Genomic DNA, 144,179 nt, shown 5'->3' with positions numbered 1-144,179 from the left:
AACATTCCTTTAGAATTACTTAGCCCAGCTGTGTGGTGGGTGAAGCAAAGGGCACTGTTAGCTAATAGGAAAAATCCATCGTACATACACTAAGGTGTTAGCCCTCTCAACATTCCTAATTCAGGAAAATAAAGCGAATGAAAAGAACTTGTTCAAAGGAAGAAAAGTTGACTTACACTTCTGTGGCAGAGTCGCTTTCAAGAGGCCTCCATGGGAGTCATCAGGGTGCTAGAAATACCTCTGGATAAGGCATCAAGAGCTCTGGGTTCTAATCTTGCTTGTTCAGCGTTAGCAGGTCATTTGACCTTAAAGGACCCCAGATTCCCATCTATAAAATGAGGAGTGTAATATTTGTCTTTCCCACTTTACAAAGTTATTGTGAGGATAAAATAGAAAAACAGATGTGAAGTTTCCCCAGAGAAATATATAAAATAGTACAGATATTAATACTGATTCTCCTTGGCCCCTAGGTAAAAAATTCTTCAGACCACATCTTATTATCCTTAAGAAGAACAGGTTCTTTCTCCAAAGGTTAGAAACCCTGAAGTTAATGATTCATTCTTAGGTATTGTACATAAGATGCAACCCAAGGTCTGAGATAATAGGGAACAAAAACAACAAAAAACAGAAATACCAGTTGTATTTTCTTGAAATTTCAAAGAAAATGTACTTTCACTTTCTCTCTCATTTTCAAAATTAATCATTGTTTTGAATCTTTGAACAATTATAAACACTTGAATGTTTTATTGCACGTACTCCTACCCCCACACCCACCTGCATACAACTCCCTCCATCCCCGTATGCTCTTCTCTCAAATAACCTAGATTTGCCATTCTTTCCTCCACTTTAATTTTTCTTCCACAGTTTCTCTAGGCTCTATTATCCATCGTAATTCTTAACCAGAAATTCTTTGATAAATGGGGCTCATATATTTAAATAGTTGCTTCTGTTTTTTTCCTTCACATCTCAAGAAAGAAAGGGTCCATGAGTGAAATCTGCCTCCATGAGTTGCTGTATAAGTTATATAGATGGCCACAATTTTAATATTGAAAAAAGATACACTCTAGTGGTTGGAATGATTCTGATTATCTAAACATTGTCATTTCACTAAAAATATTCCTAGTGAAGTTATCTAATTTGTCTGAGACATCCTGACCTGATGTTTGCACAATGTGTCAGAAAAAATTAAACAACTAGCTGCTAAGACAGTGATCGGGAGCCTAGTTAGCATTTAAAGGTCATCGGGGAGACTCTTACGGGAAACTGTATGATCTCAGAAAAGGAGGAATGGTGTCATGTGCTCTTCTGTGGCTGGTCTCTATGCCACATGGCATTATATATATATAACATATAATATTTAATATATAATAATATGACATATATTATACATACACATATACACACACATATCACATTGCATATATTCATACCATTTCAGTCTTCTTCAGTTTTTCTTGCTAGAGTAGAAATGATGTCAAGACTTCAACATACCTTAATGTATATAAAAATATTTCTCTTTCTAAGTTTAGAAATTCCATAACGGTCTCAGAATTAAATATGATGTCACTGTCCTGAAAATATATTGTAAATTTCCAGTAACTTCCAAAGTAAACACTTCAGAAAAGTGGTCTTGAAAAATTATTTATATTTTTACACACACACACAGACACACACACACTCCTTTTAGGTGATTTCAATAAAAAAAATTCATAAAATATATCTGAATATTGACTACACAATTAGGATTCATACTGACATGGAAAAATGTTGTGTCTAAGTATGTACTTTCTCAATTTATTCTGTGTAATTCTTATGGTATATGGAAGCTTTTACTTTATATTTAAATGTTTTGATACATAATTATTTGCTCTTATAATACAGTAAAATTCTTATTGCTCTGATTACCATACCATCTATGAAATGGGATGTGCAAGTTGCATAAACTCTCTGTTCTTCCTTTTTTTTTTTTTTGTTACTTTGTCATAACTTGGGGCATGGATACAGTGAGAGTACCTACCTCATAGAGTAGCTGTGAGGATGTCATGCTATACTACATATTATATGCTTAAAAAAGTTTCAGGGGCGTCTGGGTGGCACAGCGGTTAAGCGTCTGCCTTTGGCTCAGGGCGTGATCCCGGCGTTATGAGATCGAGCCCCACATCAGGCTCTTCCTCTATGAGCCTGCTTCTTCCTCTCCCACTCCCCCTGCTTGTGTTCCCTCTCTCGCTGGCTGTCTCTATCTCTGTCGAATAAATAAATAAAATCTTAAAAAAAAAAAGTTTCAAGCACAAAATCAGTTCTCAATAAGTGTTGGCTGACATTACTGATTTTGCTCCCCATCTGACCTGGTAAAATGCACATAGCAAACTTTCCATAAATAGTTCCTGAATAACTCAGTAAGTTATCAAATCCATGCTATGACTGTTCTATAAATAAGCTACTTACTTGCAAATATGCATACATACGTACATACATACATCGGTGTGTGTGTGTGCGCACGCGTGTGTGTGTGTTTTCAGTGGTCATGGGAAAAGTTTTGGATTAGGTCACTAATGAACAAATTATAATGAACAAAGGCATCTGAATATAATGAAAAAGACATCTGAATCTCACAACTCGGCTAACATGCATGCAGGCTCTTCTAACATTGTATTTTTCTGGCATTTCTCACATTATTCAAATTATCCATATATATTCTTGAGCATCCTGTTTTTCTTTTTGGGGAGGGTATAAGTGAGTATGCTGGCCATTGGCTGTTGAGTCCCATTCTCACCTTTTTGTGCTCTTCTCAGTATCACAGGAGTTAAGAGGTTGCAAACTATAGTTCCAAAACTCCCTTGCAAAATGGGAGTTAGCTGGATTTGGCCATTGGAGATGCTTGTAATAAACGGGAAGTAGGAGGAAGGGAGACATTATTATGCTTCCAGCTCTGGCAGGTGCAACAGTTGGGAATGCAGGTGCCACAGGGGCGGCAAGGGCGGTGCCACAAAAGTGCTTCAGCAGCAGTGCCATTGGCTCAACGCCCAGGGCAGGTTGGTGGCCTCCGTCCATGGTTGGGAGTAACTTCCTAATCCCTGAGTGACACTCCTTTCACCCTTTGCTCCTCCAGACATTCTAACACCTTGCTAACCAATTCACTGCACAAAATATCTGTTTCAAATCTCTAAAATGGTATCAATTAATTTAATTAGACAGTGATTTCCCAATTATACAACCATTTTTAGGAGAAGAGTAGACCTTTGCTCTTAACTGTATTTATTTGGAAGAAAGAAAAAAAGGAATGAAACTCCTTTGAGTATGAATGGAATTTTTAACTATAGTGGAAAACTAATTAATTTTTAAAAGGAAATCACTTTCTTTTTAGATACATTTTACTTGATACTAAGATGAAAACATTAAATGCTATTTGCTATTTTTATCAATTGAATATGGTACAATATGCTCGACATTTAAGTGTTTCATTTAACAAACTTTTTTTTTTTTTTTTTTTTTTTTTTTTTTTACTTAATTTAATTGTTAAAGCCTTTTCTTTCCCGGGCCATCTCTAAAAGTAAGTACCCACTTCTCCCTCCTCCATAGGCCCATACCAACTTACTTTTCCTCTGTTTCTTATACATCATTGTCTTTTTCTGTTCTCTGATTTACACACTCTTTTAATCAACATATTCAATTCACTTCTAACCTGAAAATATACTTCACAAATCCACTTCCGGTAAAAATTCCAATGCTATTATCTTCTCCAGTTTCTGCCAAAATGCAAGAAAGAGAATTCTAATCTTGTAGTACCATATCCTACTCCCTAGTATGTCTCAATCCCTTCCACAATGTTTCTGAAACAACACGCTACAGACTTCCTGCATATGGATACAGACCACTGCATCAGGGTCTCTAAGAAGAGTCTCACAATCTGTGTTAACAAAGCCTCCAGGTGATTCTTGTGACAATGACTACATTTCACGAAACTTTAAATGTGGATTCTGATCCAACCCTATGACAGCTGTACCCTACTCATCAAATTCTCTGGCAGATTCTTAGATTTCAACCTTGTCTGATTTATAACATTTCACCCTGGCTCTCACTTCCCCCCACTAGATTTTTGACAGTACCATTTTATCTCTTTCTTCTTAAATGCCTTTGGTCATGAATTGCCTAAAATTCTGCCTTTTTCTATTTATATCTCCACACAGTCTCTTAATGAAATCCTACTACTTCCACTATAATCCCATATAGGTGATGTTATATTCTCTGTGTGTGTCCAGTTGTATATGTAGTTTTAAATTCAAATTTCACATTTCTAATCTCCTGCTGGATTTCCTTATTGAAAAGCACACAAGTTAGTCAGTCAGCCAACACTAGAGGAATATAAAACCAAGTATCAAGCACAGGGCTTACCTCTGGAAAATCAATCCAAGAAGCCCTCAGGCAAACGTATCTATTGCCTTTTTCCACCAGAGTCATGCTTCTTTTACTGCATTTACCTTTTTCGATTCAAATTTTTCCTCTCTCAGCTTAACCTTCCTCAATTCATAGAACTACCATCTTCCTAGCTACTTAGCTTCCACTTGAAAACTAAGAATTCAGTGGAGTGGGGGTACATGTTTAAGCAGTTTTCATTAAAAATGTCCTAATTCACAATGTTTGCCATTTCAGCGTTGTAATTCTTCACACTGTGGTTAAGTCAAGTAAAAATCTGATGTCACTGAACAGGAAAATGAGGACAGATGTGCAACATCTGCTGTTTGAGCCAATGCAAACGGTGCCCAGGATACCACTAGAATCGCTTCTTTATCTTCCATATCCTTCACTCATCCACCAAATTCCAAAAATTCTCCGTTTGGATTATGTCTAAAGCTCCAACACTCTACTGCTGACGTCATGGCTCTCACCTAGGCCTCAGGAGTCTTTACCATATCACATGGTGCCACCTGAAGCTCTCTACCCACTGCTGCCTGACTCTGCTCCTGTCTGCCCTCCACATGTCATGATGCTTGTGTTCTCCAAGAACAGATGTGATTACGTCATTCCACGTTTCAAATTGTTTAATAACTTTCATTAGTCAACAAAATCAATTCTGCCTAGGGCAGCTTTAAGAATGAAAATACTGGATATATTAATGATATCAAACAATAGATTGGATCCAGGAATGAAAACAAGGATGTTTTAGCATTTTTAAAAATTTTTTTGAGCTTTTAATATCTTGTGATACTTTTTTTTTTTTTTTGCTTTTAGAAGTGTTTTATAGTGGCAAGAAAGTATACCTGGTTCCTTGTATCCTTCCAGCTTCTCATCTCTCTCTCACACATTTTATTCCTACTGTTAACACAGGCTGGTCCAAAACCATCACAGTATCTCCTAACCTGCCTTTGCAACCTCTTCCCTCCACTTCATTCTCCACACCATGGCCAAAGATGCTATAGATAACAACCTTCAGTTCCTCCCAGTATTGAGTCCCTAGTCCCTTTGTCATTGAATGACCATACTACCGTGTAGGTCTCCTCCTTACCCATTCCATGAGAAGAGTGAGTTTTAGGAAGTAATTTGCACCAGGTCATAGAAGTAGTAAGTGGAAGACCATCTCAACTCTCTCCCCATCAAAACAGCTTCAGTAATAACCCACACTAGGTACACTATCTACAAGTCTCCAAACTACTTTTCAACCTGAACCCTCATTATTCCCTTTACATGCTTTCCATATGATGTAAATAACTCTGCATGCGGCTGCCAATACATCTCTATTCATGTAAGTCAGCAGCTCTAACGCCCTACCTATGTTCACCTAGAGGAATTTCTTCATATTTAAATAAATATAGATCTGCCTTCTTCATGAAGTGCCCCTGATTCCGTCAGAAAGAACTTCTCACTCTTTTTTCAAAACCCTCATCGATCTATTTTTGACATTTCCCATGAAGACTTCTATAGTTTAACTTTTATTGTAAGTTTATACATAGTGTATCTCTCAATACAATATCAAGGTTGTGAGATGGGAGAATAGATCTTCATGTAGGGTGCTTTAGTTTTCTTTGCTGTATAACAAATTACCACAAACAGAATGGCTTAAAACAATTCCCACTTAATATCATACAGCTTCAGTGGGTCAGGAATCACAGCATAGCTTAGTTGGTTCTCTTCTCAGGGATGCACAGGATGCCCTCAAGGTATCGGCTGGGCTTGGCATCTTATCTGAGATGATTGATAGTCTTTTACATTCACTTAGCAGGAGAATTTATCTCTTGTGATTATGACTAGAAGCCTTCAGCTCCTAGAGGTCTCCTGCCATTTCTAACCATATGGCCTTATCCTCAATGACTATTTGCTTCTTCAAGGATAACAGGAAGACTTCTTTTGTTCCTAATGTCTATGTCTTCCTTTACCAAACCCAACTGATTATATCTGTCCCACTCATAGTAGTCACCCCTTTGATCAACGTACAGTCAACTGATTAGGGACCTAAACTGCATTTACAAAATCTCGTCACCTTTGCCCTATAATGTAACATAATCACAATAGTTATATCCCAAAAACTTTGTCATAGTCTAATGATTAGAAATAAAATTACAAGTCTAACCGACATTCAATAAGAGGGGATTATACAAAGGTGTGAGCCATTAGATTTTATTTTAGGATTATATCTACCACAAAGGCCTATTTAGCCTAATGCTTCATTAATAAATGGCTTTGAATTATTGGATAATAATTGTGAAATTTACAAAGCGGCATTATGGTATTTTTTGTAATAAGTTAAAACATTTTATACATGACAAATAGAAGCTTTTAGTAGCTGAACATATTTTTAAAAAAACAAGTAAACAAAAATCTTTGTGAGCTTAAATGGATTCTATCACTCAAGTGCCACTTTTTTTAAATGAATGGAGAGTTATAGCAAAACCAAAAGGATTTTAAAGCAAGCTAATGCTTAATAAAGGCTCCATTCTAAGTATGATGTGGAATCACTCTATTTCATCTTCCAGCCTGCATTGCACAGGTGGGAGCAGTAAAACTGACCCCACCCTGCCCTTTTTTGTGTGTTAGGAAAGCTACCATCTCTAAGGAATACTATTGCTAGTCATTTAGTGTTATAATTTTTTCTCCATGTGAACGTCATTCCATGAAGACTTCTAATTTTATTTCACAAGGAAAAGCACTTGATTTCTGAAAAGATGACATGTTTTCAAATGTTAAGGCTATTAGTCACAAGCACACTGAGCCAAAGGAGCAGCCAAGAGAAGAATTAGGTGCCTGTACAGGTGAAATATTGAAATTAAAACATCATAAAATGTTTGAAAAGAATTCTACTTCTGCTCACATTCTTTCAGGGACACAAACCACTCCACCTAACCCTTTTGGTTGTCATTCCAATTGATCAAGTTCTACAAGTCTGTGTAAGTTAGGACTACAGAATATAGACCCCCTCTGACCTTCTATTCCTATGAATTCTGTCTTAGCATTCCATTCTTAACGAGAATTAAGGCTTAAAGTGGCTGAAAGTGACCAGTAGTGGCTTTATTGTGGTCTAATGGCATCGAGGTAGAAAAAACAGCAAATTTACAAAATAAAACCAACTCTTCTATTTGTGAGTAACAGAACCACTTTCTACAGAAACAAGATAGACCAAATTATATCGAAGTCATAGCATTTAAAAAGATGTCCAATCTACCTCCATTCTGAGGAATTAAAGACATTGCTGTCAGGTATAAAGCTGAAAGTCCCAGAACTGTACTGCCTACTAGTCTTGTAGGAGATCTTAAGGATACTTGGGCTCTGAGTCATATTGGATCTATTTATGAAAACTTCAGATCAGTCTTCTGAGTGTTGTTCAGTTGAATTGTATGGTTAAACTGATCGAATCTCCATCTTCAGAAACCTGAGGCATAGAGATGTTCAAGATATGAGTGATTTTGAAAATTGAGAGTACTGGCAGTTACTGGACCTCAAGAATTTAAAGAAAATATTGACTAACCATTTGCTATACACAGGTAAACTTGTATAAAATATCATTTCACCCTTCTTTCTGAATGAAATAAGAAGATAAATTAGAGGACATTTTACCGTTTTATTTAACCCCCAAAAACTCCAGGTAGTTTCTCTCATGAAGATTACATTTCAGATGAAATTACAGATATCTTGAGGGGAGTGAAAATTCTCTGTAACTCTTCCTGTAGACATTTCATTTCCTAAGCAGTGGTATTCATGTGTGCTGTGTCCCACATACACCCATTTCCCTTCTTGGCACAGGGCTTTACTGTGGCTGGATGAGGACATGTGACTATGTGACTATGTCTTGACAACGAACCTGGAGCACAAGTGATACAGGTCATTTCTAGGGTGGTAGGAGGCTAAGAGCTCTCTTTTATTCAGGCTTGGCTACCAGCAATTGACAATGGACAATATTTGAGTCACTAAAACACTGAGGTGAGTATGGTCACCCTCCCCCCAGCATGCAATGAACATTAGCTTACACAGGAAATAATCAGGTGTCTTAAGTCTCTCAAGATATTGAAAATACTTATCATTGCAGCATGAGGCAAACGAACCTGGCTGATGCAATTATTTATAGCAGAAACTTAAAGATTATTGTTAATAATTCTGATAATGGTGATGGCTTGGAGAAATAAAGACATGAAATATATTACATGTCCTACACAAGCATGAGTCATACAAAAAAGCACCTAAGTGTTCTCCCAAGATTAGAAATGTTGGACTGATAAAGTTCTGTCTTAACATAATCAATTGAAAATAAAAATCCATTAAATTCATCAGCAATTTAGGCTCTTTTTAAATTTTCTTTACTCTTTCTGACATTAAAAAAAGTGGATGAACATATTGATTTTTAGCACAGATTTAAATGGGACACAATATTTACTTAAACATATTAAAGTATATCACATAGTAACAGAAATTGAAGTTTCATTTATATTAACATTTTTAGAATAATATTAAATAAACCAATTCTCATGAAGCTATTCCATTCACTGGAGGGCTATTATAGATTCTAAGTCAATTGTATAGTGATAAAAGATAAAATGAAACTGTTGAATAGAGCAAGAAAGTTGTTTCAATAAGTCATATTACCTGAACCATTTTTGAAATAAGTAAACTTTCTGGTGTCTTCAATTTCAGATTTCCTTCTCTTGATTCATTTGAAATTAGGTCTTCTTGAAATTGTAAAACTAGAATACACATCATGACTGAAATTCTTACAGAATGATATTGAAAATGTTATTTATGTCAAAATTTTACTATTTTTATTCAAATGCATCAGAAAATTTTATGTATGCATTTTTTTCAAATGCTCCTGGCTTTATTGATAAAGTATTCTGAATGTCTATGAAAAGTATATAGATGTATATAAAAATAATAAATTTTCCTTTTAAACTGAAAGTCTTGGCCCCTTGCTTATTAGGAATTCAAGAGGAGTATATTTTCTCAGACCATGTGAAGTTTAATGCCTGGATTATTAAAAATCAAAATGACACCACTTACGTACTACAATTCAGTAAAACAGAGGACAATAATAATATAGTGCAAGTATTTTGAACACTTTTATGTTTATTTTTAGAATATTTTGATATTGTAAGAAATCAGTAGTCAACTAAAATTTATTTTGTGATTCCACGCTTTTTTATACTTTTTATACATGTCACAATTTACTTATATTTCATTATCTGAGTATTTAGAGGTCTCTCTGCTATGCCATGAGCTGCTTTATGTCAATGACAATATTATTTTAATTTTTTAATCCCTAAATCAAGTACTGTTGGATAACACTTTTTATTTATAAGCATTCAATGAAGTCTGTATAAAGAAAGATAAACCCTGAGGTTTCTTCCCTAGAATCTTATGACTAAAGTGTCTAGCCTTTCAGAAGGGCATACCATGTAGAAATGACCTTGCATTGTGGAAATAGGAGAAGCTATAATGGTCAGTAATGCATGGTTTCTGCTCAATTAGTACTTAAAATCTAGCAAGGAAGCAAATTTTTAATTTAAGTCTATGAGCTAATATGATAAGCCCTTTAATATAATGGTGTACTGAAAAGTTTGAAATTCAGAGAAAAGAGCAGTTAATTATTGCTTAAGTACTAAGAGAAGGCTTTATGGAACAAAGGGTTTTGCATTAAGCTTTATTTTTTTTAAAGATTGTATTTATTTGTCAGAGCAAGAAAGAGCACATGAACAAGCAGGGAGAACAGCAGGCAGAGGGAGAAACTGGCTCCCCAATGAGCAAGGAGCCTGATCCAGGACTCGATCCCAGGACTCTGGAATCATGACCTGAGCCGAAGACAGATGCTTAACCAACTGAGTCATGCAGGTGTCCCTGAATTGAGCTCTAAAGAATTCTGTGGGAAATGTTCAAAAGAGAATGTTTAGTTTAGACATAGGGAAAAACATACACAAAGGTATAGAGGTGTGAGCATGGCAAGTCCCACCGTACTCAGTATTAACCTCATAGCTCTGTAGCTTGGTTGTGTTTGCAGGGATTGAAAAGGAACAAAGAGCAGTGAACAGCAAGGCTTCAGCCCTGGTACTAAGTGGAAATGTGAAGGGCCTTACATTCACGTTGTGGAAACATAATTTTTAACTCTGCAGACAGTTCTACATTTTAGGAAGATTATCCCTGTGAGAGTAAAGAAGTCATTGAATGAGGTGAACTCAGATGCACAAAACACCAACTAGAAAACTGCTAAGTGTTTAGGTGAGAGAGGAGAACCAAAACTAAGGCAGAGAAAGCAGGAACTAATTGGATGTGTAGTTTCTTCCTCAAAGATTGGATCAAGGAAAAGAATCAAGAAGAATAGTCCAAATGATTCAAAGGGAAAGTTTGGGCAACTCACTATACCATGAGAAGAAGATATTTTTTACTAGGAATGCCTATAACTTTTCCAAATAAAGTTAGATTGTGGGAATTCTGTAGAGGGTCAGAATAATAAAAAGTGAAGAATACTGACCTGACAATTCTAACAAGTGCCATTGTCCCATGAGTGTTGAGATGAAATTTTTAAGAGTGAATGGTGTGAAGACATTTTCTAATTGACAATAGTAACCCTAAAGCTCATTCAGAGATCTAAGTGACCAAAGAGATGAAGAGCTAACCACCCTTCCCAAGGAGACATTCTCAAGTTTTCTGTGCACCTCATTATTTTGTCATTTTCAGTAAAATCTGAGATGCTTTGCCAAAGATACTGACTATTCCATTGCCACTTGTATCCACACTAAATGTATAATCTGTAATAATTAAGTCTTAGTAGAGTTTAATGGATATGTTGTGGCATTTAGTACAATGAGAAAACCTGATAATAAAAAGAAAAAAGAAAAGAAAAGAAGAAAAGAAAAGAAACGGAAAAAGAAAAGAAAGAAAAGAAAGGAAAGGAAAGGAAAGGAAAGGAAAGGAAAGGAAAGGAAAGGAAAGGAAAGGAAAGGAAAGGAAAGGAAAAAACTTGGAAGGGAAATTTTGGAACACCTTTTAAGTACTTAAACTGAAATTGAATGGAACTCTGATAAAATGCACAGCTGCATTGGTCATGAAGTTTGACCACCAGGTGCTAAGACCAAAAAAGTTCCCCTCAACTTGGATGACCTACATCATCTCCTCATGTAGACAATATTAGAATATTAACAAACATCATTTTCTTCTTTTTCTAAAATGAGAAAACTTTTTTTAATAAAATTATATTATATTAAAAGTCTTAGTACATAATAGTCACTCATGGAATGTTTTATAAATATGGGAATTAATTTTGTTGTATTTTTTTTTGTTTATAAGATTTGTTCTCACTAGATAGATTAAATTCCATGAACTCAGCTATGGATAAACATTAAGAATAGTACCTATTGTCTGAAACACTGCATGTAATCAAACACTTATGCTTTTTTTCTGTAAAAAATATTTGCAATTACTGACTTCAATATTAAACAAATTACATTAGCACAGTCTGAATTCAAACTCTAGAACATAATGTTATTCTCATTAATTCATATTTCACTATTATTAAAATATGCCTCTTTAACTTTGGATTAGCAAATTTACTTTAAAATATTTTCATAGGCAAGAGTTATTCCATGTTCTTATGTGAAAACTATCTCTTCATTCACACCAAAAGGATAAAATTTTAACCCAAAATTCAATAACTGTTAAAGAAAAAAAAGGAAAATGTAATATATAGTCTTAAAGGAATATTTTTAGAATTTCATCTAAGTTACCTTATTAGAGGAAGTTTGCTTTTGATTCACGTCCAAAACTACAGATCAAATATTATGTTGAAATAGAATTGATGTGGAATATAACCTTAAACTATTCTCATGCTTTTAAAAATTATACTTTGAGTTAGGCTTCATAGTCACTATTTTAAAAATTGCCAATAAATAACCAAATTAATCACTGTGGATGAGTATGCAACAATGCTCTTCTCCATAAAGTAATATACATTAGTCCTAACAGAATAGCCGCAAGTAATATGTTTATTTCATGTGTAATCCATAAAATTACAGATTGAATTGGGATATGATATTATGCCATTTATTAATTTAACAGAAATGCTTTCAAATGAAAGTAACATTTTTGAACATTCAAGTAAAAATTGTAGTCTTTGAATGAGGATGGATTTGTAAGACAAATTCATGTATACTGCAAATATCTGCAAAAACTTGCATATATTTCATGTTAGATAATGTAAAGTCATGAAATGATGAAACCACTCATGTAAATACTGATCTCACAGAATCTTGTTTAATTTCTGTGTCTCAAGTGCATTACATATTAAACAGTAAGTGCTTAATAAATATTTTCTACTTTTATTATTTTTGATTCATGGGTAGGATATGTTATATAATTATTCTTTTACTGATTTCTAATCATTCTTCAGAGCATTTATTTGGTTATTATTTTCACTTTTTTTCCCTCAGTAGATTTTGAAAAATACATTGCATGTCTTAGTAATATAATTTTATTTTATTTTATTATTATATTATGTTAGTCACCATACAGTACATCCGGATTCCGATGCAAAGTTCGATGCTTCATTAGTTGCGTATAACACCCAGTGCACCATGCAATACGTGCCCTCCTTACTACCCATCACCAGTCTATCCCCTTCCCCCACCCCCTCCCCTCTGAAGTCCTCAGTTTGCCTCTCACAGTCCATAGTCTCTCATGTTTCATTCCCCCCTCTGATTACCCCCCTTTTCTTTATCCCTTTCTTCCCCTACCGATCCTCCTAGTTCTTATGTTCCATAGATGAGAGAAATCATATGATAATTGTCTTTCTCTGCTTGACTTATTTCACTTAGCATTATCTCCTCCAGTGCCGTCCATGTTGCAGCAAATGTTGAGAATTCGTTCTTTCTGATAGCTGAGTAATATTCCATTGTATATATGGACCACAGCTTCTTAATCCAGTCATCTGTTGAAGGGCATCTCGGCTCCTTCCATGATTTGGCTATTGTGGACAATGCAGCTATGAACATTGGGGTGCATATGGCCCTTCTCTTTACTACGTCTGTATCTTTGGGGTAAACACCCAGTAGTGCAATGGCTGGGTCATAGGGTAGTTCAAATTTTTAACTTTTTAAGGGACCTCCACACTGTTTTCCAGAGTGGCTGTACCAACTTGCATTCCCACCAACAATGTAGCTAACCAGTATAGCAATAAAGTTGATACTAGGCTTGAAAAAATAAATAAGCTTGAATAAAACATTATTCCTACAAATTTACAAGACATGGGAGAAGAACTTTATGGAGGTGAATTCATGGTGGTAACATTATATTGTGATGTCAATTGCCATAGCAAATATCTATGAAAGCCACAAGAAAATTAGTGGTTTGGTAATAGTGAACGTCCATTTATCAATCAGAGTGTTATTAATCGTTCTACTTCTGTAAAAAAAAAAGTTATGGGATGATATAAAGCTATATAATTGTCTTAACTTGGCCTCTTTAGAAGCTGCAGAAAGAACATGACACAAGTAATTCACTTTATATTCTTAGAAGCAGAAGTAAAGGAATGGGAAGTGTAAACAAGGAAGGAAGAGAAGCTAATGAAGGGTGAATTATTGAGTTAGTTACCATTGTTGGCGAATGGGATTAATTGTGCTACTGACCCTTTGAGGAACTCTGTAGAACACACCTCAGAACTGTTCTCCTAAACAATGGGGAGGATGGGCTTTTATTTCCTGATTTTGGGTTTCACATTGGTTGAGTTTTGTTCTCAGAGGCTCTAACCTCCTGCATTTCCTGGCTGTGCCTATTCGAAAACTAAGCAGCCCTTTTGAGCTTCCGAAAGCATTGCATTACACTCACTGGAAGATCATTAGAAAATTGAATGAGAATAAACAGCATGGTTTCACTGAAACTGGTGGACCAAGGAAGTGTGGCCCTGGGTACCAGGCAAGGTCTGTTACTATAATCCCGTTTAATGATTTCATTTATTGTGGTCATTAAAAGTCATTTCAGGTATTACTTTATGAAATAAATAATATTCTTAAAAGCTACTATATTTGAAAGTTAAAACCAAGTTTTTAACATTATATGCCTCAAGTTTTATTTTCAACCCCTGTGACCCATATTATATAGTAAAGTAAAAACTCAATTGATAAAGGAGTAACATTCCAATGACAAATACATTTTTTCAAACATGACAAATCAAAACATATCTAGTCTAGTGTCCTAGAGGGCATCTTAGAGTATTAAATGAAGGGAAAAGAAAGAAACATAATGGTAAAAAATATATCATTAAATACACATTAAAATTTTTAAACACATTAAAATGTGTCCCCCAAAAGTTGACAGAACACTCTTAAAATATAAAGGGGGGGTTGCATTATCATTTGGGAAGATAGAGAGAGGGACAAGAGAAAGATTGGTTCTCCTTGTGTTGAGGTCAGGGTGAGGGGGTTTCAAGTATTAAACAAACTCAAAACAGAAATTTGAATTCAGCCACTATCAGTTTGCACCAATCTCCCCAGGAAAGCACTGACCTGCCTAGGGAGTGAGGAGGAAAGACCCCTGAAATGGAAGAACCATAACATCATATATGTAACCCTTAAAATAAAATAAAATGAAGTTTTCTTTGAAGTTAACTATATTAGCAATTCTTAATTTTAGTTGACTTTCTGTCTTCAAAATATCTATTTGCTTTGATACTTCTTTACAAATGTAAAAGATCTGTCATTTTATCATTAAATTTATTTCCTTGCAGGGTAAACACCACACACAAATGTGAATGAGCTACAAATACAGTATAATTGGTTACCTAGATCCACTATCTCCAGATGTGAAAAGGTGAAATGAGACTAAAGAATCCTAAGATTACATCAAAAAGGAATATTCAGAAAGAAGAGGTTGCAAACAAAAGATTAACATTTATTTCTTTAATATGTTAGACTAAAGTTGACTTTAGAATCATGGATGATCTGAACCAAGAACTTCATTTGAAAGATGATAAAAAGGAGTAACACTGGGAGAAAAGATTATCAGGATCTTACATGTGAGTGTAGCTCAAACCAACACCAGATCCCAAAACCCCTTTTTCTTAACAGTATTCTACCTTCATTTAACCAGGAGTGATAGACATCTTTCTGGGTGCATAATTTATCCACCCCTCCACTCTAGCATTTATTGCTAATGCTTTTCTCTATCAATTAAACAAGATGATAAGTTTTTTTTTGTCAAATTTTTATTATTTAAGTATAGTTGATATAAAATGTTTAAAAGTGTAGGTTTATTTCTAACATTAATACTTTGATTTATATATTACCTTTATTTCTCTGTTTTAAGTTTTTATTTAAATTCCAGGTAGTTAACATATAGTGTAATGTTAGTTTCAGGTACACTATGTTGTGATTCCACACTTCTATACAACACCTGGTGCTCATCACAACAGGTGGACGGACTACTTAATTCCCATCACCTATTTCCACAATCCTCCACCCACCTTCCCTCTGGGAACCACCAGTTTGTTCTCTATAGTTAAGCCTGTTTCTTGGTTCACCCCCCTCTCTCTCTTTTTCCCCCTTTGCTCATTTGTTTTGTTTTTTATATTTTACATATGAGTGAAATCATATGGTGTTTGTCTTTCTCTGGCTCATTTTGCTCAGCATTATAGTCTCTTGCTCTATTTGTGTCCTTGCAAATGGAAAGATTTCATTCTTTTTTATGGCTGAGTAATATTCCATAATATATATATATTCCTTTTCTCCTTATTTCTTCCTTATTTCCTTCTCCTTTTCTGCCTATATGTATGTATATATATTACATGTTATTTATCTATTCATCAGTCTGGACACTTGGGCTCTTTCCAAAATTGGGTATTGTAGATAATGCTGTTAAAAACCCTGGGCACATTCACTTTCATTTCTTATATAATTTCATATAAGATTGCTATCTCTGCAAATTATTATAAAGTAAGGATTCCTATTCTCATTTTTTGAATGGTGTACAATAAGTGAACAGCAGATAGGAGCTAGAACCACCACTGTGTAACTACTAAGACAGGCCCTTTATACTTTTTAATTGCACAATAATATAAGATCTTATGGTGTCTTTTACTTTCCCCTGTCCCATTGACCCCTAAACACATTATTTAAAAGAACTATTTTTCACGTCTTTCCTAATAAGAGGTTATTTATAATGTCAACACCTGCTTATTTATGCTAGAGGCTAAATCAGAACTTAGGGTTAATTTGGAGCACTTCCTGTCATCTTAGTGGTGGGGTGCCTTTCTCGAAGACAGAATAAGGCAACTTTTGATTCCAGCTCTGCATACTGGGTAGCAGCTAATGATTTATTTTTGTGTCCCAACTCCCAAAAGGAGGCTGGAGAACAGTCGAGCTGTTGTTCCTGACATCAGTGGTTTTGGCAATTATAGCATATGAGAGAGAAATGGTCACAAGTTGAAAACACAAGCCAGTTTGCCCTTTTAAATACAGTTGCAATAAAAGAATTCACCTATTAATAATAATAAAGTGAGCCTAAAGTTAAAATTGTTTTTATAGCTTGATCTTGATATTGGTATTTTCTAAAGGAATGTTTTCCACATCATTCGCCAAAGCATTCTTTTCAAACATACTAAAATTTCCCTGTTAATTAACTTACGTATTTCCCCAATGACATTGAAGGGCTCCTGCTCAAAACTGGAGATGGGTAACAAACAACTTTGTATTGGTGAAAATGAAGTTTCAGTGTTTAAAATATAATTTCAAAGACTATATGGGGAAATGATTAAAGCTTATATTAAAGGAATAGTTGAATAAAATTCTCTCAAGTGTGTTTTCTATTTTCTGGTTAACTTTAAAATAATATTTAAAAGTTAATGCAAAACTATGGTTTTTACTTTACTATATAGTCTTACTCTTGGCCTAGAAATTGGTAAATGCTGATGAAATATAAAAATCATGTCTTGTTCTGTTGAGTTAGCCTTGGCTTCACAGCAGTGGTTTGCATAAGTAGTTGGAAGTGTACACTTTTCTTTTCCCCTAAATCTGAGGGCACTATTCAACCCAACTAACTAAATTTAATGTACAAACCTGTATTTAACTGTTAACACCTAAATATACAGCTGAGTTTTCAGCCATCTAACAGTAAATATTAACTTCCCAAACAATTGGCCTTAACATCATGTTTTGAAACCAGAAAGAATAAAAACAGATTTTTTATTTAAGATCTTTTAATCAATATCCAGTGATAGCTTGTTTGAGAAAACCCATATTCTGACAGTTCTTTAATATTATGTTCCATATTTAACTGAAAAACTTCATATTAATTGACAGAAATGTGTAAGTCCAAATGGACCTAATGAGAAAATTATAATTTAATGCCTTAATTGACAATTTAAAATAATTTTACTTAACCGAAATACTAGGTTTAGAAAAGTCTATTCCAGAAACAAAGAAAAACAAAAGTTGTTTGGGTTTCTGATTTATTCTAGTCCTGCAATAAGTTGAATAATCTTCTATGCAACACTGGACCTATGGAGGGCCAACAGGGCTCCTCTAAGTGAGAATGACTTATTTCAAATAAACTAATCCTACATAGATACAATCTGTGCACACACAATTTGTGAACTTTTTTAAAAGAAGATTTTATCTATTTATTTATTTTTATTTATTTTTTAAAGATTTTTATTTTTTTTAAGATTTTTATTTTTATTTATTTATTTATTTAAAGATTTTATCTATTTATTTGAGAGAGAGAGAGAGTGAGAGAGAGCGTGAAAAGGGAGGAGAGGGAGAAGCAGGCTCCCAGTGAGCAGAAAGCCCAATGCGGTGCTCAATTCCAGGGCCCCAGGATCAGGACCTGAGCCTAAGGCACACACCTAACCATCTAAGATACCCAGGTGCCCAATTTGTGAACTTTGTGCTGATATTAGATACTAGAACAAATAGCACGTTATGAACTATCCATCCAGTGTGAATGCCTTCATGGAAAAATTTGTCTGGAGCAATGACTGAAACTGGGATTATCTCTATCATTTGAGATGCTGGGAAACTTCTGGGTGATTGCTGCTTTTGTGTTTTTTGGGGGGATGGGCTGTTGTGTCTCATGATGGATAGTGAGACTTACTGCTTGATCTGCAGATTACAGAACACATCAGAATACAAATTTTATGGTTATAAGATCCATTTTTTTAAGTGAGATATTTAACATTTGTTGAGCCAAATTAAACATTGATGAATCAACTATTGAAGGAAAAAAAGTGTATGAAAGGTTTATACCTCGAATCTTGGGATTCCACCCTGGATATATCTCTAGATTTGTCTGCCCAAACACTGTATTTGTTGCTGCTAATGTGTCTCCTTGTCTTTTCCCATCAATTATTATCTTAATATTAGCGAATCTTTGATTTTCAGAAAGTCTATCATTAACCTGGTCATCATTATTTCTATCCTCATTTTATTTATTTTTCTATCCTCATTTCAAAACCTGGGGTTTTCATTGATAGTCATTGAATAAACACTTGTTAAAAACTTACCATATTTCAAACCCACTTCAAAGGAGATTCACAATGGAAAAAATTGACTAATGAAGAAGGCATAGGGTCCTAAGGTAATAGGGAGGCCCCCAGACTCTACTGTGGTAAGGGACTACATCTCTTGAGAAACAATAGGCTTCCAGTAGGGGTTGGGATTTTCTTTTTGTATCCCCCCTTCTCCTTTTCTGCCTATACTTCAAAATTGAAATAATGACCAAAAATGGCAGAAATTGAAACTTAATTCTACAAAAAAATAGCATTTAAAAAGAAGCTTTTATAGAACCTTTATTGAAACTAAGTGGCTGAACACAACCCAAATAGTTCTACTTAGAAATTAAGAGACAGATATGCTTCTGTATCTTGGTAACAGATGTCTACAGTTAACAGTTGACGTGACATGAATTGTACTTTCAGTTACTTCAGTGATGGAGTCTCCATCTTTTAAAGATTATTCTACGTTGGCACCTTCACACTAACTTGGCCTTGCTCCTCTAAATGTCCTTGGCTCAGTAATGTTTTACAATAAACTTCTAAGCCAATGCAGGCAGAATCTTGGCTTCTATGGAACCTGCCTCTGCCCACTTCAGGATATGTGTTATAATAAGCAGATGTACTGTTTTTTCTTTATTAATAATTTAACATATTCTTTCATGTTAATGAAACCTCAGATTTTTAATTCAACTCATTTTGTAAACTCCAGTTTGTTTAAACACCTTTTATACCTGGGAAGTTGGCTTGTCTTTAAAAGCAGAAGAAAAAAAGAAAAAAGAGCAAGAACTAGGTACAAATGACTAAAATTACAACATTGAAATTAAGTACCCGAGCTTTTGGACAATATACTCTCTGTAATTTTTTTGAGGGAGGAATAGTCCCTCTTCCAATAACATGTATTATTAAATGATAGTTTTATGTAGTGTATTCCTTGAGATTTTTCCTTAGTCATGTTAGCAGTGAAAAAAATTAAATGTTAAATGGCCTACTACTTGTTTAACATTTCATTTTCACTGTTTTATTTCTTTATACCCACTTAATCTCATTTTACCTTTTCTATCAACAAGACAATCCCCTTACTTAATGGAACTCCCAAGTATTAAATTTCTCTTTATGTCAACTTATTTTATACACACGTCAGTAAAATGTAAACTCAGAAATACATACCACAGTTAGTTGTCATTTAAATCATGTTTGAATTATCAGACTATTCTTCTGTCTTACTGAATATGGATCAAATGATCCTGGACTTTGCAGTGAGGGTGTCTGGGCATCACAAATGTGCCAAGACCTGAGGGTTCAAAGGTCTGTGCAGTTGGAGAAAGCTGAAGCTGCCCCACACCAATTATTTACCCCTTCTTACCAAAGAATATAAAGGAGCATGATGAATGCAAGAGTGGTCTGCCGTCCTAGCTTGTGAACTAAAGTTACCTAGGAAACTTTTAACATTTCCTAATGCTGAGTCCTAACTCCAAAGATTCTGAAAAATTGCTCCTAAATTTATTAAGAAATATAATACTTGGAATACTCTCAGATGTATATTAAGTGTATTCACTTTGGGGAAGAATATTAAGGAAAGAATAAATCCTTTATTGTTATGCATTGAAATTAAAAGACAACTTCTATTTAGTGCTATTTTAGGCAATTTGATATTTTAAAAGGAGACGAAGATGGGGATAATCTGACTACATTTATAAACTTGGTATCCATGGTTAGTTTTATTTCTACAAAGAGTTAATCAGGCTTACCATTCCTGAAAGTAGAAAGTGACTATACTTCTGTGATTTGTAAGTACTAAGCATTTTTAATTCACTTCTATAGGATGAGAAAGTATAAATTAATAAAGATGAAATACAAGTCCCTGAGTCCACTTGGAGTATCTGTTATACTATTATAAAGATGTACAGAAATGTACTAAAAATTTAAGTACATATAATAAAAGAACTGTTTAACACTTGAAACTTGGACAAAGATTGGTTAACATGGCCTTTCCATGTCATATTAGAGCACTGTTTAACAGTATTATTTAAATTTTCTAGAGAACTATGCATTTGACTTTGCAATTAACTATTCGATCAGAGACGAGACACTGTGAAAGTACATATGAACTTGGAGACTTCTGCCCAGAAGAGTATATATTCCTAAAGACTATGTATTAATGTTCATTAGGACATTAGGCAATTTGCAAGTATCATGGTAGTCATATTCTAAGATTCTTTTCTCAAAATGCTTGTAAATACCCACTTCTTCAAAATACTCTTTAATCCATCTTTATCAACATACTGGTTCCCTTATTAATTAGTTAAATACATTTTTAACACATGCCCAGTAGATAGACATTATTTATAAACATGTTAAAGTGAAAATGATAGTTCTTAGAAATCAACATATAATATACATAGACATTTGAAAGAATATAATCTATTTAATTCAGTTCTCTATTAGTGCATTACTAAAAGCATGTTAGGTATATGTGCATGGGTATCTTATTTTTCATGCATTTCAAGCTCATTTTCAGCATGAATTTACCATTTTTATACAATACAATAGATTTTTCAGTCGCAAAGATGAGGGAGGAATCTTGCAGTCCTACTTGATAACTGATTTCTTTTATGCACATCTAAGAGAAACATTGCCAGGATCAGACAATAAACAATCAGTCAATTAACACATCCATGGTTCTGCTTCAGGAGAACTAGAACAGTAGCCCAGATCAAGCAGGGAGCCAGAAGCAGGTGATTCATGACCTGCCTCATTTGGGAGTGGAGGGGAAAGCATTTTTTGACTGGGATCTCTACTATATTGAAAGCAGTATATTGAAATAAGTTTAAAAATATGTCCAGTGTCCTACCTGTTAAATTCATTGGCCTTTTTAAATTTTTCTTGAAGTGTTTCATGAGATGCAAGTACTCTTCCTTTTACAACCTCTACTCCTTGACCTTTCTTACATTTGTCTATCTTTGTTCTCCACCTACCTCTTCGCATGGCGGTAATCCCTATTTTGTAGCCTCCATGCTCCCCTTCTGTTCTCTATATTGGTGGGGACCATCACGACGTCATGATCATCATCACCCTAGCTACCCCTAAAGAGCCCATGGTTGCGCTAGACCCTTTAAATATACTAAATTGATGTTTGACATGTCACTGCAAGATACACATATATGTTATACATATATATGTGAGTCTGAGTGTGTGCAAAACCCATCTTCTTAGATGAGATAACAAGCTTGGAGAGATTAAACCACGTGCTCCAGAGCACATTGAGAAGGGACTACTGCCCTATGACTCACAGAGGCTTCACAAAGGGGCCTGCTAAGGCCGTGCTTCTTAAATTTTAACATCCGTACTGGTAACTTTCAGATCTTGTTAAAACACAGATTCTGCTTCACTAAATTCAGGAGGCTGCCTGATATTCTGCAATCCCAGCGAGCTCCTTCATGAAATGACTACTGCTGGTCTGTAGACCACACTTTATTTTTATTTATTTATTTATTTATTTTATTTATTTTTAAAGATTTTATTTATTTATCTGACAGAGACAGACAGCCAGCGAGAGAGGAAACCCAGGCAGGAGGAGTGGGAGAGGAAGAAGCAGGCTCCCAGCAGAGGAGCCTGATGTGGGGCTCCATCCCAGAATGCTGGGATCACACCCTGAGCCGAAGGCAGACGCTTAACAACTGAGCCACCCAGGCGCCCCCGTAGACCACACTTTAAAGTAGCAAGGTGCAGGGTAAAGATAGATGAGAAAAATTGCCTACGATTCAAACTTGAAGTATTCAGGAGCACACTGTTGTTAATAGTTACTTGATCTTGGTTGGCACATTGTCAAAGATTTGAAAAGATCAAGAGTGTCTTGGAAGGTGTGCAATAAAGGGTTAATTCAGCATACCCAGGGAGTCCCAAACCCGGCGCATTCTGAAGGTCTTCAGGACTGTCCCTTGACCTATGAGCTCTAGGAACATCCTGCCTGATAAGAGTCTTTGTACACCTGAGACTTTAGACCACACCAGATAGTTTATGCTAACAATGTTTAGGCCAACAGTGTGATTTACTAGGAACATCTGTTTCTGTGTGCTGGGGCTTGGCTCCCTGATGTATCAATTCGACTTTTGTTGGGAGCTAGGGAGGCTGGAAATCGAGTAGCTATGGGCGCTCTCTGCATACATGCTGAAGCCCCAATAAAGCCTTAGACACCAAGGTGGAGGTCAGCCTCCTGGTTGTCAAAGGTTCACACATGTTGCCACACATCACTGCAAAGAGAATTAAGTGCCATCATAAGATTCCACTAAGAGGACAGCTGGAAGGTCACATCTGGTTTCTTCTATTTGCTTTGCAGATTTTAATCTGTATTCTTTCATGTAGTAAACTATAACTGAAAAAACAGCATTTCTGAGCCATGCGGGTTCTTCTAATGAATCATCAAAACTGAGGGCAGATTTAGAGATCCCCACACAGAATGCACATATTTGAAAAAGAAAAAAAAAATGGCTGTAGCAGACACTGTTGATAACTTGCACTCTATCCCCGGGGTCCACTGGGTATACCTGAAATTCACCTGTATCTAGCTCATTGACAGCTTTCCATCTCATGCCTGCATCTTTCTGATTCTGGGCTTATAAACTTCTACCAGTTTAATAGTGCTGCTCAGTCTCAGGCAGGAGCAAAGAGCGTGTTACGGAAAGGGGCTTAATGTCTCTTAGGGAACCTTTAACCAGTGGAAGATGAGAGTAGATAGGGAAATGTTCCAGTCTCCTTATCCATGAAACAATTTTGAAGTATGTTCTAGATGGACCCAGCAAGAGTAAGCACATAACAATGATCACTCACTCACATTGGCTTTTTGCCATTCTTTGTCTCACTTTCTCCACTTTCACTAATGCTTTCTGAGATTAATTTATGAAAAAATACCTGCCCCCAAGTCTTTGTCTCAGAGTCAGCTTTAGAAGGAACCCAAAATGTGGGCACCTGGGTGTCTCAGTCAGTTAAGCATCTGACACTTGATTTTTGGCTCAGGTCATGATTTCAGGGTTGTGAGATCGAGCCCCATGTTGGGCTCTGCACTAGGTGTGGAGCCTGCTTGAGAGTCTTTCTCTCTCTGCCCTGTTCCCCCCACACACACTTGCACTCATGTGGGCTCTCGCTCTCTCTCATTCTCTCTCTCAAAAAAAGAAGAAACCCAAAACTAATTCAATAGTAATGGGAGTTTTGCAACTGGGTCGAGGGGAATCTGATTCCGAAGAAAGGGTATGTACCTACCTTAATGACCCAATGGGAGAAGATTGCTTAATTAGGTAAATACCAAAAAGTAAGATTGCTGGATAGTGTATAGGAAGCATATGTTTCGTTTTGTAATAAACTGCCAAACCATCTTTTACTTGGGCTGCGCCAATTTGCATTCCCACTAGCAATGAGTGAGAGTTCCTGTTGCTCTATATCCTCGCCAGCATTTGGTGGCATCAGTGTTCTGGATTTGGGCCATTCTAATAGGTGTGTACCGGTATCTTGTTTTACTTTGCATTTCCTTCATGATATATTATGTGGAGCATCTTCTCATATGCTTATTTGCATATCTTCTTTGGTGAGGAACCTGTTAAGGTTTTTGGCCCATTTTTAAATCAGGGTTTTTTTCTTATTGTGAGTTTTAAAAGTTCTCTTATATTTCAGATAAGAGTCTTTTACTAAATGACTCTCACAAGTATTTTTTTTCTCAGACTGTGACTTGTCTTCTCATTCTCTTGACATTGTCTTTCACAGAATAGAAATTTTCAATTTTAATGAAGTGCAGCTCATCAGTTCTTTCATGGATTGTGACTTTGGTGTTGTATCTGTAATTTTTTAAACTGAAAACAACCGTCAAATAATTTTTATATTACTTCATATATAGTTTAAGAACATTACAACATTATATTTCTATTTTTCTTTCTACAGTTGTTAGTTCTTTGTTCTCTTGTCATGTACTTTTTCTTCTCTATATTATAAACCTTGTAATACATTATTAGTTTTGCTATAGAGGTCAATTGCCTTTTAAAACTATTTGAAAATAAGAAAAATCTCTTTTATATTTATTATTTCCAATATTCCTCATTCCTTTGTGAAACTCTATCCTTTTATCTCCTGTCATTTTGTTCTTATGTATCATTTCTTCTAGTGTATGTGTACTTGTGATAAAATCTGTCACCTTTGTTGAAAATATGGCTTTATTTGCCTTTATTTAAAATGTTTCATTTATTTTTAAATATTTTTATTTGAATAGATTTCAAGATTAACTTGTATGTTTGCTCATTTTGCTTTGAGTACCAAAATGTTGCTCTATCATTGAATGAGATGAATGTTTATGATGAGAAGTATTTATTATATTAGTTTCTTTGTCAATAACGTGTCTTTTTTTTCTCATTTTTAAATGTTTTCTCTTTGTAACTAGGCTTCTCTAATTTGGTCACTATATTGATGCTGCTTGGAGGCCAGAGTGTATTTGTTTCTTGTTTTCTGTTGGCTTACAGTTTTATCACGTGTGACAAAATCTCAACCTCTGCTATTACAAATACTGTTTGACCTCCCCCATTTTCTGAGATTACAGGTATTGTTAAACTGTTTGATAGTGTTTTGAGGGCATTGTTTTTTTGGTTTATTTTATATATATCTATTTTTTTTTCTTTGTGCTAGGTACTGGTGGTGACTACTGCTAGTTGTTCATAATCCCTACTATTCTCCCCTACAGTGTTTAATCAACTACAATATTATCCAGTGTGTTTTTCTTTCCAGATATTATGCATTTTCTCTCTAAGTGCTCCAGTTGAATCTTTTTTTATCTTTCAGTCCCCTCCTCATAATATTTATGCTTTCGTTTAACATTTGTGTATTTTATAGTATATATAATAGCTGACAGATCTAACTTCTATTTCTTTTTTCCTAATTCGGTCATCTCTGTCATTTCTTGGTCTGTTTCTATCAGTTGATTTTTCTTCTCATGGATCATTTTTTCCTGCTTCTTTTCATTTCTGGTAATTTTTTAGTGTATATTGGTCATTTTGAATTTTGTGCTGTTGAGTGAAGGATTTCATTCTACTTCCTTAAAGAGAGATGGATTTTATTCTGATATGCAATAAAGGCACTTGGGATAAGTTGAATGATTTTTGCGCCTTGCCTGTAAGCTTGGTGGGTTCAGAGCAGCCTTGACTCTGAAGCTAATTTGTTACACTAGTTAGGTGTAATTCTTCTGAGAACTCGACTTGATAATCAGTGTATCTGCCACATGTCTTTCATTCTGGCTGGAGCAAAGGTGAAATCTTCCCAGGCCAAATGAGCTCCAGGAATTCCTTTGGTTTATTGCTTTTGATGGCTCTTTTCCTCTCTCATGCAGGCACAGATTAGTACTCACCGGAAGACTCCAGGGGATCTCTCTGTAGATCTCCACAGTTCTCTCTCTAAAGGCTCTTCCCTGGTTAGTCTGTTTGCATATATCCAGTGCCTTGGCTTCCCTAGACTTTGATCTCTGGCTCTTACATTCAGCCAATCATGCTACTTCCTTTTGAATTTCACATCACTGTGCAGCAGGCTGCAAACAGCTTTCAGAAAGTAAACTGGCACAATCGAGGGTATAGCTTCTGATTTCCCACCTCTAATACATCACAGTCTTGCGCTGTCTGTTGTTGAATTGCATGAAAACAGTTGGCACATATACGTTTTCCTGAATTTCTATACCCTTACAAGACTTCAGTGATATTGGAAGTCTCAGTGACTTGCTTCGACTGCCTACATGTCAACTGTGTCATTTCTTTATTCCTCAAATCTAGTAATTAAATCAAGGTCAGTCTTGGTGTTGACCATTATCTATATTTTTTTCTCTTAAAAGTAGCATGCTAGTTTTATCTATAGATTCAGGTGTCCCTTCTTTTCTTAAAAATTTTCAATAGGTAATGTTTTCATTGTAAGTGCTTATTCCAGTTCTTCAAAACACCAATTCCTTCTTCAAAACACCAGATGTTAAGTCTCCATTTTCATGTTTTAATATCTACCAGCATCTTATTAACCATCACTATGCTTTTGTCATTTTTTTTTCTTTAGTTTTTTTGATGAAGATTAAATTTTATGGACGATTATGTTGTACATTGAGGATTGTGCACACTCTCTCCCTGCTCGAATCAATTGATTTTGAGAAAATGTGCTTTCACGCTGAGAATTCATCTTGTCTAATGAGTGATGTGTACATAGAGATTTGCTCTCATCTTGCTTCTCTTGGCCTTTTTTTTATTCTGTTGTTTGCTGTGCTACAACCCTGTGGATGGATGGGATGCCATGAAAAATGTAAAGTCTGTGTAAACCACGTAACAGCAGGACAGCCTATTATCACTGAACATTTTCTTTTTCTCTAGCTTTATTGAGATTTAATTGACAAACAAAATTTATATATGTTTAAAGTGTACAACATGATGTTTGAATATACATATGCATTGTGACATGATTACCACAATCAAGCTACTTAACATACCCAGCATCTCACAAAATTTCTTTTGTGTGTGTGTGGTGAAAATACATAACTACTCTCTTATGAAATTTCAAAGATAATAAAAAGTACAAAAGATAACAAATGTTGGTGAGGATGTGGAGATAAGGGAACCCTTGCGCACTTGGTGGTGGGAATGTAAATCCGTATGGACCATTATGGAAAACAGCATGAAGGTTCTTCCAAAAATTAAAAATGGAGCTACCACATGATCTGATTATCCCACTTCTGAGTAGATATCCAAAGGAAATGAAATCAGCCTACTCCAGAGATACCTGCACTCCCAAGTTCATTTCAGCATATTCACAATAACCAAGATATGGAAATAATCGAAGTGTCCAACAAAGGATGTGGTATTTACAAATCATGAAATGTAACGTGAAATTTACATTCAGTGGAATATTATTCAGCTTTAAAACACAGGAAAGTTTCCCATTTACAACAACATGACTGAAGCCGGAGGACGATATGCTAAGTGAAATAAGCCAAACACAAAAAGGCAATGACTATGTGATGCCACCTATATGTGGAATCTAAAAAAGTGAAACACATAAAAACAGAGTCGAGTGATAGTTCTCAGGAGCTGGAGAGAGGGGGTAAATGGGAAACATCATTCAAAGGGTATAAAGCTTCAGTTACACAAGATAAATAAATTCTGGATATCTAATGTGCAGTAGGGTGACTTTAATTAATATTACCATATCATATATTTGAAAGTTTGTCATTTTAATTCCATTTTTTGTGGTTTCTTCTATCTGTTCACGATGTTTTTGGTTATAGTTTCTGGTGTTATGGTTTCTATGAATTTCTTTCCTGTAATTCCTTAATATTTTTACTTAAATTTCTTTTTTTAAGTTTTTATTTAAACTCCAGTTATTAACATACGACATAATAATAGTTTCAGGTGTACCATATAGTGATTCCACACTTCAAACAACATCCAGTGCTCATCACAACAGGTGCATTCCTTAATCCTCATCACTTATTTTACCCATCCCTCCCACCAGCCTCCCCTCTGGCAACCATCAGTTTGTTCTCTCTAGCTAAGAGTCTGTTTCTTGGTTTGCCTCCCTCTCTCTTTTGTTTTGTTCATTTGTTTTGTTTCTTAAATTTCACATATCAGTGAAATCATATTGTATTTGTCTTTCTCTGACTGAGTTATTTCACTGACCATAATACTCTTTAGCTTCACCCATGTCCTTGCAAATGGCAAGATTTCATTTTTAATGGCTGAGTACTATTCCATTATATATATATATATATATATACATATATATATATATATTGCATTATATATATATATAATTATTTTTTTAATCCATTCATCAGTCAATGGACACAAGCTATTTCATAATTTGGCTATTGTAGATAAAGCTGCTATAAACATTGGGGTAATTCCATTATATATCTATATATCTGTATAGATAGATAGATGGATACAGATATAGATACATAATCCATTCATCAGTCAATGGACACTTGGGCTATTTCATAATTTGGCTATTATAGATAACACTGCTATAAACATTGAGGTGATTTATCCCTCTGAATTAGTATTTTTGTATTCTTTGGGTAAATACCTAGTAGTGCAATTGATGGATCATAGGGTAGTTCTATTTTTAACTTTTTGAGGGAACTCCTTACCATTTTCCAGAGTGGCTATACCAGTTTCATTCCCATCAACAGTGGACAAGGGTTCTCCTTCTTGTAAATACTCATCAACATCTGTTGTTTCTTGTGCCACTGATTTTAACCATTCCGACAGGTGTGTGGTGATATCTCATTGTAGTTTGGGTTTGTATTTCCCTGATGATGAATGATGCTTGAACATCTCTTCATGTGTCTGTTGGCCATCGGTAGGTCTTCTTTGGGAAAATGTCTGTTCATATCTTCTGCCCATTTTTGGATTATTCGTTTTGGGGTGTTGAATTTCATAAATTCTTTATTCACTTAGAATATTAACCCTTTATCAGATATGTCATTTGCAAATATCCTCTCCATAAGTGGCCTTTTAGTTTTGTTGATCATTTCCTTCACTGTGCAGCTTTTTATTTTGCTTTTTATTTTGATTAAGCCCCAACAGTTTATTTTTGCTTTTATTTCCTTTCCTCCAGAGTCACATCTAGAAAGAAGTTTCTAGGGCCAATGTCAAAGAGGTTACTACTTGTATTCTTCTCTAGGATTTTTATGGTTTCAAGTCTCACATGTAGATCTTTATGTCCATTTTGAATTTATTTTTGTGTTCAGTGCAAGAAAGTGGTCCAGTTTCTTTCTTTTGCATGTGACTGTCCAGTTTTCCCAACATTTGTTAAAGAGACTATCTTTTTCCCATTGGATATTCTTTCCTACTTGTAGAATATTAACTGACCAAATGGTCAATGTCAGTTAACTTCAGGGCTTTCTATTCTGTTCAATTAATCTACATCTATTTTTGTACCAGTACCATACAGTTTTGATCACTACAGCTTTGTAATATAGCTTGAAGTCTAGAATTGTGATGCCTCCAGCTTTACTTTTCTTTTTCAACATTAATTTTCCTATTCTGGGTCTTATCTGGTTCCTTACAAATTTTAGGATTGTTTGTTCTTGCTCTCTGAAAAATGCTGGTGGTATTTTGATACAGATTGAACTAAATGTGTAGATTATTTTGGGGAATATAGACATTTTAACAATATTTGTTCTTCCAATCTGTGAGAATGGAATGTTTTCCCATTTCTTTGTGTTGCCTTCAATTTCTTTCATCAGTGTTTTATAATTTGCACAGTAGAGGTCTTTCAACTCTTTGGTTAGGCTTATTCCTAGGTATATTATTTGTTGTTGTTGTTGTAGTTTCAAGTAACATGGACTGTTAATTGATCTATGGATAAGAACTATTCAGTGCAGGTCAGTAACCAGGTCAGCCCCTACTCTGTTAGAGCGATGTCCTGTAGAGTCTTCAGGACCTAAGTTAACAGGTTATTTGCATGATTTCGTGTCATCCACAGTACTAAGAAAACGAGGCGTTATATCAGTTTAGATGAAATGCACCGCTGGCAGTCAAATCCAGTCCCTTATATCCCATATTTTTTCTATAGCCCTTCTATTTTGTTGATGTAAGCTTTCGGCATCTTCCTTGGAAGTCCCTTTCAGCTGATTCCAGGCATCCCACTTGGCCTTGCCTCTGAGATCCAACAGCCCAGGCATCTCTGTCTTTAGGTCACCCACAGTTGCTTGTTTGTAGAGGCTGTAGATGAACAATATCTCATCATCTGCTGGTTTGGAAGGATTCCAGAGAGTCCACGGAGGCAGCAAGGAGCAGGAAGCAATAGCCGATGATGTGACTCAGGTATCTTATTGTTTTTGTTGCAATTGTAGATGGGATTGATTCCTTAATTTTCTTTCTGTTTCTTCATTATTGGTGTATAAAAATACAATAGGTTTCTGTACATTGATTTTGTATCCTGTAACTTTACTAAATTTGTATATCAGTTCTAGCATTTTTTTTTTTTTTGGTGGAGTCTTTTGGGTTTTCTATATAGAGTATCATATCATCATATCATCTACAAATAGTGAAAATTTTACTTCTTCATTACCAAATTGAATGCCTTTTTTTTTCTTTTTATTATCTGATTGCTGTGGCTAGGACTTCCAATACTATGTTAAATAACAGTGGTGAGAGTGGACATTGTTGTGTCTGTCCTAACTCTCAGGAAAATGGGGAAAAGTCTCCCAGTTTTTCCCCTTTGAGGATGATATTAGCTGTGGGTTTTTCATATATGTCTTTGATTATGTTGAGGTATGTTTGTTTCCTCTAATCCTACTTTGTTGAGGGTTTTTTTTTTTTTTTAATCATGAATGGTTGTGGTATTTTGTCAAATGTTTTTTTCTGCATCTATTGAAGTGATTCATGTCCTTTCTTTTATTAATGTTGTATCACGTTGATTGATTTGCGAATTCTGGACCACGCCTTGCAACACAGGAATAATTTCCACTTGATTGTGGTGAATGATTTACTTAATGAATTGTTGGATTTAGTTTGCTAATATTTTATTGAGAATTTTTGCATCCATTTTCATCAGAAATATTGACCTGTAGTTCTCTTTTATAGTAGAGTCTTTATCTGGTTTTTATATCAGGATAATGCTGGGCTCTTAGAATGAATTTGAAAGTTTTCCTCCCTTTTCTATTTTTTGGAATAGTTTGAGAAGAATAGGTATTAACTCTTCTTTAAATGTTCTGTAGAATTCACCTGTGAAGCCATCTGGCCCTGGACTTTAGTTTGTTGGAAATTTTTTTATTATTGATTCCATTTCTTTTCTAGTTATCAGTCTATTCAGGTTTTCTGTTTCTTCTTGTTTCAGTTTTGGTAGTTCATATGTTTATAGGAATTTATCCATTTCTTCTAGGTTGTCCAATTTGTTAGCGTATAGTTTTTGATAATATGCTCTTATAACTGCATTTCTGTGGTGTTAGTTGTTATTTCACCTCTCTCATTTGTGATTTTATTTACTTGGATCCTTTCACTTTTCTTTTTGATAAGTCTGGCTGGAGGTGTATCAATTTTATTGATCTTTTTAAAGAACCAGCTCCTGGTTTCATTGAACTGTTCTATTGCTTTTTTGGTTTCTATATCATTTATTTCTGTTCTAATCTTTATTATTTCCTTCCTTCTATTGGCTTTAGGCTTCACTTGTTTTTCTTTTTATAGCCCCATTAAGTGTAAGGTTAGATTGTTTATTTGAGGTTTTTCTTACCTCTTGAAAGAAACTTGTATTGCTCTCTACTTCCCTTTTAGGACTACTTTTGCTACATCCCAAAGGTTTTGGACCATGTGTTTTCATTTTCATTTGTTTCCATGTATTTTTAAATTTCTTCTTTGATTTCCTGGTTGATCCATTGTTTAGTAGCATGTTTTTAGCCTCCATGTATTTATGGTCTTTCCAGATTTTTCCTTGTGGTTGACTTCTAGTTTCATAGCATTGTGGTCAGAAAAGGTGCATGGTATGATTTCAATCTTTTTGTATTTGTTGGGGCCTGTTTTGTGACCTAAAATGTGATCTGTTCTGGAGAATGTTCCATGTGCATTAGAACAGAATGTGTATTCTGCTGTTTTAGGATGGAGTGTTCTAAATATATCTGCTAAGTCCACCTGTCCAGTGTGTCTTTCAAAACCATTGTTTCCTTGTTTATTTTCTGTTTAGATGACCTGTCCATTGATGTAAGTGGGGTGTGAAAGTCCCCTACTATTTTTGTGTTATTATTAATTAGTTCCTTTATGTTTCTATATATATATATATATATATATATATATATATATACACACACACACACACACTACCATGTTGGGTGAATAAATATTTACAATTGTTATATCTTCTTGTTGGATTGTGCCCTTTGTGATTATATAATACCCTTCTTTGTCTCTTTTTACAGTCTTTGTTTGAAAGTCTAGTTTGCCCAATATAAGTATTACTATTCCAGCTTTCTTTTGACATCCATTTGCATCATAAATGTTTCTCCACCCCCTCACTTTCAATCCGAAGTTGTCTATCAGTCTAAAATGAGACAGCGTATAAATGGGTCTTTTTTTTTAAATCCATTCTGGCATGCTATGTCTTTTAATTGGAGTGTTTAATCCATTTACAGTCAAAGTAATTACTGATAGATATGTATTCATTGTCATTTTATTACTTGTTTTGTTATTGTTTCTGGAGATTTTCTCTGATCCTTTCTTGTCCTTGTCACTTTTGGTGTCTCCTTTTAACTCAAAGAGTCCCCTTTAATATTTCTTGCAGTGTTGGTTTAGTGGTCATGAACTCCTTTAGTTTTTGTTTGTCTGGGAAACTCTTTATCTCTCCTTCTATTCTGAATGATACGCATACTGGGTAGAGTATTGTTGGCTGAAGGTTTTTCCCAGTCAATACTTTGAATATATCATGCCACTCCCTTCTGGCTTGCCAAGTTTCTGTTGAGAAATCTCCAGCTAGCTTTATGGGTTTTCCCTTGTAAGTCAAGGACTTCTTTTGTTAGAATAGATTTAGGTATTACCTAAGGAATACTTCAGGGAAGGGTGGTGCAGTTTATATCATCTTTTATCTAGGTTTCTGTTATGGAATACTATCTCACTAATTTTTCTACACAGGACAAATGCCTACTATTAGCATTCACTTTTCCAGAGATATTGTGACTCAGATTTATTTCCTGGGGCTATAGGATATTTGCACTATCAACTGTGAGTTAATGCTTTTCCTCTTCCTTTTACTTCTCTTTACCTCAGTGAGTTTCCTTCTTCTTAGAGCCCAGTGTATCTGAAATAAAAATGGTACATCAGCCTGGATTCTCCTTCAATTTCAATTTCCTTCCACCTTATGGTTACACAACACTGAGTTACTCTACAATGGCTTTCCTTCTTTCACCGTTACCAAACCATTCCATAAGATGTTATCATTCTAAGAAAAAGATTTTTGAGTTACACTTCCCAGAATAGAGATAATGACATTTGGCAAAGTGTTCATTCTGAAGATACATGGATTATGAATGTGAAAGCATGTGGTTCCTGGGTGGTTCAGTTGATTAAACATCTGCCTTCAGCTCAGGTCATGATCCCAAGGACCTGGGATCAAGCCCTACATCAGGCTCAGCAGGGAGTTGGCTTTTCCCTCTCCTTCTGCCCCTCCCTCTTCCCATGCTCTCTCTCTCTCTCTCAAATAAATAAATAAAATCTTTTAAAAAAATGAATGTGAAAGCACTCGGATCCTCCTTGTTTTAGTTAAGATATCACAATATTTGTCAAGGTTGCTCCACAGTTTGTGGTTTTGGGGTTATAATTCTTTCTCTGAAGATGTTATCTTTTCTTTTTCTAGTTTTGTTTTTGCTGTCAGTAAGTTTTAATAGAGAAGCAAGAGGTAAAATGCTTTATTCAATGCCTTATAGTGTCCATGTTTCTGAACACTCATTTTGAGATTAAATAATAATTGTAAATGCATATGACTCATTTACTACCCTTTTTTCTAGTCATTTGAATACATGACAACCAAGTATAAATTTTCTGAACAATAAATCAAATCATTTGATGATGTTCTGATTCCTATAATTCTATCTTCCAGCCTACCTCCACTTCCTATGACAACTACATGAATGTGAAACAAATGATTGACTAAAATTTTAAAAATAAAAATAAGCGGTTTTAAAAATTAAAAATAAATAAAAAATAAAAATAGGCAGTCTAAAAATTTTGTTGGGATAAATAGCTACAGATTTTAAAAACTGAGTTTTCAATGTGTTCAAAAAGAAAAGGGTTTGAGAAAGCATAAATTTTGCTATTTTTAAGATTAATTTATATCTCCATAGATTTCTTATTTATATGTATAACATTAAAGTAAAACTTATTTCAGGGCTATCATGTTGAAGCCGTTTACATTTGTTGTGTGTGTGGGGGGGAAAATGTTATTCTTTTTTCCTAGGAAAATAGTTAATGAAGAGGAAATAAAAAATGAAATAAGGAAATCTTCATAAATCATAGTATAAATTCATGTCATGAGTGATTCAAATCAAGCACTACACAGGAGAGAGAACTGATTCATCCAGCTCGGAAATATTTGAAGAAGGAATTTGAAAAGGTCCTTGCAAAGCACATTTTATGTGGATTGATGAAGACGTCTGAGCTTGCATGAAAGTTATAAACAAATGCACTAAAGAATCAAGTTGAACAAAGGAAGAAAAAATGACCAGAGGTTGACAGGTTACTGAACATGTATCTCATTCATATAATTTTCTTTGAATTACCTAAGCACATGAATAGTTTTTTTCATAGATTATAAACACCTCAAGCAACATGTCTCAAGTAGGGAAATTACCTATATCTAAAGTGTATTTAAGATGCAATTAGAGTATATTTAAACTGCAGATTCCCAGTTCACGTTCTATACCTATTGAATTAGAGTCTCTGGGCCTGGAATCAAGTTGAATATCTGCACTTTGCACAAAAAATCCAAGTGACTTGTGCCCACTAGGATTTTAAAACTACTCATATCTTTGTGTTTCTACATGAGATGAAGAATGTTCACTACACTGATTGTGGAAACTGTTTCACAACATGTGTGAGCCCAGTCATTGTGCTATACACCTGAAATCTGTACAGTGCTCTATGTCATTATGTCTCCATAAATCAGAAAGGGGAAAATTAAAAGCACTCATCCAAAGAATAGGGCACAATCTCTTTAGTAATCTGTATTCAATCTCCTGTGCGATCTTCTTAAGATTCTAAATAAATATTTAAAAGTGGTAATGTTAAGATCTAAGATGTTTCCCAAGTGAAGCTGGTTTTCTTAGAAATGAGAAGTATACTTGAATCTACATATCAGGAAAACGAAGCCCAAAACCCTCCTTAAATTTCCAAGAAAGGCAATTTTCTTAATCCATACTCCTTTTAATAGTGCATCGGCTTTGGGCTTCTTGTTAATTTTACAGCTGATAAATCTACCAATGAATCTACAAATCCTTGTTAAGAAATGACTATAATTTAGCAACATAGAGGTGATGCAGAAGGATAGGAGTTGTATAAGTCACAAAATGACCCAGGAGTTTACAAACAAGTTGAGAAAACAGAAGAAAATTTGGAAGAGTAGAGATATTTGCATGGTATTAATTTTAAATGTTGCTGCTCTTCAGAGGCTAAGGAGGAACACAATTTTTTTGTAGTAAAGCCAGGTTTCAGTAAGTCACTGGGCTAAGATCTGGATTTAAAAGCTGAATAATTTGATTTACCCATTACAGAAAACACCAAAATAGTCACTATCCCACAATTTAGGGGGGAAATCAAATATAAAATAGAATTTGTCTCATAATAACCTAGTACTTGTCATTTAGCTTCTTCTAGTGTAACTTGGGATTTCACAGAATATTATACTTCAATAGCATTTCATCAAAATTACATTTTCAGTAAATCCAATTTCCTCATGCTTATAAAAGTTGCCCACAGTGCTAAGAAAACAAAGAAACTGGCTTCTAGATGATGCTTGGTCTTGTTTACATTTATTTTTTAAATTTGACCTATCTTCAGAGGAAAAGTTTGTTGTCATATTATGACAATACAAGGGGTATCTTGAATTTGAATTTACTTAACATTCTTTTCTATTAGAATCTCACAATATTGATAATTTTTAACATCAATTTTAATCTGAGAGCCTGAATATGGGTTTCTACAGTTTTATATTTCACTTTTATATGTTCTGTTATTATTTGGGGGTAGGAAGAGTTAACTTACACTGCAATTTTAGCATAATCTAGAATGCAGTTAAAGTAAAAAAAAAAAAAAAGTTGATACATGTGCTTATTTCTCCTTTATTTTAGATTGCAGACTTATATAGATTTAAATCAAGGCTTAGGAGTCCCCTTGATTCAGATTTACCTTTTCCTATTTGGTAATTTTGATGTATTAAGAACAGAAAATTAGGTAAAACTAATGACTAATAATAAATATGAAGATAAAGAGACATATTGTTGACAAATGGAGCCAACTTCAAAACTCATGCTCTTGGGACTGTTTCCTCACCTAAAAACTATATTGTAGTTGATTGATCGATTTGGTTATAATTTTCCTTTTAATTATCTCCATTTAGCAATTGCATAGAATTGAAGAGCAAATGCATTACAATTGAAATTATTTCTAATACTACTTCTAATAAGGCAAACACATTGCACTAAGTCCATCATGTATGCACGCAGTTACTCTAAGGTGTATTCAGGTAAATACCTCATGCATGAGTCCAAGGAAGGCAGTAGAGAGTGGTGTTTCTCTATCTAATTCTCTTTTCTAGTAGATGCTAAAAGAAAACATTCTTATCACCGTGTATATGCCAGACCTAAGTGTTTGGGCATGTGTTTAATACAGGCATTTGCAGAAGTCCCTCTATCTAAGTCAAATAACAATAACTTCATTAGTAATTCAAAATTATGTGTTTCACAGCATAGACTATTACTGAGAAGTTCCAGTTTTGTATTTTAGACAGTAAGTAAATAGCCAAAATATTGGAGAATTCTAGGTTTGCATCTCAGGCATGGAAATATTTAGCAAATTTTTAAAAGATTTTATTTATTTATTTGACAGAGAGAGACAGCCAGTGAGAGAGGGAACACAAGCAGAGGGAGTGGGAGAGGAAGAAGCACGCTCCCAGCAGAGCATGGAGCCCAATGTGGGGCTCGATCCCAGGACCCTGGGATCAAGCCCTGAGCCAAAGGCAGACACTTAACGACTGAGCCACCCAGGGGCCCCATATTTAGCAAATTTTTGAGCTAGCCTAAGTATTTGTTCCCATACAATGAGCAATGATTAGGAAGCTTATCTTCTTAACACTGGAGAATCCCCAGGTGGTTCTCAGGACTCTAAAGCAGTCATATGACCGTGTACTCTCACCAACAATTTAGAGAATGCAGCTTTACAAAACAACAACATCAGTAAAGACGCTGAACATCTGAGGTGGGAAAAAATGTTAATTTTGGCATGGAGTGTCTTAGCACCTGGACAAGTCTTACCGTTTCCTAATCTGTAGTTTGTATACACTCGTGTGATAATTTTGAACATCACACCCAGGAAACTGGCAAAAGATATAGTCAGGAAATTACATGTGGAGGAATAATTCAATATGTACATTTTTAAATGACATTTTCCACAGCCTGTCTTCAAAAGTTTAACATTGAAGTAGAATGAGACTGATCTTTTATTATTAAACAAGCCTTACAAATAAAGGGAATTATGGCATTTTTGCTGTAATGATTAAGAGAAATGTGAATGCTGATTATTCACTGATTATCCATAGAATGAATCATGCTGTTGCGTAGAACTTTGGCATGACACAGCTTTCCCTAAATTGTCTAAGAAGGAAATTGTTAGAATTTACATAGATCAGCCCATAAAGGTACTGCATAATTTTATACCTTTATAATTTAAGTTAGGATGTAAAACAAAATTGAATTAAACCGTGATTGATAATAGTAGAAAATACACAGCAGTCTAAGTATACTTCGGAGTTTTACATGTTTAAAATTATCCTGGTTGTGTGGTAGATTTTTAAACTAGCTGGTCTTTCTTCATCCTTGAATAAAATTATCTTGTTGCCATAATGTACCAAGGAGCTTACCAAGATGAGCTCAGAGCGTTCCAGGGTTTGCTTTCATGAGTCTGATGGACGTTCTTGTAAAACTAGTGTTCTCTTAGTCACATGGCCAGCAGGTGTGTAGTGCTTTGTTTTAGTTCTATTTCAGCTACAGGTGTGTTGCTTATCTCTTTGAAGCTTTTCTTTGAGAACTTTGAAAGAAACTTTGTGACTCTCAAATTTCTTGTAAATCAGATAATCTCACATTCAGTGAGGATCCAAAGACAATTGTGTGTGTGTGTAGGTTGATTTTCCAGCTCTGAAGTCAGGCTGCCAGGGTTCAATCTTGATCCCATTTTCTTCTGATGATTAGTTTTGTTTCCTTACACTCTCCTTGCCTTTCTTTTATCATCTGCAAAATAAGTATGATAGTAATAGTAACTATAATTTGTCAAGTGAAGGGTAATTTAACTAATCAATTTAATTTACTTATAGCAGAGGTTGGTGCAAAGCAAGTACACAATAGGCATCATTAATATTACATTATTTTATTTTGCCTGATGGGTCAGGAAATAGCTATTAAATGCTTAATCTTAAATAAGGAACATTATTAGAAATAGAAATTAAGAAAATATACTTATTGGAGCAACCTATTAAGAATATAAAGTTTCAATCTAATTGTTTCTTAAGTGGATTTGAAGCACATGAATGTATACATATTTTAAAATACATTATTACAGGTGTGCCTGGGTGGGTCAGTCAGGAAAGCATCTGCCTTCAGCTCAGGTCATGTTCCCAGGGTCCTGGGATCAAGCCCCATGTCAGGCACCAGGCTCAGCAGGAACCTGCTTCTCCTCTCCATCTGCCCCCCACCCCCTGCTCATTGTTCTCTCTGTCAATAAATAAATAAATAATATTTTTTTTAAATTTAAAAAATAAAAAAGAATAAAATACATGATTACATAGTTGAGGAGAAAATACTACCTCTTACAGCAATACCTAGCACATTAGTAAAAACTAGTGATTGAATACATCCTAAAAATTAACACAGATTATAGTTTACTGACCATAAAGAAAAAAGACAAATATAAGAAACAAACAAACAAAATACATAGTGTCAAGAAAACGCCAAGGCTGCTCACCTACTCTTTTAACTATTCTTCAAACTTAGCATTTGTTTCAATTAAATGAGATAAACTGTGTTGAAATGCATAGAACAGTGTCTGGCATCTGGCACGTATTCCAGAATGCTCATCTCTGTGCTTTGCTCTCAATTGGCTGGGTTGTAGCATTATTAAGACCAGTGACATTTTGGCACCACTAGGCTAATTGGGTGATAGTTTTATTTTGCTCACTCTGGAATTTGTGCATCCTGAAATTAATGCTCACCTGCTGTGTGGATGGGTTACGTGGGATGTGGTAGAACGTAATGGTTAAAAGAGAGCCTTCAGGAGCCAAACCATTTAGATTCATCAGATTGGATCATTTATTGGCTCTGAGGGGTTAGGCCATTTATTTATCTTTCTGAGCTCTCACTTGTGAGAATCAGAAGGGTTAATATATAAAGTATCACTTATAGATTCTCAGCTCAATAATTATAATGTTTGCCATTATTTTATTACTATTATCATTATCATCACTATTAATTACTTTAAGCATCCTTACTGGACAAAGCCAAGTAGAAGGAATGATTCTACTACTCAAGGAAAAAAAATATATGAGAGCTAAAAGGCATTTAACTCTTGACACTTGAGTATTCAAAAGATTTCGCTCTATCTCTTTGCTCATATTTTCTTTATCATTTAGTCTATTTTATTTTTCCTTTACTCAGGGGTTCAGTGTTGGGTAGTGGCTCTGCTAGGCTGGTCAAGGTTCATACCGCAGGCCATGGATTTTATCCAGATAGTTCCTGGTTTCTTCCTTTTTTAAATAAATCAGATTCATGGCTGAGGTTGATAAGAGGGCTTCTGTCCATTGGCAAATGGCATTGTAGCCACAGGCTTCTTATTAAAGCTTGAGAGAAAATGGTGATTACTAGTGTTTGTGGCCAAATTTTGTGCATGCCTGCCCACTGGGTTTGTTTGGATACCAGCAAATTACAGACTGTATGATTTGAATTAGGATAAGATATTAAACCTTTGGAGCCATTCTGTAGCAAAAGACTGTGTTGTAAAAGAATATTGGAAAGCACCCCTTTGACCAAGTCAGTGAGATTAGCTTAGTCATGAGAATTCCAAGTAAGTTTTCTGACCTTGAGATGTAGATACAGTGCCAAAGAAATATCATCAGGAGACCAAGGATAGATGCTGATCTTTATTTTAATGAGAGGGTTTTAGTGCTAACGTAGTCGTCTAACTCAACCCCATCATTTCCAGGCCTTAAACATTCTAGCTGCCTGTCTCAAGAAATGGGAGAAGTTCCCTCAATATTATCATCAGAAATGTCACGTCATGCCTGTCCTTCCAGTTCAGATACTTAGCTCATTTTCTTTCTTTAAAAAAAAAATTGTTTTGTTGTTTTATTTAGTTTTCCAAAACATGTTCTTCAGTTAGTTATGGCTAGTAATAGCCCTTCATTGGGCTGGATGCCCGGGGTTCCATTTTTGTATGCTTTCCACGGCAATGTGCGAATGCTGACTGTATTGCATCAATATGTACCCCCCACTCCTGGTGGCTTTGTTCCTCCTTTGTTAAACCACTTCCTGCCTTTTCTGGTTGTTTTGTTATCACCTAGCAAAGTAACTAATGTCACCTGGGAAATTAATTGCACGGTCAAAGTGCTTTAATGGCTTTAATCCTTAAAAGACATAAAATGTCTTTTCACAACGTTTCATGTGTGAGAGAAAGGACCACACCATCGGTTAACTCCATGGGTAACGAATTGTCTGTAGTAATGGGCAGGGCATCAAGAGAGCTGTGTGTCCTGCCATAGAAGTAAGAGAGCAGATGCTGAGGCAGGGCCCAGTGGTCCTTTTTCAGCCTATGTGGATTTCACTTGCATGCTAGAACAGCTATCGCCCGCTTTCTTAGGTAAAGGGTAATGTTTTATTCAGCCACAAAGATAACTTTTACCAGGAGACTAAATACAGATCAGCTATTATCTTCTCTTATTAAGAGCGTACTACAAAGAACTTTTGATTAATTTTTTTGAGGCAGTGGGGTATTCATTCATTTATTTATGGTTTCATTAAGCTTGTGTTTTAAGATTTTAATAAGAACTTGATGAACTTCTTCCTTTCTATTTAAGCCTTAACTTTCTCTTTTTTTAAAAAAAATGATTTATTTCTTTATTTTAGAGAGAGAAAGAGAGCACATGTAAGATTAGGGGGAGGGACAGAGGGAGAGACAGAATCTCAAGCAGACTCCATGCTGAGCATGGAGCCTGATATGGGGCTCGATCCCAGGACCTTAAGGTCATGGCCTGAGCCAAAACCAAGAGCCAGACACTCAACCAACTGAGTCACCCCAGTGTCCCTAAACTTTCTCTTTTTGAGTCCTGCATGCAAGCCATAATCTCGAGTAATGTCTTGCTGGATGGCTGTACAGAGGATGGCTTTTTCTCGCATTTGTAACAGAATCCCATGGATTGTGGGATTAGTATCCCTTGCAAAACATCTTTTTTTGAGCCACTCACTGTGACTTGGGTAGTTCTCCTATGCCTGAGCAAGAATATGAGTGAGTGGATCCCTTCAGGACAGTTATTTCTATGTTTCTCTGTGTCCTTTCTTCATCACGAAGGCTACAAAGAAAGCATCAGAGTAGGTGGGGCAATGTGTGTGTGTTAGTTTGGTTCTTTTAATAATAAGGTCACATATCTAGTATATTAATTCCCTAGGACGGCCTTAACAAATCACTACAAACTGTGTGGCTTAAAACAACAGATATTGACTGTGTTACAATGTCAGAAGGCCAGAAGTCTGAAATCGGGGTGTTGGAAGACCGTGTTAAAGTCTTATTTCCAGATTAAAAGCCAAACAGATATAAAAGAAACCCAAAAATCTTTTTGAGATGAGTTGTCCAACCAAAGGTACAAAACGTCAGCACACTTTCTCCCATCTTAATTCTTCTTTCTTGATACAAAACGGGGCCTTCCTAACGCAAGCAGCTACCCACAGAATGGATACTGTCGATAATAACAATACTGAGAGCGAGCCCCCTCAGAACAGGGGTCAGAGGCTGTAGAATCCCAACTTCAACTACTTTCATGAAAATTCAAAGAGCAAATATGATCTCCATGCCTAATCTGAGCAAGCAGGACATTCTCTACAGCAGCCTTCCTCCATGATTGGGACTCAGACTTCTAATACATCTTATGCAACTCCTAAGATCAAAAGAAGAGCCTTGGTCCCTTAGCCCATCTCCGTAGGTTAGGGTGCTTCATATTTTCAATTCACTCTCTGTAACTCCATTTTTTTGCCTTGGGAAGCTGACTTTGTGGGCTGCCTCAAAAGGCAGCCTTCACGCTGGCTTCCGATGGGCTTTAAGCTGCCCATAAGAACCATTAGCAGCAGAATGGAGGATGGGAAGAGTGAGGGGGTATTTATTCCTCAAGTTCTCTCCCTTGTGGGTTTCAGTAGGCTGAGTGTGTTGCTTTACCAGAAGCCGCAGCTCCTGTCACGCAGCTCACTGGGCAGAGTTTCTTTCTCGAACAGTTCTGTTAAATGTTCCTTCCTGTAACTTTTCCAGGCCAAGGAGTAACTTTTCCTTGCCAAAGTTTACTGGGTTGTCCCTATTTGGTTTCACTAAACTCTGTCATAACTTTGTGATTAGTCCCTTTATTAAATAATCATCAATTACCTAATTTAAATATATCCTTTCTTTCCTTCCTGCACCCGGACTGATAAAGATTGCTAGACCAGAGAAAGGGCTTTCATTTTATTGATTCATTTCTGCTCAAATGGGAGCTTATTACACATCGAGTCAACCACTTCTTTCTTTTTCCCCTTTATGTTTATTTAGATATAATTTACATTCCTTCAAGTTCACATTTTGAAAGTGTAGAATTCAATATGTTTAGTATATTTGCAAGGTTGTGCGTGCAATCACCACCACTCTCTACCCACAGCACATTTTCACCATCCCCCAAAGAAACTCAGTACTCACATTCACTCCCCATCCACCCTTGCCATAGCTCCTGGAAACACTAATCTACTTTCTGTAGATTTGCCTCTTCTGGACAATTCATGTCACAGGGTAATGGAATATGCAGCATTTTGTGTCTGGCTGCTTTCACTTAGCATCATGTTTTCAAAGTCTGTTCGAGTTCTGTCGTGTATTAATGAGTACTTCATTCCTTTCTATTACCTAGTGATGTTCCATTATATGGATATACAACTTTTTACTTATACATTCATCAGATGATGGGCATTTGAGCTATTTTCACTTTTTAGCTATGATGAATAATACTAATATGAACATTAATGTGAAATCTTGGGTATATACCTAGGAGCAGAATTGCTGGCTCTTATGGTAATGCTACATTTAATTTTATTTAGAACTTCCAAGCTGCTTTTCAAAGCTCCTTCATCACTTTACATTCCCAGAAGCATTCTTTTTTTAGGAATATGAAATTTCCCAGAAGAATTCTCACTTCATCTAAATTACCATAAAAACACTCATAGCATTTTCTTATAATTTTTATTTCTATAATTTCGATAGTGATGTTCCTCCTTTCATTCCAGATTTTAGTAATTTGAATCTTGACTCTTCTTATAATGGCCATATTAGCTAAAGCATAGTCAATTTAGATCATCTTTTCAAAGTATCATCTTTTTGGCTCTGTTGATTTTGTATCTTATTTTGCTATTTTCTGTTTTATTTATTTCCACTCTAATCTTTACTGTTTCCTTCCTTCTGCATCCAATAATTCAACCAGTCTTTGCTAAGGGTCTTTGTATGCAATTGGGGCACACCTCCAACACCCAGCCAGGCAGTTGAAAACTCTGACTTCCTCTTCACTTCCTGCTTTCCCAGGGCCTCCTGGTCAGCCAGTGGTGAGAGCGTAGGCCTGCTCATATCTTCTTGAAAATAGGTGCTCTGCTTAGAATGTACGCCACCATCTCTCTGTATGTGGATTTTTAGATCCTCAGTAACACCCCATAACTTTTGAAAGCCCTTTAGAAGGTACCTGGGTGGCTCAGTCACTTAAGTGTCTGCCTTCTGCTCAGGTCACTATCTCAAGGTCCTGGGATCAAGATTCGTATCGCCTCCTTGCTCAGCACAGAGTCTGCTTCTTTCTCCCACTCTGCCCCTCCCCCTGCTCATGCTCTCTCTCTCTGTCTCTCAAATAAATAAATAAAATCTTTAAAAAAAAAAAAAGAAAACCCATGTTGACATCTCATTCTATAACTTTCTCTTTTAAGCATTATGGCTACTTATGATTTGTTCTAACCATTATTCCTTGCCTCGGGCTTCCATAAAGTTAAAAAATTGCCTCTAAATATTTTCAACAAGTATCCCAGAGAAAAGGCTTTTCACACTGGGTAAGCTCCAAGTTCGGTCACATGAAGATAGAATTATAAGTGGGGTTTCCCACTGAACCACCTACCAGGTCAAATAATGACAGTTCTTTGGGAATGACACTTGTGGTTGCCAGACTGCCAGTGGTCATGATTGAGGGCTCTTTGTTTTATGTCTACCAGAGTACTATAGAAAGGGACATGAGAACAGAGCAAATTAAAACACCACAAAGCTCACAATTCTTTCCAATATTAAGCCAACACACACACACACACACACACACACACACACACGTCTAGAGTCTTGAAAGCACTTGGTTAATTTCTAGAGTTTTTTAAAAAAAATGGTTCTGATTGTTTCTGCCAGTTATTTCATTGCCTGTACGAAGGAAATAATTTTCAGATGCTCTTTCTCCACCACTATCTCTTTCATATCACAGTAGAATTTAGTATCACTAGAAATGAAAATATTTTTATTAGCCCTTGCTGGTAAGGACTAATTATAAGATAAAAATAAGATTTCTTTCACATATATGATTTAAATCCAATTTATAGTTGAGAGTTAATCTCCAACTTAACATCTTAGGAAATGCTCTTCAATATTCATAAAGCCATGATATTTTCCTAAGTAACATAATTTAGCTGTAACTAGATACAGTTCTGATCCTTGACTGCTTTTCTTCAATACATGTCTTTCCCCTAAACTCCCTGATAATTTAAAATTATCTGACTCCTGTGATTATCTTCTGTTTGAAGTTTAACACTCAAGAGATGACTTCCAGCATATAAGTATTTAGATGTAAATCTCCTATAAATGACGATGGCGGCCACCTATTATTCTATGAAGTTGAAACAGCATTCCTTTCTTTCTCTCAAACCTACAGGTTCCTGGTGAGCATTTAAGTGATGGCGTTTGCTTTGGCTACCTCACGCCATACTAGTTTCAAGTCTTTTCTAGGGTATGATTTCTGAAATTGCATATTCTAAACCTAGAAGGCAATGCTCATATGCTCCAAAGTGGATTCTGTACATATTTTTTATTTGATAAGCCCATTTTAGTAATGTATGTTTTCCTTTCAGGCACTGGTCAAGAATTTAAAGCCAAGATTTTCATGAAAAACATATCCATGTTTAATTCCTGGTGTGTTTTTGACAAAAGGAAAGTAGTTTCTGCAGATGAACATCTATTTCATTATTTTTCTGTAAGCACCATCAAATGTCCTATTTCATCATTTTTTAAAGATTTCTTTAATTATTTGAGAGAAAGAGAGAGCACAGTGGGGAGGGGCTGAGGGAGATGGAGAGAGACAACCTTAAGCAGACTCAGCACTGAGCGTGGAGCCTATAGAGGGACTCAATCTCAAAACCCTGAGATCATCACCTGAGTTGAAATCGAGAGTTGGATGCTTAATGGACTGTACCACCCAGGTGCCCCTATCTTGGCATTTTTAAATTAGGGTTTTCCTAGGGAATTATCTTCTAAGAGCGATATGATACTGACTTCCCCTTTTCCCCTTAATCACGGAGTGCGATAGAATTTTCAAACTTCCTTATAGGAATTAGTGAATGACTAATTATGCTGTAACTATCTCAAAATAGAAATCCTCTGCCACTATCACCACAACATATGGCATCCCTGCCACCGGCATTACTATGATAACTACTAAGAGAAAAACTGATTCTTTTATGTCAATACTAGCTGCCTAAATGATAATCATTCGTTTGATAAACATTAGACTATCAGCCCCATACAGTATTTTATCTGTTTCACTCAGCACCAGGTTGCCAGACCTAAGCACAATTCCTTATGCATAATGGTGCCCAGTAGCATAGGGTGAAATGACTCCAGTGCTCAAACTCTATTCCATTAACTCAAACATAATTTGCCTCTTGTGCAAGGGATCACACTCTCCAGTTTCCATGTTTTTTCCCATTTAACAGTAAATATCTGCAAGATTTTGCGATTTTCAAAAAGTGTTAAACACTCAATTTTCCCACCTGAGACTCTGGTAGTCATACTTTCTTATCATAGTTTTATTGATAATCACATTTAGACTTGGAGAACTTGAGTGGGATTTATCCAAGAGTCACAAGGTGAGAAAATGTGAAGAAGAGGATTCAATCTCAGGGTTTATGACTCCGGAGGCTTTGTGTATTTCAATCTACCCATATGTTTTCAGTAGCATTTTTCAAAATTTGCCATGTGTCTTCCAAATATTTACCTTATATGGTCCCTCGATTTCTGCTCCTTTCCCAGCTTTGGATAGAGACAAGGTTTTGCTGATCTAATGTTGCAGTAAATCTCCCCCAAAATTTATAACTTAAAAAAATTGTATATATTTTGACATGCATGAACTGAGTTTAGCTGGGTATTTCTTGCTGGAGGTATCTCCTAAGTTGGCACTCAGAGAGTGGCAGAGGGTAGAGTCATTTGAATGTTCAACTGAACTGGACCATCCAAGAGAGCTTCCTCAATTACATGCCTGACACTTTTGGTAAAATTTCTGAAAGAGCTGATGGAAGAGCTTTCTTTTTCATAGCTTGTTTGAGTTTCCTAAGAGCTTGGAGTGTCAGAGTAGTTGAACTTTTTAAATGGCAGCTGTCTTCTCATAGAGTACACATTCCAAGAGAGCAAGGAGGAAGCATGTCACATTCTATTGTCTATGCGGTACCAGGTCTGGTTCATTGTGGGTAAGGACTATACAAACATCTGTGAAGACCGAAAGGTAAGGTTTATTTAGGACTCTCTCTGGAAACTAGCCGTGATAGGCAGCATGAGATGATGAACATATGTATCTAGGGCTGCGTGACCACTTTCCTTACCTGTAAAGTAAGTTTAACTTATTGGATGACCTTGAGAAAGTTACTTAATTTTTCTTGGCCTTAGTTTCTATACCTTTTGAAAATATAACAATTACTTCCTTATAAGGTTGTGTCATATTTGGATGAGATAATCAACAAGAATAAGTTGCAAACTGTAAAATGTGACCTCATTTTTTATTAATATTGGCATGGGAGCTTGGCTTCTCCTCTTTGAAAAAAACGAACCCTTTCTTTACTGATAATTTCTCTATCCTCAGAGATGATAAACTTTAGGTCAAGTTGCATCATGTGAACCCACAGTCCACCTCCACCACCACTGAACTCCAGGATCACATGTACTCAAGAGACAGTTTAAACAGTCAATTCACTTTCCAAAGCAACCGTCTCTGACTAACCATCTCTCCCTCCCCTTCTCTATACCAAATATGCCTCAAATCTGGTAAAAACAAAACAAAAAACAAAAAAAACAAAACCTACCTAGGACCTTGACTGGACAAGGTCGTAGATTCACCACTTTTACCTAAAATCATCTCAAGAATTATTCCATAAGCTTCTTTTGGGGTCAACATCTTTGAAGTAGGTAGATTCCAGTAACCTGAGTAGGAAGTGATACATATTAAACAGCTAGCACAATCACAGGAGTTGGTTTTCACCCAATTCTTTAATTATCATTATTGTTCACTCTCCATTAAGGGAAAATGAGGACCTGAAGGGATAGAAAATAGGACAGTATCAGGTACATTTATTAGGAGGAGAAAGGCAGAAAAATGGAGGAGCAATGAAATGCATATGTGGAAACTCATATTTTGAAGATAGTAATATAATAGAATAAAACTCAGTATAAAAAGAACTTTTATACTCTGAACCAATCCTTAAGGCAAAAGTTAACCATTGCTTTTCTTTCACTTATTGCACTAAGAGAGATATCTGAATCATCGCTCCTCCTTTGAAACCAATGCAGATGGGAATGATTCAGTACAGAGAGAAATCCTGGGGAAGAACCCAGAGAGACTAATCTTTAGGAAAATGTTCTCTAATAATAGGATGGAAAGTGTTTGGTCTTTGGTAGGAGCACTGACAAACTAACCACTCTCAAAGGAAGGAAGCCAAAGGATGTGACTTCAGATGCAAATATGTTGATAAGATTGGTGGTGGAAGCATCAGGAAATTCTCCTTTGATTGATTTAATTTTCTTAGTGAAATGAAAATGCAGGCCATCATCTGAGAGAGAAAAGGGAAGAAGTGTTGGAGGTTTAAAGAAGGGGAGGAAAGTGTAAAATTCTGAGGGATATTGATGTCAAAAGGACCAAAAAAGGGGATTAGTGTGGATGGTGGGAAAAAAAAAAGGGTTTTGCTTTTCTCAACTCTGGAATTACATGCTACACTGGCCTGGAGCTGCTAATAGCCATCTTTCCAAACATGTGGAAAAGTGTGACTGAAAATAAAGCCAGCACTGAGAAAAGCAGCCCATATATAGAAGAAGGGATATAAAATTCTCACGATACCTTTCAAGGACATGGGAGCAGCCAGGCTTGAACACAGAACTCCTCCTGAGCTTTTCTAGTGTATGAGTGCACAAATTCTTTTTTTGATTAAGTTTGTTTGAGCTTTTTGTGCTTTGGGGACTGGTTGTGGTTGTTTTTTTTTTTTTTTGGTCGTTTTTTGGGTTGGTTTTTTTTGGGGGGTCTCTTGCGGTTAAGAGAGTACTTAATACATCAGATAATTGAGGAGTACTAGGTATTAAAAATAAATTCTTAAAATGACAAAAAGGCCGTATAAAAGGATCATCTAGCAGCTTGGTTATTGGGGTGGGTTTTAGAGTCAGAAAACTGAATTTGAATCCTGGCTGTTGTCCCTCTTAATGAGATGTGTAAACTGTGGATTTGCTTAATCTCTCTGAACTTCACATCTTCATCTGTTAATTGGACATAATGATGGTGAGAACTACCAAGTATTAAGTCCTAAGCCTTATACCAATGCTTTATTCACATTATCTTAATCAAGTCTTCCAATTCTCCAGTGAAGTGGGCATTATTATCTTGGTTTTACACGCAAAGAAAGTAAGATTAACAAGGTCAATAATTACCCTAACATCCACAACTAGTAAGGTGGCATTAAACCCATGGTTATGCTGCCTCAACCCTAGAATGACCACAAGTTTGAGTTCACTTGGGACTATCCTAGTCTATGTCTGTGGTACCTGCATTCCATCTGATCACACACCCTTTCACTTGCCAAAAAAAAAAAAAAAAAAAAAGTCTTAGCTTGGACAATAAACTATATAGTCACTGTTGCCAGTTGGATTTCTCAAGGAGCAGGCTCTGAGGTCAGAGATAAGCTTGCAGGAAGTTTATTGGGGAATTGTCTCTGGATCTCTACTAGACAGAAAAGGAAAGGAAGCAAGATCAGGCAGAGAGAAGAACAAGAGCCTCAGGCAATCTCACATGGAACTCAGAAGCTGGAAAGGCCCTTTGGAGTTTTTATATCTGGAACAAGGGCGTCTAAGCTGTCATAGCACCGCACCATCCCACTCAGTGCATAGGGTCCAGTCCCCAGAAGGGGAGTGATTTTGGACAGGAGAGTACTCTTTACCTGAAGACAATTTCTTGAGAGACCTGACAGCTGAGAGCTTTTCTGCTAGCAGCATTCCCAATAGTGGGGGGAATAAGTCCTTTAGGAGAAAGACCAGACTTCATAACTGGATCCATCAGAGCTGTAAACGTTCCTTACACATGAAGCACTGCTTCCAGGCAACGGCTTCTCTATAAAGCTTTTCCAAGGCTTAATGAAAGTATACCTACCTTGTCATTAAGAGCACGTGGTATATATTTATGCATACTTATGTACATATATATGTGTATATATACATATTTATATTTATTCAATAAATGGCAGCAACAATTATTTTATTAAAAATTATATAGTACATTTCTGGGCACCTGGGTAGTTCAATCAGTTGAACGTCTGCCTTCAGTTCAGGTCATGATCCCAGAGTCCTGGGATTGAGCCCCACATCGGGCTCTCTGCTCAGTGGGGAACCTGCTTCTCCCTCTCCTGCTTCCTGCTTGTGTTTGCTCTCTCTCTCTCTCTCTTTCTCTGTCAAATAAATAAATAAATATTTTTAAAAATAAAAAAATAAAAATTATATAGTACATTTTATAATGCACTATCTGTGGCATATAATATATTACAATAAAATGAATAGTATTATTATAAATTTATCACTTTAAAACAAGAAGTCTGAAATAACAGAGAAATAGGATTTACGAAACATTTTAGGAATTTATTTAACTTGAAGGATTGCCAAGAATAGCCCAGCACAGTGTTCTGTTGTATAATTTGTCACAAAAAGTAGAGAATTGATGAAGGCCATTTGAGCACAAAGAATCTAGATATGGATAAGTTAAAGGGGCCCCACATGAAGACTAGCGGTTAAGGGAGTTTGTGTGAGTGGGCAAGATGTATGGCTATCAAATTCACTACTGAAATCTATTATTGTCATACTCCAAAGCTTTTGAGACCATCAACCTCTTTAAACACAAAGAGGGGAAAATGTTTTTCCCTTACCTTATTGTTGTCTTGTTTAAGAACAAAACCCAAAATTGGGGTAGACAAGCAGAAGGTCTACCTGGGAACCCCATTAAACAACTTGGCCGACCATGTCTGCATTCTTGCTGTGCTATTTGTTAACTCTACTCTTAAAAATCTGTGGGAATAACCAGAGACTTTAACTAAGCATATTAGTAGTAAAAGTTAAAGTCCCTCTCCAATTACTCTGACCTGATTTCAAATAAGAACAGCCCATCCCTCCAGGGGCTAGGGCCATTGGAGTATGTACGCCCAGATCCACATACTTGGGATTTCCAACCAAAAAAATTTAAAACTTTTCCTTAGCATCTTAACATCCTTCCGTAGGGGCATTTTAGGCACTATGTTTGCTAACACCCTTCATGTACAAGCATCTTCTGGCAACAGGTCAAACGTTGGCTGATCTTCCCTTGCTCCAAGTGTGCCTGGCTACTTCTGTTGTCTCTTGAACTTATGCTGAACAAGACCATCAGATTAGTTTTTAGAACATAGGTAACTCTTACAAGTTTGGAAGACCTAATTGAAGTCAATTTATATACTGCATGAGTAAGTTGGAAAGAAATGTAATGTTCAATTAGCAAATAATTTATTGATTTTTTAAAAAAGATTTAATTCATTTATTTGAGAGAGAGAGAGCCTGCATGTGTGAGTGGGGGGAGGGAGATAGGGGAAGGGAGAGGGACAAGGAGACTCTGCACCAAACGCAGAGCCCTTTGTGGGGCTCAATCTCATGACCCTGAGATCATGACCTGAGCTGAACTCAAGAGTCAGATGCTCAACCGACTGAAACTCCCAGGCACTTCTGGCAAATAATTTAACTATTACTTAAGTTTTCATTACTTGAACTCACATGCATTTTGTCTCAATTTTAATCCCTGATTCTACAAATTTTTCAATGGTTGCTTTGGATAATAGGTATGTTTTGGAAGGTACATGTGCGTTTTCAAAAGGAAAGTAAAATGAAAGGTGATATTTTTTTCTTGGAGTAGAATTCATACAAGTCATGTAGTATAAATAAAATTGATATAAATTTCCATATTAGCTCTGATTGATGGGGAAAAGATGAGATATTTTCAAACCTACCTTAAAAATACATATACCGTGGATTTTAATCTCAGGATACCTTTTCATGATTTCCGTACCTGGGAGAAAACATGGTGTTATAAAACCTTGTGAACCCTTGACCCTGGTTCCTATAAAGACAGTAAGAACAAGTCCCGGTTATTAAAGAGGTCTTGACATAGACACATTCTTTCTTTTATAGTGAGAAATAAAAAGGATTTCCTTTACTCTAGGGGGAGGCTATTAAAGCTGAATATTACAATGTTCTCTAAGGGGGGAGAGAAGTTCGTTTTCACACTCCAAGGGAAGTGTATGGCTCACTCAAAATTACACAAAAAGTGTAGTTTTTTCACATAAATGCACAATATGGAGGCTATTTGTGATGTTATAAAGAGTAATAAAAAGTAAAAGCAAAACACGTCTGCTAAGAATACAGACTAAGTACTCTTCCTATAAAAGAAAAAATGAGAAAAATTCTTATTAGACTAGCTTTTAAAAATTTATTATTTTAATTATTGTATGAAGGTGTCATTTAATGTTATAAGGAGTAGAATTTAGTCAGGTAACAAACCATTCAAGCATGTATAATACATCCAAATAACTTATTTTACTACCAATGATGACAGGAACTGACATACAGATAACATTTACTATCAATCTTTACTTGAGGAGTTTAATACTGGGATATTGTAAAAAGTGATGGGTAAATGTTATTTAAGAATGTGTCTTTGTTTCTTCCTGTGGTTTTACATCCAAAGATATAAAAAATCATAAATGCTTAATTTATTTTAGGTTACTGTAACACAACTATGTGTAATGACATGATTGTTTTGCTATTAATACCAATTAATCAATTCATATCTATCTTTTCATACTCCAAAGCCAACTCAATATCACAAAATATTTGTTTGCCGGCCTACACTTTGTTTTTCAGACACAGCCTTCAGATTTTGCTGATTTATTGTTTGATTATAGTTTTCCAAGAGAAGAAAGAAAGAAAGAAAGAAAGAAAGAAAGAAAGAAAGAAAAGAAATGAAGGAAGGAAGGAAGGAAGGAAGGAAGGAAGGAAGGAAGGAAAGAAAGGAAAAAAGAAAGGAAAGAAAAGAAAAAAGAAAGAAAAGACAGGAGGAAGGAGGGAAGGAAGGAAGGAGAAAGAGAAGGGAGGAGAGATAGAGGGGGAGAAGTGGAGGGAGGGAGGAAAGAAGAAAAAGAGATGACCTAAATCACTAACCAGTAAAAATCCTGGTATTTTATGTGATTTTGCCAGCTATAACTGGGAATTTAATTTTTTAAATTATTTTTATAACTGGGAATTTAAAAAATATATTATCTCTCAAATTCAGTCCAAAACCACTAACACTGATCTAGAACTAGACAAGGTGGCAGACAATTCTTGGGAGAAACTGCCTTCTTGTACGTATAAACATAATATTTAAAAATAAACAAGTAAATAAAAATCTGCAAGTGAAATTTTATTATTCTTTGGAAGCGAACTTCATCTTGACATAACAGCCATCCCTGGCTTCCTCTTTCAGCAGTGTTAGTTCTCTATTATGCAGGAGAATGAATGCCATGAAGAAATACATTGGTGGACAACAAAGTGGGAACTGAATTGAAGGGATACTTTAGAGTGATTGGTTAAGACAATCTTGAACTCCTTAGCATACTTCTCTTTTTTCAAATTCATATACCTTCTTAACACTCAAAAGCAAAAAAAAAAAAATCTTTTGGATTCAACATTAGACTTAATTATTCTGCTTTGCTGTGGAGGGTCAAATTTTAGTTTCTGTCAGATCAAAATTGATGAAGCGAAATTCTAAGACTCACATGAAAAAAATGATCCAATGTTCCTATATAAAAATAAACCTTTTTCTTTTCTTTTTTTTTTTTTTTAGTGACAAAGAGAAATACTCATTTTCTGAAAGCAGAGAGTCATGAAACAACCAGAACAGAATGCAAATTTGTATTAAACCATTTTGTAAGTATCATATGGTCAACAATGCTTTTAGGTGTGAGGGGGGTTTTGCGGTTTTTTTTGGGGGGGGTCATTTTAGACAAGTGTGCTTTAGCTCTATTTTGCTGACCTTGCATCTAATGCTTCTTTCACCTACCTCACCAATGAAAATAGAAAAATCATTTAGCTAGGGATGCATGGGTGGCTCAGTCGGTTAAGCTTGGGTCATGATCCCAAGGTCCTGGGATCGAGCCCTGCATCTCTTCTCCTTCTCCCTCTGCCGTTCCCCCTGCTCATGCTCTCTGGCTCTCTCTCTCTTTCTGTCGAATAAATAAATAAAATTTTAAAAGAAAAAAATCGTTTAGCTCCTGAAAGGTACATAGAGAAAAGGAAATAACTACTCATTATTAACCTTGAACCTTGACATTGCTAAGTCACCAGTTATTGGAGATTTGGTTCCTTAATATATCTAAAATGCTTACTTTTTTTTTTTTTTCCAGAGAAGAAAACCTTTTGAAACTGAGATATGGTACACTGGCACTAAACTAGGATTACATTTGCTGTTTCTGTAATAGCATTTTACATTTGACATTCCAATCACCATTTTTTTTCTGCTTAGAGGTGGTTTACTTAATCATTTTAGGCGATTAGCTTTCATAAGAAACGAAGGCCTGCCAGCATTTATGTAGTTTCCCCAAGTTCATTTTGGCCTCAGGCTTGTATTTATTCTTATTGAACTCCCTAGCTGGGATACCAGGTGAATACCTGGGAGAAAGAGAAAATTAATTCAAAAAGCAATAAAAATAAAATAACTAATAAAAACACAAAAGTATGCAGCATACTGGGAATTCCGTTCCATGAAAAAGCCAAGTTGTTCCTCTCCACATGTATGAGTTTTAGCATTTCCAGCAATTAAATGAGTGTCATTTTTATTAGAATTTCTGTCCTCTGAATTAGGACAAAATTCTTTTCTCCAAGAAATATTTGGCTCTATACATCGGTTTTGGCATACACTGTAATACAAAACACAAGAAAAAAATGCTTTACCCTATAATTACAAAGTTTCAGCCTTATTTCTTCACATAAAGACACCAGTATTAAAATGGTAAGAGTTCATATACTCTGTGGTCTCTTTAGTCTTAGAGAAGTTTAAATAAATTACATAAAATTCTGTGAAAGGATCATTGGTAATTATACAATCTAACAAGAAGTCAGCAAGCCACAATAGTGGTTCTCTATTTCTTTTTTCCTTTAAAATCTATATAAACAAATTTATAATATCCTTTGTTGGAGTCTAATTAAGGGTTCTACTCCATTACAGGCCAGAATCCTTTTACTGTGAAGAGGTCAAAAGCATTTCTCTCCACTGTGGCAAATGTAAATTTAATTACCTAATACTAAGGAAGATTTGCTGGCAAAGATCATTGATATGCTGGTAAAAACCACAACAGAAAAGACTCTTCTCTCCATAGTGGGATTGGAATAGCTACATCTCCATTACTTTTATTTATTTATTTTTTAAGATTTTATTTATTTATTTGACAGAGAGAGGCAGCCAGCGAGAGAAGGAACACAAACAGAGGGCGTGGGAGAGGAAGAAGCAGGCTCCCAGTGGAGCAGGGAGCCTGATGCAGGGCTCAACCCCATGAACGCCCAGAGCCAAAGGCAGACGCTTAACGACTGAGCCACCCAGGTGCCCCATACTTTCATCTTTATATGTAACCTGTATCTATCCAGGTGCAAGCGCTTGAAACTGAGGAATGGCGAGCGGCCCACAGCCTCAGATTATAGGTTGCATTTGGCCAAAAGAAAGACTTAGAATGGCAGATCTTATTATTCTCTTGATACTCTTTCCATAGGCTTGCATATTGTCTGAAAGGTTTGTATATCTTTCCTTTCATGATATTGATATTTAGGGAGTTTACATATCCCCAGTTCTACCACATAGATGCAAACTCTTTCACATTTTCTAGGTGTTTTTTTTTTTAATTTACTAGTATTTACCTTCATGTTTCCAAATAACCTTTAAGAAAGGTTTAACTCAATGGTTACTCAAACTTTTCACATTTCCAAGAAATACCCTTATTGAGCACTGCCCATTGAGCAGCTCTTGAAAACTAAGCCCTGGGCCACTGTGAGTAGGGGGAATAGGGACACCCTATTTGTTATCCTTTGCCTCCTAGACTCATATACTCTGTCTTATTGGTTAAATGACCATGGAGTCAAGTTACATTCTGCATCTCCAAGGACAGTACCCAACCCCATGAATATTATCTTCAAGTTTGAGCTTAGCTTCATTTTTAAAAGGCTATTGCAACATTTTCCCGGGCCACCCTTTTTTGAGTGTTGTGATATTTAGTATGGAATGGCTTGAGTCCATTTTTATACCATTCACCATGAAATTGTTTTCTTTGCCCGACGTTTTACAATACAGAATCCCCTGTCAGTATAACTTTAACCCTCCGGTTAGTGGTACTATCTTGGGCACTTAGGTGAATAAGGAAAGCAAACTTTTACACGGGTCCTGCTGAGGACCCCTGCTGACACTTGTGGAATGAGTCTAAAGTAATCAACTTGTAACTAAGTGGTAGGTCGTCCTCAGCACGGCCTCTGGTGATGGCAGGAATGATCACCTGCAGCAGCAGTAGCCGTATCAGCTTTGTGGTAGGGAACCCGTATCAGTGGGCTTGCCGGCAGCCGCCGTGGCTACCTCCATCACGAGCCCATTGTGCATGCGTGGTGTTGGCCAAGGAGAGACGCTGGCTGACATGTGCTGAACAAGTCACCCTATCCACCCAGTTATTTAGGGTCTACTCTCAGTCTACTCCCAACTTCTGATGGGCATTGATGTGAGACAATAATTCACACACTTTAGACCCAATCCAATGTATTTATCTACATGATTTTTCCCCCAAATCAGGGAAATCAATTTAGTGAAGACCCGTGTCTGTTCTACTCTTGATTTTCATTCAAGTACTGCGACTCTACCATGGCTCTTTCAGCTCAGAGCACTGTGATTCTTCCCTTGAGCTAGGAGAAGAGTATTTCGGACAGAGGTAAAAACAAGATTAGACTCTGAGATTATATATAGCTTTCCTGGTTGTCTGAGTAACAGGAAGGCTAGTGTGGCTGAATGGAGTAACTAAGGGGTTGAGCAGTAGAAGGAGAAGCCAGAGAGGAAATGGGGTGTAGTAACTCACTACTCCTGGAACTCACTGCCTCTCGTTCCAAAATCCATCACAGAATTATGCTGACCATATATGGCTAACTAGAACCGACCTAATTTGTCACATGACATGCAGTGTTTCTATTCTTGCATCTAAATCGGAGGTCTGCAAACTACAGCTCAATGGCAAACTCTGGCTCATCCTCCTGTTTTTGTAAATAAAGTGTTATTGGAACACAGCCAAGACCATTCATGGACAAATTGTCTATTGTGATAGGGACAGTGTGGCCCACAAAGCCTAAAATGTTTGCTCTCTGACCCTTTATAGAAAAAGTTCCCTGACCCGTTGCCTACATTACAGAAAGTATGTGATCCTCTCATTAGTAAAGACATAAAAGGCAGTACGATTTTGTAAATTTGCCCTTGACCTCAGTCTTATGCCTTATGTCTGAGGTCCTGTTTTAGTAAAGTGCGGAGCATGCCAGCCTCTAATTTTTCTTCTTAATTGCCAATTGACGCTTTTGAAGGGACTTGCTTTCTATCTGTGGCCTTTTGTTCCTGGCAAATACTTTCTCCCTTCCAGAGTACTCTACTCTCTGCCTCAGAGTTTTCTGAACACTTATGTGGAATGCAAAATTCTGTTAAATTTTGGCTTGCTCTGCTTTGATTTTCAAAAGGCCCATGTCCGGCCCTACAGTGCTTTCTGCTCTACCGGGTGTAGGGTGATTTTGATCTCCGGGTGTTTTCCATCCTGGCTTGCCTTACTACAGGTAATCAGGCAACAACCCAAGGTACAACACAGACAGTAAGTCTGCTTTGTTTAAAGACATTATTCTGTTCCTATAAAAAAGACCTCATTAGAGCGTAACTTGGTTTTGGTGTATTCTTGACAAGTTAATCTAATTGAGAGCTCTGCATGCAAATGTGCTTTCTGGTTACTGTCTTGGCTATTCATGCAGTTTTGTTTTGCTTTTTAACAACTTTCCATTTGTACAGGCCTACCTCTGGGTATGATCAGTAGAAACCACAGTTTCTTTGTTATTTGCAAAGGCCTTGGAAAATTTAGTGACAGTTATAATGGGCTCATTCATACACAACATGCGAAGGAAAAGGAAGCTGAGCAGTCGTCCACAGCTGCAAAAGGAACACAGAGAGTCTCTACTGTTGTTTGTAATCTGTGACCTGACAGTTCTGTCCCAATCATCATCAGCATCAGGGTCCTCGACAAAGCCACAAGTTTATTCGGTTTCAGAAAAAGAAAGCTGATAGCAACTGAATCCTTTGAAACCCTAGTTTTTAATCATATTGATCTGGCTCTAAAACCTGTATCATAATATTATCAATTTTATACAGATATTAGTATTAGTCTCAAACAGTCTTCACAAGTAATGGAATGAGGGCCCGAGGACTGTGTTTGTGAAAAACAAAGACAATGTCCCTTGGTAACTTTATCTTATACAGTTATTGGCTTCAAATCTGAACCATTTCCATAAATGCCCCATTTTGTTTCTTGAAGATAAAACAAAACCTTTGCTTTACAAACATAGTCATCAGATTACCTCACAGTCCTCAAATTAAACATACACCATGTAACTGTACTGCATAAGCTATGTGTAGACACATTGTCACTGAAATCACCAAATAGAAAAACATATTTATTACATTAATGGTTTTTATTAGTTTCTTTACAGCCAAGTATCAAGATGTTTCTATAACCCAACATAATAGCTAAGGGAGAATAGTGCTACTCAGACGTTTCTGTGGCTGCCTCAATGAAGTAGGTGTGATGAGAAGAAAGAAACTTAAATTGCTAGTTCAAACTTAAAAAAAAAAAATTCTCGAAACCCCAAACCCTTTCATGCAGACCGTGCGTTTGTTAGTAGGCTGTTTTTCAGTCTGGGGAAATGATTAATGTTTTCTCCTCAGGTGGAGGATTTCCATTACAACTACATAGGAACTCTGGGGAAGCCTCTTTTCAATGCCAATATTGTTTATTTTTGGAAATCCTTATACATTCTTTGCTATTTATGGAGGGAGAGATTTAAGTGAGTAGGGAATGGTTAACTCTTGCAAATGAAGAGTAGTTGTTAATAGTGTACCTTTGCTTTGTGACGCTTGTAAAAGTTTGTAAAGCAAAGTGTGAAATGAATGTTACTATTTTTCCATCTGCAGATATGTGCACTTATATGATGTTACCTTAAATTAGCTAATGTTTATGTAGAATCAGTTATATGCCAGGCACTTTACACACATCTNGGCACTTTACACGCATCTTTTTTTTTTCCACTTAGCTGATGTCTTATTCTTAAAAAATAAAACCTAATGTCCCTATTTGACCAATAAATAAATCATGGTTGAGGTTCTTAAGGGAACTACTCAAGTCAAAGAGTAGTCAAGAATCAGACATAACTGAGTCAGACTACAAAGCCTATGCCCTTCTCCCAGACTAGGGTAGGTATTACCTATTCTGGCTTAATTGCTTAAATGTGGGCACGAAGTCCAAAGTATATAATAATTTTAGTTTTTGTTCTCACATATTTGAAACCCAGTTAGTGCATTTCCATAACTGAGAGCATAATGGTAAAAGAGAAACTTGGAATTTTCAGTTTCCTATATATTGCTGACCTAATATAATTTTACAAACAATCTGAATTTACCAGCATGTTGTATACTCAGTAATTATGCTTTGGTACAGTGCCTTTTACCTGCAATCTACATTTTATAAAGGACATTTTTGTAAAACGAAGGAGGTTTTAATGAGTAAGCTACACAGAAATTTTCATCTCACACTTAACAATGAATATTACTGTTCTTATAATTTGCACTTCTCAGTCATAAGACATCCCTTTGTGGTTGTCATAATTGGTCTAATGAATTTCTAAAAATAAATGAAAGTCTAATTTGATCCGGTGCCCATGAACAATCCACTCATTCACTTCTAAATCACTGACCTGATTTGTAGACGAATCATGCCAGAATGAAGTCATGCTTTTCTATTAAGTGTGTTGCCTCAGTGAAAGCTTTTGAATGGCCTGTTCTTAGGGTTTGAAGTGGGGATTTCCAGCGACAAAGAAACACAATTTGATCTCATAACCCTGGACACCACAGACTTATTTTAAATGATAGAAACCTAAGACTGGAAGAAAATCTGAGTCATAATCCAGGCAGTGTTTTTTGCCCAAAGAGAAACTTATTGCTCACCTTAATTTGAGCAGCTTGGGAACATGACAGGATACTCAACAGGGGGCGGAGGTAAGCATTCAAAGAACTTCTCTAGCTGGGCAAAGATCAATACATCTGAAAGTCTAACACTCCTCATCACAGAATTATTCATCCAAATGTTCCAGGGCAAATATTCCTTTATGTTGAAACTTTCTACATTGGAAAGTGTTAAAGACCTTTAAGGAAGGGCAATTTTAATTGTATTAAGACACTAATCTCTAGTTGGGAGTGTGTGTGAAAGATGTATGGAGGGGCATGTAATGCATGTTCAAATGATGAGGTTATAAAGAGAGATTTCTCCCACACTGTCTGTATTTTTCATGGCTCCCTGAATGGCAGGTGAAAGTAAAAAATGTCTTTAATTTCCATATTTATCTTTAGCAATCAACATACTGGTGTCATAATTGGGTATCAATTATCATATTGATTATGAATACTAATTGTACTAGTGAAAAGGTGAAGAGTCATTGAATGTTTCCACTTAGGATAAACTTTTCTTACACCAGTCAGAATTTTGTCAACAATTTCCAAAATCAGATTCTGAAATCTGACACTCTCTCTATATATATACACTCGCCCCTCAAAGCCCACAAGAAGGGATGATGTTAAGATTAAAAGATAAAGCATAATAAATATAAAAAGTTAAAAGATTTTTTTCTTGACAGGTTGGAAATACAAAAATCCCACGTTTTTTCTTTGTATTAATTAAAACATATCTCTAATGACAGGAAGAGTTATAAGAGAATACTATGAGCAATTATGCATAAAAAATTAGACAACCTAGATGAAATGGACAAATTCCTAGCAACACATAAATTACCTAATATTACTCAAGAAGAAATAGAAAGTCTCAACAGACCTATCATCAATAATCAAAAGCCTCACAATACAGAAAAGTCCAAATCAGATGGTATCACCAGTGAATTATAGCAAACATCCAAAAATTAATTAACACCAATTCTCCTCAAATTCTACCAAAAAATAGAGAAGGGGATACTCTCTATATATGAGGTCAGTGTTATCCTGATATCAAAGCTATATAGAGACATTGTACCAAAAGTAAATTAAAGACCAGTATTTCTTCAGAATGTGGGTAACAAAAAGAAAATTAATAAGGCAATCTCATTTACAACATTATTTAAAAGAACAAAATATCTAAGTATAAATTTACCAAGGAAGTGAAAGAATTGTACAATTAAAACTATAAGGCATTGCTCAAATAAGTTAAAGAAGACCTAAATAAATAGAAAGATTGAAAGATTTAATATTGTTAGTATTCTAGTACGAGCTGAAGGGAATAAAACTGAGAGTCCAGTGATAACAATGGAGTAAAACTGAGAGTCCAAAAATAAATTCATACATATCTGGACAATTAATTTTCAACAAGGGTCACAAGTATAGTCAATGAGGAAAGAGTAGTCTCTTTGTCAAATGGTGCTGGGACAACTGGATTTTCCCAGGAAAAGAATGAAGTTGGACTCTTGACTCATACCATATCAACTATCGATTCAAAATGAATCAGTGGGGGCACCTGGGTGGCACAGTCATTAAGCATCTGCCTCAGGGCTTGATCCCAGCATTCTGGAATCGAGGCCAGCATCAGGCTCCTCCACTGGGAGCCTGCTTCTTCCTCTCCCACTTCCCCTGATTGTGTTCCCTCTCTCACTGGCTGTCTCTCTCTGTCAAATAAATAAATAAAATCTTAAAAAAAAAAGAATCAATGACCCTAAATATAAAATCAAAACCACAAAACTCGTAGAAGAAAACATAGAAGTAAGTTTCCTTGATTTTGAATTTGGCATTGGATTGTGTGGTATGATGCCAAACACATGAGCAACAAAAGAAAAAATACACAAATTGAACTTGATCAAAATTAAAAATTTGTGTGTATCAAAGGCCATTATCAAGAAAGTGAAAAAATGACTTAGAGGATAGGAGGAAATATATGCAAATCATATATCTAATAAGCGTTAATATTCAGAATATGTAAAGAATACCTACCACACAGCAAAAAAAAAAAAAAAAAGACAAAGATTGGCAAAAGACTTGAACAGACATTTCTCCGAAGATATATAAATAACTAATTAAGCACACAAAAAGATGCTTAACATCATTAGTCATTGGGGAAATGCAAATCAAAACCCCAATGAGATACCAATTCACACCTACAAGAATAGCTATAACTAGAATAAAGAGAAAAATTACAAGTGTTAGTGAGAATGTGTAGAAATTTGAACCTCCAGATATTACCGATGGGAATGTAAAATGGGGCAGCTGACGGAGAAAATAGTTTAGCAGTTCCTCAAAAAATTAAACATAGACTTACCATGTGACCCAGGTGTTCCTCTCCTGGTATATACATAAAATAATTGCAAGCAGAGGCTCAACAGATACTTGTATGACATTGTTCATATTCACAACAGTGAAAAGATGGAAGAAACCCAAATGTCCACCAAGAAATGAATGTATAAACAAAATGTGGTATATACATACAGTGAAATATTATTTGGCAGCAAAAAGAAATGAAGTTCTCATGTATGGTACAACATGGACAGATCTTAAAAACAATTTTATTTATGATAACATTAAAAAGGAAAATGTGCTTTAGGAAGAAGTCTAATAAAAGAAGAAAAGGCTTATACACTAGAAACTAAAGAAAAAGAAATCATTGAAAGAAATTTAAGATGGTCAATAAGACATCCCAGATTTATGTATTAGAAGATTATTATTAAAATAGAAAAACTCCAAATTAATCTACAGATGCAATACATTCCCTATCAAGATCCAAGCTTCTCTTTTCAGAAATTGACAAGGGTATCCTCAGATTCATGGGGAATGTGAGGGACCCCAAATAGCCAACATAATCCTGACAAAGAACAAAGTTGATAAGCCCACACTTCCTGATTTTAAACTTACTACAAAGGCAAGTTAAATAAGATATTTTGAATTAGCATATGGATAGATATGTAAATAAATGTAATGTAATTTAAAATCCAGAAATAAATTCATGTATTTATATTCAGTTGTCTTTTGATAAGGTTACTAAAGAAAGGGAAAGCAGTTTTTTCAACAAATGATGTTGGGACAAGTGGAGAACCGCATGCACAGTAACGAAGCTGAACACCAGCTTCACATTGTACCCAAAAGTTAACTCAAAATGAACCATGGACCTATATGTGAAAATGAAAACTATGCAACTTTCAGATGAAAATATAGGTTCTAGATCTCTGTAGCCTATGTAAGCCAATGACTTTTTTGATGTAATACAAAAGCACAACAAGAAAAGAAAAACAATAGATGAATTAGACTTCGTGACTATTAAAGTTTTGTGTTTCAAAGGATAACATGGAGGAAGTGAAGACAACCCACAAAATGGGAGAACATACTTGCATACTGTATATCCGATAAGTGTCTTTTATTTATCTTATAAACAACTTTTAACATTCAACAATGAAAGGTAAATAATCTAGTTGAAAACTGGTCAGTTTTAAACATTATGCTATATGAAAGAAAAATTTTTGGATTCATCAGTATAAACATAAAAGTTAGAAGTAATGACTACTTGTATTAACCAGGGTTCTCCAAAGAAATGGAAACACTATATATCTGACTGGGAAATGTGAGGGGATGGAGAGTAAAGAGAGAGATTTATTGGAATTGGTTCATGTGATTATGAAGACTGAGGAGTCCCAGTATCTGCCATCTTCAATCTAGAGACCTAGGAAAGCCAATGGTGTAATTCCTGTCCAAGTTCAAGGCCAAGGGAAGCCAATGGCTTAAATTCCAGTACAAGGTCAGGAAAAGACCAACATCTCAGCTCAGGTGGTCAGCAGGAAGATAAAGGGGATTTCTTCTACCTCTGCCTTTTGTTTTATTCACGCCCTCAACAGATTGGATGATGCCTACCTTCATTGGAGAGGGCAACTTATCTTACTGAGTCTCCCGTTTCAAGGGCTCATCTCATTCAGAAACTCGCTCACAGCCGTACCCCAAAACAAGATCTAATCTGGGCATCCCATGGCTCAGTAACATTCACACATAAAATAAACCATCATACTACTGAAATCTGATGAATTCACACATTGTAAATACCATCATCATGTTAAAATAATTCAGCCTTAAATTCTGAAAAACTCTAAGACACTAATAGGATTTTGGAATATTTCAATGAAGCTTAAAATAGTGTATCTCATTTTGTAGTCGCATATTGCTATTTTTTTTTAAATGCCGTGGGTTGGAAATTCTATGCCTTGTGTTTCAGTTTGCTAGGGATGCCATAACAAAGCATCACAAACTGAGAGCTCAAGCAAGAGAAATTTATTGTCTCACAATTTCTGAAACTAGAAATCTGAGATTGATGCATTGGCAGGATTGATTCCTTTTGGGGGGTGTGAGGAAAGGGCTTGTCCCAGGTCTCTCTCCTTGTCTTTTAGATTGTGGTCTTCATGTTCACATGGCATTCTCCCTCTGCTGTGCCTGTGTACAAGTTTTCCCCTTTCTATAACACATCAATCATACCAGATTAGGGCCTACCCTAAATGACCTTATTTTAAATTAACTAACTAAAGTTAATTAACTTATTTTAAATGAACTATTTCCAAAGAAGGTCACCATCTGACTTACTAGGTGTTTGTACTTCAATATGATTTCAAGGTGGGGCACACAATTCAAATCATGACTCGTTGTTAACATAATTTGTCAGTGTTTTTCCTCTCTAAAGGGTTCCCTCCTTTTTCCCTCCCTTTTCTTTCAGATCAAGAAGCAAATTTTTCTCTATTGCTTTATGTAATTACTTGTGTACTTCTAAGTGCTTTTTTCCCCCTGTTGCATCCCTTTAAAAGTGTTTTCATATTGTATAAACATACAATTTTCACACAGCACTCTCCTCCCTATTTTCTTTCTTTATACTAACATTGGGAAAAACTAGAAGGGTGATTCATTCAGAAGAAAGTCAGCTTCCCAAATCTAAGAGGTAGTGTGGCATAACAGTTGGCAGCATGTACCCTCTGCAGTCATGTACCTTGAGTCTGAATGCCAGTAACTCCACTGCCTGGGACTCCAGGTAAGACGCTTATCTCCTCTGTGTTCTATTTCTGTAATCTACAAAGAAAGAAAGATACTACTAACTGTAAGATAAACTGGTTCGGAGGAACAAGTCAGTTGTCACATGAAAAGTGTTTAGGAAAATGTCTGGCTTATACAGTGCACTCAATAAAAGTTAGCAATTATTTTAAGAAAGCACCTATTACTCCATTCACATTTCCTATAAAATTAATTGAGCCTTATTAAAATTCAAATACATATACATAAACACATTTCAAGGAACCCTGGGAAAGACTATGCTTAAAATTTTGAATCCTTAACAAGGAAAACGTAAAGAAAGTATTTTAAGCTTGATATATCTTAGCCTAAATTGGACCTTAAAGTGATTCATGTGGTACAATCTAAAAGCAAATAGCCCAATCTTTGGAAAATTTGCTGATGTTATTGGGTTGTGTCTTTTGGGAATCACAGTGCCAGACTAAGGACTGGAGTACCAGCTAAAGTCAATGATGACTCAAGGGTCAACCATCCCAAAAGATGTCATTGCAGCATTAACAAGGGGGGAACAATAACTTGCTCCTCTATGAGGATAGCGTCCCTTCTCTGAAGAATGAAGATGCATCAAATGCAGCCAGTGGTGGTAAGCAAGCTTGCACTGGGCTTGGGAAGCCCGGTCATAAGCCAAAAAAGCAGGCCTGGGAAAATGCCTAAGGATCATTCCATACCTGGAGAGCCTTCCTTCCTTCATCACTGGTGTGCAGGTTACAGATACTCACCCTGTGTTTCCATAAGCTATCAGAGCATTTACCACACTCTCTAGATTCCTAACTAAATATTTTTATGGGTGTGTTCCTAATTTTCCACTCTGCACTAGGAATGTCATCTCCTGGGGATAGGGACCATGAGTGTCCTGTTCATCATTTTATCCCCTGAACCTAGCACTACGCTTAGGATATTATAGCTACAAAAAGTATCTGCTTATTGACTCATCATTGGATCTAGGAAAATCATAAAACAACTGGTATTCCTACAGAAAACATGAATTAATCGATCGGTCATCAAAAAAATGGCCAAGGACATATGAGTTAACATTTTAAAATATCCATAATCCATTTGGAACTATAACTAAGTCATCACTTTAAAGGGGATTCTATCCTTTACAAACATATTTCTTTGATGTGTTTTGATCATATAACTCTTCTAACATATTAGAGAATTTGATTTATAAAAATTGTTTAATTTTTTGATTTTATAAAAATATTGATAGGATGTAGTTACACATGATACAATAGAAACTATGTTTTTACACATTTATCCACACTTTTGATAACAAATTCAACACAATAAGTGTGCTGGTAGCAAGAGTTTTAAAAATGAATATATTTTATGAAAAGGTAATGCTTGCCCTTAGCAAGTTAAAAGGCCATAAAAGCTTACAAATTAAAAATAAAATTCTCGTATTTTTCTCCCTCAGCTAACTTAGAAGTCAACCATGTCACTAGCTTTGTGTATGTAGGTTTGCGTATGTGTGCATTTATGGATTTTTCCATAGAAATCCTGTACATGTAAAAGAATTTTTTATACAAATGTTTGCACATAGCGTACAGATTTCTGAAACTGTACCTTACCCTCTACTTTCTATCAAGCGAACAATGTATATTAGCAAAACTTACATATTTACATAATATTATAGTATTCTGCTATTTCATTATTTTATATTGCACAAAAATTATAATTCTCATTGAACGGGTGTGACAAATTTTTTTAACACAACTGACTTTGATAGATGTTTATGTTTCCAAACAAGGTAGTAATGCTTTTAATTTTCTAAAAATCACATTTCCATTATTATTAATAGAAAAAGTATGGTAAGAGTATCTTAATAGCCTTCTCTAAATCTTCTTCCCAAATAGAGATCAATAAAACATCCTGCTACCTACTGTAATAAAATGTCATTGAAATAACTAAAATTTTGTATTTTGTGTTTTTATTTACTTTGAGGTTTCTGTAATAATTTGATCTCTCCTCCTTGCATAAATAAGTTAGATTTTCCAAATACTATCATTTCCATTTTACCTATTTTCACTAAAATACTTAAACACTCTGAAGGAAGTATCTGGGAATTTTATTTGCTAAATTATTTCTTACGTTTATGTTCTCCTGTTTTCTTCCCTTCTTTTTCAATTTCTAATTCTCTTAAACTCTTTTATTCCTCATAATTATACTCTCCTTTTTCATTAAAATGTCTTATTTTTAAATTTTGATTTAAAAAGTTATGCCTAAAGTCGATCTCATTGAAAATCAGAAGACTTGGGGGCGCCCGGTTGGCTCAGTCGTTAAGCGTCCGCCTCGGCCCAGGGCGTGATTCCGGAGTCCTGAAATCGAGTCCCACGTCGGGCTCCTCCGCTGGGAGCCTGCTTCTTCCTCTCCCGTTCTCCCTGCTTGTGTTCCTTCTCTCGCTGGCTGCCTCTCTCTCTGTAAATAAATAAATAAAATCTTTAAAAAAAAAAAAAGGAAAAATCAGAAGTCTTAAACAGTAAAACAAATAAAAATAAGCACACTGTTCACCCTTTACAGTTCAGATTGGAGGGAAAAGGTCAGAGGAAATGGAAAACATGAAAACAACACACTTCCAGGCTGAATTTTGTATAATGATTCTGTCAACTTTCTTGTGCCATTTATAAGTGGAAAGTGTGTTTTAGTCCCACATAATGCTGAGTAGAAGCTGCAAACAAAGTACAGATGTGTCCAGGAACAAACACATGCTTGTGACGTTTCATTCACTTGTATATATTCTTTAGTGCTCTTTGTCTTCTGATAGTCTTAAACTCAGGTTAACATTTTATAACACCCCTTACTGGTTTTACAATGGACTGGCTGAGTTAATTCTAATGTGTTAACAGTAATTTAAATGAAATGTCTTTGGATAAACAATATAAAGTATTTACAGCGCATGAAAGTCTAGTTAGCTAGGTTAACTTTGCTTTATTAAAATGTGGCATTTAGGGGCGCCTGGGTGGCACAGCGGTTAAGCATCTGCCTTCGGCTCAGGGCGTGATCCCGGCGTTATGGGATCGAGCCCCACATCAGGCTCCTCCACTATGAGCCTGCTTTCTTCCTCTCCCACTCCCCCTGCTTGTGTTCCCTCTCTCACTGGCTGTCTCTATCTCTGTCAAATAAATAAATAAAATGTTAAAAAAAATAAAATAAAATAAAATAAAATGTGGCATTTAACTCAATGTACCCAATCAGTTATACTTGATGACTATATGTATATTCATAGCATTGGCTGTTGTTTTTTTTAAGACATCTGAACGTTTATTAAGCTTTTACTATATGGTTCAAAATTACACACTCTTCGATCACAGCACTCTTTTTTTCTGTTATCAAAGAAGAAAGCTCAGTCTAACTTAAAATGGAGAATTGCCTTTTAAATCATTGCTTTTAAACCATGGCCTTTTGGCTAAGACTATGTGTGAAGAAGAATTGTTTTGTTTGTATGCTCAAATGCAAACTTCAGGGGCGCCTGGGTGGCTCAGTGGGTTACGCGGCCAACTCTTGATTTCGGCTCAGATCATGATTTTGGGATTGCGAGATAGAGCCCTGGATCTTAAGTGGGCAGCCTACTTAAGATTGCGTCTCTCCCTTTCCTTCTGCCCCTCCCCTGCTCATGCGTGCATGCTCTCTTGCTCTCTCTCTCTCTAAAAAAAAAAAAAAAAAAAAAAAAGGCTAACTTTAAAGTTACGCCTTGAATTAAAAAGAACAAAAAAACTGTAAAATTGTAAAATTTTCTGCCAATACTTTAACATCTTTGGTAGTGTAAGTCATAAAACATATATCAAAAACGTACCTATTAATGGATGTTAAAGAGCATCTTGCTGCATCTGTTAAGGAGTTTACTGACACAAAAGGAAGGGTTTTTAATGAGATACAAAACATGATTCTGCCAAAGAAAATAGTTTTATTAGGACCAAAAATTTCTCAAGGCTGTCAGAGATATGGAGCTGCCTCTAAGCCTATTTAAAGATCCCCCTGTGACTCTTTAGCCATCACTTCCAAGTAAATCAGGGAAGTAGAGTCATCAATCCCGTTCCGATAAGGGCTGTTCTGCCTTAATCACCACATAGCCATATTTTATGAACAAATATTGCTATTATTTAAAATTGCAAATGATTGGAAAGTAGTTAAATAGCCAATGATTTGAAAAGTAATGCCTAATTAAGCTACATTTAAATATTTAAATATTGCAATACGTTGTAGCCATTAAATGTATGTACTAAAAAATATTCCCTGTCCCAGAAAGTATTTGAAATTATGGTGTATCAATAAGTCAAAAAAACAAAAACAAAAATGAAAAATCCATGCACCACACATGACTGCTGAAAGAGTCTAGAAAGCCAACGGAAAAAATTATTTATATTCGTTAATTCCCAATACAAAAATACTGAGTGATTTTAGTTTTTACTTCCAACTTTTTTTTTATAAAGTTGTACTGAATTAATGTTTATCACTTTTCTATAGAATTTCATTTTAAAAAGGTATGCCTCATGGAGAGAGCACACTATCTAGAAACATTGACCAGGCTGAAGGAAAAAAACCATGCCAGAATTTCGTTTCTTAGGAAGACAGCTCAGAATAGGTAACCTTGGGCAAGAGATATAGAAAGCCTGAGGCTTGATCTGAAACTGAACTTTTTGTCACATGCTTTACTAGTCACTCACCTAATACTGTTATAAGGAAGATATAAGAATGATTGCACTGAACTTTTTTGCACTGAACTTTTTGTCACATGCTTTACTAGTCACTCACCTAATACTGTTATAAGGAAGATATAAGAATGATTGCACTTTCCTCTCTCCATTTGCACCCACCACTGTTTCTAAGAAATAAAGCTACAGTGTAGCAACTGACTAAAGAGAAGGCAGTGGCAGTGGCAAGGTTTTCTAGAAAAGCATTTGATTCTGGTCTGTGTATATACAGAAATGCCAGCCCGAGTTTCTCCACGATTCCCTTGATATAAACATGCATCCCGGGATTGGGAAGTCTCTTAAGGGGTAGTTAAGTCATGAAGACAAAGGTATGCTTCGAAAGCTTTAAATTTCTAAATGCACAGAGTAAGCTTTTTTTGGTTTTTTTTGTTTTTTTGGAGAGAGAGAGAGAGAGGCACGTGAGTGGAGTGAGGGTTAGGGGTTAGTAGGGGAGGGGCAGAGGGAGAAAGAAAGAGGATCTCCTGGCAGACTCTCTACTGAGTGCAAAGTCCAACTCAGGGCTCCATCTCCTGAACCTGAGATCATGACCTGAGCTGAAGACAAGAGTCAGATGCTCAACAGAGTCAGCCACCCAAGTACCCCCAGAGTAAGCTTTTTAAAGAATTACTCTCATTCACGTGACAATTGAGGTAACACAGCAAAGGGGCTAAACATTCATTAAAACAACTAGAAAACAAGTCTTCTTCCTTCCATATTTTCTGATGAGAAGTACACTATGAGTTTATCCTTATTTCTCTCTACCTAAGGTTAATTTATTTCCCTCTGCCATCTTTGAGGATTTTCTCTTGTATTCTGTTTCTCTGTAGTTTTAATCCCATATGCCTAGAGTTATGTGAGCATTTAGGATTTTGTTGTTTTGTTTTGTGTTTATCCTGCTTGGTATTCTGCGTTAATTTGATCTGTTGATGGTGTGTGTCACTACTTTTGTGAAGTTCTTAGTCACTACTACATCAAATATCTCTTCACCCATTTTCTCTTTCTTCTTCTGGCATTCCAATTGTGAATGTGATAAATTTTTTGATATTGTTCCACAGTTCTTTTGCATTCTGTTCTATTTTTTTTTACTTTTTTTTTCTCTTTGCATTTCCATTTGGCAAGTTCATATTCAACTATCTTCAAACTCCCTGAATTTTTTTCCTTCAGCCATGTTGACTCTCCCCAGCCCACTAAAGCCATTCTTCATTTGGGTACAGTGCTTTTAATTTACATTTCCTTTTTTTTAATTCTTTCTTATACTTTCCATCCCTCTGCTTCCATTCTTCATATTTTCTTGCATGCTGCCAACTTTTTCCATTAGAATCCTTAACATACTGATCATAGCTTTTAAAAGTTGATTGGCTGATAATTCCAAGATCTGTGTCTTATCCCTGCCTGGTTCTTAAGATTCTTTTGTTTCTTCAGACTCTCGGTTTTATATCTCTTGTCTTTTACATACTTTGTAATTTTTTGTTGAAAGCAAGACATGTTGTATTGGGTAATAAAAAAATGAGATAAGTAGGGTTTTAGCATTAAGGTTTAGGCTAATCTGGTTTAGTATTGGACCGACTATATTAAATGTTTGCTGTAGCTGTAGGTGCCAGTTGCATCAAATTGCTCTAGTGTTCTTGTTTTTAATTCCAAATTGATTTGGAACTTCACTGAGTACTCCTCCTCAGAAGTCTGTGTCTTCCAGATCTTCTCCTATACTCTATTTCTATTACACTGAAGACCTATTGGTGTGGTAAGGTGTGGGGGGAGGGAGAATAATCTTCCAAATAAACCTCAGTCTTTTAGTGGACCTGTGTCTTGGGACGGTGACCTTCACAAATTTCTGCCAGTTTTTTTTTTTCTCCTGTTCCCCTATTTTCTTCCCTGGTTTGGTGTTCCCAATACATTTCTTTAAAGTTATGAATCCTGTTAAGACTCCCCCCCCCCAGCCCCCACCCTTGGTTGAAGCAGGACGGCTTGAGGAGTTTGGCTCGTGAGGAATTCTGCCTCCTCATTCTTGATGATGTCCTAGCAGTGCACTCACCTCTGGAGCATACTTTTTTTGTTGTTTCTAAAGAAACTGAGTCTCTGTCACAATAAAGACTCTGCCCCTACCTTTGCCAGAGCCGTGGAACTTTTCTCAAATCTTCATGGTAAGACTTGGATAGAGCCCTTGGAGGTAAATCCATCAAAGCTAAAGAAGGGCTCCTCAAAGAGTGAGGTCCCCTGAGAGTTTCCCCTGATACTACCAAATTCAGTCTCCAGCATTTTGCCAGTATTACCACTCAAAGTTCCTATCAGTTTCTGGTTCCATCAGCTATTTTTTTTTTCAGGTAAGTATATACTGGTTGTATCTCTCTGGATTTTGGGGTGGTGGTTTGCCTTGTGAACTCCGTTTTCTGATGGGCCCAAAATAAACTGCTACATTTCAGTTCTTCCAGCTTTTCCTGTTGTGAGATTAGAGTGATGTCTTATAGCTCTTTACATACCAGAGCAGAAAACAGAAGTCTTCTGCAAATTTATTTTTAATCTCTAATAATTTTTTCTGCAGTCACTATGTATCCATTCTGAAAATTCCATTTAGCTTTTCATCAAGGTGCTAAATAACTAAAGAATTATTTGCTATGGAATAGATATGAAAGTAATTATTCTCAAGTGCTCCTGATACATTCATCTTCTTAATTGTTTTCCCTTTAGCCCAGAATAATGAGGAAGAGAAATCAATTTCTATTCCTGTAGCAGTTTTCATTATTTGGACATTGCTATGTGCTGACTCACCACCATCCAACCTCACTCCAGTATGAAACACCAGGATGATGTATCTCTTTCCCGACCCCACCTCAAAGCTCCGTTCTTTTCTTCTTTTTTCCAGCATATTTCTGAATGAAAAGATCCACTTCAGCTTTTATCCCTTAATTGGTTATACTGACCCACAACAAAGAAATTATCTCCTAGTACATTTCCTGCCCATAACGTCAAACCCAACAGCAGATCCCTTTATTATCCCTCACTAAGCTCTCTTGTTTCCTTCTGCTAAGCATTTTAGCAAGATGACACTTCCTTGGGGTTGCATCAGCCCCTGATAAATATGCATTCCCAACAAAATCCATGTTTTAGAGACTTCTGTTGTCTTCAGCAGAAAATTCTTTCTTTGACAGTTATGTCTCTTGATATTGATTGCAGTTTTTTTCAATCTCCTTAATATTATTGTCATTTGTTAGTTTATATGTCACTAAACTGTGACCTAAAGAGAGGATAGTTTTCTCCTCTTGCTAATATGTTACATTATACATATATTACATTAAAAACTATAAACTAGATTCTCAGCTTGCCATTTTATATTTGATGTAGGACCCACTTCCCTGCTTAAAACTAGAACCATTTGAGAAATTAAACAAAGGGTTAAGGCATATCAGGGGGACTGGATGTTACCTTCATTACTGATCAAGCTTATATTGAAGACTGTTGTTTATATCTCTAGGCAAGTGCTTTCTGAAGTGAACCTTGGCATTGAGCAAACATTAGTACTCAGCAGGCCTTTTAAGCTCTGGGGCATGAAGAAGAAAAAGAAAGACTGCCATCTCCTCAGGAGCCCAACTCAAAGAAAGGAGGAGGAACACGCTGGTAACTTAATTTCTCCTAAACTCACCCAGCATGTAAGTTATTCCACCTCTTCTAAAACACAGTGAGCCAAGGAGTTCTTTCCACTTAAAAGGAAAAAACAAAGCAAGAGCGTCCCCATAACACATCAGTGGAANTTTATATCTCTAGGCAAGTGCTTTCTGAAGTGAACCTTGGCATTGAGCAAACATTAGTACTCAGCAGGCCTTTTAAGCTCTGGGGCATGAAGAAGAAAAAGAAAGACTGCCATCTCCTCAGGAGCCCAACTCAAAGAAAGGAGGAGGAACACGCTGGTAACTTAATTTCTCCTAAACTCACCCAGCATGTAAGTTATTCCACCTCTTCTAAAACACAGTGAGCCAAGGAGTTCTTTCCACTTAAAAGGAAAAAACGAAGCAAGAGCGTCCCCATAACACATCAGTGGAATTAATTTAAACACTTATATATTGATATACTGACTTCATTAATAGAAAATTTAAAAATCATAAATTTTGTTATAATCAAAACAAAAAAAATAACAAATGTGATTTCCATTCTTACCATTCTGTAGGTATAAATAACATCATTAATAGAAAGAAAGCACGGATTCATGACCCAACCTGCATAACACAGGACAAGAAGTTTCTGCAAAGCCCAACTCCTAAGTATTCAGGGAGTCCTCCAGCTGTGAATTAACACGTGCTCATAAATAAATCCATTCTGACTGTGGGCTTCTGCTATCCAACAGTCTTTGCAGCCTCCCCCCAACCCCAAGTATCTATGGTCTGCTGGCCTCTGCTGCTGTCCCATTAAGACAGCAGGGTCTCCACTGAGGATTGGCTTTTGCTCCATTTCCTTCCAGATGCTACAGATTTTGCTAAGGAGCACCATCTGTTGGGCATCACCATGAGTTTGCATCAATGCTCCGCAGCAACAGTGTTAGCCAGGACAGAGTAAGGCCAGGCTAGGTCCTGCTGCAGTAACAAACATCTTCAAAGTTCCAGGTGTTTAATATTATGCCATCTATTTCTCATCCACATCACAGACTGATACAGGACTTGGGATTCCAACTCCCCTCCCTCCCATGATGTGGCTTACCTCCAAAATAAAATGATATCCATTAAAGGGAAAGAGGGTATGGGTGGTCATGTATGGGGTTTAATGACTACTTATGGAGTCACATGAATCCAGTGGTGTGTTGGAGCCAATGCAAACTGGTTTTCAAGGGTAAATTTTGTGTATCTCTTCCCAACTCCAAGTTTACTGATATCACATTGATAGCTCAGGCCATGAAGTACTTACACCAGAAAAGTTGACAAATACTACAAGCAATATCTTTTTTTTTTTTACCCTTTTTAAATGTTCCCATGTTGCAGGTTTAACAACTGCTACCACACACATCATTTCCACCCTCCTATTGGCCAGAACACAACCACATGGCCTCACTTTAATTGCAAAAGAGAGTGAAAAACGTAGTGTTTCTACATGTCCAGGTTAAAGAATGGCTATTAGTGAACAGCTGACCAGCATTTGCCATAGTGCCTAAACTGTTAGATCGTTTGTGTTGCAATGAGGGAGCAATGTATTCCTGTTGGTATGTTTCACTGTCCTAGGATATATAGTTTTCTATGGAGTCTGTTCATGCCACAATGTCTTACAGACTTTGTAAATGAAACAGCCCTTTAAATTTCTTCCTATAACCCTGATTCATTGAGACTTCAATAAAGAAAACAGAAACCATTTGTACATCTTAAGCAAGAAAGAATTCAGTAAAAGTAATTAGGTGCTTACTAATTTATTGGAAGGGCTAAAGGAGTCTGTAACTCATTGGGGACAGCCCATGACAGATAGATCTCCTGAGCAAGCCACCATAACTGATGCAGAGAGAATTAAACTAGAGCTGCTATCACTGCCATAATAACTTTTATTGGACACTTTTAATGTAGAGTCAATCACAGAAATTTCCATATCTCCTCAAACAGTAGTCATAGTGGGAAATGGCCTCCCTGTCACTTCCGTATTCAAATGAGATGCCAGTGGATCTTTTAGCAGACTGAATGTGCATCAAACAATGTAGCTATCAGATGATCTGGGAGATGTAGTTTTAAGCTGTCTACCTTCCTAGATACAGTAAGGAATATAGAAGGAGATAGGAATGAAAGTAAGCACCATTGAACAATATTCAGCATAAGTATTCTTTCATCCAGTTTTAGGCACCAGTCAGAAAAGATGTTGTCCCTTCCTTATAGACAATCAACACAAAAATAGATTCTCAAGGACCGCCTACTTAGATTAACTATTTAAGTAGGCTGTAGGATCAATGGCTGCTGTATGGATTTCATATTTATTCATCAATGTCGAATTCATTTTTAATTTATAAATACATGATATTTCAAGTCTACCTTACTCCAATATCTAATTGGTGGTGGCATTCCAAAACACATACAATGAAAGTGAAACAAAGCGAGGAAAAAAACAACAGGATTGAAGAAAATATACATAGAAAACAAAATGGTATCAAGGAGGAAAGTTTGCTTTTACATATATGGCTCATAAATTCATAAATTATTATTAATGTTGAGATGCAAATTTCACTCTTAGTTCCATAGTAACTAACATGAAAATGGAAAATGATCATCTACAGATGGTACATTGTCTATGAAGGTCCATCCAGGTCTACAACAAGATTTGCAGAGCCCAGTGCAAAATGAAGATACAGATCCCTTTGTTCAAAAATCATTTAGAATTGGAAGACAGCAACAGTAAATCATTAAAACCAGGAGCAAAGCCCAGCTAAGGTGGAGCCCTGCCCTAGTGCACAGGTCACAGGTCCATGAAGCCAGCTAGCCCTGGAGCTTATCATTTCCCCCACAGGAACAAAGTTCTTCCTAATGTTTATAGCTAAAAATAAAAACTCTCACAGCAGTTTCCATTCAGATACTTAACTAATACAGCAACTAATAATAATAAAAGCAACCCAATCTTTCCTGAGAATTTGCCATATTCCAGAAACAGACAGTTCTAGAAAGCATTCCCCAATTTCTCAGTGGAAATCAAAGTAAGTCAAGGCCAGTACATTAAAGCACAGAGCAGAGATACAGTTCGAGAACAAAATCATATGGTATATCTGACTTTCTAGTTTCAAAAGCAAGGATCAAAACCTCAGCTACAGAAATGGAACTTCTGCCAGATTTCCCATGGTCACTCCCTTATACACAATTTCCAGGGGTCAGAAACCATAGCCCATGTGCCAAGATCTGACTCTGTTCTTGTTTTTGTATGGCCCACAGGCTGAGAATAGTCTTTACATTTCTCAGTGATCCCCTTTTACGTGGTATTGTAAAAACTTACATAATATCCCAAACGTGCCTCTTGGCCTGCAAAATCTGCTATCTGATTCTTCACGAGAAAGTTTGCTGAGGTCCCTGACTTATTCCATTGGACTATAATTAATGATGTGCTCGTTTTCACTCTATACACCTATTGCCATTTTATACTTGTTCGTTTTATGAAAACTAATATTTAAAACTTCCCCAAGTCCAAACCACTCAATTTTTTTTATTATTACTGTTATTATTAGTTATTGTTATTATTACAATTATATTATTTAAACTGTCAAAATATGCTATGTTTCTACATCATTCCCAGACATTTTCTTATTTCATTTTATGGCTTATTAAATTTTAAGGCTATGCAATAAACATCCTTATATTACTCCCCACACTCAGATTGCGTCTTTTAGGTATAGGAAAGTCCTGGAACTTAAATGAGGAAATATTAGTTCATGAAGTGAATTCAACTTTAACATATTAGGTCTTGGGGTAAATCACCTCAAATCACTTGATTCTCCATTTTTTTCTTCAGGAAATTAGGAATTGTGGCGTAATTTAAAGACACCCTAAGCTTTGACTTAAGAGCTATGTATCTGAATAGTTGCTTTTTTTTTTTTAAGATTTTATTTATTTATTTGACAGAGAGAGAGGGAGACAGTGCACAGCAGGGGGAATGACAGAGGGGAAGGTAGAAGCAGGCTTCCAGCTGAGCAGGGAGCCTGATGTGGAGTTTGATGCAGGGGTTCGATGCGGGGCTGGATGAGGGGCTCCCAGAACCCTAATTCATGACCTGAGCTGAAAGCAGATGCTCAACTGACTGAGCCACACAGGTGCCCCTGAATAGCTGCTTCTTCCTGAGACTCAGATCTTCCTACAGGCTTATCAAGTTGTTCTAGTACATTCCATCAAGGCAAGTAAAGCAGATTTTATTTTATTTGGTAGGCTCTCAATTGTTATATTATGGATCAAAAACAGTAATAGATGTGAGTCTTTTTTTAAAATATTTTATTTATTTGTTTGAGAAAGAAGGAGCACAAGAATGAGGGGCAGGGAGGGGCAGAGGGATAGGGAGAAGCCTACTCCAGGCTGGGCAGGGACCCTGCCCTGTGGCTCCATCCCAGGACCTGGGGATCAGGACCTGAGCCAAAGGCAGATACTTAACCCACTGAGCCACGCAGGTGTTCTGTGAAAGAGTCTTTCTATATGATAGAAACTACACCTCCATCTAATGTTAAATAATGCCTTAAAGACATTTAAATAATAATCAAGTTCATGGTAGATGACATCTCTCAACTAGCACAGTCTTGTATTTATTTACTGTTTACAGGAGCCACAAAACCATCAAAGTTTCATGCTTTGCTAGGAATTAAAATGTTAGGTGTTTTGCTTTGTTTTTCCTATAAACATTTCACTGCATAAATCATATGCAGTTAAAAGAATACATGAATCAGATGCAAACATTATTGAGAGCGTCATAGGTTTCTGTTACAAACTCAAAACACGCCTTTAAGCTTATTTATTTGAAATAATAAAAATTCAAGCTCTCTGAGTTGTATACTGGTTGATCTTTGTTCTCTAAAATTATATTTAGTGAACAGTTATACTTGGATACAAGAATGTGCTTGTAGTTTCAAAAGGACACTGAGAATTTTTCTTTACTATTTCTATTTGTGCCTGAGGGCAACTTTTTCTTATGGGTACACATGCTGGGGACAATAACCAGGATAAAATTGAAAAAATTAAAATTGTGCATATTTTCTACAGCTTCTCCTTTCAAATATGCCTGGTAATATGGTTCATAAAATGTGTGTGCTTTGAAACTCTTTGCATTATTTGCATAATTATTCACATAATTCACTTAAAGTTACTAATAATTATTTTACATTAACTTCAGTTACTAAATAAATTATACTTTGGTAATGGACAATAATTATAACACCTATAAAAACATAATTAAGGAAAATATGTTCATCAACACATAATCATTTATTCACAAATATTAATTAAATAAATAATTAAATAAAATTCACTTGACAGAGATTACTGAGCATTCTCAAAGTGGTAAGCAATGAGGTCTGTCTGGAAAGGAGGCAAAAACCATGACATAATCAAACGCTTCATGGAGCTTCCATTCTATATTAGGTGTGGTATAAAAATGAGAAATTTCTATGCAACAATGAGGTCCTACATCCTCGTTTTGAAATTTAAACTCCCAAGTCCTTTAAAAGGTGAAAGAGTTTGACCAATGCAAGAACTATTCAGGAGCTATGTTATGATTAGAACTTTAAAATTTAGCAAAGTGCTTTGGGAACAATGGTCAGTTTAATACCTTGCAAGGAGTTAGTTAATGAGGATCCTTTAAAAACAAAAGCCAGAAAAAAATAAAAGTAAACACATAAGCCAGCTCATACTACTTTTTTAAAGATTTTATTTATTTGTTGTTCAGAGAGAGAGAGACAGAGCACAAACAGGGGGAGCAGCAGGCAGAGGGAGAAGCAGGCTCTCCACTGAGCAAGGAGCCGAAAGCGGGACTCGATCCCAGGACCCTGGGATCGTGACCTGAGCCAAAGGCAGCCACTTAACCAACTGAGCCACCCGGGCATCCCAGGTCATGTTATTATATTGAAAAATCTGCAACAGTGCACTATTTCTCTCAGGTGAAAGCCAAAGTGCTTGAGAGAGCCCTGTATAAACTGCCTTCCCCTTTCCTTTTATTTCTTGAATTTCAACCCTTACTACTCTTCCTTTTCTTCTTCTAATCTGACCACATTTTCCTTGCTTCATTCAAACACACCAGTCACACTCCTTCCTCAGGCTCTTTGCATTGAACGTTTCCTCGTTTGGAAAACTCTGCTCGAGATAGCTGCAGAAACAGCTCCTGCACAGCTTTCAAGAATTTTCTCAGCTGTCACCTCAGTGAAACCAATCCTGAAAACTATGTGAAACAGCATCCTGTCTTCTCCACCTCACAACTCCTTACCCTGCTTCTCTTGTTCTCCTACTTTTTCCATACTGACTCTAACCACCTAAGCTGTTTTATAATTATTATTTTGTTATTTCTATTTTCTATACTCTTTCTTCCCAGCTGGAATATAAACTCCCAAGGACAATGTTTGCTGTTTGCTCTGTTCAGTGATGTATCCCCAGCACCTGGAGGTGTCTGCTATGTAGTAAATACTCAGTTAATATCTGTTGAATAAGTGTCTTGCTTATTATATAATGGAGATGATGTGCTAATAGAGAAGAGAACTAGGAGATATTGAATTTGGCTCCACTCTCCCGCAGTTCACACATAGAAGATTGTCCCATAAAACCTGCCCTATGACACATCCTTACACACAGGTATGCATACACACATCCAACAATGAAAGCGTTTATGGATATATGAGTAATTCTGAAGGTTTTACAGGGAGATGAAAGAGATGACTTTATGCTAAAGCACTTCCTATAAATCCCCTTAAAATAGTTGTCTTCCCCAGGTGTTCATTTCTTACGACAGCTGCCACACCACGCTTCCTCTCAGACCTTTTCAACCATCTTCTCAAACCTCTCCTCACTCTGTTTTACAGGGGTCAGTCCACCCCTTTCAACATTCTGTGACTAAGCACCTAACTTTTCCCCAATTGTAGATCTCTCTGTCATCAAATTCAGCAAGACAAAAAGTCTCGCTAGGAATTCTCACTCCTTAGCTCTGACCTTTGGGGTTTGCAGTATAGAAAAAGGTATTATCTTGTTGTTTAATGTGAATACATCTTTTTCTCCACAGTCTTCAGTAATGAAAGGGTATTGTTTAGGCTTCTCGGAAGCAAGGAAACTTATGAAATAAGCAGTTTTCAGTCCATATTAAGGGAACTTTACCAATATTTTTATCTGTTCACCAACAGACAAGAGAGTTAAACCAGGACAATACCAGAAGAGCAAGTCAAATTGAATCTAACAGAACGATAGAAATAGATGGATTATATCCAGAGCCCCAAGAAAAAAGTAATAAAGGGAGATTTAAACCAAAAACAAAGTAAGGAAAAGAAACCAAAAAGAACAATCCAGAAAGATTCAAATGAAATGAATGAGAAATAAAATTCACAGACATGGTATTAGCCAATAGGGAGAGAAATAATTAAGTGTAAAAATAAGAATTCGTTAAGCAGAACCCCATAGAAGTAAGTCAAAGAGGCAAACTTAACCATCTGTCTGCCTATTGTGGACCAAAAAAATGTACAAATTATGTTTTATCCTAGCAGAGGTGGATTGTTACTTCTGGCAGACATTCAAACCTGTGGATTCTCTATGCTTTCCTTCAATGTGAGTTCAGGTGTATAGGTCATCAGAAGGGTACCTCATGCCCACAGCTAACCTGGCTAATTTCCTGCATTCCTGGGGACTTGACTCAGAACTGCAAGAAGCAATAGAGAATAACTTTGAGATTACACTGGAAGAATTATCAACATGCAAGGAGGCCATTTCTTATCTACCTTAAAGTTCAGTGCATCACATTTTGATATTCATAATTGACTTGCACTATCCATACATGCATAAATGGAGTTTGCACTTGTTAATAGCAAATTACTATCATACTACTTCCTGTGTGTGTAAAGTAAATTCTCTGTGTTACTCAGACCAATGGGATTAAAATTGTGGATCACAAAGGAACTAAGTGAAAAGTTCTCCAACATGTCACTCCTAATTCACCTTCTTTTAATTACCTTTTACATATACAAAGATCATAATGAGATTTCAGTGAGATAGAAGTTTTCAATATTTTCACCATTTTTATTATGCTGTGTTAGCATCCCCCCAAAAATAATTGAAATATAATAGAAAGTAGATTAATATTTGTGATAATTTCCCTATTACTATTTCCTTGCTTTCATTGAATGTTTTCTTTCCTTGAGGAGCCAAAAATATTAGGCCATTAGCTATTCTTTTCTTCTCTCCTCTTTGCTTCTCTTTCCTTCTTCCTCTTGCCATCAAATGTTTCCAAATGATATAAATAAATATTAATAAATCATTTTCTAGTATCAAGAAATGTAAAGTTGAAAAGATATGTCATTGTTCATTTGTTTTTTATAAAAATTTTATTTACTTATATGAGAGAGAGAGAAAAAACATGAGCACAGGGAGGGGCAGAGGGAGAGGGAGAAGCAGACTCCTTGCTGAGCGCAGAGCCCAATGAGGGGTTCCAATCCCGCCTTGACTCAGAGCTCACCGCGAGGTTCATTTCAGCGCTTGACCTAAGGCTGGATCCCAGGACCCTAAGATCACAACCTGAGCTCAAGTCAGGTGCTTAACCAACTGAACCACCCAGGCACCCCTATATGTCATTCATTGTCCATTCATCCATTCATCCATTCTTTATGGAGCTCGTATTCCAATAGAGATGGAAACTTTTATACAATGAATTGCATGAAATCATGTCTAGCTATAAGCTGAAACATAACCCCTACAAAGTAAAGGAAAGGGACAGTGTCCTAAGAAAGCAAATAGCTAAGAAAGAGAAGAGATGTGCTGCTCTTGGGGAAGATTTCTTAAAAAAAAAAAAAAAAACCCGATGATTCATATGGGAGCATTGGATATTTGGAAATTAGTAAGGTAAAAACCTGGGTTTTGCCAAAGAAGAAAGGTTCAGTGGCACTGCTTGGGTTGAGTGTTCCTGGCGATACTGTGACATAATCTTGTCCTTTCTAACTGCCTGCTACCCACTGCACTAAAATGTATAAACATGTGTGGGGTTTTTTGTACCTTCACAGATTGTTGCCCCCAAATATAGAAATCCCTCTGCTTCTCCTCTTTACTAAGTCTGTAGTAATAAATCTAGAAACCCAGTGAGTTTAGAGCAGAAATAGTGAGAGGGATCTGGGACTGGAAAAGAAGGCAGGTGAGATGATGCAAAAGCTTGTTTACCGTGTAAAGAATTTTGAGTTTTATTCTAAGAATATTCAACAGCCATTCTAAAAATATTTATTATCTGCCTATTATAGGCCTTGTTTTGGGCATTTGTAGATATATACCAGTAGAGACAATAAAGAGATAAACAAAGGATACTATGTGTTTGAAGATGAAAAATACTATGTAAATATAGATGAGGTCAGAGTTGGGAGAAGTTGCAGTGGGGACAGCGGTGAGCAATGACATGCTCTACTTTGCCTTAAGGGTCTATTTCTTGTTGCAAGATGGAAAATGAACTAGATGGGAGGCTTTCACAATAGTCCAAGCCAGACACTCTGGCTTGGTCTGTTAGTGGTGGTAGAGGTAACGAGAAGTGAATAGGTTTGGGAGGCATACGAAAGGTAAAATTGGCAAGACTCCATGATGAATTTAATATAAGGATGACATAAGAGAGGAGTATCAAGAGTGTTTACTTCAGTGCAGATTCAATCAATGACAGTTCCATTTTTGAGATAGGAATACTGGGGAAGACTAGATTGGTTATTTTTTTTCCAGCTGGTAGTAATTAGGAAAACCTCGAATGAATTCCTTAGTAATTCACCATAACTTATGACATGGCATGACCTGAATCATATGTGTGTGTGTGTGTGTGTGTCCTTCATCTTTCTTTACATTCATTTGCCTTTAGTAAGTAATTTTGCACTTAAAAAATGGTTTTGATTAAGCTACAGTTAGTAATAAATTAACATGATAGAAAAAAATGGGAGGACTGATGTTACCTGACTTCAAGACTTACTATAAAGCTACAGTAATCAAGACAGTGTGGTATTGGCAAAACAATAGACAACTAGGCTAATAGAACAGACTAAAGAGTCCAGAAGTCGATCCCCATAAATATAGTCAACTGATCTTTGACAAAGGAGCAAAAGAAACACAATGAAGCAAAAATAATCTCTTTAACAAATGGAGCTGGAACAACTGGATATCCACATGCAAAAAAAAAAAAAAAATCTAGAAACAGATCTTACACCCTTTACAAAAATTAGCTCAGATCATAGACCTATGTGCAAAAAGCAAAACCATAAAATTCATAGAAGGCTAAATAGGGGGAAACCTAGGTGACCTTGGGTACAATATGTCTTTTTAGATACAACATCAAGGACATAACTCAGGAAAGAAATAATTGATAAGCTGGACCTCATTAAAATTAAAAACTTCTGTTTTGCAAAAGATGATGAAAAAAAAAGAATAAGAAGACAAGCTACTCATCCCAAGACTGAGGGGAAATATTTGCAAAATACACGTCTGATAAAGGATTGTTTTCCAAAATATACAAAGAGCTCTTAAAATTCAAACATAAGAAAACAAGTGATCCACTTTTAAAAATGATCAAAGACCTTAATAGAACCCTCACCAAAGAAGATCTCTAGATGGCAAAAAAACACATGAAAAGATGTTCCCCAATATTTCATCATGGAAATTCAAATTAAAACAATAGTTAGATACCAGTAGAAGGGCTACAATCTGGAACATTCACAACACTAAATGCTAGAGCAGATGTGGAGTAGCAGGAACTCTCATATCCTTGTGAGAATGCAAAATGGCACAGCTGCTTAGAAAGACCATTTGGAGTATGCAATCCAGGAATCACACTGCTTGGTATTTACCCAAAGGAGTTGAAAACTTATGTCCACACAAAAACCTGCCAACAATGTTTATAGCAATTTTATTCATAATTGCCAAAACTTGAGAGCAATCAAAATGTCCTTTAGCAGGTGAATGGATAAACTGCAGTACATCTAGACAATGGTATTTATTGAGCACTAAAAAGAAATAAGGTATGAAGCCATGAAAAGACAAAGAAGAACCTTAAAAGCATATTACTAAGTAAAAGAAGCCAATCTGAAAAGGCTGCATACTCTGTGATTCCAACTATACGACATTCTGGAAAAGAGAAACTAATGGACATAATAAAAAGATCAGTGAATGCCAGGGCTCAGAAGGTGTGGGGGTGGAGAGATGAACAGGCAGAGCACAGAGGATTTTTAAGGCAGTGAAAATACACTGTATGATGTTATAATGATGGATATATGGCCTACACATTTGTCCAAATTCATAGAATGCACGACACCAAGAGTGAAATTTTCAGATAAACAAACTATGGACTGTGGGTGATTAAGATGTAGATTTACCCTTAGAAAAATATATCCCATTCTGATGACTGATGTTTATGATGGGGGAGGCTATGCATATGTTGTGGCTGGAAATCTCTTTACTTCCCTATCAGTTTTCTTGTAAACTTAAAACTGCTCTAAAAAAATGGAAGTCTTAAAAGAAGTTAAGGCAATAGAAACCAGTTTACTTAAAACCAACTAGGTAGCATAAATCAAAGAAGTATACGGTCGAAGTCATCATATTTGTGAGACTTGTTATTGTAGTAGATGTAATAAATGCCTGATAATTAGCTTTTTTTTAATTATAATGTAAGTGCCTGACATTATGCTTTCTATGGCTAAGGCATCCACTGCCAGGACAGCCATCTCGGCAAACACACTGCTAGTTACACAGCTAGATCATGAGCCAGGCTACCCCACCCATGAAGTTCCCCTTTTTTTAGAGAGTTCTGGTTGACTTAGATAACTAACTGACCTCTTGCTTTTTTTCCTTTCTCACTCTTATGTTTTAAATTCACCAATCGTGAACCCACAGAATCTGAGACACCCTTCCCCAGATACCAATAAGGCAAAACCTCAGTCCCATCCCTTCTTCTCTGTCTCCCTCTTTCTCTCTGTCTCTCTCTCCCCGTGATCCTGCTGTGTGGCCCCAGGTGTGCAGTGTACTCTCCAGGAGTTGTGAGCAATAAACCTTGTCTTTCCAAAGTCCCCTGACCTTTGTTGCTGAGGTGCACCTTGTAGTTATAATAGGAACCCCAGAGTGGGTCCAGCTACAACACTGGCTCTGATCAAAGAAATGTCCGTGAGGGCTCGCTACGATACAGGCACAAGTGAGTGCCCACAGGCATTTCTAGCTGATAGCATCACTACCGATAGGCTAAAAACAACATAAAACAGTTATTTATTCATCAAACTTTATTGTGCATCTGCAATAGGTACATCACCCTACCCCCTGTTGGTGAATTACAGTAAGAAAAACCAAGCTTGTTTAGGGGTCTTGGTATTTACTTATCCTTGAATTCTGAGAATTGCCAAAAGGGCCAGAGAGTGTCTCATGTGTTATTTTTTGATACTGCTTGCCACAGCTTCCTCTTGGTCCTAGCTGCTACATAGGCAGACCTCCTGGCAATTGTCCACTGTCACTGGCGTTCCCTTACATTGATGCTGTCAGGGTATCAGTCATAACCTCTCTTCCATAAAAAAGGNGCTTGCCACAGCTTCCTCTTGGTCCTAGCTGCTACATAGGCAGACCTCCTGGCAATTGTCCACTGTCACTGGGGTTCCCTTACATTGATGCTGTCAGGGTATCAGTCATAACCTCTCTTCCATAAAAAAGGAAAAAAAAAACTTTTGCCCTGAACACAACAAGACATATTTTATTTGTACTGCTACAGTGAAGGGGAGAGACTTTTGTGTATACTAGATGCAATTCCACTCAAACAAAAGGCAGGAGGCTCTTGAAATGTGGAGGTGTGCTAAAGGAAAAGTACTGAAGGATGCTGGGAGGGAGAGACTGGTCAATATGATTAGGCCATCTGTGTTTGTGAATTCACACCTATCTAAAGGAGGAAAAACTAATTTCTCAAATACTTAGACAGGAGGTAGTTTTGCAAATTGGAGCAAGGTGCCCATCCAAGTTAGGCTCAGCCTCCCACAGGAGCTAAGAGATAGGGAAACTATCTCTCTAGATGTTTGCATCTCCGAGAGATGGTTCCCAGGTCTTCTAGGACACGTTGTTTGGTAGTAAATGATTTGCATCTCAAAGGAGCAGAGAAAGAACCTATAATTAAAAGTAAATGTTCTAAGAAAAAGGTGGTGGGGGTATATAGTCAAATATTTAGTGGAACAAATGGTAAATTTGTAGGGTAGTGTTGAGCATTCTCAAGCAGTTCATTTTAAGAGGACTGGGGTCATCCTTGGAACATGATCTTGGACTGAAGAAGACAGGCTAACATTTGAGCAAGTCTTAGTAAGAGGGCTTGGACAGAGTTATTTGTACCAAGAGGTTTTTACCTTCTCACCCACTTCCTATAACTTAAAGTTGATTGTACCTGTCCACCATGCTGGCAACTCTCATCCAGCTTAACTCTTGTTGCTGTGAGGAATCTTGAATCTCAGACATTCTTTGAGGAATCTTCTTTCTACTCATACAGCCCATAATGCCTGAGGCACTCTCTGGCTACAGACTGTAATTCACAGGGATCATATGGGTTTCAAGGGGCAAAAGAGAATTCAGATACAGACTCTCGCTATGTATAGCTTGAAAGTACTGTGCCTTCCTACATGTACAACTTCTCATATGTCTATTTCCAGACTCTTCCTCATTTTTCTTAGGGAATTGCTTATTCTTTTCCCCCTCCGTCTTGTCTTCCATTGGACTCTCTCTCATTTCCATCTGACAGATCAATGTACATCAAAAGGAACCTCAATTTTGAATAGGGTTCATACTTTTCATGGGCTACAAGTTTCCATTTTTGGAAAAAAAAAAGATCAATGGATGAATCAATTGATGTTTTAGGGAAGAGTTTTTCTGATTATCATAATTCATCTGAACCTCAGCTTTAACTCAAGTATTTGCTTCTGTTCTTGTAGAATTCATATTCTAGTGTAAAAATGGACAATAATTTTTTAAATATGATTTTTGTGAGTGAATTTTCAGGCATTTCTATTTGACCTTTTAATTAGTTTTTTTTTAAAGATTTTATTTATTTATTTGACAGAGAGAGAGACAGCCAGTGAGAGAGGGAACACAGCAGGGGGAGTGGGAGAGGAAGAAGCAGACTCATAGCGGAGGAGCCTGATGTGGGGCTCGATCCCACAATGCTGGGATCATGCCCTGAGCCGAAGGCAGACGCTTAACCGCTGTGCCACCCAGGCACCCCTGGCCTTTTAATTAGTTTGAGAGCCAAAAAAGTGTGAAATTGTTAGACAGTAGTGATAATAGGATCTACTGCTGGAAGAGATCTTGCTGCCTTCTCAAGGATCTTTCAACTATCCTTTTGGTCCTGATGTTGAATTATCTCATATGAAATAGGGCTCTTTGTGAACTGGTTTGATTGATCAAGTGATACATGATGCCAGGAATAAGACCAACTAAAATGTTCATGTTTATGTTTGAATTGTGACACCAACTCTCATTTAGGTGAACCTTCTTTAAAAAGCTAATGTTTTAATATTTTTTATTTAGTTTTTTTATTTGCAATGAAAATGTTGATTGATGACTGAGCCCATATTCTGAAATAAGAAATGTACCCTTTTATTGTCTAATTAAAGTAAGTGTTAGAATACATAAACAAGCTTCAATAGTGCAGTCTGTTTTTGGTATTAAATCCTATACACTTCTCACAATGAAATAGTACTTCCTATTGTCTGGTGCTAAAACAAACTCTTACTGTGGTTTTATTGTAAAAAAGTTACTCAGTGTGTATTGCTAAGAAGAATAAACTGCTCAGGTTAGCTTTTTTATCCCTATGACTTATATATGCATTTGATGTTTTTGAGTGTATCCTTTTAATAAAGCCTTCAAGTGATGTCATTTGCTTATAAATCCAACATGAGAAACCTAAAAGTTAACTCTTAGCATTTTCTTTGCTTTCTTCACTTTGTGGTTGATTCTGACCTACATAAATTCCCTGAAATGAGTCAGGTTCCTTCCAAATAGTTTAGCATTCCAAGCACTTCATATAGGCTGCACAATACTTGTTCTTTGCTCATTTCTACTGCCAATGTGCTTTGTTATAAAAATGAACCACATTTTTTTTTGGCCAGTAATAATATATTTGCTATAAAGGTTATATTGCAAATTTCACCAGGTTCCACCAAGAAAGTGATATATTTTTATCATCACTATTACTGTTTCTCTAAAGAAATATATGGAAGAAAATTGTGTAGAGAGGGAAAGTTTTTAAATACTAATTGAATATGCAGATAGTTACAAGTGATATCCAGCAAAAGCTTGGAACAATTTTTCAGCTTCATTCACCCATTCAGTGTGTATACCAAGGTCAATCACAATGAAAAAAAAATAAATAAAAACCTCCCCCAAACACAGCCACAGCTTCATTTTTCTTGTCCTCTCTGTAATGGAGGCTCCAAGTTGACACAGATGGTAATAATAAGGAGGCAAGTCCTGAAAGCTGCCAACTGCGTCATCCCGAACTCTTTCAACACACCTCATCTGAAACGATAACTATAATTCCTGTCCTACATTCTACTCTGCTGCAGTGCAGCACATCTTTTAAAAGTATTAAGGAAACCATTCAGAGAGCATTATTGGAAAATAAGAGAGGGCAAATATTCTGGTCAACCAAATAATGAGTTTTAATATTTCCCAGCAGTTCCCTAAACTCCCAGCTGAATTGAAAGACTTTAAGAGGTAATGGGGAGACAGAGCTTGATGCCAGTGGGGGAGGGGCTGGAGGAGGGACCTAATATGTTCCTCGTCAATGTTATCTCCTGACAATTTGTCTGACATATTTCAATATACATAAACCCATGCTAGCATTCATAAAATCCCCCAATAGTAGCGGCAAAAATCCTTTAGAGAAACATCCATGTAAAACTCTGTGTAGATTAGGCAGCTAGAGAATACAGAGTATACCAGTACATGCCTAATTGACCAAGTAAAATTCTATCCTGCTTTATCTCCCCTATAACATGGTAAAAAGTAGTAAGTGGTAGTAGCACTTTTAATTGAAATCAATCAATAAACATTTTCTAACTTTTTGCTCAATAAGTAGGTTTTGTCAAATGCTGTATTTATGTGCATAATTCTTTTTTTGTTACATACTGTAATAGTGTTCATTTTTGTGCCCTGGAACTGAGTCATATTTATGCACTTCCAATGTTAAAATAAAAGCCTACAGCCTGTCGCAAGAAATTTATGGAAAAAATGTATGTAATTTGTTCTAAATTTAAAATATCAGGGGCACCTGGGTGGCTCAGTCAGTTAAGCATCTGCATTTGGCCCAGGTCATGATCCCAGGGCCTGGGATCAAGTCCCATGTCGGTCTCCCTGTTCAGTGGGGAGTCTGCTTCTCGCACTCCCTCTGCCGCTCCCCCTGCTTGTGTTCTCTCTCTCTCTCTGTTAAATAAATAAATAAAATCTTTTTTTAAAAAATCAGAAAATACAAAACGAAATGTCATTTATTATTTATTCTGTCAGTCCTATAGTAAACAGAATCCAGCTGAGAAAGTTCTAGAAAGTTAACAATGTAGGTTGAGGCACCTAGAGATTAGCAGCAGTGGGAAACTGTTACCACTCCTTAGCTTCAGGGCAAAAGAAGGTACTAGCACTACTGGAGCTGAGGAGAGAAGAAGCCCTACCACAGGGGATTCCTTAATGGGAGCTGTAGTCATGCTGGGTAGTAAACATTAACAGAAGAGCTGCTAAACATTATAAGGATGGGAATCAAACATCCCAACCTCCCCCCTTACCCTGTTATTCCCGTACTAGTGCTTCCCATTGGCTGAACTCAGCAATCTGAAGCCAGATAGTAAGAAATCAAGGTAACACAACCCAAGGTCTCAGCCTCTCAGTGCAGAAAGAGCATGAAAAGACAAAGAGTAGATTGGGTCAGAGGGCAAAAGAAGAAACTCAACATATCCATATTCCTGCAACAAAGAACTGAGCACAAAGAATTAACATCTAGTGGGGCGCCTGTGTGGCTCAGTGGGTTAGGCATTTGCCTTCGGCTAGGGTCATGGTCCTGGGGTCCTGGGGTGGAGCCCCACATCATGCTCCTTGTTCAGCAGATCCTGCTTTTCCCTCTCCTCTTTCTCCTGCTTGTGCACTCACGCGCTTGCTCTCTCTGTCAAAAAATAGATGAACTCTTGAAAAAAGAAAAAAGAATTAGCATCTAGTGATATTTGGTTTCAGTTTTTCTTTAAAAAAGTATCACTCTACTATCTTGAATGTAGAAGGCATGTTGAATTTTAAAAATTCAAAAAAAATGTATAATCACAAAAAAGACACATGACTCCAAATATTTAAGTTAACCTCATTTAAGATATTTTTCTCTATACATACAGATACATAGAAAAATGGAAAAATAGATTGACAGAACCCTTATTCTTAAAAAAATGGGACCATACCTGGAAAACATTACAGTAAAATTACTAAATTTTATTTTAATTTTTAAGAATAAAACCATTGAACATTAAACATAAATATATCATTGGAGCTTAAATAAATGTTTTCTTACCACAGTGCTATTTTATATATTTTTGTATTTAAAAATGACCTGAAGTTCAGAAAATATTTTACTCATAAGATTAAAATATATATAGTTTTAACCACAGCATTCCATTTAAAAAATCTATTAATGCCCTGCTATAAATGAGGAAACTGTTAACATGTCACATAGTTCAATCCCTCCTCTGTGTACATCCAACATTTATAAGCTACTTTATTATATTTACAATACTCATGCTTATTTTTTATGTTATTATGTTCTTCAAGGATATTTAGATCCATTTTTCAGGGGAATTGAGATTTTTATCAGTGGTAATTTACGTGGCTTTCTGTACTTGAATTCTGTATTCCAGTCAAATTTTATATTCCATAAATTCTTGATTCCTTCATATTTTCAAATGTCTCTATGTTCTATTTACACTTGAGAGATATCTTAGCTGGCTATAAAATGATTGGGTCACACTCCTTTTCCTTTTGAACTTTCAGACATTACTCCATTGTCTTTAGGCACAACATATACTGCAGAGAAAGTATAGGACTTACCTGATTTTTCTTCCTTGTTTGTATTTTCTTTTTCTCCTCTAGCTGCCTGATGAGTGACTTTTTTACTTTGAAGTTTAATACCTTGAGTAGGTTATATTTTAATGTCAAATATGCTGAATTAACATTTCCTGGTACACTATTCACAGACCAACTTTTCTCCCCATCTTTTTTGTTTCACGTAAAGTAAGAGTTGTCCCAAAGAAATCACTCTGCCTGCAGAAGGAGACCTCGTGTCCCTCAAACATCACCTGAATGTTCAAGGAAGTACATGAAGCTGTGTCAAGAAAGTTAAAAGGCCGAAATCAACAAAGGGCTTGTAAGAAACAAACAATATTACAAACAAATAAAATTACATTTGAGTTATGTTCCAGGCCAAAAGGTGATGAGTCGCTGTGGTTGCTTGGGTTGGATAATGAAATATTACCTGGCACAGGAACAAAAGCAAATGAGGCTTAAGAAGCAGAAGTGACTCAGTAAAGGGCAGATTCAGAATGAGTATAAGCCATCGAAGATTAAACTTGCTTTCTTTTTTTAGGGTCTTTAGTTCAGGAAAAATGTTTTGGAACTTTGGTAAATTACAGTGTCTCATATTTTGAGTTTCAGGATGCAGAGTTCAGATTGAATTATAATACAATTGGGTGAGTTAGTACCCAGTTTAGTGGTCACATCAAAATATTAACTATTAATGATCTGAAAGAGGATTTCTTGTAGGACATGGAAGTTAAACTATAACATCTTGTTGGAAAGGACCAGATCTGTCTTGTTCAGGCATATCCCCTGTGATTGGTGATGTGCTCAACTCCTAATCATCATATGAAAAGTATTTGTTCAATGGGTGAGTACACAAATTATATAGAAGGATATTCCAAAAGATTCAGCCTTGTACTGCTCAAGATTTCATGTCACTGACTTATATGTAGACCATACATCCATGTTTATCAAGTGTATGGATGACCCCAAATCATCCCATAAGGGAACACATATCAGTTGGATGACTGAGTTGGGATGGAACGATGTTTTTGCAGACTGAAGTAATACACTGACCCCAACAAAAGAAAATTATATAGAGGCATCTCGATCTCCAAAACCAATTTCAAAGTTACCAGAGAGGAATAATATAAATGACTAGTAAGATAGATGAAAAAACGTCCAGAAGATATACTTTATTGCAATTTTAATATTATATGAACAATGTGGTCTGACTTTTGGGGGAAAAATTAATGGAAACTAATGGAAACTGATGGTTTACTCATCTCTCTTCCTATGACGTTAGAAACATTAATTCTAGGTGCAGCATCTTAAAAGAGGTACAGGCCTTCTGAATTATGTTTAGAAGAAAGAAATCAGGGTGGTTAAATGAAATACGATGCCAATTGACAAAGTATAGGTCAAAGAACTGAGGATTTTGTATTAAGTAAAACTCTTCTGGGTAAAACCAAATACCTCCATGTGAAAATGTGAAAAGCTGTCATGTAAAAAAGACATTATATATGTCCTCTATAGCCTCAAGGAATCCTGCTGGTCTATAAGACAAAAGGACTGAAGTTATTAACAGAAATTTAGAAGTTAGACACTCTAAATATAAGAAGCATGATATGGACTGCCTTAGATGGTAGTAAATTTCTCATCACCAGTAGTATTCAAAAGAGGCAGAATAACCCTTGGAAGATGATTTTAATACAGTTTTCCAAAAATTGAATAAATAATAGAATCAATTATTTTAAAGCCCTTTTAACACTAAGATTCTCCTTTCTTTTCTTTTTTTTTTTTTTTTTTAAGAATGTGGAAGAATAACCCAGACTGTTTAGGTTTGAATCCTATTTTCACTACTTTTTTGTTGTGTGATAGCCAATTATTTAAGCTGCCGGTGCTTTAGTTTATTCATCTCTAAAATGGCAATAAAAAGTTATTGAGAGAATCACATGAATTAATATGTGGAAGATACAGTGAGTGGCACAGAGTAAACATGAACACTCCAAAAAATAATTATTCATATTTTGAGGAAAACATTGAAAAATTCAACTCTTTGTCACTGCTGTTCCAACTGTGTTCCCACAGAAAGCTACATTAACAGTGAAAGTACGAAAGGACAAAGATGGGAAAGCCGGCTTACCTGGCATTGACAACAGCAGCATTACTTTTTATATAGTATCTAGTAGACATTGACCCATGGTAAGTTGCAAGAAATGTTTGTGATAAATGAATACATACATTAATTAATATTGAGCTTCTATATAAGACAATTTCAAGGAGATCTTTTAGGGCTTAACATACTTTTTAAAAAAAAACAGCAATCTTAGTTAATGGTTTCTTCATCAGAAATATCATCAAGTGATCCACTGACAATCATTAGTAAGAAAGATACATTTATTATTAATAAGTAAGATATAGTAACACATTTAATATTTATGTAAGTAATGTTTCAATATTTCTGTAACTGTGTCAAAGAAACAAGTATTTTCAAAACATAAGTAGTATAAATTTTTACTTTTAATATTAAGATCTATAACTTAATTAGGGTTACTATATACTCATCATTATCTCTAAAATTATCAAATTCACATTCCTGAGAGAGAAATTTTCAATGTCATCTTGTGGATTAGATTTTCGATGTCATTTTGTGAGCTTTGATCACAAAACTATTGATTGAACTTACATTTTATTATTAATGATGATCATAATAAACCCTTGCCTTTTATTGAGGGCTGAAATAATGTCAGGCACTGTAATATAGTAAGACAGTTACATTATTTGCTTTACTTCAGCCTTTCTACAGAGTTGTGAGAAAGTATTGGCTTGACCATTATGGTTATCTTTCCCAACGATGAAGACATTGAGGTCTAGCAAAGCAGTGAAATAATCTGTAAGTCTACTTAAGTCTTTATGGAATCTCCTTGATCTATTCCATCTGCATATCTGTATGATTAAAAACATCACACTCTTTTTTCATCCTGTCATGTCTTATCCATATCTTACCAACAAATCCAGAAATTAGCCAATAGGAGAAGCATGTTTCAAATTAGCATATTTCAAACCACTCCTCTATACATGGATCTCCTTAAAGATTTTATTTTGCCTCCTAATTATAACTTTCTACTTAATAATTACTTAAATAATTTTGTTTTTATTCAAGTTCCTATCATTTGTGCCAGTACATATTCATTTTATATAAGTGGTCTCTGTATAAACAGTACAGTAGAGAAAAACATTTGATCTTACTTATTTTGAATATACTGGAAGCAAACACGTAGCCTGAAAAACTTCACAAGAATTACATAATGTTGAAGTACTCAAAAGTTTAATTGCCAATGTTGCCACATTGCTAAAATGCTTACTCTAGTTTTCTTAGTTGACATCTGCCTTCATAATATTACATTATGTAAATATTTTACTTTGGAATCACCACATTGGGAAGGAAAAATAATTTCTAATAATGATGAATTCATGTAAATTTGCAAATTCAAAAATTTGTTTGAAGGACTTTTTTATTAAAATGTGTTTAATTTCCTATTTTTAACCTGTTGGTTATATGCAAACTATCAAAATAAAAAAAAAAATAGGAAGTTTCTGGGTGTTCAGATGGTCAGTTAGGACAATGAGACAAACTGCAAGTAACAATTAAGCCTTATTCGCTTACCGGATTGTGTGGGCAAGAGAAAAAGAAAAAAGAAAGTGGCAGCTCCCTAATATCTCATGTTTCCCCACAGAATAGCACCAGGTAACAGACAGTCAGATTACAGGCAGCACAGGCTGGGGAATCGTCTCATTGTTGAGGATCCCTGAATGAAAGCCTGACATTTTATGGCCTCTGAGGGACCAGGGTAGTGAGAGGGGAAGTGCTAGGAGTAAAAAAATTAGAAAGTGAGAGTGGAGAAAAATGGCTTAATCAAGGTCCTTTAAAAATGAAGCCTCCAAAAGAAGGTACCCATGCTAGGATACGGACATACTTATAAGCAGGGCTGGCTTGGTAGTGAGGGAGACCAAGTCCTTTACTGGAACTCCTTTCCTAGATGGCTGTGCACGAGGTGTGCATGAATCTGGTGTGGTAAGGGTAAGTACCCTTGAGGGGTACTGGGCAAGGTCACTGTAACTGCCTATGCTTGGGCCTGAAAGATCACACACAGGATTTTAATCTGGAGCCAGACTCCTTAGAGGATTTGGATATTTTCATAAATGAGAACAATAAACAGATATGTTTTACCTCTGTGGAATTGGCAAAGCTATTTACGCAATATGGTTACGTTTTGTGTAAATTCTAGAAAATAAATCATGTTGCCAGTTTTGTGTACCATTGGTGTAAAACGCAGGCTTATTTTATTGAGTCTTTAAAAGGAAGGAGAATAGGGCATAATACAAACTCCCTTCATCTGTATTTTTTTCTAAAAAAACATAATATCATAGGTCAACTTTATTAGATAGGTGGAAATTATAAATTTTTGTTTACAAAACATTTACAGTTATTTTGCCTGAAAACTCATGGTTTAACTGCAAAGGAATTTAATTTTAAAGGTTGAAAGTCTGGAATTCAATAGCAAATGAAATCTGGTTGAAGAAATTGCCTTACCCATCAAAGGAGATGGCTGGGTACCCCTGTGTCTTATTGATGACAACTGGCAAAGTAAAGAGTGTTACTGAATATATGGTGGTTCTCTAGCTAGTGTCCTTGGAGTTTGGGGTTCTCTAGATCCTTCTTTATTCTTCCTCTGAATTTTGAACCTCTGGCCATCTTTTGTTCTTCAAAATTTCAGTCTTTTAGACCAGATGTCAAAGGTGAAGGATATCTCTCTCTCTTTCTCTCTCTCTCTCTCTTTTTTTGCATTTCACTTTTATTTTTCTCAAAATAAGAACATAGTTAAGAGTAAAATAGTTCTACAAAGATTTTTTTTCTAAAAAAAAAAAAACCAAACAAACAAAAAATAGCAATATCCCAAACCAACTTCATCTTTTTCTCTACTTTCAATTATTTTCAAATAATTATATTCAATGAATTATTTTGATATTTATCTCCATGAATCAAACAACATAAACTTAGCATTATCTGTTTACTTCCACTTTCCAAAGAATTTATCTCTTTCTCAGCTCTCTGCTCAACTCTCATACTGGATTTCCCATCACCATTATTCTAGTAATTTCTTTAATGTAAGTCTCACTAGGATAGATCTTTTTCTCTTCTTTTCACTGATGTATTTAAAGCATCCACAACAGTAACTGGTACAGAGAAGTTATTTAGTAAATTAATAATTTTGAATTGTTGAGTAAATCCTGTAAAATTTTATTTTTTTACATTGTTCTTGTATTGGGTCATCATTTTCATTGAGCCTATGTCTTCCCCATTTTTTATTCTATTCCCTTTTTTGGCAAAGCACAATCCTATGGACCTTTGCAATAAAGAGTAATATGGAAGGGTTTTTGTTTGTTTGTTTTGTTTTTTGGTCTTAGGAATTATATATAGATACCTATTATTCCAAATTTAAATTGGAAAGATTATTTAGCCAGGTAGAGAATTCTAAGTTAGAAGTAATTTTCCCTCAGAAAGTTGGAGTTATTGACCTACTATCTTTTAAGTTCTTCATTCTTTTCCACTTTCAGTGAGAATTTGGCAGAATATAGAACTCTAGATTGAAAGTAAATTCTCATCAGTGGTTAGAAAGCATTGCTTTATTGTATTCTGTTCTAACATTTCTATGAAATGCCAATGGTATCAATTAACCTTATGTGTGTGTGTTTTATTTTTATTTTTTCTTTCTCTGGAAAAGCTATTAGGCTCTTCTATTTTCCTCAATGTTCTGAAGGTTTGAAATCTGGCTTTGTTTGCATCTATTTTCAACAATTGTTATTGGGACCTTCACAGACCCTTTAGTCCAGATGCTTTTCCTTATTTTTCAATTCTTGGAGTTTTTCTTCAGTTGTCCGATGGTTTTCTCTCGTTGCTTTCTTCCGTCTCTCTGAAAATCCCATTATCTGGTTAGTAGATCTTCTACTTTGACTGATCTAACATTCTAATTCTTCCCCTTTCGTATTTGAACCCTTCAAGGTTATAGTCTACATTATGTGAGATTTCCTCAGTTTTATCTTCCAATCTTTCTATTGAATTTTTCATTTCTACGATGCAATTTCTGAGAACTCGTTTGTTCTCTCATGTTTCTATCATCCTCTTCTTGTTTTATGGATGCATTATGTCCCCCTATCTTGCTGAAGTTATTAAAGATGGCTAAAGTGTGATATCCTTTGAGAAACCTTGCACAACTCCCTCAGACAGTTTACTTTGTTGTGTTCCCAAAGATATGTGATTATACCTCTCTTTCAGGTTTATGTTCTATAGTAGTTTTTCCATTATTTAACATTATCATCTACAGTTTCCCAAGCTGGAAATCTTGGCGACATTTACATAATATTTATATTAGTGTCCTTCACTAAAATCTAATAAGCTCTAAGTCACAAGTTATCTCGAAAATATTTTCTTTGTAATAAGGCATAAAAAAATCAGTATATAATACATGTTTGCTTGTACCTTGCTAATAATTCTATCCTTAGAATTCAGCAAAGTGCATGTCTTGCCATACCTGCTCAAGATATACCATACAAATGAACTGATGACATTTGAAAGGGTTATTTTTCTTATAAAATATCTCAGTGGTGCTGAGTCTTCAAAGGTGTGTCTTGTAAATGGGGAGTAATTCCCTTGCCTCTTTGGTAACATTTCATTTATTCCTACTCTGTGCTATGGAGATAGATGCAAAAAAAAGTGTTAAAAATTCCTATGAATTTAACCATCAAATTATGTAATTCATCATAAGTACATGCAATTCTGAGTTAAAGGAATAAACAATTTCATGAGAACTGAGAGTCTGTTATTCACTTATAAATAGACTTATTAACTCTCATAAACTCTGTTTATTGTTGGAGATTGTTTTTCTCCATAGACCCTGAGTTTAGAGTAGCTGATTAGTGAATACAGCCAAAAGTTAAAATGTAATACAATAAAAGAAATACAATGAAAAAAATTCCTTCATCACATTTTAAACCACATACTGTACAAATTACTTCTTTCCTAAATCCTGTTTGGTACCCATCATTCTTGACAAGTAACTTTTACACAGATTATGTAACTCATTGCTAAAAAAATTAATGTTTGTATTTGTGACACATTAATACATCAGTGATGTTCCATTATAATGATTTCCCCAGTAATCTTACATCTTCACCAAAACTGTCTACATCCTCTCTTAGAAACTCAGCATCATTCAACAGTCTATATTAAGGAAAATAATGGTCCCCAAAGATATCCACACCTAGCCACTAGAACCTCTGAATATATTACCTGACATGCAAAATAGGACTTTGCTAATATAATTAAATCCTTGAGATGGGAAGATTATCCTGAATTATTGAGTGCACTTAATGTAATTACATTGTAGGGAAGAAAAAAATAATTTCCTGCTACCCTTCTAAATTCTCAGCTGGGAGCCTGGTAAGGAGAAGACAGATTAAGAGAAAAACAAATAGAAGTTTATTAACATGTATCCATCTAGATCCTTCAGAAAGAATACAGCCTACCAACACCTTGACTTTAGTACCATGAAAACTGTATGGTACTGTGATAATTTGTATCATTCAAGTCATTAAGTCAATTATAATCTGTTACAGCAGCAACAGAAAACCAGTACAACACCATAATAACTTATCTTTCTGAGCTCATTTCACACTTGCTAAGCTTCCTAATATTTTTATCAATTAGAAATTTTATGTTATGTTGTAAGAAGAACGTGTGAGAGTTAAAAAAAAATCACAAATCTTTGGTGTTCCACTTAATTTGGGTCACTTTGTCCAAGTATTACATTGAATACTGATAAAAGACTACAACAAACAATTATATATCTATACTTTAACTCAGATATTTGGGAAAAAGGTGGCAAGACAATGGAACCTTGTATACATTTGAGATACTTTTTATGTTTTCCTTAAAAAACAGGGGGGAAAAAAACCAAAAGAAGTATCAACCTTAAATAAATCAAAGATGATACAAATTTGTTATATTCCATTTCTTGAATAATATATAAAGAATAAAAAATAATAATTTAAGCAAAGACAGTTTTCTTTAAAACCACTGTTTTATTGCCACTGTGCCTACCTGTGTTCCTTCTCTCTCTCTGAAAATAAATAAATAAAATCTTTAAAAAAACCCACTGTTTTAAATATTGGATTTAAATAAAACTTTCTCTTCATCTTCTCTTTCTCTTTTATTTTCCTTCCTCATTTATCCTGAATACAGAAGCTACAAACTAGATAGTTTCAAATATTTACTGAGGAACCAAAAATTCTCTGGGACAGAAACTCTGTTCCAAACACTAAAAAACAAAAAAAGACTAAGAGACCACCAAGCAATTTGAACATCGTATAAAATCACCCAATTCTCAAAATATCTATTTGTATCTGTTGGGCCCATTACTTTTCAAAAGTCTGATAAACTGAGGGTTGTTGGGTGGGAGGTGGGTGGGGGATGGGTTAAATGGGTGAAGGGTATTAAGGAGGGCACCTGTCTTGATGAGCAGCAGCTGTTGTATTGAAGTGATGTATTGCTAAATTCTACACCCTAAGCTAATATTACACTGTATGTTAAGGAACTGGAATTTAAATGAAAACTTGAGGGGAAAAAAAAAAAGAAGAGCTCTAATATTTGAACTCATGTTAGTATTTACAAAGGTGCAGATTTGCCCTTCCCCATTATAGTGGGAAATAGAAGACACAATTCCGTTCACTCACGTCTTTTCAGCAACCCATGAGGATGTGTGGACTTCATACTCACCTTTAAATTTAACATTACTGGATAAATATCAACTGCATTTTTAAAAAATCATATGTTTTATCTACTGAGTATTCAGTTTGGAAATCATGGTGCACATAATGAGAAGTATGATTTATGATGTGATATATGGAGCTTATAGAATCAGGGAGATATGTATTTATATTACAGAGTATGTATTTGCTTTTGGCCTTTCTCATCTTAGTCCAAACTTTCGCAATAATCCCAGCCCAAAATGCTTACTTTATGCTCTGTCCAGTCCTCTCTCTTCTACTTTGTAACAAGCATCTGGCGTTAAAGGAAGAACAACTGACAGTTTTAGGACTTTGAATTAGTAGATTTTTAACCACGCTAAAAAAAAAAGAATAACAACAACAAAAAAAGAAACATCATGAAAATAATGGATTCTAGAAAAAAACATCCTGATGTTTCAAGTACATGAAGAAAGCAGACATATTACAAACCTGAAAGGAGGTTGTTTTCCTAGTACATCCTACTAAGTGACTGACCTATTACTGGCAAAGCGAGGTACTGATGAAATGCAACAATCAAAATCCCAGAGCAAGCAACGTGTTGCACGTAAGCCAAATGTGTGCGTGTGTGCACGCGTGCACGTGCTTGCAAGTATGTTTCAGTGAGCCCACTTGTGTTTGGACTTTTGAGAATATCTTGACCAGACTTTGTGTTATTAAAACCTCATTTTCAAAATGGACTTTCATGAACAGGGAACCCTAACACCCTCTCTGGCTGGGACTTCCCTTGCTAGTGTCATGGAGGCTGAGCCAGGCTCCAAAGGGCCACAGCCCTTTTATTTCCAGGAAATAGCAGCAGGTCAGCAAATTTCTTGTGTATGGTCAGTCTGTTTTCTCAGGTCTGGCTCTCCTCTGATCTGGGGTGAGCTCAAATTAATTTGGAATAAAATGAAACCAGTTCTCTGCTTCCCTACCTTTAATCAGTAATGTCCCTGACTGTTTTAATTAGAAGAAAAGAACAGTTCTGTGTCAACTCCAGGCAAAGGACGAACAGTCCTGCCGTGGCAGAGGGAGTTGGAGCTCAGGATGGAAAGCAAGGCAGTATGAAATAGCGTTTGGACCTATTTTCTTAGGAAAAAGGAGTCAGGTTTGCTTCACTCCAGTTTAAGTTACAACACACCCTTTCCTCTTTATTTTTTGTTACTGCTTCTCCATCCTCCAGTAATTTTTCCAACTCTGCCTCTGCTCCCAGTGGTACTGTAAGTCCCTGACATTTTTCCCCAGGAGAATCTTGATTATAATCCTTCACTCGACTTGCTGAGCTAAGCAAGTGACTTTGTCAAAAACTCTATAAAAATTGTAGGGGAAAGATTTTGATAACTGCTATTCCTTAACTGGAATCAAGATCTATACAACTTGTGAGCCATCTTCGATGAAGCCAGCACTTTTAATTTCCCTTGTCATTCCTATGCGCTGGGACTACTGTGAATTAGAGGTAGCAACTATTATTTTTATTAAGATGGTATGTTCCTGAAATAATTTACTCAAAATATAAGTTTTTATAAGCTAGGTCGAGGGTTTCAAAATAGTGAATGCACTATTTCTGAAGTTGGTATGTTTATGCAACAAATACATGTAGTTTTATCATAAATATATAGAGGTGCATTTTTGTTCATATCATTTCCTAATTTCGTTTAGTGTCTCTTCTTCACTCTCTTATGAATTATACATAAATGAGAAATTAAGCCTCTTTTTCATGTACAATGACCCTATTTTCCTGAACAGAAACCCTGATGGAAAAGTATTAAAATTCAGATTCCAAAATTAGCCAGTGGTAGAGGAGAGAGAGGATGGAAAGTTAACACACCCATTTATTATACGCTGTGCAAAATGAAACAGGGACAGAGGCTTCATGATGCCTGCACTTAAGTTTTGGTGATTCTCTCTACTGTGCTTACAGAGTTAGTCTAAACTAGTATCTCCTACTCCAGGGAATAAAACTTACCACATCTTATCACATCTTAGAGTCAGTGTGAGACTGCCAGTCAAGGAAGCCAACTAGCTGGGTTCTAGTCACCACTCTGTCCCTAGCCTCCTGTAGAAACAACTCTGGAGCTTAATTTTTTTCTCATTTATATTGTAAAAATGTGGAGATGATTTCTAAAGAAGAGTTATACATTCAGTTTCTCAATGTAACCAACAGATAGTAAAATCTCTCTCCCTTTGTTGCAAGATTTTTAAAAATCTGTAATAGGGACACCTGGCTGGCTCTGTCAGTTAAGCAGCCAATTCTTGATTTCAGCTCAGGTCATGATCTCGGGGTCATGAGATGGAGCCTCACTTCAGGGAATCCATGCTCAGCGGGGAGTCTGCTTGAGATTCTCTCTCCCTCTGCCGCTCCCCCCATCATGGGCTCTCTCTCCCTCCTCTTTCCCTAAAAATAGATCTTTTTTTTTTAATTCCCTGTTTTCTCTCTTCTCTCAAGAATTTTATCCTTGTCCACTTGCTTACCCGAACTAATTCCTCTTCTTGAAAAAGAAAGGGAGAAAGCATTCTACTCTTTTGTTATAGCAAGGTTATACAGCAAGGTAATATGTGGGAGTATTTTGAACTAATTATACCACTTTTGGTAGTGTGTCGGCTGGCTGAGTTTGGTTGCTGGTGGCAATTTTATGGCAACTTTATAGAAAATATTTCAATCTAAAACGAGTTCAGCTGAAAAATGAGAAAAGAGAGAAAATGCTGAGACCAGTAAAAAAACAAAAGCTTAGACAGCTAAACATTTAATAAAGGTAACTGCACTAGGGAAAAAGACCTCTGTGGCCAGAGAAAAAATAAATCCACCCCCTAAAACCATACACTAGTGCAAAAATACCTCTTAATTAATATGAATTATTAAGTATGCTTTTTAAAAATTGGGCTCCTTGTCTTCTACTAAGTTGTAACTTTGACTCATTAATATAATATCTCACTGAATTTCATGGCATGTGTCTATAGTCTCTGAATATCTGAAACATGTTGATACCAGGGGTAGTGACTGAGATGACAAAAATCTGTTATAAATTTTTTAAAGATTTATGTATTTATTTTAGGAGAGTGGGCGCACAAACGGGGGAGGGGCAAAAGGAGAGGGAAAGAGAATTTCAAGCAGACTCCCCACTGAGCACAGAGCCCCAGCCCGCTGTGGGGCTCAATCTCACCACCCTGAGATTATAACCTGAGCCAAAATCAAGAGTCAGGCATTTAACCGACTGAGCCACCCAGGCACCCCCAAACAGGGAAATTTTTACTTTTCTTTTGTAAAACGAAGTTTGTATGACTATGTCTCAGTACCACAGTTAAGAAAATTGTTGTTATTTCTCAAAGACCACCATAAAGGTATCTTTATAGGTTATCCATAGATGCCCAGGGAAGGCAACAGCACACTTGAGCTCTTGCTGCCCCTACTGGATGAGTGTTGTAAGCACACCATTCATTGGTTCGAATCCATGTGCTAGTTAGATTTCCGCAATCCTATCCTTTCAACATTTCCTAGAAAAGATCAGGCTCTTTTTTGCCACTTATCTGTTTCCTGGAAGTCCCCTCTGCTGGCAGGATGAGGAAGACATTAGTGGGGAAGTCTGTCTAGAAGTGAGACACATGCACTCTCTAGACCATATAGAATAGGAAGTTACCCTCTATTGCAAAAGGAAAAGAACAGATTGTAAGCAAGAACAACTTGATCTCCACCTGTTATTTTGGACATATTGTACTCTCATGAAGTAGAGAAAACTGTATCACAGCATTTTTCCAAGCAAGGAAGTCCTTAGGGCTGGCAAAGGAAACATAATTAGGCCAAAACAGAAGCTAAATAGAGGGCCTTCTTAGATAAGTAGATCTGGATTTCTTTGTTTTGCTTAGTGGGGAATGCAAGTTCATAGTAGGAACTCGGTAGAGGAGTATAAAGTAGCCCACAGAGCACTTCATTTTCTTCATACTTCGTCAATACAGCACTCAGACTCTCCTCCAGATAAATATGGAGCCAATGGTTTGAAAAAAAAAATTGGTTCGATAAGCACCAAACTCTCCATCAGCTCTGGTCACAGTAGACCTTCATGTGATGTTGCTCCCAGAGCTTCAGCTATTCTTTAAATTTACTGACGACCCTTGGCAAAGTCAAGTAATCAAACTTCAGACGCTGCCCAAGCTTATTTTCATCTCATACTGCTCACTGTTTATAAATGTAAAGGGATCAGTGCTTCAAATAGAGAGTAAATATTAAAACCACTGCAGTGAGCTACCTTACTTTTTGTATCCTAGTGTTTGATATATGGAAATACAACCAAATACGATCAACTTTAAAAAAAAAAAAAAAGATTTTATTTATTTAATTATTTAAGAGGGTAGAGAGAGTGAGTAGGAGGGAGAGGGAGAGAGAACCTGAACCAGAAGCCACGATGAGTGCAGAGCCTGACGTGGGGCTCAATCCCACAACCAGGAGATCATGACCTGAGATAAATCAAGAGTCTCGATGCTTAATGGACAGAGCCACCCAGGTGCCCCTTATTAATGAGCTTTCAAAAAGGAGTGAAGGTAATGGGATTGTGAGTGTGTATGTGGGTGGGAAAGGGGCATATGTGTGTGAATAACATTGATTTTGTTGTCTAACTCAACAAAAGAATAACTAATAGCTATTTTGCTAATTCCACACAAAGATAGTGTGGAAACATAAGTTAATCAATATTTCAGTTCCCATATCTGCTCTGCAGCATGGTGATTAGATTCAGTGTTTTCAAATCATTCTCCAACAAACCCATCTCTTACTGGTCTTCTTTTCATATGTTCTAGTGATTAGTGAGAGGAGTGTTGAAGTCTCTCACTGTAATAGTGCATCTGTGTATTTGTGCTTTCAATAGTATCAGTTTGGGCTCTCTCTTTTTTGAAGTTCTATTGCTAAATACATACATAATTAAATTTTTTATATCCTCTGGTGAATTGACCCTTCCATTGCTATGTAATATCTTTCTTTGCTCCTGGTAAATTTCTCTGCTTTGAAGTTTACTTCGATATTCATGTAGTCACTTCCACTTTCTTTTGATTAGTATTTCCATGATGTGCCTTTTTCCATCCTCATATTTTTAACTTATTTATATCATTATATGAAGTGACTTTTCTATAAGGAGAGTATATATGTTTGGATTATTTTTTTAATCCGCTTCTGAAACTCTATGCATTTTCATTCCTTTTTTAGACAATTTACACTTAATATAATTAGTGATATTTGAAATCATGCCCATTTGTTTAGTTTCTCTTCCCTTTGCTTTTTATTCTTTTGTTTCCTTTTTTTATTTTTCTTGTCTTCTTTTGGGTTCATTGAACATTTTTCAGTTTAACGGAGTTTGGGTTTTGCTACTGTTATTTCTTCTAAATTTATTAGAGTCTTCACAAACTTTTAGCAGGACTGCTGCCTTGTGCTCAGAGTGGCAGAGCACTCTGCCAGACAGTTTTTTCTGTGTTTTGTCTTTTTCTAAGTCTTGATCATCCATCCTCAACTTTCATCCTCTCCATATATCTGCATTACAGAGAGGAGCTTACTCTGTGCTATTGTCCTTTGGTGGTAGACTCCTTTGCCAATTGCTAGATTCTGGGCTAGTAGTGGTGGGTGGCAAGGGTTCTCTGTTGTCCAGGTTCACCTGGACATAGGCATATGTTGTCTGCCAAGCCTCATGGGGAAGAAGATCGGAGCACATTCTTATCATTCTTTTCCTCCATGTCAGCCAAGGTATGCCTTTGATTTGTGTTGTTCTTTACTGGGTATTCCCTAATGCTACCTCACTGGAAGCAAACCTCTAACTGGGTATAGATTTAGAATTCTGAGCCCAAGATGGTTTTTGTCCCTTCACTCTACTCCAGATTTTTTTTCCCTTTCCCCAGTGACAAAGGGTTTTGTTGTGCTTTTAAGGTGATGGATGAGCTATTGTCCCTCCTCTAGGAGTTTTAGGTTGTTGTTTCAAAGGAGAAAAGTGTCTGGGGCTTTATATGTCCACCCACACATCCCACCCCCCAGTAGCTAAATATTATTTTATGAGAGGTTGTACCCATGAGAAGAGCTCTTCCCGATCACTAGCCTGCTTCCAGATGTTCTCCTGAGTTTCTGAGGGAAATTCATGAGGGGGGAATAAGGAAAAGAAATAAAAGCTTATGAGAGTGTATGAGCCCCCGTTCTTCCAGCCTTACATGGATGATAGTTCACACTTGGCTTTTAATAATTTGTGAAAATTGTAGCTAATTTTATTTTCTTATTTGCTTTTATAACAGCTGCTAAACAACCTCTTCTCCCAATGCTTTGACTGAAGAGAGCAGTTCTTGCGCCCTATCTCATGTTGTAGGGACATGTTTCTCTTTGGAAGTTGAATAATTTAGTTGGATTGCAACTTCAACTTTGGGATAGACTCAAGAAAAGTTATGATTTTGAAGTTTATTTGACTTTATCTAATTGTTAGAATAGGATCAATGTTCCTTCCAGTTTTCTACATCCCAGCCAGAAGCAGAAATCTTCCTTTGGTCTGGCTCCAGCTGCATGGTCCGAAGTAGCTAGAATGAACTAGGACAATGAACTAGCACTACCAGCTTTCTGCTGATAATGTCTTAATTTAAAGTACTGAAATAATGTAGGAAAGGTCAGACATCAGGGAGAATCCAATTTCTAATATGCACATTTAGTAAAATTAGATAATTCGCTGCCCACTCAAAGTATAGGAAAAGAGTTGTTTAATGTCAAACGCTGAAAAAGAAATGGCAGAGAATAGAGGCAATCCTAAATACATCTGTTTATCTGTTGAAAGCTTTGGTAAAATAGAGATTTGGTCAGAAGGAGACAAAGCTAAAGCACTTCCTCTCACCAGGTCCACACACATCTCCTTCCCTGTTCTCATTGTGAGACTTATTATACTTTCTATTTTTCTCAATATTTTATGGAATTCCTTTAAACTCATAGCAACGTCTCCCTGAAATTTTTCAATGAGCTTGCATTGAACTGTAATAGACAATAAACTAGAATCCAAATGACTATAATCTTAGAATATAAACACAGGGGACACTGACCAACACAATTTTCTTTTAGGGATTGTCAATCATCAACCTATCTCAACCGATGTTAATACAAGCTTAGCTCAATTTTCCATACATTATAGGTACAATATAAATAATATTATCGAATTGTAAATCTTCACGTAGAGGGTTATTTATGTTCATTGGACTGCGTTTAGGCAAGAGAAATTAATGCCCTGAGAGTCTTTTTAAATAATTTTAACAATGTAGACAGAAATAAAATAGTATTAGCCATTAATGCTTAGTTCAACAGAAAATTAAATTAAATTAACAAGAACATTCTATTCCCAGAGAAATCCAGACAATAGTGATTTAATAATAACAAACATACCTTAGAAATATTTATAAGAATTTCTTCTGAGAAGGTCACTGTATTTTCATCAATGCAACCTACGTCAGTCCTCCAAGATCTCTATGAGATTTTATCATTAATTCTTGACAACTAAAGGCTATAAATAGCTAACTTTCATTACAGGGTACTTTGGTAGAAAATTAGACATATTTCCTGTTTGTTCATAGACATTTACATTTGGATTAATTTATAAGTTCATGTAATAAACAATTGAAGTCATTTTTATAACTTTTTAAGAAGTCCCAATAACGCACAATGCATTCATTCTGCCATTTCTAGAGATTAGTGTTTAAAGATAAAAACACAATCACTAAAAGAACCATTGTACGAGAAACTCTCATGAGTAATGACTCACACTTTTCAAGGACTAGCTCTTCTCTAAATCTTTAATAAACTTTACCTTAGAAAAGTACACCACATATCCAGTCTTCATCTCCTCATCTTTCTTCTTTCAAGTGAATCCTGAATTTTAGTCTCAGATATCATACGCTTTTATGAACAAACACTTGATTCTTTGTCCAGGAGACCATCCTGCTCTTTTTCAATCCATTCTAAATTCTCTACAAAATACTAAACTGGTATCTTTGCCTGTTTTTGTTTTGTTTTTAAACAGAACAGAACACAAGGTCTTTTGGACAGCTACGGTGCTTATACAGAAGTAGCGCTCACACGAGAAGTAATCTCTTAACGTTTTACCAAAACCTTTTTTTTTTTATTGGAAACCACATACTGTTAAACCATACTGATAACTGCTTTAATTTCCTACCTTTCTCTCCACAAAGGACAGAGTGATGTTTTCATTGACAAAAACAAAAACACATTTCTTTCTGTACATTCTATCCCTACAGCCTGCTCATTAAGTTAGTTTGCATATATTTTGTGATTTCTCATGTATCTCTCAGTGGTTCATTGCCATACTATTTTGCCTGAAGCAAGAGTCTCCTCTCCCAAAAGTTGAACTAGAGGATAATGATGGAGAAAAGGAATTTTAAATGCTCAATGCAAAAAAAAAAAAAAAAAAAAAAAAAAAAAAATCCTATGTTTCCAATGCTCTATTCTGTAATAGATCATACAGAGAACCTTAGGACTAGAAAAATTTCTAGTTCAGAGAAAGAGTAAGACAAATTTTTCCCTCTGCTGAAACATTTCTAGTGATAGGTGCCTCATTACCAATTTTATTTATAGGCAGATTTAAATATTTTAGTTAATATCTGACTCCCTATAATTGCTCAGTGTAAGTTCTATGGACCTACATCGACAAATTCTAATTTCTTTTTTCCTCATCAGAATCTTTTGAGGACAATGCTTTTGATTTATACTAAATATGTTGCTCTTCTCTGCCCATATCCCTTCTTTGAGCTTTCCTTGCTTACTTCACTCCTCATGGCTTTGGTAAGACTATCTTGGTGGCATATGGTAGAGGTGACCAGGACTATATTGTGTCCCTAGCATAGCCACATAGCCATGGTCTTCTTAGTTAAGTGAGTCAAGATCTCCCTCTTCTGCTTAAAATGATCCAAGTGGTATTTCTGTTCATTCATTAACCATGAGTGATTTGTGAATATACTTTGTCTATAGCACATTTTTGCTTGCTTTGCTTTTCCCTCTATAATGATTCTTTCTCTGTATTCAGTGTTAAGCCTATTCTGGACTCTACCATAGGAATTTTCTTTTGTTCAAAGTAATGCATTTTTCCAATGTTTTTCTTAAAATGAACTTCCCAGAAATGAGCAGAAATGTGCTACATGACCACTGCAGAATAGTGTGTACCGACACTCTCTCTCCTTGTTCTGAATGCTATCTTTCTATTAACAAAGCCTGATGGCATTGTTTGTTGGCACTCATCACCTCATTTGCTTGCATTGAATGTGGGATTAAGTGAATGCCTGGAGGGTCCTAGCCAACTACCACAGGAAGAATGAGAGTGAAGTTAAGGTATTAAACCCCTTCCATGCCTTCCTGTGAACTTGCCACCAGCACAGGGCACTACTCCCCTCAAAGCAACTGGTTTGTTTGTTTGTTTTTAAGATTTTCTTTAGCTATTTAGCGGAGAAAGGAATTGAAGAAAGAAGAAAGGAAAAGAAAAGAAAAGAAAAGAAAAGAAAAGAAAAGAAGAAAAGAAAAAAAGAAAAGAAAAGAAAAGAGAAAGAAAGAAAGAAAAGAAAGAAAGAAGAAAGAAAGAAAGAAAGAAAGAAAGAAAGAAAGAAAGAAAGAAAGAAAGAAAAAAGGAAGGGAAGAAAGACTATTTATTTGACAGAGAGAGAAAAAAAAAAAAAGATAACACAAGCAGGGGGAGCCGGAGAAGGAGAACCAGGCTCCCAGTTGAAGAGGGAGTNGAAGGGAAGAAAGACTATTTATTTGACAGAGAGAGAAAAAAAAAAAAAAGATAACACAAGCAGGGGGAGCCGGAGAAGGAGAACCAGGCTCCCAGTTGAAGAGGGAGTCTGATGAGGGGCTCAATCCCAGGACCCTGAGATCATGACCTGAGCAGAAGGCAGACACTTAATTGACTGAGCCACCCAGGCGCCCCTCAAAGCCATTTATTTTCTACAGCTCTACTCCCTCCAGGTTCTGGTAACCTGTCCCTGCCTTTGAATCTAGGCATGGTAACAGCTTCACTGATGATAGCCTCGCTTCCTTTGAGGCTCTCCTATACTTGGTCTACCACACACCTTGGTTTAATATTCTTGTCAATAAGCTTTCTTAAAATGTTCGTCTTTCGAGTCTGTCATTTGTTTCCCATCTCAAGGGTGCTGAATAAACTAAGAACAAGTATGGGTCCTTTAGCTAACCAGACATCTCTTCAGGTGACATTGATCCTTCCCTTCGAGGACAAGAAACAAAGTAATATATTCAATCTTAAGCCAAATACTTTACTAAAGAGTCTTACAGATATGTTCTGATTCAGTCGAGAGAATCTGGACTTTTATTCCATTTTAGTACATTAAGATTGTATCTTGGATCTATGAATCTTAAGATCCTCATCTGTAATGTATCACTCTAAAGATGGTTGTAACAAGCAAGTGGATTACATATTTATTTATTTATTTTTAAAGATTTTATTTATTCATTTGACAGAGATAGAGACAGCCAGAGAGAGAGGGAACACAAGCAGGGGGAGTGGGAGTGGAAGAAGCAGGCTCATAGCAGAGGAGCCCGATGTGGGGCTCGATCCCAGAACGCCAGGATCACGCCCTGAGCCAAAGGCAGACGCTCAATGACTGAGCCACCCAGGCACCCCGGATTACATATTTAAAGAGCCTTACAGCAGTGCCTGGGTGGCTCAGTCAGTTAAGTACCTGCCTTCAGCTCAGGTCATGATCCCAGGGTCCTGAGATCAAGCCCCAGGAGGGCTCCCTGCTCAGTGGGGAGTCTGCTTCTCTCTCTCCCTCTGCCCCTCCACCCTGCTTGTGCTCTCTCTCCCTCTCTCTCTCTCATTCTCTCTCAAATAAATAAATAAAGTCTTTTAAAAAAAAGAACCTTACAGAGAATTTGGAGCTTGGAAGATAGCCCATCATTTATTCCTCTTTGACTTCCATATATTCTAAATCAGACACATCACATGCTGGGTATAAAAACAAGAAGACTAACTGTATTTATTTGTTAGTTTGGAGATGACGTGGTAGTGCCTCTGGTTTAAGTACCACCTGGAGTTTAATACATTAAGTCTTGCACAGTTAGAAAATTTCCTGGACTGGAGTTGTGAAGTCCTGGATTCTACTCTCTTATTTAGCATTAGTAATGTGGCTGCCTTTCCTTATTTGTAAAAATAAATAACTAGAATAGACCATTTTGATGGTACTTTCTAGAGATACCATTCTGACACAGAATATGTGATTCATGTATGTGGTTTGTATACATTTGGGGATAGATTTCACTCATCTTTTAGTTTAAATATCAGGAGTTTAAATAATTAGAACATACTTTATCCTATAGCAGAAGCTATGAGCATAGACTAATATTCACATCTTTATCAAATTGGAAACTAGAGTAAGTGCTATAAAGGGTTTGGCAGACTTTAATAAAATACCATTAGTAAAATACTATTTAGAAAATATTTATTTTGGGGCGCCTGGGTGGCACAGCGGTTAAGCGTCTGCCTTCAGCTCAGGGCGTGATCCCGGCGTTATGGGATCGAGCCCCACATCAGGCTCCTCTGCTATGAGCCTGCTTCTTCCTCTCCCACTCCCCCTGCTTGTGTTCCCTTTCTCGCTGGCTGTCTCTATCTCTTGTCGAATAAATAAATAAAAAAAAATCTTTAAAAAAAAAAAAAAAAAAGAAAATATTTATTTTATGTTAGTACCATTTATTTAATATTTATTAATAGTATCTTATTAATATCAATATGATAAAATAGTATTATGTAATATGATGATATTTCATAATAATGTGTTAAAATGCTCTTTAACAAAATAATATTTTGTTTACTACTGTAATAATAAAATAGTATTTAACATATATTAAATATAGTAGTTGATAACATATTACAAAGATAGATTTTAATATTATAAATAAAAGGTGACTTTTGATAGAAACAAAATATTCTTTAGTTGTATTTCCTCAACAGGGTATAATTACATTAATAAGTATATGCTTTCTCCTCAATATCTAGTAATACCAAGACAAATGTAGTTGAAGATGAAAAGGAGGAAATAACTTAGGATGCATATTAATAGTAATGACTATGAGTGTTTGTTCGTAATAAATGCAATCCCACCACCCCATCATTCAGTTATTCATATCAGGCACTGAATGTTTGTATTTTAATGGGAAGGAAGAACTGTCTAAGACGTTTAGACAAGGCTGAGTGGTATGACCCAAAGACACACATGTGTGCAATCACACATCTTAAAAAACACTTCTGCATTTGAAAAAGGAATGTTTTAGACTGTTTTGTTTAGAAGGTTCTTGTCTTCTTTTGGGGGGATATATTTGTGTGTGTGTGTGTGTGTAGGTGCACACACGTGCTCACACATGCACATAATGTGAAGCTTCTAAAACATGCTACAGAACAGTAAAAACAATAATGGTACAGAATAGTCCCATTTGCTAGATTCCTTGATTAACAAGCATAAAGCATGAGTATGGTATGTTGAAAAATCACTCCTAATTCCACCATTCAAAGAATTTTATTTTTATATTTACCTTCTGAAGGTATTTTAATTCATATGGATAGCATTTTTACAGTGTTGGGAACTACAGAGTCAGGTGCTGTAAATGTTGTCTCTAAACGTGTATCGCTAAGTTCTATATGGTTTAATTTTAGAAGGTTACATCCATTTACCAAACAGTAGTATCGGTGGTGTTGCTCATATGTGCTCCCTCACATTATTGAATCACTCTCTAGCTGCAAACGCCTTTACTAACACAAAATCAAAATCCTTGGGGGATAAGCAGACAACTTGAAGGCAGATACCCTGTTTTGTTTAGAAACACCATTCGTTTATACAGAATGCTTGCCCCGGTTAACATTCATGCAAACCTCACCATTTAAACTTAGTCCTTCATACGACGTGAAACCAACATTGAGAGGTGACATTGATTAACCTTTAAGGGGCCCTTAATATGGCAGGAAGAGGAGATAATGCCTATGTACAGATTTTTTTTTAACATCCTGGAGTTGCGTAACCCATGTTTAGAGACAGATGAGAGAGAGGTGATTGGAGGTGTTTGTACATTTTGAGGGAGTCAATCCTAGCTGGGAGCCCATTTGTCTCGGAATTACTTTTAACAGAGAAAGAAGAGAATCTTGCCTCTAGGACATATTTTTTTTTCAAGTTTATTGAAAATTTCATGCAAAAGTAGTCACCCACAGATGGTTTCTCTGTAGCTTGTCTGAAATGAACAAATCGTCCCAGAACTGCTCTTAGCAGTGGATAAATGCCCACTTCACAAATCCCTGATTGTCAGGCTTCAGGGAGTGGAGAGCGGTGGAATGCAGATGAGAGAGTCTAAACTTTTCCTCAACCCTTGGAGGAACTTTCAAGTACATCCGCCTCGCTGGAAGGCAAGTTCTCTACTTTACAGGAGATCAACCCAAAAGGATTCAAAAAACCCTCCACGGGTACATTTAAGACCACATTTTACTGACACATTAAAAAAAAAATTTATGCTTTTGACCTTTAATCATGCTTTAAAAAATTCTCTATTTTCAGTCCTTATAGTACTTTGAGACCAATGTGAGATCATTAGGTCAATGACTATCCCGGCTCACACTGAACTGCTTTCTGGTATGTGGTTTTTTGTTGTTTGTTTGTTTGTGTTTGTTTTGTTTTGTTTTGTTTTTATCTCTATCATTATTTATTGCCTCGTGTTGCTTTGTTGTTGCCTTTGTTGTAAGCATGCTTTGAACTCTAACACAATTATAATTACATTGAGGTCAGGACTGGATATTTCATTTTAGTCTATTTCCTTTAGTGCCCGAATATCGTAGGCTCCATCGTATGTACTGAGTCCTTGCTAACAATTCTCAAAATGTAAAACATAGCAGTTGTTTAGCTTCTTAGGACAATAATTTAACGTGAACATGTTGAATGTTTGTGGTCTGGTCAGGGAGTGATATTTCCTCCCATTAATTCCCATATGTAGACTACCTAAACTGGAAATAGTTTTCATTGGAGAAAAAAGAAACAAAACCACATTGAATCTTATTGCTAGTGACCATGGGCTTTAATTTTAGTAATTTCATGCAGGGCAAACTAAGTTTAACAAATAAACCCAAAGTAAACATTATATCTTTAAAAATACATATTTTGAAACTTCTAAAATAAATATATTTCCTGGAGAGAATAAATTAAGTGAATCATTGGGGAGAAAACAGCTCAAATTTTTAAGAATAGGAGAAAATTTGCAGTCTTTAGAGTATTTATCAAGACCTCTGTAAAATGCCTGTATAAGTAGGATAGTCCTAGCTGATGTCTGACGTATAAGAAATTACAATAAACTTTATCTACCCCCCCTTTCCATACTCATCATATCACCAATGGGATAATAAATTTTATGCCCAACACATGAATTGATGTTTTCGTCAACGTCCTTGTTCTCAAAGTATGGAAAGCCACACTAACCAACTCAATAAAAATGAGCATTCCAAGACTAAGCAGTCATATAATTTGCTAGTTTGAACCACATATTGTATAGTGGACTATTTAAAATATATTGCCAGCATTATCAAACAGTAAAAGTAAAAATATAAATATTTCTAGTCATGTTCTGAACTAGTTTATTGTGTACAGACTTAAAATAGAATTTGAATATTTCTGTTATTTGCACTTTGTTCATGCAGAGTTAAATTACAATGTGGTATATTGTAAAGACATTTTAAAAGAATGTTTGAATTCTTTCCTTGAATTGAAAACAATTCTTTAGAAGGAACATTTTGATCTGATTAAAGCTATTCAAATTGAGAAGAAATAAATGACTTCATCACAAAATGATGGAGCATGTGCAGGGTGACCTGAAGTTCCAAGGGGTGATGACCATTTGTGTATTTTTAACAGTGTTATTATCAAACAAGTAGCTTTTGAGGACAAGAGCATGGTTTCCAAAAGGTATGTCAAAGTCTATCACATAATCTCAGAAATATGGCCATTGAAGAAATTCATTCTCAGGTCAGTCCATTTCTGCCTTCCAGTTTCCAAAGATGTTAGAAAAATTATCAGTTTTCAACCTGCAAATTCCAACTGAAGTAAGTATCAGTCATTGGACTAAACAAAAACCATCACAAATAGCAGTATGTTCTGGCACAATTAATTCCTTTAGAATGCAATGTGTTCCTTCCGCCTCATTGGAGAGAAAGGATTTGATGGGTAATTCTTAAATTGGTTTTAAATGTTTGCCATAAGGTTTGAAAATAATATAGAAACATCTGAAAAAGGGAGCATGTGTTTTGAGTCCTGAGATGAGCTTGGGGCACATTCCAGGAAGTGAGCAATAGTAAATTACAATTGCTTTGTTGTTATTTGCCATTGTTGTTTGTTGTCCATATATTCATGGTCCAGCCAGGCTGGAGACAGAAAGAACTCCCTTAGATAGGTAAGAGATGAGGATGAGGGATGAGAGTTGAGGGAATGAGAGGGTAAAGATATGTGTGTATCGTGAATCATGAGGAAAGAAACAAACAAACACAACATTCATGTGATAAAATCTGGATCACTTCCATGGTCCGGAAAGATGAGCCCTAGAATTTACCACTATTCGCAACACCTTGACTCATTTCTCATGTTCTTGTCATCAACCGTTCCCTTCGGCTAAAACCTCATTATCACTCTCTATTTACTTATGTAATCTAGGTACCCAATACTTCTGGCTAATTGAAAATCAAAATCAATAATTGGTCTCAAAAATAATTCTTTTCATGGAGGAAGACACTGCTATAAAGAGAGAGAGAAAGGGTGGCTCAGTCAGTTACATGTCTGCCTTTGACTCAGGTCATAATCTCAGGGTACTGGGATGGAGTCCCATGTTGGGCTCCCTGCTCAGCAGGGAGCCTGTTTCTCCCTCTCCCTCTGCCCTTCCCCCTGACTCCTGCTCTCTATCATTAGCTGTCTCAAATAAATAAATAAAATCTTCAATTTTAAAAAAGCTTTAAAAAATTAAAAATAAATGAATAAAAAGAGAGAGAGACAAAGACAAACAGACAGACATAAGAAACCAAATAGCCCAAAGCAATGGGGGGCCCTTGTTTGGGACCTCTTTAGGCGAACGTGATAACCACTACACTACGTAAACCTTACTTTGTTTGGGACCTCTTTAAAACAATTGGGAAAATTTGAAAATCGAGTACTATATTGAGGAATTATTGAAATTATGTAAAGTCTGATTTCATAAAGATGAATACCAAAATATTCTAGAGATAATATGAGGCATATGAAACATAGTTTCATAATATTGATAATTGTTGAAAATTAATTATGGGGTTTCCATAATTAGGACTGAAAATCCAACATTGTATTTCAAGTCTCTTAAGCTGTATCTAAAATGTGTATGATTCATTGCTCAGAGACCCAGAGTTCAGCAAGGCATTCCTGAAGAAGGAGGTGAGAGGACTTACCTTACCATACATCAGAACTTATTTTAAAGCAGTATTAATTCACTCATTTAGCAAGCATTTCTTGAATACTTATTATTTGCTAGGTTCTCTTATAGGCATTGAGGACATAACAATGACAGTATGGTATTGGTGTAGAGATAAGCAAGAAGATGAATGGAAGAGAATATGGAGGTCAAGAATAGATCCCTGAATATACCAATACTTGATATACGACTGATTGGAAAAGGAAGGACCCATCAGCAGATAGTACTGAGACAATTGACCATCAACAGCAACAACAACAAACTAAGTTTTTATACCTATGTCACTTGCATACACACATACACACTCAAAACACATGGATTGCGTTGCTGGCAGACTATAGAGCGACGCAAAAGGCAAATATTAGAAGTAAATGTAGACATCTATTAGATCGGAAAGCCGAGTTAAATTCTTTAAGCAAGGTATAGAAAGTGCCAAGCATGAAAATGATATTTATAAATTTGAGTAGATGAAAATTAAGAACTCCTGTTCACCAAAGAATACTGAATAAAAAAAGTGAACATATACACAGAGATATAATCAAGCAAGGGTGACTTTTCAAAATCTTTAACTCCTACAAACCGGTAAGAAATAAACAATCCCTGAAATGGGCAAAAAGGCAGAAATGAGCATTGTGCTAAGAGAGGAAGCATAAAATGTGAATAATTGTAGCTTCCTACAATTGATCAACATCATTTGCTACTGGGGCAGGGAGGTATAATTTGGCATAATCACTTTGTAAAAACAATTTTGTGTTATCTTGTAAATTTCAGAATTCCCATATCCTGTGACCCAGCAATTCCACCATTAAGTATATTTCGTAGCAAAACTCATAGTTACTGTGTATCAGGAGTGTTTTGGTAATCTATTGTTACTTAACAATATGTAGACTTAGAGGTTTAAAACAACTTTAACTTTATTATGCACTTAGTACTGTGGGTCAAGAATCAGGGAGAGCTCAAATTAGTGATTCTTCTGCTCTGAATGCTGTCCGTGGGGTCAATCCGTGTCCCACTGGTGACTGGTCGGGTCTAGAGTTTTCATGAAGCATTCTCACATGGCTGGTTTCTCACTGGAAACAGTCAAAGGCTGGCCTCTGATGAAAGGGCTCTTCCGCCTCTCTTCACATAGTCTCAGAGCCTTCCTCACGGTCTCCTCAGCAACATAGTCAGACTACCCTCTGAAGTGTACAGACTGCATTGCATCTCAGATCCATAAAATACCAAGGTGGAAACTGCAAATCTTCTTTCGAGCTAGATCTGAAGCCAGCAATATATCATTTCCCCATGATCTATTGGTTAAAACATCACAGGCTAATCCAGTGTCAGGAAGAGAGGAAATAGTCTAAACCTTTCCAGGGGAAAAGTGTCAAAGAACTTAGAGCCATTTTGGGGTGCCTGGGTGACTGTCAGTTAAGCACTGGACTCCCGATTTCAGCTCACATCATGATCTCAGGGTGGTGGGATGGAGCCCCAGTTCAGGTTCAGCGCTCAGGGCGGAATCTGCTAGAGATTCTCTCTCACCCTCTGCATTTGCCCCTCCCCCAGCTCACACAAGTGCTCTCTCTCTCACTCTCCGTCAAATAAATAAATTAAATCTTTTATTTATTTATTTGACGGAGAGAGAGAGAGACAGCCGTCGAGAGAGGGAACACAAGCAGGGGGAGTGGGAGAGGAAGAAGCAGGCTCCCAGTGGAGCAGGGAGCCTGATGTGGGGCTTGATCCCAGGACTCTGGGATCACGCCCTGGGCTGAGGGCAGACACTTAATGACTGAGCCACACAGGTGCCCCTAAATTAAATCTTAAAAAAAAAAAAGAATTTACAGCCATTTTTAAGCCATAAAATGTTTATAGTAGCAATGTTCATGACAATAACATGACAACTGAAATGTCCAACTATGAAAGAAAAATATGCTATATTTCGTATAATAGAACGTTTATGTAACTGAAAATTTAGTGAACAGTTCTTTGCTGTCAAGTAGATGAATCTTAAGAGTTTTGAATAGAAAAAAATCAAGAAATATTACAGTATGTTACACTGAATATGTAATTATTTACAAATGTCATAAGCAAATAAATCTAATAAATACATGGGTAATTTTTTAAATATATAAAAGGGAATTGCAGACAAGATTCAGGGAAATAGTTGTGCTTCTGAAACAGACATTAACATACCATAAAGGAGAAAACTCAGAGCCATTAGTTTGTGTAATATTCTTGCCTTTAAGATTATTATTATACTTGTATGTATTAAATATTATTTAGCACATAAATGCTACATTTAAAACGATGTTTCATGTTCCTGGGATCGGAAAATACCCTTAAGCCAATCTTGCCTCTTGAGTTGATTTATTATTATGTTGTCTTTAGGAATTTCCTTTAACTTCTTACAAGCAGTTATGCATTTATATAGCTATTTAAATATTTTATTTAGACTTTCCAAGTGTTTTATAGAAGGAGATTTTTTCAGAATAACTACTTGACTATATTCTTGAAAGCAGACATTGGTTCTAGCTTCCTCTGTGTGCACGTGTGTGTGTGTGTGTGTGTGTGTGTGTGTGTCATTTTCTAGAGCTTGTATTAGTTGTGCGTGGACTCCCTAGATCCATAGCTGTCAATTGACAGAAGTATTTCTCCATTAGACAGATTTGAGAATGAGTGAAATTTTACATGGTTACATTGACAGCCATTCTAAGCCTTTGAAATCAGTGATCAACAAATAACAATTGACAAAGAATTGCTCATGCAAAAAAGCGACACTGAAAAAACTTTCCTAGATTAATATGACTTGTATTTATTTCTCCACCTTATCCTCTTTTTACTGGGAAATTTTCTCTCCTCTTTTTTTTTTAATTTATCTATTGATTCTACTTTTTAAGTAATTATATTTTTAATTTCTAAGAGCTTTAACTCTGTTCTTTCTGTGACATTCTGTTCTTGTTATATGGCAATAATAATTTCAGCCTTGTCTTCCACCGTAGTAGCTTATGTTACTTTAAGTTTATTCTGTCTACTGAATTATTTCTGGGTTAATCTAGTTTCGTTGTTCTGTGTCTATATCCTGGTCTTTCCCGTTTGTGCTCTTTGTGTACCTGGTGGTCTTTTGTTGAAGTTTCATTTTTACTTACTGCCATCTGGACAGCTCTAATTGTATAAATGGATGCCACCTGCTAATTAGTGAATTTTGCTTCTGAATGACAAATCCAAAGAGCAAATCTGAGGCTGTGTACCATCCTAAGACTAAAAGAGGAAGATGTATGTTGGTGTACCTATCCCCACCATATAAGTTTCCCCCGATCTGTTGGTTTACTTTCTTTGGAGAAGGTTATTTCTTTTCCTTGAATTCCTAACTATCTTCATGAGGGTGAATGGTCAAATCTGATGGTCAAATACATTTTCATCATACAAATTCACCTGCCTGGGATGGCAAGTTGGATAGAAATACAGTCCACTAAACCTTGAAAATAATTTTCCCCCAATCCTCAAAATGATGTTCTTGGGTCAATAGAAACCATAGAAAGGAATGGCCTGGGAATGATGAAATTGGTTCTTAAACAGTCTTTCAATTAATCTTCATGAAATTAGATCTTTTTTTTTTAATCTTTTTGAGACTTTGAGATGCTATGTCAAAGAGTAGCCCCTATCTATTCTGAAGTTTTCTCCTGTATGACTTGAGGCTTTAGTTGTCTCTGCTCAGCTTCTTTCATCTATGAGCCCTCATTATCCACCACTACAATTTTTTTTTTTTTAAGATTCTATTTATTTATTTGACAGAGAGAGACAGCCAGCGAGAGAGGGAACACAAGCAGGGGGAGTGGGAGAGGAAGAAGCAGGCTCCCAGCAGAGGAGCCTGATATGGGGCTCGATCCCAGTGTTATGGGATCACTCCCTGAACCGAAGGCAGATGCCCAACGACTGAGCCACCCAGGCGCCCCTACAATGTTTTTTAATCTTTAAAAATAGATGACGTTCTCTCCTTTTTTTCTGGTCCCCACTATTTGTGTTACCCAGGACTCTGTGATGAATGTGGGTGCATAATCATCCTGTTCAAGATGTTTTATGTATACATTTACAGAATTACAATCATGGGAATATTGGAGCCAGAGTAATAGGATCAAAAATTGGTGAGTCACAACTCACATTGTTTTGAATTCCTTAGAAGGAAAGAATTCAATATATGTTAGTGCTCTGTGTTCATTATTTATTTAAAATTTATGTTAATTTTGAATTATTAGATATTCCAATAAAAATGAGAAGGGAGACCATGATCTATTTATTATTTTGTTTTTTTAGAAAAAAAATGAACAACCAGAAGACAAAATATTTTAATTTTAACAAAGTGTTTCCTTGGGACTTTGGGAGCTCTGTAATGTCTCTTGGAATTCAAAAAGCCCTTGCATAACAACATTTTGATGAGTTTAAGTGTAAAATGTAAATAAATAAAAAGCATACGGATTAAATTTTCTTTGACAAACGTGAAAATATTGAGAGAAACATGTTTGGCACATATGGTCTGGACTCAGCAAAACAGAAACTCTGGGCAAAATGTCCTAATGAAGTTCATAAAACGCACAAAATTCACAGGAAAAAGGTTTCACAATAAAAATGGTCAGAATTAATATTATCATAGTATTAAACTTATAAAATTTAGTTGTTTGCTTGGGAATACAGCATCTTACAGGTTGGGCCTCATTAAATCAGCCTTATGGAACAGTTTAATTAAATAATGATACATATTTTGCTTCTGAAAGTTTTTCGGACTTTCATCTAAAATCCAACAATAGATTGGTGGCAATGTTAGTAAATATTTCTACACACATACATGCATGCATGTATGCTTTTAAACAAAAATCTTCTTGGTGCAATCAGAACTTCTTCTTGGCAAGATACTACCCATGCGTGTATGTATTTATAACAAATTTATATTCCTGACAGGACAGTCACACGTACCCGCACGTGTATTTTATGGACTCAAATTCTGTAGGCACAATACCAGTACACAACTGCTAAGAATTTGAAAAGGCATGAAAGACTTTATATCAGGCATGAACTTGGCTGTAATTACATAGATGGGCTGAATTTAAAGTCCAAATGTATTTCAATTCCTTTATTTCCTAATACAAAATAGAAGAGGCAGATGGATATTATCACATAAGAGCAATTTCAACCAGAATGGTCTTAACTGGACAGTTAATGATCATAAATAAAATTCAATTTAAACAACCAAATGGAACTGAATGTCCTGCCAGAAAAATATATCTCAGGGTAATAAACTATAATATCATCAGGAAAATTTCCAGGGAAATAATCACTTTAATTCCCTCAGCAGATGATATCTGTATTATAGTAAAGACTATTTTTTCAACATGAAGGTCAAAATCTGTAACTGTTAATGAATCAGGATTTTTTGTACAGGTACATCCAGTAAATGTGTTGAGTTTTATTTATTTTTTTAACATTGTTGCTTTATGAAGGTAGCATTGGAGAGAAAGTGTAGAAAATGGACACATCACCAAACACATCATAAATTCAATTTACTTCAAGATAGCAGAGTGGATTCAATATCTTCAAAATGAAGAATCTGTTTTTGTAATTATTGCTAACCTTCCAAAACAAGGGCCATCAGTCTGCTCTGCAAAGACTCATCATAGACTCTAGATCAAACACACATCAAAGAGCACTGTAACTACATGCTGCTTATATTAGAATCACTTGAGAAAGTTTTAAAAAATACAGATTCCTGAGGACCAGCTCAGACATACTGAATGAGAATTTCCTGTGTTGGAGCTTTGGGAAGCTTTAATTTATAGAACTATGTTTGGAAATTACTGTCCTTAAGATATAGGAACGAAGAACATCTCCCATTGCTTCTCATCAGGATCTTCTCTGATAACTGGAGATGGTTGGTAGAGCGGTGATACCAAGAAACGTCACATTATAATCACCAGGGGTGCACACCTGTCCGGCATTGTCCTGTCCTACCTTAATTTTACTTGATGCCATTCCACAGTCCCTATGCTTGGAAAAGACAGTGATGAGGAGGAACCACTCACAGAGAAGGAAGGGAAAGAACCAATCTCTACAGAGAACGAATTATATACTACGTACTTATTACTTTATATACATGGTGAAATAAAAACCTCTCACCACTCCCACTAGGAGTGTATTACCATTATTATTCACATTGCACTGATGAGGATATCAATTGGGGAAGACTAAGACATTCAAACTAGGTCACATGGCGTGCAGGTGACAGAGCTGGGGTCCAAATTCAGCTCTGGTTCTTCTGCAAATAACATGAAAAACAGAATCCTCTTGGTGTCTCTTATTCTTTAATACCCATAATATAAATACACTGGTAAGATATAATGGAACCACATTCCTCAAACCTAATGGGAGAGAGAGTTATGTCTCTTCTGATAAATCTGAAATTTATGGTCACCAGTTTGAGGGATCATCATGAAACCACAGACTACCTAATTTCCATCTGATGTAGTTTAACTTTTAGGAAGTGTATGACCAATATGTCAACTGATTCCATTATTATGAATTTATCATATTGGTTGAGTCATTAAAACCCTAGGCCTTGATTTAGAATTATGTGCTTATTTTTAGCTTCTGGTTTATTTCAAGAAAGTGAGGTGCTTCATTTATTAAAGAAAGTCTACAAAACAAATAGGCTTTTTAAAGAAAGTTAAAGAAAAATTAAAAAGTTGTTAAATCTATAAGTCTAGTTTAGCTTTCATTCTCTTCTTCTCTAAATGTAATTTTTTTATGAGATGTCTTATAAAAATATTCAGAAATAGAAGCAAATCACTATATGTGAATGTATAACCCAGTGGAAGGCTAGACGGCTCCATGTTTGTGTCCTCAGCCATTTTTGACAGCGCCCATAGTCATTGCAATCAGAATATTTCACATGAGAGGAAAGTGTTCCTGCTCATACTGGCTCTCTATGTTTTTTAAGTCATCTCTACTCCCAGCGTGAGGCTCAAACTTGTGACCCCAAGATCAAGAGTTGTACGCTTCACCTATTGAACCAGCCAAGCACTTCACTTCTCTACTTTTTTTATTCATTTGCTCAAAAATGTCCATTTTGCACCTACCTTGTTTTGGGTATTTTAAATTGAACAAATGGCTTCTGGAATAAGCTTAAAGATGAATTTATAGTCTCTAGACTGGACATGCTGCAAGCTTGTTGAAAAAACAACCAGGTCTTCTTTATGGTGGGTTCTATCTCATTCTATTGGAGAACGAATAGGCAACTGCATTGCAGGGACTCTGTGTAATGATGTTTTGTTTTTCTATTCACTCCAGACGCTTCTATACATTCCCCTTGTCTTTACCAATTCACAGAAAAGTGGATTATGACTTCCTTCACTTGAATGAGCCAGTTTAATGAGATGCCACTTGGAAAATTTCCTTGAGGACAGATTAGAATAGTCTTCTTTTTTGCAATGTGGAGATCACAAAAAAAAAAAAAGGAAAGAAAGAAAGAAATAAAAGGAAAGGAAAGGAAAGGGAAAAGGGAAGGAAAAGGAAAAAGAGAAGAGAAAAGAAACAAAAGGAAAAGAAAAAAAAAGTGAAGAAAAGAAAAAAAAGAGAAGAAAAGAGGGTCTAAGAAGTCCTGGGCCTTGCACGATCCTGAGTACACATTGCATAATACCTGAGCATCCTGCCTTCCCAAAGGTGAGGTGAGCACGACAGAAGATACAGATGTGTTCTCAGTTGTTTCATTTTTTGCCATGTGCACAGAAGACACATGCAGCAAATAAAATAAACACAAATGTGCTCTTTACAGGGAAGACACCTGGCTTTTGGGAATTTCGAAGGCCACACAATACCTCAGAAAATGCCTAGAAGGAACTGTAACCCAGCATGAAATTCACTACGAAAATCCCTTCATCTTAAACTCTAAATTAAGTTACCATTTCAGTTAGCATGCAAGTAATAATTGTATGCGCAAGCTTTCCCAAAACCCAGAATCCCGGACAGAAGAGGTCCCATGACCTGCAAATATCCGAGTTAGTAGTTCTGGTTCATAGAAGAGAAAGCACAGAAATGGAGCGAACACCTACTGAGCACTTAGTAGGTCCCAGGCGCTGTGCAAGCTGCTTTATTTAGGCCATCTGAGTCTCTCTCGTCATGAAGGGACAAATGGTAAGGGGAGAACAAATAATAGTTAAGAGCTTTAAACAACAACAACAACTATATATATTATATATATATATATATATATATATATATATATAATTCCTAGTTATTACCTGCTGTAGACATTCCCCATCTACAAGTCCAGGATAAGATGTAGTAGAAAGAAAAGAAAATAGTAACAAAACATGTTTTTCTTTTACCTCCCACTGCAAGATCTACCGTTGGAACCCTGAACCCACCAAGAAGCCCTCTGCCATCTTCCCTACTTCTGTGAAAGGAAGCACGACAAACACTTTTATTCTAAGTGTGTTGCCCTTTGGATTGGGTCAAAAAGCGTCATGTTTTGTGTTCTCTCAATGCCAGGTTGACAATCGGAGGACACGCATGTGATGACGCCCACGCGTACTGCCTCAGCTGTGCTGATACACATCGCGCTTACACACCACTCCTCGTATAAGTTTATTCTATGAGAACGTGATTGTTGACCTTGGGGAAGTTGTTTCATTGCTCCACGTTGAGTCTTCTCACTGCAATACGAGACTGTCTGGAACGTATCTTATACACGCTTGTCGAAAATCTTAAATTACATAAACATGTTAACCATTGAGCACATCGTAAATACTAATGAAAACATGCTATTTTTCCTAGCTCGGGCCAGACATACCCAAATGGTAAGATCTAGGAAAGAGGCTTAAGGATGGTCACAGCTTCCCAAAGTTGTTTGTTTGTTTGCCTATCCCATCAAGTTCCCAACCTACACGTGCTGAGAAATGCCTGAATTACTGACAATGTACAATTTCGTCCTGAGGTACAGCCCTCATTATGCACACAATCACTTCTCTAGGCAAACATACAATACTTTTGAAAAGGTTTCAGTAGTACATCGGAAGCTTAGATTATATTTTTCCCACTGAGCTATCATATTAAATGTTTAATATAATATTTAATCATAAATATGATAAAACAATATGAATAATGAAACAAACTTTTAAAAATGTAATTCTCTAGGCCACTAATTATACCTCCATCGGTTTCTGGGAATAAACATATAGAAAAAGATCCCATGCTCTGGGACATGCCTGCTTCTTGAGATAAGTCTGTTTTTTATTTTCCCCCAGAAAATTAAATGTTTCGTTTTAATCAAATATTGCTACAAATGGCCAGGTTACTACATGTCAGGGAAGGCAAATCTCAGGTCTCATATTGTATGTCAATGGCGATCAATTAGCAACGATGTCTGCCCCTCAGAGTGCCCTGTAATAATATGCGGTATGTCTGCAACAAACCCAGAGGAAGAGTCCTAGAAGCTATATATTTGCTCTCCTGTCTTTTTTTCAAAATGTATTCTCAGCACGCAGAAGTTACAGGTGAGGGGCGCCTGGCTGGCTCACGCGGTTAAAGCATCTGCCTTCAGCTCAGGTCATGATCTCAGGGCCCTGGGATCGAGCCCTGCATTGGGCTCCCCGCTCAGCGGGGAGCCTGCTTCTTCCTCCCCCTCTGCTGCCCTCTCCACAGGTTCTCTCTTATTTTCTCTCTCTCTCTCTCTCTGATAAATAAAAAAATTTAAAAAAAACCCAAAAACTTATAGGTGAAATAAAACCAAAGTTTCCCATTTTAATAGTTAAACTTTTAAAAGTGGAATGGAAGGGAAATGTTTTACACAAATTCTCAAGAGACAGCTTTCTTTTTTTTTTTTTGAGGACCTGATATCGAGTCGCTGGTAATTGGAGTGGATTTTGCATTGGTGACTTCAACATTCCAGGTGATAAAGGAGCAAGTTGAAACAGAGTAAGAGAGTTAGTTGCAATGAACAAACCAAAGGTCAGCAGAATCCCATGAGTTACTCTGTGGCCTTTCATACATGTGAGCAAACCCTTTGACATTTCAAATGCTTGGCTTTCTCATTTGTTAAATGAACTTAACCAGGCTTCTATGACTTAAGGCTTAGAGGGAACCTTACACAGGTCTTGTCATCCAGCATTTTTTTTTCTTCACAGATGACTACCAGATAAAAAGAGAATAACAGTAAAATATTACGTTATTACATACGATATTTTTCTTGATTAACAAATTCATTATTCTCACTACACAGAAAGATTGCAAATCCACGTCACATGAGCACTCTTTCTGCTGAAAATAGAAATGGCATTTGCTCTATTCCTTTTAATGGGACTGATCTATTCTACATACAAAGAGCAACAGAAAGCACATATTTTACAGACTTCTCTGCAATAATATTAATGAGTCTTACATTAGTACCAAATCCTCCTGTGTAAAATTATCTCTAATTTAAGTGTGATTTTGCCTTAATTTTGGATCTAGGTATTCTGTTTAAGATTTAATGCTTGTCATTTTCACTGGGTATTGAAATATCTGTAGTTTTAAAAATCTGAGCTTTCTCCCTCCCCCCCCTTTTCCCCTCATTCATAAATTTCAAATACGTGGAGTGATCTGTCATCCAGCCCATTTCCAGAAACTTACACCTGAGGTAATGGCCTCTAGGGCGTCTTGGTATGAAGGTATCTACATAGCCCATTGTGATGGTTAATTTTATGTGTTAACCCTGCCTTTCTTAATCCCACCAACCTTTTATTTTACTCCAACATTATTCGGGGTGTTCCTGTAAGGGTGCATTTGGATGAGATTAACATTTAATTCAATGAACTTTGAATAAAACAGATTGTTTTCCACTACGTGGGTGGGCATCATGCAATCAGTTGAGGCCTGAATAGAGCAGAGACCATCCTCCTCTGAGCAGGAGAAAATTCTACTGCAGACTATGGACTTGAATATTGGCTCTGCTGGTTCTCCAGGCTGCCTGCTGCCCACCTTGCAGACTTTGTACTTGTCAGCCTCCATAATCACAGGAGCCAATTCCTTATAATAAATGTGTGTGTGTGTGTGTGTGTGTGTGTGTGTGTGTGTGTGTATACACACACATATATATCCTCTTCATTTTGTTTCTGTGGAGAACCCTAAAACACCTATCATACTCAGCTTATACACTGCAGAGATTTAATGACCACATTTTACAATAATTGACCAGTGTTGTCATCTGTGAATTTTAATAGGTTAAAATTCTCATATCAAGTCTAGCCCCTTTGAACGGGGGTCTAAGTGGCTCATTCAGTTACGTGTCAGACTCTTGGTTTCAGCTCAGGTCATGATCTCATGGGTCAGGATCAAGCCCAGCTTCAGTCTCCGTGCTCAGCAGGGAGTCAGCTTGAAATTCTTTCTCCCTCTGCCTCTGCCCCTCCCCCAACTCTTGTGTGCACACTCTCTCTCTCTCTCTGTCTCTCCCAAATTAAATAAATAAAATCTTTAAAAAAAAGAAAGAAAAAAAATACCTGATGCATATTACATAAGAAACTCTCCCTGTGCATTTTTTGTGATTGTTAGTAGTGTTGCCCTTTTCCATCATTTCACCATACTGTCTAGGAAGCCAGTGGCATTTGTAACTCCTTCCTGTGGCTTGTCAACTGACTCCAGAAATTTTTCACTGCCTTTCTCGCTGACACTATCCAACAGCGTCCATTGTGTTACAAATCCCACCATCCTGGTTTGGGCTTTCCTGGCCTCTTGTAGTTGCCACCTGATTTGTACTATGCCTCAAGTTTCTCCTTCTCCAAGTGAACACAAATACCACTACTGGCAGTTCGACCTTTCTGAAGTGGTTTTGAAAATGTTATCTTCCTTCCCCCAGATTTCTACTTCTTTCACTTTCTGAAATGAGGTCACACTAGGTTGGCATTCAGGAGAATCTACTATCTGGAACAAAACTGCCAAGTTTGCCATGATCTAGCCTCCAGACTAACTGGATTATTATTTGTTCTTGAAGCACAACTTCAATATAGGCACAGCTCAGGATTAGGGAAGTGATGACATTCCCTTAGAAGTGTCCCCTCTAGATCATGACACATCACCTCCTAAAACTCCCTAATTCCCCCAACTGACTACCTGCCTTCATCATCTGCCTTAGCCTATGTGCTTCATTTAACATGTGTCTTCTGTGTCTTTGTGTTGAAGATGTCTGCATAACTTCTTCATAGCAATGTTATAAGCATTTGATATGAATATTGTCTTCAAAAATATATGTTGATATAACTAAAGAAAGAATGAAAAATACATTTTAAAGCTCACAAAATAATTCTACAACAAAATATTCCTTGCTTTTTTAAAAATATTGCCAAAATAACTAGAAAAGTAAGGTAGAAAGAGTTAATTACATGGGTATTTTATATGCATAATATCAAATAAAATGATTTTTTAAAATAAAGGAATATTTGAAGTCGTATTTGGTATGAATTAAGTCATAATTAAGAAAGTTAGGTACTGATTATTGTCACTATCAGATTTATGTGGAGAAAATGCATATGAGGCATGGGAATCTCTCCTCCCTAACACAGGGGAAGCAAGAAAGAAACAAATTCTGTTCTTGTGAAAGACTTAATGAGGGAAAAAACAGAGGATGGAAAGCCCTAATCTGACCTTCAAACAAAAAAGTCCTTTGAAAATAATGAAGTAAGTGATTTCCTTCCCTCTCTTGGCAACGCCATTTCAATCTCTAAGAATTTCCTATCCACTTCTTGACCTTCCAGATGAGGTCATCACCAAAGGAAATGTCTTATTTCAAGAGTAACTGCCAACTTTAGAGATTTTAGAGAGTCGAAGTATAGACCCTGTTAGATCCTGTTCTGAAGGAGAAGAGTAAGCAAGCAGTATTTGTCAATGGAATCACTTGCCGGTGAATTTCAAAGCCCTCGGCTGTTTCATGAATATATAGCTGTGCTGTATTGAACTGGCCTCCACTTGGTTTCATGAAATTCAAATAAGATACTAATTTCCCATAAATCTATTTATGTGTGTAAAATATTTGAAACTTTTAAAATTATGTATGTATCTTAATTTACAGTGATCATATAACAGTAGCTATAGTGTTAAATTTTCCTTTTAGTTACTCTACCTTTTAAGTGTTTGCATCTAATTTGTTTATCCGGGGCATAGTTAACACACAAGAAGTTAATGAAATACACTTGCCTCATAAAGCATAGCAAATTAACTAAATATACAAATAAATGTTGAGACATAAGATACTCTTGTCATGAAAATCATACTCAAAGGTTTTATATCAAGAAATCGAATTGAGGGAATAATTTTTTAACTACACCAGCTTTGTTCCTCCAGATAAATCAGATCTATTATAAACATGATTGTTACATGATTGGTTAACACTTTAAAATAACAGATACTCAGGGCACCTGAGTGGCTCAGTGAGTTAAGTGTCTGCCTTTGGCTCAGGTCATGATCTCAGGGTCCTGGGATAGAGTCCCATGTCAGGCTCTCTGCTCAGTGCAGGGCCTGCTTATCCCTCCCCCTCTGTGCGTGCTCTCTCTCTCACAAATTAATAAAATCTTTAAAAATAAATAAGTAAATAAACAAAATAACAGATACTGAATGGAGCCAAGATCGAGGTCAAGGTCACTCTGAAATAGACCCTGAGCCTAGGATTTGAAAGCAAGTGATTTAATAAAGAAGGTCTCCCAGGAGAAACCAGTAAAGAAATGTAGGAAGTAAGATAGGAAGAAACAACAGATTTTGTTCTTGGTTTTTATTTAAGAAATGTAAACATCCATCTTAGTAAAATCATCAAAAATATTTCTTTAGGATTTAACAGTAGCCTTTTGCAAAAAAGTTTTGCGATTTATAAGAATACTAAATTAACTCTTGCAAACATTTGTATGCCATTTTTCCTTCCCTGTGTTTTTCCAGGCAAAATTTAGCTGAATACTACCTGGAAGGCTTTCTAAGACATATCAAGTACAATTACCATGTTTGTGAAAGCAAAACAAAAAACACAAGTTTCCTGCTTTATAAAAATATATGTGTGTATATATTTATATATGTGTATACACATATGTATAGATACATAGAAAAAATATATATAAAGAAATATATATATCTTATAATTTGATAAGGGCTTCTTCTCTCAGTGTGTTCCCCCTAACATACCATTTATTCAGTCACATGCTATAATATTTAAGATTGACATTCTCTTCAAAATAGGCTTGGGGATAGTTAAGTTTGGTTTAGTTCAACTGAGTCATTAAATGGAAAGCTTTACAGTGTCATTATTGATAGATTCCAATGAACAAATATAATATAATGCCTTTGCCTGCTATTACGTGTCCATATTTCTCTTAATTAACATCTCAGAGTTATTAAGAATAGATTATTGTTTACATATGAGCTGTTTTGGTAAAAAACTTCATGCATGACCACCTAACCACCTCTCTGTGCCTCTTTTAGACCACCAGACTCTGGTAATCAAGAAAAGCTATCAGAGAAGTCGTAGTTTCTTCAGAAACAAACAATAGAAGAAAAAGGTTAACTAGATGAAATTCAAGAACTGTATCTCCTTGACTTGGTAAAGGGTTTAAAGGCTGGATCTGAATGAGTATGATTGCCTCCCACTGTGACTCCCACATGGTTATGTGCACTCAGTAAATATTTGTTCCCTCTTGGGTTTGTTTTTTTGTTTTGTTTTGGTTTTTTGCCTTTGTGATTCAGATACCACAGGAGGTGAAAATGTCAACTTCCCTAAAGGAGACTATTTTTTCCTTAACTGTATGAATTTAAGCCTTACACAGGAGCTAAGATTGTGATCTATGTTGAGTTGTAAAAAGTTGTGCTGTTGTGTTTGAGCTCACAAGTGCATTTGAAGTTTTAAAGAGAAATTATTAATACAAATGTCAATCTAAAATACTCAAGGACCGATTAGGAACATTTCAAGCAAAGAAATTTTCCCAAAATCAGGAGGGGATAGCCTTCTATGTAGAGCACTGCATGGGCAACAGCGTAAAAGGGGGTCAAAAGTGGTAAAAGTGGGGAGCATTCTGGGTAATTGGACATAAATGTGAAGAGGCAAGATAAATGAAAATTAAGCTTTGGAAGTGAGAGCCAAATCTTCAAAAATTTTGTACAGAGGGGCGCCTGGGTGGCGCAGTCGTTAAGCATCTGCCCTCGGCTCAGGGCGTGATCCCAGAACACTGGGATAGAGCCCCACATCAGGCTCCTCCACTAAGAGCCTGCTTCTTCCTCTCCCACTCCCCCTGCTTGTGTTCCCTCTTTCACTGGCTGTCTCTCTCTGTCAAATGAATAAATAAAATCTTTAAAAAAATTTTGTACAGAACAAAATAATAATAATACTGATTGGCGTACACAAATTTTTATACTTTTCAAATAACACAAACAAGGTGTTTTTTCCTGGTGTGTCAATTTTAGTTCAGGATTTGGTAGTGGGAATATAGGAGTGTAAAAATCATGATATTCATTTGAAAATAAACAGATACATTGAGGAGTAGAATGAGAAATTCAAAAGTTCGGATGAGACTTCAGGTATTTATAGCAGGCTGTCTGCTAAGCTTTTCACTCCCTATTCTCTGGGAATAACCAACTCTTCCTCTTTGTTTTTATACTGTGATGAAAAACTTGTAGAAACATTTATCCCTGCCAAATTTCCTGACTATATTAATATTTGATCTAATTGCCACAACAATTATTGAAAGTAAGTGAATCATCATCCTTATTTGGCAAATAAAAATTTAAGGTTTACAAAGTACAAATAATTTTCCCAGGATTATGCAACCAACAAGTTACAGAGTGGGGACTTGACCAAACTTAAACTTTGCTTTTCCCAAAATGCTTTACTATATTAAGTAAACAAATTTTTAGACAAAAGTGACAGGTCATTTGAACATTTAAAATAGTGAAGGGCAACAATCACACACACACACACACACCCATGGCAGAGGGAGGAGGCACATTTGGGCATTTGAAATTGTCTTGATAAGAGTCTAGACTAGTGTAGAATTAGATCCTCTTGCTAAGAAAAGCTAAATTAATCTTAGAAATTTTACTTTCTTTAATAATGAAGTGACTATCTCCATTATTTTTAATTGTTTTTAAAGTATACTTAATTAAGTCACATGGTTACTCCCAAAGATAAACCATGACAGTGAAAAGATGTGGGGAGACAAATCAGCCAACATTTTTAAGCTTTAATATATTTTTAAATATACAGAGCTTCCAATTTATTTTGATATAATCAGTGGTGAAAGTAATGCCATCAAGCATTAGTGGAGGATTTTAACTAGAATCATGTGCTACATAAAGCTGTTGGACAGAGTTTAAAGGATCAGAATGTTGGAAGATATAAAAAAAAAAGGCAAATGCTTAGTTGCTTTTGTAAGAGATTTTAAATTAAAGCAGCATACTCTTTAAAGCATCACACAATGGGTAGAATGAAAATGAAAGCTAATTAACCTCAATTCTTTTTTAGTTGCACAGCTTTGTTATAATCTTCCATGGGGTTCATGACCAGAGGATTACTAGACCTTGAGAAATATTTGAAGAAGGGGTCAAGGTGGGAACCAAGGCAGCTATGTGAAACTCAAGTGGCTTGCCTGGGCATGCCTTAGGCAGACCCAACTTCTGATCCAGTTTTGGAAGTAGGTATAAAATAAGGTGCTAGGCCTACATATCTACATTACGAAGAAGCATTTGTATGCAGGCATGCATATATATAATATATGTGTGTGTGTGTGTGTTATAAGAAGGTGAAATAATATGTATTAATCACAATAGAGGATAGTTTGAGAGCACATTTCAAGAAACTTTAAGCATTCACGCCTTTTACCGAGTATTTCCATTCCTACCAATTTATATTAAAGATACATTGTCAGAAAGAAATGTAAGTAATTATTTATTAATACTGTTGATTACAGTATTATTTATGACAGCAAAATATTCCAATAATCTTATTTTCAAGAGTAGAAAAAGGGTGAAATAAATAAGGGAATATTCATAAAATAGAATATGTGTGGACGTGAAAATTCATGAGGTAGCAGAATAATGACACAGGTGTGGAATAATGACAGTATTTACTAAATAATCACATGTGCCAATTTATTATGTAAGTATATTTAATTTATATGCATAATATATATGTATTTATGGAAAGACAAGTAAGAAATTAGATCATTTAGGTCATATTATCTAAATGGTGGAGTTATATGTACTTCTCTTGTTTATGCTATTAGAATTTTGCCATTTCTTATCAAATAACATCCCTTATCTATTATACTAAAAATATTGTTTCTAAATATCAACATTTGGGGAAAACAGAATCATGTTAGAAATGAGTTCAAAGAAGTATTATAAACATAATAAACACATTTTTAGTACAGCCAAAACTAAGCTCTTAAAGTTTAGTAACTGAAGGAAATTAGCAAGCTTGTTGCGTTACCTTAGCCTGCAAAGTAAACAAGTCTGAGTCTCTTTTCCTACTGTGCTTTTATTAAAATTTCTTCTTTGATGTTCTTATTTAATATATTAATTTCCTTCTAATAAAGTCGTGTATCCACCAACACATTTTCATTCATGGGCACAGGATATTTCTATCTCTGAAGCTGAAATGAGAACAAAAGCTGAGACCTGTGCAAGCAGGTAATTTGAGTTCCACATGGTGGCTCCAATCTCCCATTCCTAAGACCCTTTTGGAATCATTTGGCAGAATACAATTGTGCACATTTACCAGACCCTCTTCAACACCAGAAATTGTCTTTGGCAGTAGTTTCTACATGATAAAATTACTGAAGTAATTTTGAAAAATACAAATGCCTTTAAAAAAGATAAATATCCTACCATCAAGAGCTAAATCCTGCTCTTATTTGAGGGAAGAAAAACACAATAGAGAAAGAAATCCAAAGTGTTGACAACTTTGGATTAATGCAACAGGGTGGAAGGTAGAAAGGGAAAAGAGAGAAATAGAAACAGACTGAGATAAAGAGACAAGCTGAGAGAGATGGAGAGAAAGAAGGGAGGAAGGAAGAGAGAAAAGAAGCAGAGAGGAGAGGAGACAGAGGCCTCTTTGACTGGTTGACAATTCACTGAACAACCTATCCCAGGAGTCCAATACATACTCAGTGGGACAGGTAGTATAACAGACACTACAAAAATTCCAGTGGAACACAATATCCAACACAAACACACTCTGACCCCATGTCTCTGTCTTGGTCTTATGAGTCCTTGGAGAGAGAAGACCAAGGAAGGGGAAACCCCTCTTCATGACTGCTTTTCGGTGATTTATGAGTGAAAGCAGTCAGGCAGGTGTCAAAGACAAACTGGGTCTTTGTTTTCTGTGCTTTGAATATCCCCATGAAAGCCAAGTACACTGTAAGGAGCGGGGATTTCTTTAAGTTTCAGCTCATTAATGCAAATACATATCAAAATATAAGATGTTTACTTGTATAGTTTATGGTGTAGTGATGCCAAAATGAGTATAACAGACGAATGGATAAAGAAGATGTGGTCCATATATGCAATGGAATATTACTCAGCCATCAGAAAGAACGATTACCCAACATTTGCAGAACCATGGACAGGACTGGAGGAGATAATGCTAAGTGAAATAAGTCAAGCAGAGAAAGACAATTATCATATGGTTTCACTCATTTAAGGAACATAAGAAATAGGAGGGAGATCGGTAGAAGGAAGGGAAGAATGAAGGGCGGGTAAACAGAAGGGGGAATGAACCACGAGAGACTATGGACTCTGGGAAACAAACTGAGGGCTTCAGAGGGGAGGGGGGTAGGGGATTGGGATAGGCCAGTGGTGGGTATTAAGGAGGGCACATATTGCATGGAGCACTGAATGTTATATGCAAACAATGAATCATGGAACACTACATCAAAAACTAAGGATGTACTGTATGGTGAATAACATAACAATGAATAATTTTAAAAAATAAATAAAATAAAATAAATAAAATAAGGGAAATTGTCCTTTAAAAAAATATTTACTTTATTGTACTAAATCAAGTTTATATCAGGACAAAAAATTGGAGATGGGCAACAAGACCTTATGTTATTAGGGAAAATAATTATAGGTATAGAATATACAAGTAAAACCATATGTTTATCAGTTATCTCAACAATATCATTTATATATCATTTTAAATACATTTATGCGTGTATCAGTACCTACTAATATATTTGCATCATGGCTATGGATATGAAGGAAAAGTCAAGGTGTTACTTTAATTAGAATATATGAATTGAAAATTTGATTGAAGGCTAATGGACTTTGAAGTCTGAACCCACTGAACTAAAGCTTCACTAAGGCTTTGTTCAAGATCATATACTGGTCAAAAAACAAAGTTGACATAGTGTTCTGGTCATTTGAACTTGACTCTTAAAAGTAATATTTTAAGAGATTAACACAAAAGCACAAGTTCAAATGTAAATGACTTTACCATATTGAGAAAAGAAAACGAACATGCCAAACTTCTCTTGTCCTTCATAGAAACCCAAAATTTAAACTTCTTATTCATCAGTTTAGTTGGAAGCATGTTGTTTCAGTAATAAAACAAAAAATCGCAATACTCAAATACTGATGTAGTTTACATAAGATTTCTATTTTATTATTTACTTAAAATGAATAAAAATAATCTTTGATTAAGCATTGTACCTATTTAATAATTGAGGAAAATACATTTCATATTATTCATAGCATCGTTAAATAAAATGTAAAGTTTTACAGTGGCTGATATAAAATCAGAGGAAGATTATTGTAGTTTTTTCTGTATCTTTACCTCCATCATCCTAAATATTATAGGTCTCCTCAATATCTGCTACCAGTTATGCATCCCCCAGCAAGCAAATACCATAATGTGAAATAGGCAAATTTATAGTTCAAATCAGACAATTTCCAAATGTTGCACTGACAGATAGTATGAATCTCCAGGAATCCAATGAAGACGGTAACACTAATACTAAAATTTGATCTTTAGAGAAACATGTGATTATATTAATTCGTCTTTAGTGGTGTTTTTAAAAGACTGCTAGAGTTCTTTGTACGGATTTGCACTACTTAAAAAGAATATTCAGATACTTTGTATAGCCTCATTGTATTCCAAATTACTGCTTCGGTAGGGCTTCCAAATATACCATGTTCTGTAGATAAAGGGTCTTCAAACAGAGATATGGGTGTGTCTCTCCTAAAGTCTAAGGGCCACATTGTGTGGATGATGTGAAAAGGACCAATATCCAGATCTCTGACTTTCACAGGACTTCTTTCCAAAAGCACCTGTTCTGTAGGTACATGTCCTCCTTTCCCAATCCCCTTTCACAATGATCCTTCTCCTATTTATGACAGAAAGGCATTCCTCCCACCTATCCTGCTTCTAACTCCTAGAGTGTACAAACTCCAGGTTGGCCAACTGAAGGGACACTACACAAGATTGGTGGAAATGTCAAGAAAGAAAATAGTTGAGATAATCAGGAAACTCTGTGTGTGTGTGTGTGTGTGTGTGTGTGTGTGTGTGTGTGTGTCAAGCTCAACTAGTTTTCAAATCTTTGTGAAAAAAATATTGAAAATTTTAAAAGTATGTATTTTATAGATAAGTGTGGGTTTTGACAGGCAACTCTTAATAAGATCAAATAATTAAATGGCATTACCATAATATACTCCTATTGCCATTAATTTATTTATATGAATAATATTGTTAACAACTCTAAAAATTAAAAAGAGGAATAGAATTGATGCTGATCCTATTTCTCATTTTAGTAATAAGTATTATTTATTCATGAATGAATAAACTTGAAAAGCACAGGACCATTAGCCTTATTAAAAGACTTTTTTTTCACAATTCTTACCCTTGTATTAAGTTTGTATATAAAGGACTTTAATTTCCTGAGTAATAGATTTAGGCTTTTTGGATTTACTACACCCCACTGAATAGTCTAATGATAATGAAATCCAGAAGAAATTTGTTTTAGAGAATAATTAATATTCACTTAAATTTCTATATTTGTTGCAGAAGGTAATAAAGTATTTAATATGATAATTCCAAGCATTAGGATATGTTCCTTATGGAAGTGAAATGAAATCATGTGCTCAAAGGGAAAAAGGAAAAATAAAGGCTTTCTAGCTGCTAGGGAAGGAAGTATTCATGAATATTTTTATATGAACGATGGTGAAGATCAAAGTGCCATGATATTTTTTTATCCCCTACAATACCTACAATATCATTTTAAAACCAATATGATAATTGTATTTCAAAATGTCTGTATTTATAATATGCCAAAAGTTACACACCATTTATAACTATTATGATAAAAAATTTAGATATCAAGCTAAAAATTTCTAAGTGAGTTCCCAGTTTCTCAAAATTATTTTAAAGGCAATTGAGAAAAAAATGTACAGTACTGTCTTGGAACACTCGTATATCACTGTAACCACCAGCCTACAGGTTGGTGAGTCCATACGAAGGGCTTTTGCATAATCATATTTGTAGCTCCATGTGTTAGTTGAGTGGTAGGAATGGTGTTATCACTTATTTCCTGAGTGTTGGATGAACATAATGTCAGACTTAAGAGAAGTGTTGAGGATGAGGGTGAATTTGTCCTCAGAAGATTTGGACATCACAGCATCTACACCAAGGTTTCAGTAGTCCTCTTGACCTGTTGTGTCTTTGGTCTTCATTTGTAAAACGCGATGCACCAGGATGCCTACCTCAGAGTAGCTGGACATAGCAGCAGCCAGAGAGTGTGGAGCCCAACGGACCATGTTAAGGATTTGGGGTTTTATTTTAAATAATGTTTTAACCTAAGTAGAATACAATCATATTTATAGTCTTTAAAGGATCAGCCTACATGATTGAAGTTTGGAGGGCTTGGTAGAAGAAGAAATGCTAGTGGGGAGGTCAATTAAGAGTCTGTCACATCAGGATGGGTGAGGGAATTACTATTGCTCGCATTAGGATGAGGCAAAAGAGAGAGAGGGATAAATAAATAGATTTAAGAGGAATTGACAGGTAAAAATGTCAGAACCGATGGATGAGTACAAATGAGAGTGATGTATGGACACTCAGATTGGATGGGTGGTTGGATGGGTGGTTTGTTATATAACAGGAGTAGGAACACTGGAAGGAAGTTTAACAGTGAAGATGATGACTATTATTTTGGATATGTTGATTCAAACCAGGCTGTGGGACATGGAACTCTATATGGGATAGCAACTGGCTAAATACAGAGCTCAGACAAGATGTCCTGATGCTATATATGCAAATGGGAAAATCATTTTTTATAGGATACTCTGATGGTTTCCACTTTCTCTGAGGTAAAAATCAAAGCCATTTGCATGGTGGAAGGTGAAGGGAGAGAGCCTGAGGTTGGGAGTCTCAAGAGAGTAGACAAGTTCAGAAATGGTTATTGTGTCATGCAGGCAAACATATTATTTAGGGTAACTGTGCTAAGAGTAATTGGCAGCCCTCAACTTCCATTCAGAGAAAGGCTATAAACCAAAATATTTTAATGGAGGGAACATAGAGAGTTCACATTAATAGTAGTGTAGCAGTTTTGAGATTTTAGGAGGCCTCCTTGGTTGAGCAGTTAAAACAAAGAAAAATCTCCTCATTATTTAGCTGAAGCTTGCTCATACAAAACGGAGCTTTGGGGCGCCTGGGTGGCACAGCGGTTAAGCGTCTGCCTTCGGCTCAGGGCGTGATCCCGGCGTTATGGGATCGAGCCCCTCATCGGGCTCCTTTGCTGGGAGCCTGCTTCTTCCTCTCCCACTCCCCCTGCTTGTGTTCCCTCTCTCGCTGGCTGTCTCTATCTCTGTCAAATAAATAAATAAAATCTTTTAAAAAAAATAGAGCTTTATACCTGAATACTCTCAATCTAGGTTTATACCTGAAAGGTGCCCCCCCCAAAAATATATATTACATATATAATACAAATATAAAATACAAAATATATATATTATATATATATATTTGTGTTTGTAAGTGAAAGTGAAGCTTGAATTCCTGGACTTAAAATGAACAAACAATATAATACCATCGGGGAAACTGAGACTATCATAAGCTGACATACATGTGTGGGATGTGATAGCAGTTTGAAGCTGGAGAGCGGGTGTCAGCACTCTGGATGAAGGAGTTGCTTGCAATCGCAGCAGTTGGAGGAAGATCGGACAGGAGCTCTTCCTGTCTCCCGATGTTGCCTGGAGAGGATGATCATCTTCTCACATTATGGAAATCTCAAGAAGAGGCCAGACTGCCAAACGTTGCCACGTAAAATCAGGACAGCATAAGGGTATTAATGGAAGGAGTTGATATTAAACCATACTAAACTGATTGTCTTCCCTTTCATGATCTTTCTTCTCTAGCCCCTCGCTCTGTGCATCTTGAGGACAATAGGGAAAAGCAAAGGAGACTTCCTCCTCTGTCAAGGCAGTCCCAAGAAACTGACTGAAGACTGAACTCTGGAAGTGGGGAGTACTCTTTGGAACATCACCTAGAAAAGAGCAAGGGAAACAGAATTAGGTAGAGAAATAAAATGGACTGCACTGCAGTTGCTACGGCAATGTCAGCAAGTCCTACGGGGAATTCTCCAGCTGGGGTGGCCCTCCAGAGACACCTCTACTTGAGACCAGGGAGCCAGGCCTTTGAGCACCACGATGATCATTATCAATGCCAACCGCTGGGGACAGGGGAAGAGGTAGGGCAGCTCCTTGGCATGGGAGCAGCTTCTGGAGAGGGATACAGGCAGCACCCTTAGTAGGTGGGAAAATCAGTGCAGTGAAACTGAGGAGAACATGAGCAGCACCCCATAATAGTCACTACGCTTCCTTCCAAGTCACTCCTTTCAAAGAAATTCAAAGTAAGTATTTGGTCAGAATAGCTGCCTGGTGATGAGGCAACAAAAGAGTTGTTCTCAGTATGGGAATCCCCACTCTAGGACTACTTCAGTTCTCTCTCTCTTTCTCCCTCTCTCTCTCTTTCTCTCTCTCTCTCTTTCTCTCTTCTTCTCTCTCTCTCAACTCATCCTAAGGGATATCAATTAGGGTTAGGCTTCCTATCTTCTCCAATACACGTTAACAGACCAGGTAGCTAATACCCCCAGGAGATATGAGCTGAAATGAACTAAACTAATGGTCAACAAACTCTTTCTGTAAAAGGCCAGACAGTGAATATTTTAGACATTGCAGGCCTAATAGTCTGTGTCCCAACCACTCAACTCTGCTGTGTTTATGAAATCAGCCACAGACAACACATAAAAAAAATAGGAGTTGTTGTGTTCCAATAAAGCTTTATCTATAAATACAGGTGGTAGCCCAGTTTTGGTCTATGAACTATATTTTGCCAATTCCTTAATGAAAAGCCAATATAGATAATTACTATAAAAGAAAGAAAAGAAAACCACACACAGTGTGCCATCTAAAGCAGAACAATTAGAACAGATAATCCAGAATTTTTCTATAAGATATAAATTATTCTCAAGAGATAATGAAAAATATTGGCAATATGAATCATGAACAAGGAGGTAGAAAACATAAACGTTGACATGCTAGATATGAGTTAAATAAGAGTTTAAATAAAGATTCGATAGATGGATTAAGTAGGAGGGTGAATACAACCTGAGAATAAACAAGTGTATTGGAATATCAGTGAGAATCTCCCCAAAGCATAGAGAGAATATAAAGAGAAAGGAATTATGCAAAGCAAGCATAACAGATATTGCACACAGTAGGTGTGCCAATAACTTAGTAATAGCGTCCTAGAAGGCTGGGGGGTAGGGATGTGGGGCTCACTGGAAAGTAGACAATGTTTTAGGAAGTAATACTACATTTCCTGGAATTAAAAGAAGAAGACTTCTGGTTGAAAGTCGTCATAGATTGACAAGAAGGCAGGTAGGAAAAGCCCATACTTAAACAAATAAAAAAAATGTAAGAACATAAACTAAAAAGGGGAAATTTACAGCTTTCAAAAATAACAAAACACCAATAAATGTACAAGAATCAGATAGACAACGTAATTCTTAAAAGAAACCAAAATGTATAAAGTCAATAATGTAATATTTTTCACACGTTGAAGGAAAAGAATGTTAAATATAAATTTTAGGCGCAGCCAAGTTGTCATTTAAATGTCAGTGTAATAAAAATGAGCTAAACACTTAAACTAAAAAAAAAAAGAAAGAAAAAAAAAACAGACTTAAAATTCAGCCAAGAAAGACAAGAGTTTTTAAAAGCAGGAAGGAACATAATAAGGAAAGGATAGAAATAATGAATGCGATAGCAATTGACAAAAGTGAGAAACCAAATTTTCTTTTAATTAATAAGATAGATTCTAGAAACCAGACTAAGGAAAAATAGAAGGAAAGATGCAAGTAAAAACAAAGAGTGAGGGACGCCTAGGGGGCTTAGTCGATTAAGCGTCCAACTCTTGATTTCTACTCAGGTCGTGATCTCAGGTTTGTGAGATGGAGCCCAGTGTCAGGCATGGAGCCTGCTTAGGATTCTCTCTCTCTCAGAGAAAGACAAATACCGTATGATTTCACTTACATGTGGAATTTAAGAAACAAAACAGACGAACATAGAGGGAGGGAAGGAAAAATAAAATAAGATAAAAACAGACAGGGAGGGGCATCTGGGTGGCTCAGTCAGTTAAGCGTCTGCCTTGACTCAGGTCATGATCCCAGGGTCCTGGGATGGAGCCTCAGGGTGGGCTTCTGGTCAGTAGAGAGCTGCTTCTCCCTCACTTCCCTGCCTTTACTATTGTTATCTCTGTCTTTCTCTCTCTCAAATAAATAAATAAAATCTTAAAAAAAAAAAAGAGGGGGAGAGAAACCATAAGAGACTCTTAACTATAGGGAACAAACTGAGGGTTGCTGAAGGGGCGGTGGTTGGAGGGACAGGGTAATTGGGTGATGGGCTTTAAAGAGGGCACTTGATGTAATGAGCACTGAGTGCTTTATGCAGCTGATGACTCACTATACTCTACCCCTGAAACTAATAATATACTATATGTTAACTAACTTGAATTTAAATAAAATCTTGAAAACAAGGCAAAAGATTCTCTCTATCCCTCTCCCCCCATATATATATATATATATATAGAGAGAGAGAGAGAGAGAGAGAGAGAGAGAGAGATGTATCCCAATAATACAAAAATTGATCCCAATAGTACAAATGTATCCAATAATACAAAAATTGATCAATACTATAAAATTCTACCAATGCGATATATGAATCTACAGCAAGCATTCTATATAATAGAAAAAAATTAGGAATACAAAAAACAAACAATCATTCCTCAATTACTGGTTACTCTTTAACATAAAATATAATAAGATTAATGCAGTAAAGAAAGCAAAGGGGGAAATAAAAGGTGCATAATGCTCATAAAAATTGTCTCTTTGGCAGAAGATATTTTCATCTACCTAGAGAGCCAGGAGAATCTATAGACCGACCATTTAAAGCAAACAAGAGAATTCAATGAAGTGGCTTAATTCAAGATAAATTCACAAAAATAAAAGTATCATTTTTACACTNAATGTATCCAATAATACAAAAATTGATCAATACTATAAAAT

General features: G+C 36.1%; 1 pseudogene; it reads right to left on the bottom strand.

Moving 5' to 3' along the window:
* Positions 1-30,505: 30,505 nt before the first annotated feature.
* Positions 30,506-129,303, bottom strand: LOC105238469 (annotated as a pseudogene).
* Between the last annotated feature and the right edge of the window lie 14,876 nt (positions 129,304-144,179).

The sequence above is a fragment of the Ailuropoda melanoleuca genome, chromosome 1, assembly GCF_002007445.2.
Source record: "Ailuropoda melanoleuca isolate Jingjing chromosome 1, ASM200744v2, whole genome shotgun sequence".
Classification (NCBI taxonomy): Eukaryota; Metazoa; Chordata; class Mammalia; order Carnivora; family Ursidae; genus Ailuropoda; species Ailuropoda melanoleuca.
Note: the sequence above shows the minus strand (reverse complement) of the source record. Positions and strands in the feature narration are given on the sequence as shown.